Raw genomic sequence first — 103,150 nt, 5'->3', positions numbered from 1 at the left:
AAATATGTTTTCAAATCAAATAAATGCCATTCTTGATGTTCTTAACTTAATAATTTTTATATTCCTAAAAGGTTATGTTGAAAAAATGTTCAATAAACTGAGCAAATTAATGTTATTGAAATGTTGTACTCTATAAATAACAAAGACAGTCATTTGAGATTGATTCAGAAATTGTTACTTTTAAACAACAATATCAACTTAAAAAGGAAAAGAAAAGTACATTTAATCACATTTTCTCAATCCATCAATTTAGTACATTTATTCCGTGACAAGTATGATTTTCAAAATCTAAATGAATATTCATCATAAGATGGCATGGCTCTATTTCAGTTAAAAACAATTTAAATAGTAGAGATACTTTTTAAACATACACTTACGCATGGAATATAGTTAATCAAATACTGTGTAGCTGTTGTTCATGTTCCGATGTTCTATATGACGTTCATGACAGCATGCAGTTTTCTTTTTTTTCCCCCCAAAATGCAAGTCAACGTACGGAAGCAACCATGAAACAAATTTAGATGGTCACACTTTCCCGTTCAGTTTTACAAAGAGTATTGAGAAGAAGAGCTCAACTGGGTTTTTTTTAAACATACGATTGTTTTATTTATTTATTTAATTTAACTTTATTTTTTGAGGGGCGGGGGGTACTCTGGCGGTGAATGAGTCAACTGTCGATGACGTAGCACGTAGAGAGCGTGTCCTAGGCATCAACCCGGAAGTGAAGTGCAGTCAGCAGACTTGGGGGGGAACACAAGCAAAACAACGTCGTTGGCGGCGGCCTTCTGCTCTTCCTGACGAGCACAACTTGAGAGACGAACCAAACCGCCAAGGAGGAGCATGTGGATCCACCCGGAGGAGGTTCTGCTGGCCGGCCCGCTCTGGGTGTCCGAGCGGGCCAACCCGTTCTTCATCCTACAGCGGCGGCGGGGACACGGCCGCGGAGGGGGGCTCTCCGGTCCGTCTTCATTATCATCATCCTCATTATTATTCGTCTCTGTGTCATTCTTATTATTCTCATTCTCGTTCTCTTTCTTCTTCGTTTCTATTTTTTCTTTTTTCCTATTCTTCTTCGTCTTCTACTCTTTGTTCTTGTTCTCCTTTTTCTTCCTTCGCCAAGTCATACAAGTCATGTGCATTTTCGTTCAAGTGGAGTGAAAATGGACTTTGGAAGAGGAACACAGCAGTGACTGTTTATTTATTTATTTATTTGTGCGCGTGCGCGTACCCGCGAAGAGTGAAAGCGAGTGTAGTCGTCGTGACGTCAGCAGTCAGTACCGGTCTGCTGATGGACACGAAGTTATGTTATATTGCTACCAAAATTATGAGTTGACCAACTTGATACCACCATGAAAAGTTTTAGATAGCAACTAGGAACAGGTTCGTCTGCTGGTACCAATAACTTGGTACCGCCACGAGCAGCTCTTGCATTTAGCAAGTACAACTTGTATATTAAGTTGGTTCTGAGAGGTTCTTGTCTTGGTATCAAGAACTTAAGAAGAACCTGTGTTGTTGTTGTGTGTGCAGGTCTGCTGGTGGGGACTTTGGATGTGGTTCTCGACTCCAGTGCCAGGGTGGCCCCCTACAGGATCCTCCTCCAGACAGCCGATTCGCAGATCTTCTGGAACGTCGCCTGCGGTGAGTCCTAACCCCCGACCCGACGTCCTCGCCCGACCCCAACTGGCGTTTGAGCCAGGGATGCCTCTTTCAGGTTCCTCTCGCAAGGAGATCACTGAACACTGGGATTGGCTGGAAGCCAACTTGCTGCAGACTGTCGCTGCCTTTGACAATGACTCCGACGTCACCACCTTCGTCAGGGGCAAGATTTCGGTACGTCGCCGCCGCTCCTTCTGTCCGTAAATGACCGCCATTGTTTGTCTAATGTGCGTTAACTTTGACTGGAGGCCAGAAAAAAATTGAATATAATAAAATAACAGCTATGAAAAACCCCACAATGAATAAAAATAAGTACCAGCTGTTTCTGCTGTGTGTGCGTTGGCCTCTTGGGGGCAGTGTGTTGCCGTGCATGCATTGATTGCACACTTGGAATGAAATAATACGAGAAGAAAATTGCGATTGAACTCTATTAATGTAACTATTTTTTCTCAGATTGGGAAGAGTTTGTGCCTTTGGGTAGTGTCATGATATTTGTGTGTATGTGTTTCCACAGCATTTGCGTGTGAATATTCATCATTTGAAGGAATATCACTGTGAATTCAATTTCTCGTTAGCATGTCAATGGGATTTTATATTGATTTTAGCATTAGCATAAAACGAAGCATGACTTGCGTTACAATATTCAACGCGTGTAATTGTTGTTGTGTGTTTAGTTTGACAGTAAACTCCGACTTTGGTGTCATGAAACAGTTTGACACATGCAACTATTGAGTATTTTCAGATGCTGGAAACACGCTCCAAATGTCAATGTCAGTGTCATTACAAAAAAAGCGAGCACAAATATTCAAGCGGGCATAAGAGCGAACTTCCCGTTTGTGCCCCGGCACAGGGCCTGATCGCTGAGGAGAAGCGTGCAACGGCGGGCGACGGGCAGGAGGAGGATTGTGGCAAATTCCAGGAAGCCCAGCTGAAGATGCGCAAACTGTTCAGGATGCCTGAAGAGGAGAAGCTAGTCAACTATTACTCGTGCAGCTACTGGAAAGGTCGCGTGCCGCGGCAGGGATGGCTCTACCTGTCTGTCAATCACCTCTGCTTCTACTCCTTCCTGCTGGGCAAGGAAGGTACGACGTGCATCGATTGTGTTCCTTTGCTTCCAACAATTTGTCATGTTGCGACCACCAGCTCCTTCCTTGTCTTATCTTGCCACATTGACAACATCTTATGATCCAACGAACGCACGTTAAGTTACGAACTTAATTGGTTCCGTGCACTCATTTGTAACTTGAAACGTTCATACACCAAGGTCGTAGAAATAAATGGAAATGACATTTATCCGTTCGAGCCCTAAACCAAAGCGAACAATATTTAGCTTTTTTTTTCTACCAGTGTTTGGTTAAAAATAAATAGAATTCAATTTAGAAATATGTGTTAACACAGATCCATACCAAAAATGTCTCTATATCAAAAACAATACAAAATTAAATGTCTTTTTTTTTTTTTTTTTTTTTACAGAAATGGTGGAAAAAAGGACGTTCGTAACTGTATGACCTAGCTAAAGTATTTTTAATTTTTTTTTTTCAATCCTGGCCATTTTACAACGCTCAGTCCTTTTTCGGAAACCGTCTGTATCAATCCGCAAATTTCTGTTCTTCGTTTTTGAAGGATCACGTGAGACGTCTACCTCTTAGGACTTGGGTGGTGGAAGTGATTCTTTTTAGTTGTGGTGCTCTGTGTTGAGATCGTGCGTTTGTTGGACTCCCTCGCAGTGACTCTGGTGGTCCAGTGGACGGAAGTAACCCAACTGGAGAAGAACGCCACCCTGTTGTTCCCCGAGAGCGTTCGTGTGAGAACGCGGATGGGGGAGCACTTTTTCTCCATGTTCCTCAACATCAACGACACCTTGAAGCTGATGGAGCAACTGGCCAACATCGCCATGCGGCAGCTGCTGGACAACGAGGCCTTCGCCGCCGACTGCTCGCTGCCCAAACCCTGCAAGACCCTCAAGAACGTCTCCGCCCTCAAGAGGTCTGGAAAGTCCCTCTTTCCTCATTTACTCTTTTATAACCACTCTAATTGTTAATGCAAATTCCTCCATGACAAATCCGTTCCTAATAATGTGTGAGGAGGCCCCACTCAGCATGTTTTGTTTTGCGGACAGGGATCTTGACGCACGAGCCAAGAACGAGCGTTACCGGAGCACCTTCCGCCTGACGCAGGACGAGCGTCTGGACGGACACACGGACTGCACGCTGTGGACGCCCTTCGCCAAGATGCACGTGGTTGGCCAGCTCTTCATCTCCAACAACTACATCTGCTTCCGCAGCCGAGAAGAAGACCTGTGCCAGCTTATCATTCCGCTCAGAGAGGTCTCACTCACGCTCAAGCCCAAGCGGACACACAAATACATAAATATCTTTTCCGAGTCGATTTGCATCGTTAAAAGTTTTCCCGCCTGTTGTACGGGAATATGTGTGATTGTCAGTGAAGATTTTTTCGCTTTGACAGAAACATTTGCGAGTCGGTCAATTGGCAAATGTGCATGCACCAAACGTGCCGACTGACTCGCTTGCTTGGCCTGTCAGGTGTCCATTGTGGAGAAGGCGGACAGCAGCAGCGTTTTGCCGTGCCCCGTGTCCATCAGCACCAAGAACAAAATGAACTTCCTGTTCGCCAACCTCAAAGATCGAGACTTCCTGGTCCAGCGTATCTCCGACTTCCTGCAGAAGACGCCGGACAGCTCGTGGGGTGACGTCAATCCGCTGGCGGCCGTGGTAAGATTTCCAATGACCGGAATCAATTTTGCATGAGTCCATCTTAAAGATGACTTGACATTCTTGCAAGAAGGAACAACACTCATCCAGCGAAACTATTCTCCACTCTCCATGGACTGATCCTTATTTGCATCCACCGCCACCCACTCTCTGCCACAACTCTAAATAATAGCATTTTCATTGCAAAACAAACCTGCACCATAGAGTTAATACTCACTGCACATAATGGGCAAGGAGAGCACCACTGCCAACTAGTGGAGTGGATGTGCAATGACACTTTATCATGGTACCGCGGAAAATAAAGCATGTTCCCTACGGTCCCACGCGCTTCCCTCAGCATCGCCCCGAGGGTGCCCGCCCCACTATTTGAGAAGCACTGGCTTATCTGGACGTGTCCTCTCGACTTGGCTCGTGCCACGTTCTCCTGGATGCTTTCAAATACTTTTGGTCCTGCCCACGACCCCAAAATGTCGTGGACAAGCATGGCTCAAATAGGAGACTGAAAGTGACATCCTAATTCATACATAGTCAGCAGCATTTCTGTGAAGCCTCTCACATTCTTGGAACCTTTTGGACGATCAGAAGGAAAGCGAATATTCTCTTAAAAGGGAAGCTCACTGGGAAGATTTTAGACAGTTAGACGACGGGGTGAAGTGCGTATTGACCTGAGACTGTACAGGAATCGATCCAAGGTTGTGTACATTCCATCATGATGTCAGCAGGAAGTCTTTGCTCACGTTGTCCTTTTTGTTTGCCGCCACCAGGCGTCTTCCGGCGCCCCCCGGGAGAGGCATTATCACCCTGACGTGCCCACGGCCACACAAGGGCTTCTGCAGCTTTACCACAAAGACGCTCCCGAGGACTTGGGACCCAAAGCTGTGAGTTCAACAACCATCGGAACCTCGCCACAAGCCTAGATGTGAACAAAAACTAGTGCGGATTTCTATATACACCGATAACGATGGCAGCCAAGAGAAAAGGGCTCGTTTAATTAAAGTAGAATTTTTAATTCTGGCTAACAAAGCGCCATAATGGGAGGAATCATTTTGTTTTGAGAATGACGAGAAAGGAGCCTGCTGGTCACCGATCATCGAATTGTTTTCTTCTTGCGAGGATAATATATGATTGAGAAGCACAGCCGTAAAGGATGGCTTGTTGACCATGAGAAATAAATCGAATATGCGTCTGGATGTGTACTTTGCCACGTTCACGGCCGTATACGTCGTGTCACGTGACCTGGTTGGCCGTCTGTGTGCTTGGCGTGCGTGCATCAGATGAAGGAGAAGATGAAGGAGGAGGCGTGGAACATCCACTTCTCCGAGTTTGGCCGTGGAGTCTGCATGTACAGGACGTCCAGAACCCGAGAACTGGTCCTCAGCGGCATTCCCGAGAAGCTTCGAGGAGAACTCTGGTTGCTCTTCTCCGGTGGGCACTCACACATATCGTCGTCTTTGATTCTTGCCCCGCCCCCCCCCTTTTTTTTTTTTTTTTTTCCTCTGTTCTTTCTTCTTCTCTTCCTCCACCTTCTCCTCCACTCCCTCACCTTCTAATGTCCTACTTTTTTCCCCGCCGCTTCCTCCTCAACGCTTGGCTTTCGTAGGAGCGCAGAACCAGATGTCGACGCACGCGGGCTACTACGGCGACCTGGTGGACCGCGCGGCGGGCCTGTGCTCGTTGGCCACGGAGGAGATCGAGCGGGACCTCCACCGCTCCATGCCCGAGCACCGAGCCTTCCAGAACGAGACGGGCATCGCCGCCCTGCGCCGCGTCCTCACCGCCTACGCCCACCGGAACCCGGGCATCGGCTACTGCCAGGTGGGTCGAGCCTCCGTGTGGCTGGGCGGCCGCGTGACTGACGGCGCGCCGCGCCACGCCTCCTCCCGTAGGCGATGAACATCGTGACGTCGGTGCTGCTGCTGTACTGCACCGAGGAGGAGGCCTTCTGGCTATTGGTGGCGCTCTGCGAACGCATGCTGCCGGACTACTACAACACCAGGGTCGTGGGTACGCCGCAAAACTCATCTCAGACGGCAGCCAGAAGCACTTGACCTGATATCGCAGTATTGATCCTTATAGCTACGTATTCTCGTAGCAAGCTTGTGGATATTCTCGTTCATTCCGGTCATTCATTTCTTCCAATGCAAGCAAACTGCTGTGTTTGTAGTTTTTTAGGATTTGTTTCGATATTCCAGTATCGCCACAAATTTCGCAGTTAATTGTTGACCAAAATCTAAAAGTATCTCCGAATGACTTTACTGAAATATCTTCTTAGCCAAATACTTGCGGCTGACCCGTGTTTATTTGCAGGCGCTCTGGTGGACCAGGGCGTGTTTGAAGACCTGACCCGGGCTTTCCTGCCCCTCTTGTACGACCACATGCAGGACCTGGGCGTGATCTCCACCATCAGCCTCTCGTGGTTCCTCACCCTCTTCTTGTCCGTCATGCCCTTCGACAGCGCCGTGCTCCTGGTCGACTGCTTCTTTTACGAGGGCATCAAGGTCATCTTCCAGGTACGTCCGCCGCTCGCTTGCCGTCACCCTCGGTTGTCCGGTTGGCGCTCACGCACCGGCGCGCCGCCTGCAGGTGGCGCTGGCGGTGCTCCACGACAACATGGATGCCTTGTTGGCCTGCAGTGACGAGGGCGAGGCCATGACCGTCCTGGGAAGGTAGCAGTTGCCATTGAGCGCTTAGTGTGTAGCTTCTTCCGTTTCTCGCCGGTCATGTTGTGCGTGTGAAGGTACCTGGACCACGTGGTGAACAAGCAGATCGCCACGCCGCCCGTCCCCCACCTGCACGCCCTCCTCACCGTTGGAGACGAGCCGGCGCCTGAGATCGACATCTTCGACCTTATCAAGTCTTCCTATGAGGTCAGATTGCGATGATGATGATGATGATGATGATGGCCTCCTGAAGTTTTAGACAGTCCCAGACCGGACCAAGCCTTACTTATTTGCTTCTGGAACTTTCTACTGCTACAAATTTGTAATGCGCCGTGAGCTTTTTCAAAGTAGATAAAACCAATTCCGACCTTGCAGTCACACAAACGAAAAGTCTCGAGACGTTCTTTAAGCTGTGTCACAAGACCACGATAGGCTAAACGCAAGATTTTGCAGAGTGTGTCTCCCAGGCCTGTCAGTCAACACTTTCAGCGTTAAATAGCAGTAACCAAGATATTACGGCGGTCTTCGGGTAGTTTATGGAAGAAAAAAAAAAAAGATCCAGAAGTAGTTGGGATGAAACTCAACAATGACTGAAGAGGAAGCTCAAAAAGTAAAACTTGTTTTTGTGAAAGTGCAAATTGTTTCTTCTCAATATTTCCTCCTTTTGGGGTTCAATGGCCCCCAACAAAACTTTAAAATGTTGCCCACTTTCTGAAAAGTGAGAACATGGTAATGTTTGTGTCAGATGAACTTCAGATGGGAACACGGCACGTATAGGCGGAGCTTTGTGCGAAGGCTGCGAAAGACAAAACACCAGCAATGAATCCAAACTAACACCACTTCCAAGATTCCGCTCAGCGCCATCTAACCAACCGTCGCTTGGCTGATTTTTGCGTGCAGAAGTTTGGCGGCCTTCGCTCTGATGTCATCGAACAGATGAGGTTCAAGCAGAGGTTAAAGGTCATCCAGTCGCTGGAGGACACGGCCAAGCGGAGCGTGGTGAGTCAGATTGCAAGCTAACGAGCTAATGCTAACAAGCTATTCGCTTGACAACGCACGCTTTGCGCGCAGGTGCGAGCCATGATGACCGAGTCGGCCTTCGGCATTGAGGAGCTGGAGGAGCTCTACTGCCTCTTTAAGGTGGGAGCCGCTCAGGGCGGGCGCTCAAGCGCCACGTGGCGGCGGCAAGTGCGTTGATGGCCTGCGCACATTTCAGGCCCAGCACATGAGCAGCCGCTACTGGGGCGCCGGCGGCTTGGCGGCGGAGCGCCACGACCCCAGCCTGCCCTACCTGGAGCAGTACCGCATCGACGCCGGACAGTTCTCGCAGCTTTTCTGCGCCCTGGCCGCCTGGCGCTGCGCCGGCCACACCCCCGTCCTGGCCGGCCGACTCTTCAGGACGCTGGACCGCGACCGCGACGGCCTGGTCAACTTCAAGGAGTTCGTCACGGCGCTCAGTGAGTTGGCCAACGTCGTGCGTGACTTTGTGTTCGCCTCGCTCTTTGTAACTTTGTTTGCAGGCGGGATGTACCATGGCGACATGACGGACAAGCTCAAGCTGCTCTACAAGCTCCACCTGCCGCCCGGTAATGTCGCTCGCCTGTCTGCGTGTGCGCGTGAGTGTGAGAAAGTGATTGTTCGTTTGCGAATGTGTGTGTTTACGTTTGTAAACAAGCGTGCGTTTGTCTATCTCGCAAGTTGTCCTGTGCTTGCCTGGCCCAAACCGCATGAATGTCACGGTTTGTTTGTGTGTCAGCTCTGTGTCCCGAGGAGGCGGACTCCGCTCAGGAGGCGGCAAACTTCTTCACCGAAGACACGGCAAAAGGTACGCGCACACTTTCGACACGCGAGCCGCGATGGATTTGATTTGCATGAAGAATTGTCAATAAAAAGGTTCAAGTGACTTCTGCTTTCGTTCTTCCTCTTCTTCCTCTTCCTCCCCTTCGACTTGATCTTCTTCTACCTCCAGAAGCTTCCTTCTTGTCTCCTAAAGACATTTTGGGACAGCAGCAAGTGGCAGCAGGTTTGGTTGGGTTGTTGATGTCGAAGATGATAACAATAACGATGACGACGAGAATGATGACATACCTGAACCTGCCGACTTCTTGTTTGGCTCTCAGGATTACTAAAAGATCAGCGCGTTGTGATTGAAGGTTTCAGGACTGAATATTTGGTACCACCAAATCAACGAGCTAGGAAGCTGCTAAGGCGTGTAATATTTTGTACGGAATTAGCAAAAGCTTGAAATCGCATTTTAAATCGACCTGGAGCCAATGCAAGCTGGCTCGTACCGGGGTAATATCGATGACAATAACTATGATGTCATAATGCCGAAGGTGACGGTGGTGCCTAATGATGACTGACCAGAACGATGTTGACTAACGATGACGATAACGCGGAGATGACTATGACGACAACAATGACGACGATGATGTCAATACTGGTGATGTCGATAGTAATGAAAACGATGACGATGGTGTGCAGGTGAGGAGGCCAACGCGGAGTCAGGTGGTGCCGGTGGCGGCGGGGAGGAGAAGAAAGGTAACAATTGAGCGTCCTCCATTTGACGGAGAAAATTTGTTTGTTGGAGGCCTTGACCTTTGACCCTTGACCCGTAGAGGACTACAGGTACTACCTGCGAATGTGGGCCAAGGAGAAGGAGCCCAAGCGGGAATCCATCAAAGATCTTCCTCGAATTAACCAGGTCAGCAGAACGCCGTGGTGGCGGACGCTCGCAATTTTTTATTTTATTTATTTATTTATTTTTTAACATTGTGAAATCCTGGCACACAGGAGCAGTTCATTGAGCTGTGTAAGACGCTGTACAACATGTTCAGCGAGGACGAGCGTGACGAGCAGCAGCTGTACCATGCCATCGCCACCGTCGCCAGCCTGCTGCTGCGCATCGGCGAAGTCGGCAAGAAGTTCAACAACGGCGACAAGACGGGCACAGGACGGCGAGCCGCCTCGCCCCACGCGGCGGAGGTGCCGACCGACGACCTCCTGGAGGAGGCCGCCGGCGAGGAGGAAGCCGGAGACGACGCGTCGGCGTCATCGTACTCCATGCTGAGCGACGACGCCTCCTCGGCCGACGGCGACGAGCAGCCGAGGAGGAGGCGTGCTAGCGCGGCTGACGCCGATTGGTCCGTTACATTCGAGCAGGTCCTGGCGTCCATGTTGACGGAGCCGGTGCTGGTGGACTATTTTGAGAGGAAAAGGGACATCCAGGCCCGGATGGCCGCGAGCCAGACACGACGGGCGACGGAGCGCCAGAGCAGCTCCACCTCCTCGGACTACGAACGAGGCAACCCTTGACCCCTGACTTCTGACTTCTTCACGCGTCCTAGTGTTTCACATCACTGGCAGCTGCGTGGCTGTAACCACGCTTCCTCTTTCACACTAAAAGACCTACAATAGGAAAGTTCTGGGGGGACCAACACTTTTTTGGGACATTAGTTTTCCTAAAAAAACAAAACAAACGTTTTTCTATGGAAGGCTGCCACACAAGTAAGGGAAAAAAAATAATGTGATAAATTTCACGTTTTATTGTGCTAAGTTCTATTTTGTGTTCTAACTTGATAAATGTCACATTTGAATATCAGTATCTTGATATAAGTCACCTTTCCACGTAATAAATTTGACATTTGAATATGATCTGTAGCACATTTTAATTGAATGTGAATGTCATGTTTTAATTTGATGAGTGACAAAGCAAAGGAATTCCTTCCGGTTCAGCTCAGTCGCAGACATCTTGCTTAAAAATAAGGCCAAGATTTCCTTTTTCAAAAGAAAATGTGAAACGTACATGTTACTGAACTTTTTTTTTCTGGTGTGGCAGCAGTATGCTTCTGTATTTTTTTTCTGTTTTTGTTACAAAGAAAAAACTTTGGCTTTTTTTTTCTTGCGAGGTTTTTATTTTTTTTATCTGAAAAACAATATATTTTTTAGGGTCGTGAAAGAAAAACGTTCCTCCAAAATGTTCAAGATTTTTCTTATTTCCACTTTGTGTTTCAGACAAAAAAAACAACAAACTCACGCAAAATTCTATTTTTCAAAATGGTTTGCAGAGAAGTATTAAGAAAGTCTTTTAATGTGAAAGAGATGTGATCTTGTTTACCCTTTGATAGAAATGCTCAATGAATGTTTTACTCTTTAAGTGACTGAAATTTGGCAAATAAATGCAGAGCGCTCTATTGTGCATGTGAATATGCTTATGAACATATGTTGACCTACCATCTTTTATTCTTTTGTAAATCTATTACTTTTTATTCATCCGTCCTGTCATTATGTCTAATGAATAATCAATAAATCAGTATTCAACAACTTTTTAAAGTCGTCAATAATTAATGCTATTCATTTATGTGAAGTCGTTTATGTTAATAGTTACTCGCAATGAGTAGGAAACTGATAAATATCAAATCCATGATCGATGATGAACTGCAATTACTTAATTGTATGATTAACTGTGAGTCCTGACGCGGCGTTTGAGAACCTCCGCGCCAACAGGCGGCGCTCTCCCACTTCCGTTTCGAGCTGATATCTGAATATATGACGTCAGTTTTCAACTGAGGCCCGGCAAATTGGAGCGGAAACGAAACGTTTTGGTTAATCTTGTTTTTTTTTTAAAGCTTTTTTTCTTGCTTTTGACATGTCCCAAACGTTTCACGTCGTCAAATGTTTCCGCTGCGACTGCTTCCAAGTGCAACAAGTAAGAACGCAAACGCGGCGAACACACGGGAAGCTTTTAGGAATCCAGAACAGACGACGTCCCAACTGTCATTAAAGGTTTACACAGGAAACATGATAATCTTTTTAGTTTTTTTGCCGTCTCACCTCTTTCCCCCCATGTGTGACAGGTGAAGAAGGTTAAAAAGTGGACGTGTAAACTCTGCGGGGAGAAGCAATCTTTGCTCAAGGTAAGCAGATGAACGCGAGTGGTTTGATGACGTCATCGATGTTCATGAATTTTCGTTTTTGGAATCCGATCACATGACGAAGGAGTTCGGCGGAGGCAGCGCAGCGGACTGCAGGCGTCACGTTCAGAAGCTGAACGCCACCAGGGGCGCCATGTTGGAAGAACGAGACGCCCAGTCGCTATGGTAACTGACAAACCTGTGCAGAGAGATTGGTCTCAACATTATGTTCAGGCAAAAACAAACAAACAAACAAAAAATGTTCAGGCAAATGTATATCTTACCCAAGAGAAAGAGGTGGACAACCCTTGCAGATTTCAGTGGAATATATAATGGCAAAGCCTCTCTGATCACTGTGGGTTATTTTTTTTTTAATTTTTAAAGAGTTGTATTATTTTTTTTTAGATATTTTTTTCAAGATTTTTTTTTTAAGAAATGGCCATGGGGAGTTAGGCGCTTTTTTAAATTTTGATTTTTAGAACCACTTTTTTTCAAAAGATTTTTTAAAGAAATGAACATGTATAGTGATGCCCTTTTTTGTTTTCTTTTACTTTTTAAAGATTTGTATTTTTTTCAAGATTTTTTTTATTGTATTTTTTAAAGATTTTTTTGTATAAATGAGAGCAAGAAGCTTTTTTTTTTTAAAGAAATGACCACGTGTCGTGAGGCGTTTTTTTGTTTTATTTTATTTTTTTTTAAGATTTGTATTTTTTTTAAATAAATTACCATGTATAGTGAGGGGCTTTTTTTTTTTTTTTTAAGAAATGACCATGTGTGGAGAGGCGCTTTTTTGTTTTATTTTTATTTGTTTTCTAAAGAGTTGTATTTATTTATTTTTTAAAAGAAATGACCATGGGACCACGGGAATTAGGGCTGGGCGATAGGACCTCAAACCAATATCGCGAGAAATTGAGCAATTTTACCTCGATAACGATAAATGCACGATAAATTCCCCCCGTGGACTAAAATCAAATTAAATGCAGGAAATGCATATTGACTGTTTTTTTTTATTGACCAACTGGTACACATTACTTTCAATGAAAAATAAAAGTCCAAAAATCATTTGAAAACATTCCAAATATCGGTAACGGTAAATTTTCGGTTTATCGCCCAGCCCCAACGGGAACCTCTTGAAAGTGTCTCAAAAAATAAACGAACACATCTGACAATTCACAAGCAGAAATGGAAATTTACAAATGGTACGACATGATAAGCAAACACATGAGAAAATACTTATTTGCAAAAAAAAAACATGTGCATCTGAAAAATACACTTGAAAATTGCAAGTATATTTGTGTGAATAATTTTGAGACAAATCTCTCCCCATAGCAAACCACGCACACGCACGCACACACACACTCAAAGTTTGCCTTTTGATGTCATCAACATGTGGTAGGCAGCAGAAGCAGGAAGAGGAACTGGGAAGCCAAGGCCAGCAAGATGAACAAGTGAGAAGACAACACGGACGCGCACACACACACGTATCAGACCCCTACTCAACCTGCGTGCGTGCGTGCGTGCATGAGCAGGTGGTCCAGCCACAGGTGAGCCGCTGGAGTAAATACATGGTCACACCTGTGGAGGAGGAGGTCGAGGATGAGGACCAAGATGTCGTTTTGAAAGAAATGCAGCGTTCCCAAGGCAACAGCATGACAGACAGGTGATGTGCTAGATAGGCCACGCCCACTCCCAAACAAATCAGCTCGTCAGATTGCTTTCTCATGCTTTTTGTGTGCGTGTGCACGGGAACATGCGTGTGTCAGGAAGAGGAAGCGCAAGGACGGAGCTCAGGTGAGGTCAGCTCTTAACTCCACACATGCGAAGGTAGGCGAACACGCACAATGTTAAGCAACTGTTTCGGTTTGGTTGTGGAAGGTTGACACCAGAGCGCCATCATTGGGACGCGACACCGTCAACCCCTCCCAGCCCTGTGTCACGTGGCCCCGCCCCCTGCTTCCCGCTTCCTCCATGTTTGACAGCGGCGAAGACTTTGACGTGAGCTTCTGATGAAGACATTGTCGACCTTCACTTATATAAATTCAACATTTCATGCAAATTGTCTCACCCTAATATTGAGTTGTTCAAAAAATCAAAAACATTAAAGCTGATCAAAGCATTTTTATTGCGTATCGTTCAAATGTTTTGATTACAGAGTTTACTGACTGGCGTATAACTGATGACTACTTTTCATATGATGGAGTAGAAGCTAAATTTTAAGCTTGTGCTGTGACGTCAATTGGTGACATCAGTGGGGGCGGGGCTTCTTGGCATACTGGATGGCATCCAGGGCGGCGCAAATGTCGAAATCTTTGGCCTGCAGGAGGCGGGTCAGCCAGCCACCCTCGTCGGTGAAGCCCATGGACAACATGTGACTCAGAGACTCTACCAGGCGGGGGTCCGCCTCTGGGGGACAGAGCGGGAACATGTTAGCTAAACATTCATTTGCGGGTGTGGCCACACGGGCGAGTAGTTACCTAGAGGAAGGTGAGGGTACAGTGCTGCCGCTTTCAAGCCTGAAGGAGCCTTCTGGACCTCAACAGGAGTGTCTCGGTTCTGGTCCCCCATCTGGTTTTGGTCTCCCTTCTGGTTTTGATCCTCCTTCGGGTTCTGGACCCCATCCTGTTTGTCGTCCTGCAGCAAGGACTGCAATTCTCCGCTGGAAGGGTCCACCTCCTTGCATGTGATGTGATCCCACTCTTCATCCGACTCTTTGCCGTCGGCAGCTGAAGCCTGAAGTCCGCAAAAGATCACAATGACAGCCATGTGACTTTAGAACTCAACAATTAAAAATAAAAACGATATACATGTTCCAACATAATGTGGAAGTTGGGAATGATGAACCATTTTTTGCCACCTGTCACAGGTTGTTAGAATGTGTTCATGATTATTTGCTCCTAAAAATCTATTATTTACTACCATTGACGGCTAAAGATGTTAAAAGACCCTTTTTTTTTTTTTTAACTCGGCTGGTAATGAGTTAAATATCTTGTTTTTGTAGTTGGACATAATTATAGGTTGAAGATGATTTGCAATTCATTGTATTGTGTTTAACCCAACAGCCCATTTTCATTGGAGTTGAATTGTCACAACACAAAGGTGACACATTCCAGAGGCTGACCTTTCTGGGCTGACCGTCGCCCTCAGCTCCGCCCACCTCTACATCCCCTTGATCCTGATTGGTCACCTTGGTCCTCTGGCCCTGGTGCTCGACGTCGATGTCTACATCGATGCCTGCGTGCGAACCAAAAAAAAAAATAAAAATACATTAAAAAAATAAAACGCAACGCTTCCCATCCCGACGACCGGACAGCACTCATGTCACTCACCCAGCGGGCTCAACATGGCCGCCACGCCCTCACCAACGTTCTTCAGGAAGCTGAGGCCTGCTTTGAGGTCAAAGGTTACAGATGAGCCGAGTGGCCCGGCACAAGGATCACAGTAACAATAAAAACACTGACCAGGGGGGGCGCCACCTCTGGCACACTTCTGGTTCTTGCTGCAGTGGCGCATCTTCTTCATCAGCTTTCCCCGTGGGAACAGCGCCTGAAAAACAAGCAGCGCGGAATCAGCACACATGCGCATACGACACGAGCTGTGTAGTGCACGGTGCTGACCTGCAGGGGGTGCCAGATGGGCAGCAGGGGGTGTTCCGTGTGCTTGCCTTGCACCTGACAAGCGGAGCAGAGGTCGTAATCGGGACACACGCTGCACTTGAAGCGGACGCCCACCACAGGACCGTCGCAGCCGTCGCACATCACGTTGGCGTGCACGCCGACCACATGGGGGGGCGGGGGTGCTGCCGGCGCCGCAAACGCATTCGGGGGGAAGGCGTGAACCGGGAAGTCACGTCGGTGCTCCTTCCTCTCTGAAAACAGAAAAACACGCAACATTTGCACATGCAGGCAAGGAAACATTTATATCTATTGTAAGTGTTTATTTGCATTTTCAACGTTTTATTCTTAAAAATCTAAACAAAAAATATGTAGCACTACTTGGTATTTTATTTAAAAATGCAAATAATTTTAAACATTATGAAACTATTTAAATATTATTTTTGAATTACTAAACAAAAAAATTGGGATAGAAATCTACATGCTTTCAAAACATACCCCAAAACATTGAGGTTTTTTTTTTTTTTTAAATATAGAAAAACAATTAATATACAGTATTTAGATCCAGGTGAGCTGGAGCCTATCCCCGCCGTCTTGGGGCAGTCAACGAGATACAACCTGTACCCTGGACAGGTTGCCAGCCAATTGCAGGACACGCACAGACGAACAGCTACTCGCACTCACACCGAGGGACAATTTTAGTGTTCAATCAACCTACCAAGCATGTGGGAGGAAATATATCTATATATATATATAATTCAACCTGGACAAGAAGCTGCTGCTGGCCTTCTACCACTCGTCCATCGAGAGCCTGCTGACTTATTGTGTCTCCACCTGGTACGGCGGCTGCACTGAGGCGACAGAGTGAGGCTCCAGAGGACAGTCAAAACAGCGCAGAGAATTATTGGCTGCCCTCTCCCCTCCCTGTCGGACATCTACACCACCCGGTGCCTCAGCAGAGCTTTCAATATCAAGACAATACTCAACCGAGCTCACACCTGTTCGAACTGTTGCCCTCTGGGAGGCGCTACAGGTGCATCAAAACAAAGTCTAATAGACTGAAAAACTGTTTCTCACCGAGAGCCATCTCCATGCTGAACTCACACACACTTAGCCCAACCTTGCACAACAGCAACATAATGTGTTTTTATTTATCCAATTTTGTATTTATTTTCTATTTAATCTTTAATTAATCTATTTTATATATTACATTAAATTATTGTTGTACTGCACTGGAGTGGGGAGCTCTCTAATCTCGTTGCACACCGAGTACATTGACAATAAAGGGCATTCTGATTCTGATGGTGTTAGCTGAATGCAGAGGGTGGTTTGGGACTTTGGGAATTTTTTTTTGTCGGTTTACCTTTGATGAAAACCCGGAAGACGTCATCCTTCATGCAGGCCACACCCATAGCGAGCTCGTCATCTGAAGAGAAGGCCACCAGGTCCCCTTCGCAGTCTGGAGAAGAGGGGGAAAGCAAAACAAAGGCCAACAATTAAACTTTTTGGAGGGAGGTCCAAAGAAACAAAATAAACCATCACCAAATCAGGCGTCTGTTGTCCGACCTTTGTAGTACATGTTGAAGGAGGCCTTCTTGAGTCCGGAGAAAATTTGACAAGTTTTGTCGCACAGATGTTCGAAGCTTCCGACCGCGTCCTGTTCCACCAGGAAACGGCGAATCTCCCGAACCGACTCCTCTTTGCCCAACAGGTAAGCCTTCACCGTCACCGACATCTTGGCTGCTGCTTCTTCTTTTTTGTTTGTGTTGCTACCGATCCGCTTGCGCTTCTTCAGTTCGTCGTCGTCGAGTCGACTTCGGTACTTTGTGACGCAGCTTTTAAACGCTGTTACTCGACTTGAAACTGGCTTCTTCCGGGATGAGCGTCACCAACGCAAAGTCAATGTTTACGTGGTGTCTGATAGGTTGAGCGCTCAAGCCCCGCCCATGTAAACCAATGAGAAGCCGGGAGATGACAAAGCCTTTTCCAATGGGAGGGGAATTCCCCGCGCGTCTCGTGACCTGACCGCCCAAAGGTGACTCGTGGCCCAAAAATTCGCCTCGTCATGTTGACGTCTTCAACAAGTGTTTATTTCTTTTTCATCCAGCTCAAACGAAAATTCGAGCAAGTCATATCACCATACCTTAAAGTGCCTTTTCTTTTTTGCTCATTTATCGTACTGAACGCATTCATTGTATAACAGGATTGATTTTTCCCCATCTTCGCTAATTTCAAATTTTGTTTTGTTTTCACGCCATTTGCGCTTTAGGGCTGAAATGAGTTTTTTTTTTTTGGGGGGGGGGGCAGTACATGATCTCACATCGCCAGGACAGAAAATGCACAAATTAATCTGATCATGATTTACTTGCTGGTATGGTCCAGAAAATTGGCAAAAATGTTGACGGCTGCTTTCCTTAGTAAAGACGATGTTTGCAAATTTTACTTGGATTCGAGACAAAGATGATCGGTATGCTTTCATGGGGGAGAACAACATTTGATACTAAAGGGATGAAAGTTTAACTAAATCATTTTTAATTAACAAGGTCCCAAAACAATGATCAAAAAGATGAAATATCAACACACTTTGACACATAAATTCAATGCACTTTTTTTTAATGTTTGCTTCACATTTCTCCTTGTTGCATAGTTATTAAATCTCTTTAGTCGAACATTTTATATCAACCATTTAAAGGAGGGGGATTTAGAAATGGAAAAATACAAAAAAGGTTTAATTAAATAGCAGAAGCCAAGTTTATTAAACGACACACTCCCATGAAAAATAGAACATTATTATATATTGAACAACTAAAGTTTCATAAGTTTGAGTGAGGATGACACAAATGTTGGTAATGACATTCTATAAAAACACAACCTTTTTTTTGCCCCCCCTAACATGTTTTACTCTGGAGTCCTATTCAAGACACTTTACTTTTTGTTTTATGATTGTCTTAAATATGACCTATATTAACCCTTGTTCAAACATCTCCACCTTTGTCGTGTGTGACTCAACGTCTTGGAGAAGGCTTCCGTTGCGTGGCAACGTTGGAAAACAAAAGGAAGTCTTGAACTCTCCGGAACATTCCACTGCCGCCTCCTAGCGTTTCCCGTCAGTCCGGTCGAGTGAGCGATCGCTACCGACATGTAAGAGTCGTGTGTATACGTGGCGCTTTATTGACGTGTGAAACACAAATATACAAGACCAGTTTATATATATACACATATAAAAAGAAAGAAAGAAACCCAACAAGGGAAGCCAAGTGGATGGGGTCGCCGCTCAGATGTAGAGGGGGTGGTACTGGCGAGGCGTGAGGCGTTTGCGGCACGTGGGGCAGGTGAGCGAGCGGCGTAGGGCGTCTCGCAGGCACTGGCTGCAGAAGACGTGACCGCACTTGGTGGACACCACCAGTCGCCCGCTGTCCACCATCTAAAGCCACGACGACAACGACAACATGAGCGTTTGCGGCTTATGTGCACACGCGCCGCCTCACGTGTGGCCAGTCTCACCTCCGAGTACGTGTCCATACACACCGGACAGCTCACGGTTCCCGGGGTAAAGCTGAACACACACACACACAAAATGTGTCTGCTTGCAGTATATTTTTCGAGCTTTCGCAAAAGTCGCCATCCTTTCTGAAGAGCCACGCGTCAACGAGATTGACTGACAATGATTAGAGGGAACCTGCCGTGTTTGATGGACAACTTGCCCAGCTGTGCATTTGGGATAAAGATGAGGACTTTGATGGATTTGTGGATGAGGACTGATCAAAGAGAAAATAACTGGACTACATTGTTAAATACTTCAATAACCGAAATCATTTTTTTAAAAAAACATACGTTTATATGCATGCCCGCTTATGATTGAGCGTGGATGCACGCTAGCATACATTTTAAGATGAAGGATTTGTTTTATCATGCTTGCGCTCAATAATACGGTGCGACGTTATCTATGTGTTAAATACAGAAATAGCACCTGCAATTGAGACTCGGCACCTTTTAATTCGGAACACCTTATGGTCGTGAAAACACAGTAGTTTGCGATGTGGGGCATGCCTGTGAAACGAGTTTGACACAATCCTCATCTGGGATGTGGCTATAAACTGGAGAGGAATAACATTAGCTATGTAGGACAAGTCTGTTAATAAAACGTAACGGGTATTTGTTCTGTGTTACACATTTATGACATGGATTGAACGTCTGTTCTCTGCGTGACATGACTACAAACGGGATTTGATTTGTTTTCATTAAGTTTATGTGCTGGATTTGACTTGTATTTTACTGTGTATGGGACATGCCAATCAGCTGATTTAAGAGCTGAAAAGTGTCTCAACTGAATTAGATTTTTGTTGTTTGTTTTTTTTTGCTATAGTGGATATGAATACGACCTGGCTTTGATCTGCCTATGAGCTAATTCTGGCCTGTGTGGACAACCATTGTGGTGTCTCACCTGATGGAGCGCTGCGTCTTGAGCGAGGACAAGACATCGGCGCCGGGCGCAGGAGGAGAGGCGTCGTCGTCATCGCTGCTGACGACATAACTTTCTCCTGAGGTGTTCCTCCTGCCTTGTGAACCTGATTGGAGGACACAGGCGGCATCACGGCAAGTCGATGCATGCGGCAAGTGCGACGGAGGGACGTGTTGTACCTTCATCCACCAGCTGGGGCAGCGCAGCGCGACAACAAGACAGCAGCAACAAGAAGAGGAGGAAGAGGAATTACTTTTAACGCATCACAAGGCCACATTTAGTCTGCTGGGATATCAAAGAAATTGAGTAGCGTCGGCTGATATGGCCTTCACGTGACATTTTTAAGGCAAGGTGACATTTCTAAAACCAATTTCTTCCCACCCCTCCCTCATTCGTGAACAAGACCCCAAGATACTTCAATGTCTGCAAATGGGACAGGATCTGATCTCTGACCCAGAGAGGGCAGCGACCCTTTTATGACTGAGGAACATTGTCTCAGATTTGGAGGTATTGATTTTAGTCTCAAGCGCTCCAGTGAGAGTTGGAGATCACGGGTAGAGAATGCCAACAGTACCAAATCATCTCCCAAAAAAAAAAATCAAACCAGACCCCCTCAACGCCAGCTCCCATGAACACTTTCCTTCCAGCACATGTGCACTCAGTGTGTGTTGTTCACCAGCACAGAGTCGTTGTTGGTGAGGTCAACGACATGCGACGCTTCTGCTGCCTCAGCCGTCAGATCCACCACCTCCGCAACGCCTGAACAGCAACAAGAGCATATTATTGATCACAACTAACTAAGCCTCTGATTCTCTTTCTTGATTGGTGGCAACAGGGGTGACATCAGATTGGTCATGTGACTCACTATCCTCCATGTTGTCCATCACGTCGATGGTCTCGGCAGCGGCAACGGCGGGCGCTAGGGCCCCACGGGGGCTGGTTCTTCTGTTGGCTGCTCTGCTAGCGTTAGCCCTTCTGTTAGCATGGGCCGCTCTGCTCGTGTTAGTGTGGCGGCGGGGTTTAGGGCTGCTGGAAACGAGCTGCCTCCCCACACTCCTTCTCTTCCTCTGCGCCTACAAACATAAATGTAGCAGCTTTTCCATATGCACTCATCAAAATAAAAGCATGTCAATTCCAATGAGTCATATGATGCCTTCTTACAGTACAATGTCGTAGCGTTTGCTATCAATTTTCAGAACCACAAATCCTCACTATTAGCCATTTGATCGGCTTCGCTTGCCCCACTTTTGTTTATATGTTGCCGCTGCCACCTGCCAGACCTGACAACAATGCAGAGGCGACCCGCTTGTCGGCAATCTTGTCAGGGATATTGGAAGTCGCTAGAACTCATCAATTTGTACTGTAATCCAATGTTGATTCCAAAAGTATCAATAAACTTTGACTGGTTGTATTTGTTCAACCTAGAATTTATTTCAGTCACCACATCAAGAAATTTGGGCACAGCCTAGAGCCCTGGTTTAAATAAACCACGCTGGGAAAACTAAAGCCATGCTGACAGATTGATCACTGTTTACTTCGGGAGTCATGCGCAGCAACGCCATATTATCTCCTCCTTTAGGTGACAGTAACCAGACCAAGCTAAGTCTATTTGAGACAACTTTCATCCAAAATGGACGGACACATGGAATTGTGGGATACAATACTAGTTTCAGGATATGTCTCGTAACACACTATACACGAACGTCATGGCGCGTGGTCCGGATGGTACCACCTCGCCTCAATTTGAGCCAGAAGAACCCCTGCAAGTGACATCATGTTTTTAAAATCAAAATCATTGATTTTGCCGCTTTGGACTACTTGGAAAAAGATTTTCCGTCACATGGCCCCTGAGCTAAAATGAGTCGGACTCCTGGTTTAGAAAGATTGTGTGCCAACTTACAATGTTGCTCATAGCAGGAGGACGACAGCAGCAGGACATGCTAAAGAAACACAATACACATTCAATTATTATTTTGTGCAAAAAACAACAACTTTATTTATAGAGCAGTTTGAAAACAACCATTGCTGGATACCAAGTGCTGGAGAAAACAATTGTCACACAATAGTTAAAACAATAAATTATTAGCATTAAAGACAGAAAACTCCATAAAACACTCAAGCTGAGTAAAAAAAGCCATAGAATAAACGTGTACAACAAGTATATATATATAAACAAAATGGACAAAGAAAATGACTATTCGTGCCATGTAGCTGCGAGGTTGTTAATCCAGTAAACAGCCAGAGCCTCGGAAATTTGAAACGTTTAGCAAGTTCAACGACAAAAGACAAAAGTTGCAGTTTCGAGCTCCTTCTTGTTCCACTCTGAGCTCCGGTAAATTAAGTCGGCTAGCAACTAGCTTTGCTTACCGCCTGCGCTCCGTTGGCTTTCCTCGCTTCCGCTCGTCGTCGTCGTCGTGGTGGGGGGGCTGCTTGGCGGGCGAACAATTTCGGTGGGAACGTCGAAAGCGGACATCAGTCATTGACGTAATGACACGAACACGTTAAAGTGCAAGATTGGGACGTCAACGTAAGTTAGCAAGCGGTCCCGCTCGCTTTGGCTAAGGCTAGCCATATCCGGTGTCATCTTGTGGCCTGACGATCGTGACAGCGCCGCCCTGCCGGGCTGGAGGACGATGCCGAAAGGAAGCGGGCACGCACGAACGACCTGACTGAAAATTGGTCTTGTGTCGTGACCGGAAGACGCGTGTGCGGCAAAAACAAAAAAAACTTGAACGTTAAGTTTGCATTGTTTAATGAGAGATGACTAGACCCTATGATAAACTTTCTAATTATATGAGTCAATCACTGTCCAAAGAAGGCTGAAAGGTTTTGGAGCGCATGCGTGAAATGTCATTTTTATGTAGAAAATGTCAACAACCTTGCAATTTTGTTTGCATTTAAAAGTTTCCCTACTGCAATTACATGGAAAGGTAATGTAAATTTTGCAGTAAGTTTCCTAAAGTATATTACGGAAATATATCTAGCTAGTGGACTGCACGCTGAAGGTCTCGAGTCCCAGCCAGAGTCAAGTAGCAGCTCCAACCAGTACAATTAGCAACATTAAAATAAGGACGTCTCAACAAAGGAAAAAAACGACTTAAATAATTAAATTAAAATTACATAACAGATATCCAGGAGTAAATGCAAAATCCAAATATCACTGATGTTACAAGCCTATTTTAAAATCTGACAAATACAGGGGAGTGAAATGTAAAAAGTGTTTTTATATATATATATATATATACATGTATATATATATATATACATATATATATATATAGTCAGCCCAAAAAAACTATTCTGCAAAACATCTTCCTGACAATTCTGTCTGCTGTTTATCCTTCTCATCTCAAAATAAATATACATGTATTTACTTGCAAGTATTTCTATTAGTCTAATATTTCATTTTCGGGATGTTCATCTTATTCAAGATGACTCAGCCGAGCGCTGTGGCGGTCCCATAGCATCTATTGACCGGCCGAAAATAACGTGCAGGCATGGCATTTTGTAGATTGCACTTTCACAAGGATCCTTTTTAATAATACATTTTCATCCGTAAATCTCCATCCGTAAATTTGTACGGCTCTAAAATCTGACGGTAGCTCAGAGGCTACATCAAAATTTAACACCGTCAGCAATTGTTAATAGCAATATCAATTTTACAATTTCTCTTCTACAATTATCTGTTGTGGAGGATTTTCAAGTTTTTTTAAAATTAAAATTCCAAAAAGATTGCAGCCACTGAGTTACCACGCGGCTGCTTTCATATTGGAAAACAATGGTGGTCATTTTTATTTTCTCAAATATCACTGACAAAACCAGGAAATGAATCACAATTTGAAATCATGTCCTGTGTTGGACACAAGTAATGGAAATTATTTTTTTTTTTTTAAAAGTCTGTTTCAATCCAATTTTACCATGAATTGAAAAACTATTGTCAGAAGAATAGATTATGAAAATCAAGGTTAATCGTGGCCCTAGAATGGATCGCTCGTTTTTTCAAGGCTCTGGCCTGCCATTTGTGAACGACTTTGAAAGCCAGCCACTTTGTTTGCTTTCAATGTTGATCACCTTGAAATAATAATTATAAAAAAGACTGAATTGATTTGGTTTTTGAATGAATGATTATTCGCCTCACGAGTAAGATGTACTTGCCCTACTAGTATGCCAGTGTTTCCCTACAAGTGAGGACAAAGCATGTACTAGTTAGGCGGGATACCGCACATGTGAATAAAACACTCCAACACTCTGCCATAAACTCAAGCTAGCATGAGGCTAACGCGAGTGACATGATTTTTTTTTTTTTTCAAAGTCAATCCAGAAACATGTAGCGTGGATAGGTCACATGATCACAGGTCGGCAGCGGTGACTCTCAGTCGTCGGCAGGAAACTTCCGGCGAGGTCCTGCAGAGTTTGCTTTCAGGCCCCACCTTCATGGATGCCGGCGGTTGATGGTCGCGCTGAGCCAGGACGCCCCTAAACGATCACACGCACACTCGCTCACATATTGGTGTTGCGGCGGTGAGGCGGAAGCAGCATCGGGGTGGCAGCTGACCTTCTAAAGCGAGGAAAAGGCGCCTGCGGTGTCCACCTGGTTGATGTTGAGGTGGTTGTGGAGGATGTGGAAGATCTCCTGGATGTTGGGGACGTGACCCGACTCAAGCTTGGACCAGATGGGAACGTCTGAGGTGGTTGTCGACAAAAGCAGAAGGGTCAACAGGACATTCCGCAATGTGTGCAAACAACAACCACGAGGGGGAACTGATCCATAACGGTGAGAAACAAGTATAGGAGCACGTTCCGTTGACGATCATATCAAATGTTTTTTTTTTGCCCTCCTAGCTCCAGTTGCTTTCTCTGTGTTTGAAGTAGAACAACAATCGTCACTTGAAAATAACATCAGGGGTCTTCTGTCCTGTATGTTCAACATGTCGATTATTGAATCAAGTTCCCCGTTTGACCCCAACCATGGCCCATGGAAGTTGCTTTGCCTCCATCAAAGGAGGCTTTGTTTTAGTGGGACATGCTCGATGTGTGGACCAATCAGACCCACCGTTGAGTGTGACCTCAAAAGCTCCAGTGGACAGGAAGTGCGTCTCTATCATGTTGCACAGGAAGAAGGCCATCAGACACGAGAAGAACTGACAGGAGGAAGAGGCAGTTTAAAGATGGTGCCGGGACATTCCCACCTCGTCCAACGGGGCGGTCGTCGAGCGCTCACCTTGTTGTTCTGGGTCCACGTCCAAAGTCTGGGCGTGTCCACACCGAGCATCGCAAACACGTTCTGGCCGCTCACGATCAACAAGATGGATGCCAGCTTCAGGTACGACACCACGCTGCCAAACAACCTTGACAAGAGCCACAAACGCATGTCAGTGACTTCTGCATGCTTAAGATCGCACACACGCAAACAACAGTAGTGTATATACTTGTTGAAGGGAGTAGGGGGGTAGTTTTGCCCCTCAATACGCATGTCGGGATACAGCTGCCCGATGGCCCGGGAGTACTCCTGGAACACTTTGCTGTACCCTCAGGAAATGCTGCAAACAAACAAAGGCCATGTCATTTAGAAACAACAGCAGCAGCAGCAGCTCGCAAATGTTGCTAACCCAGACGCGCATTTTTGCATGTTCATACACAAACCGAGTCAAATTAAATACCACGATTACAGATTGCAGAATCTCACTTTATCTTGGTACTGATTTAATTTTCTGAAATAAGTCGTTCAATGTAAATCTGCGTGAGCCACGAACTTTCTGACGCATGTTTGTTAAAATATTCTGATTACTTTGCTAGTAAAATCTATGTAAGAGATTTCATTACGCGGTTCTCAGTTTACGATGGAACTCGCTCCTCTGAATATGTACGTAAATTGGGACATGTTTATATCTTATCACGAACACATGTCAATACAGTGGTAAAGTCACATTTAATAAACGGAAGTGAGGATGCTTAATAAAGGTTGACTGTCAAAAAAATGGATTCAAACTCGACCAAAGTGGATTCGTTGACAACAGGAGCAACTGAGCAATTTCACTTGTTCAAATGTTTTTTGAAGACGTTGATCGTGCGTGCTAACTGTTAGCCGCCGCTAACTGGCTCACCAGTACTGGAACTTGAGCACGGGGCCGCTGTACATGGCCGCCTTGGCCGCCCTCACAGTGTCCATCTCCGGCCCGGTGGCGACCTGCTGCGGGCTTGGGGTCAGGCTCGACCTTCCCACGTAGACGTCGCGGAGCGTTAGAATTGTGAAGAGGAACAGAGCCGCTAGCAGCCCGGCCTGGCTGTACTCCACCATCTTGGCTGCTGATTTCGTACAACTTCCACTTCCGGTCTTCTTCGCAATAAATCGCAGCGCAGCTAGCAAGCTTTCCGGCCAACTATCTCCGGAAGAAATTATGATGGGATGACAATTACACGGCTCACCAAAAGACAAAGAAAGGCGTCTCAAAACCTTTACAACGATATAAATCCTTGTAGGACGAAGATTCATTCCAGACGTTTTTGTCATTCTGACAAAGACATCAAAACGTTTTTCGGGGGGATTTGACAAATGTTTTTTGGAAAGCATTTAAACAACAGATATCCATCCATAAAACAAATCACCTAAACTGGACGTAAAGGTGTTTTCGCTTCAATCTAATAGTGGATTGTGTGTGTTGGCTTTTTCCCCCCCCTGAGTGCTTTATTGTGAATGCTTATATTAAATTTCCGGTTTGTTTTTTGTCGGAAAAGCACTGAAAGTTGTAATGCTTTTGTTGGCTGATGACAACCATTTGTCTCTTTTTGTTTCTAATTTTTAAAGTTGTGTTTGCGCACAAAATGAAATTAAGTTTAGCAAAACATACACATAAACATAATTTTGATTAGAGGTTAGAAAGCTCATTTTAAAAACAATATGCCTTCATTTGAATTGCTTTTAAACGTTAGCACAGCTATGTTTCCAAACAATCATATATTTAAAGCAAAAATATGAAAAAATACAAATTTGAACATTTACAGACGAAAACGGATGCAAGTGCTTGTGGGTGACGCGAATTCCAATCGCCACAAGATGTGATGTGACGTCATCATTAAAGCGACGCTCCCTATCGGCTGGTGTCTGCTAAAGCTGCAAGCAAAAGGGGAAAACACAACTAAACGACCGCCAACAGGTTAGTAGAAAATTCTAGACTTTTATTTGGTCATGTTTAGCCCTTAGAAGGAAGTGTTTTGTATTTTCTTTGCTTTATTGTCCAGAGTCTTGCTCACTCGCCCATCTTAACAAAACATTTGTTTATTTACAGAAACATTTGAACTCATGTTGTGATGGGCAAAAATCAAGCTGATAACCTTTGACCTCGTAGTGGGACGCCGCCATGCTGGCACTGGGGGGTCTCCGCGTCCTGCGGCGCCCCATCAGAGCATCGTGTGGCTCGCCCTTCCTCAGGAAGTCTCTTCCTCCTGCAACCCACTCCTCAACTCTCCGCCGCTATCTGTCCTCGGGGGGCGCGGATCCGGGCTGGTACGAGCAGGCGGCACACTCGGCCCCCGTGCGCCTGGCTGAGGACTTTCTGGTCCAGGTCCAACAGACCAGCGGTCTTCCCTGGTGGCTCAGCATCGCCGTCAGCACCTTGAGCGTCAGGACGCTGGTCACGCTGCCACTCGCCGCTTACCAGATGCGCGTGCTCGCCAAGGTCGCACCGTCCATCCCTTGAAGGACAAGTCCTTAAAAGGATGTGTTCTCAGAAGGACACGCTTCCTAATCAAACAGCTCTAGAGGGCAGAGGGAGTCGTTTTGTCTTCGCTTTTCAAAATATGTCTGATGGTAGATGAAATGTCAACTACTCCTTACTTTCTCATTAAGTTTAATTTCTGTTCAGTGTTGGTGGCAGGCAGAATTTAATCCCTGTCCAATAGATGGAACTCAAACTCCCATCAATCCCATTCACACATGTACTGAGATGTCATGGGAACAGTGCCAACATTTTCACCAACACTGAAAATTTATATATATTTTTTAAATTAATCTTATTATTAATCAGACAAATCTTTCAATTGGCATTCATAAGTATATCGGTGAGACACCTCCTTCGAAGGATGTAATTCGCCGATGCTTCCTGTAATCTGTTGTAACCACCGCAACCCAACCTCACCCTGTTTTTGGTGTCCATAACCACGACAACGCGCAGGTGGAGGCGCTGCAGACAGAGATCGCGGCGCTGGCCAAGAGGCTGCGTTACGAAGTGTCGCTGAGGGCCAGGGATCGAGGTTGGACGGACAAGCAGAGTCGGTAAGGACAACCCGGTGAAGATCCTCGCAGGGCTGGAGCCACTCACTTCGTCGCCCAAACTCACAGTCCTTTTGCGGCCTTCAGCTTCCAGTTCCGGAAGAATCTGCGGCGTTTGGTGTCGCAGTTGTACATCAGGGACAACTGTCACCCTTTCAAGGCGTCACTGCTGCTTTGGGTTCAGCTGCCGCTTTGGATTAGCCTGTCGCTCGCGCTCAGAAACCTCAGCACGGCAGACTCGGGTGAGTCGACTGTTATCTGTACCAGTGAAAGATCATTTAGAATTTGAATGAGACGTAGTACGTTGTTGTGCAGTTTGTCTCGCATTCAAATATCCATATGGTTTGAAGAAATAGATTCACATTGTAAGGTGATATCAAGAAACGAATTACATCATCCCACCTCCAACTGAGCCGTCCCATATCGACTCGAATTGTCCCACTTGATCATCAAAAAGACATTTGACATGTAAACTTTTATAACCCAACAAAATGGCTACAGTCGCACCGCTAGTGATGCGGACGAATCACAAAGCGGAAGTGTGTTGGGGGGGCAGATTATGTGGAGGTGACAAATCAATGCTGACGCCCTTCATCGGGATAAAAAATACATTTCTGCAAGTTTGTCTTTTTTAAATTATTTTTTATGAGTTGAAACAACCCTAGACGCTGTGTATTACACTTAACATGTCATCAGAAGCGTCTGTCAACAATGGGTATGGCAAAAATTATTTTAAAATGATTCATTACAGTTTCGTGGCATCATTTTTGTGTTGACCCATTTTGCGGTCGACTTAACTGAGTTAGCATTTTGCCCCCCAGTCAGCTGTGGCAGTACACTGAAGGCACGCAAATGCAAATTGGGATTTGGCAGTGTTGTGAAATAGGCCAAAAAAAAAAAAACAACATGGCTTCAAAACACCCAATATACGCAGGGTCGACTCTGGCAGTGTGACAAAACGTAGCTTTTCCGCCAGCGTGTGGTCTTGAAGTGCGTTTCCCTTTCAGCGCTCAAGGCTTCATTGGCCACAGGGGGCGCTCTTTGGTTCCCCGACCTGACGTCGCCGGACTCCACGTGGCTCCTGCCGCTCGCTCTGGGGCTGACCAATCTGCTCATCGTGGAGGTACGTGATTGACGGCTGCTGGCGATGATGTCAAGGATTTGTCTTCATCATCATCATCATCTTCTGGTTCAGGTGTTTTCCCTCCAGAGGTCCAACGTGTCATCCATCCAAAAAACGGTGACCAATGCCATGCGAGGTCTGTCCCTGCTCATGATTCCCATCGCGGCCGGCGTCCCGTCTGTGAGTTCCGTCCCGCCTGCGCACAAATGGACCACGGCAAAGTAAACCAACAGCATCGTTCTTCTTTCCTCCAGGCGATGGCGCTCTACTGGTGGTGCTCCAGCTTGGTGGGCTTGAGTCATAATCTTCTGCTTCGTGCGCCTGCAGTCTGCAAGATCCTCAAACTTCCCACACGGCCTTCCAACACACCCTACAAAGACTTGATGGATGCCGCAGTCAGGAAGTACTCCAAGTAAACGGCAAGTCATTGGCGGCGCAGTGGCTGTGCAGGAAGTGGCGCCCAGGACCACCAACAAGTCTGGGTTCCGTCTCTCTGCCCCAAAAACTTCTGGATGCTTCTTCACAAAGTAGTGCATGTGAACAGGAAGTTGTCTGCAGCTGGACAGGAAGTGGCACTGAATAACAAAACAAGCCTTTGTGTTGTTGTTGGACTTGTTTTGGACTCGCTGACCCGAGCCAGGACTCGTGTTCATTTCCTGTGGGCCAGTTTCTATATTGAGTAAACATCATCTGGGATCGGCAAGAATTTCCTTTCTCATTTCATTGGAAGCTGCTCAAAACAATATTTGAAGACTTTTGAAGGTGACTTGGGCATTTGGTTTAAAGAAATGTTTTGAACTTTTTATGCTACTTTATGTTTCGTGAACTAAGTTCACAAAAAACCCTTTGTTGTGATTCAGGAATGAACGCAATAATTCACTCCTTCCCGATTAATCGACTACGCAAACACCAAATAAGACATGTATTGCAAACAGTCATTGACTGGGTCAAAAACGATTAATGGAAAACTCCATTCTTGTGTAAATGATTCCTGACAAGGACAGGCCCAGTCATTTCGTCGTCTAGCTGCTTTGAGTCAAACGCCTCTTCTGCACTCAAGTCCTCCTTACTGCCCTCGACTCGACTCCAGTAGTTAGCAGGACTTGTCAAGTCCTCCCTCTCCAAATATTTCTTTTATCTGCTTATTTGGATTGTGTCCAATTGTTCCCCATTAAGTGTGGATTTGTTAAAACATGAATCGTTTCAATTCACTGAGTAGGGTGTGTGCATGCTTGAGGGGAACATTCTTTAAGAGAAAAAAAGTGATGTTAGTGTGTTGGCCTGGGATCACATGGATCTTGCGCACGCGCACACACATCCTGTCGGAAGGCGGAGCCTGCCTGAGTTGCTGTCTGGGAGTTGTGTTTGGTTCTCATCAAAGCTTTGAGGTCGTCATGAAGTCCATGAATTTGTGGCGTTGGGCTCCGCTCGCAGCTGCGCTGCTGCTGTGCATCCAGGCCGCTCAGGATTGCGGCCCCTGCGAGCCGGCCAGTTGCGCACCTCTGCCGGCCGATGGCTGTGCTGCCGGTTCGGTTGAGGATGCGTGCGGCTGCTGCACGCTGTGCCTAGCGGCGGAGGGCGAGCGCTGCGTTGGTAGCAGAGGCAGCAAAGGCAGAGGCGCTCAACGCTGCGGTGCCGGCCTGGAGTGCGTGCGTGCCGACAAGAGCAAAGTGGGCGTGTGCGCGTGCAAGAACCAAGATGAAGTGTGCGGCAGTGACGGCGTCACGTACGTGCACAGTTGTGCGCTCAAGAGGGCCGACGAGCGCGCGCGGAGAGAAGGACGGCCGCAAGTTGGAGTGCAAAACAAAGGGCGATGCGCGGCAGGTGAGGACACTTCCAACATCTTGCTCAACAAAACATGTTTGTGCCACCCAGAACAATTCGGCTACTTCAAGGTAATTAATGAAGTAAATCGATAGAAGTGTTCTAACCACATTTGTTAGTGACAGCCCTACAAGGGACACTAACAAAATTAGTTGTCATCCAGCATGTGCGCACACATTTTGGGGCAGATGATCAAGCCCCCAAAGAACAGCACCCATCTAAAAAATTATCCACGCAATGAAGAAAAATAGCCGCACAATATATAGCCAGACTTGTTTGAAATTGAATTGCTCATTTTTGTTTTCTAAACACTGACAAATAAAGGCAAAGGGCCCCTTTTCTCATCCAGGGCAAACGTGCTGGTGGTGAATCACCACAAGGGGGCGTCGATCTGCAAATGTTTTTCATGTCAAGATGATAGCCTCAGCACCAAACATGTTTGTGTTGGTCACGCTATTCTACACTCCCGCAGTGTTGAAGACCAAACATGGAAAATGTTTCATCTGACACTTTCAAGCTGGAAAATGTAGCTCACATTCAGGCTACGCTAGCAAAACGTGTTTGAGCACGTTCACATGGCAGCTTTATCGTCCTAATCCTCTCTATGCTTGCCCAAACACGGAATTCCTGAGCTTGTCAGCCAGCCAGCAAACCCAAACAGAATTCCTTTTCGTGTCTCGGCAGCTCCCGTCATTGTTTCGCCTCCCGCGCGCGTCTTCAATGTCAGCGGTGCCCAAGTTTTCCTCAGCTGCGAGGCCGTCGGCGTGCCCACGCCCGTGCTCACTTGGAGGAAGGTATGACAAAAAAAAAAAATTAAAAAATAACACAAGCACTGACCATGATGACGATGATGAAGAAGATGGCGTCCTTCCGCAGGTGGTTGGTGGCAGGAAGAAGTTTTCCCTCCTTCCCGGGGACAGGGACAACTTGGCCGTCCAGACCAGAGGAGGCCCTGAGAAGCATCAAGTGACAGGCTGGGTCCTGGTCAGTGGCAACAAGTGGATGCAGACTGCGGCCCTGAAAAGAAAAAAAACAAAAACAAACACAAACAAAAGCTCACATATGTTATCCCCTTTTTCCAGATCTCTCCACTGACACAAGAAGAGGCGGGCACTTACGAGTGTCACGCTGCCAACGCCAAAGGCGACGCCTCGGCCGTTGGCGAAATTCGCCTGGTGACCAACATCGATGATGTCAAGGTGGAGGTCATCAGGGATGTCGAGGTCAAGAAAGGTAAATGCCAACTTGCTTCATGTGCGCTGCCACTCAACATAAATCCTGCTCTCCAAAATAAAAGCCTCATGTTGCCATGGAGACAGCACCCTGCCTCGAATGTGACTAACGATGTCATTTCCTGTCAGAGACGGAGGATGATGAACTGTGAGTCGGTCATCGGCCGCCGCGGGAAGACCCGTCTCGGACTTTTGCAACTGCTGAACTTTTACTTTGAAATAACTAAAGCATGTTCTCATCTGTCATTTCTTTTTTTGACAAGTAGAAAATAGTTGCTTGCTCTCAATAAGCGTTTGAGCATCAAATGGGAATAAAGCTCACCTGCAGCGTGACATTGTGTGCTCACGTCACTTTTATTTTTGTGTAAAAAAAACAACAAAACAAAAGACAAATCAAAACATGTTGGGTAGGGTGATGCTCTGCCTACGCCGTCATCATCCGGGGAGCAATGCTCATGGACATCAACTCCTGGAAGAGAAGCTTGCACGCGTACGGCATACGCACCAACGAGATCTGAAAGCAACACAAACAACGCTGATCACACATTTAGGAAAACGATTGTCAATCAGCGCACGATTCATTTGGACTTTGAGGCCTGTTCCGAAATTTGGCAGGAATTTTGAGAAGAGATTAATTAAACAATAATTAAGTGAAAAACCATCCACTTTTGACAGCCTGTTGAGATTTGGCCTTCTACATGAATGGACTGTCGCTTACTTGCCGGCGGCCATCTTACGCTGCCAATCGCAAACCAAGGCCTGGTTACATTGATTCCTCCGGTGCATTTTCACATTATTTTCTGTTTTAAAAATGCCATCGTGTGTGTATGGCAAGGTTTTGAGAGAACGACTACATTACGAGAATGCAATTTTACAAATTTACTCTCCGAGTGCTATTCAACAGTCTGAAAGATTACGTCCGACTGCGATTAGCGTAACTGTGCACTTGAACAAAGAGCGCACAATCTTTTTAAGTCTAGACAACAGTGTGACGGGATTAAAGCTAGAAACCTACCTACCTCGGAGTAGCCGTTCTGTGACGACGACAGCATCTTAGGCAAAAGTGTTTTTGTCTACTAGATTAGGTGACCCGATGCAGCTCATTCACAAAGCGTAGCGTCGATCAGCGCACGTTACCTGCGTCTTGTTGCGGCAGCCGCGACACTCGTACGTGTGAGTGCGCGTGTTGGCGATGGCCATGAGTCCGCACAAGTTGCACACGTGCACCTGGTAGGGATCGGACGCTTCGAAGAGACGCTCGCGCAGGAACTGAGCGGCGCCGTGAGCAATCTGACAGTCGCGCTCCATCTCGCCAAAACGAAGACCGCCGTCGCTGAAATATAAGTACACACATCGCACATGAGTGAGATGGACGGATGGGCAGGCGGGTGACAAGGCAAATAGCAGCAGCCCAAGTGGCAACGCTGTCTTGTCAGTGCTGGAACTCACCGTGATCGTCCCTCCATGGGCTGCCTGTTGAGGATCTGCACGGGTCCGCGGGCCCTGGAGTGGATCTTGTCGTCCACCATGTGCTTGAGGCGCTGGTAGTACGTGGGCCCGATAAAGATCTGCGACGTCAGCTTACGGCCCGTGAAGCCGTTATACAGAACCTGAACACGGCCACTCGTCAATGGAGTCAACGGAGGGGCAGCATCCGGCGCCCACAAGAAGTAGCGCTCACCTCGTTCCCCCTCAGGTGGTAGCCGTACTCCGAGAGGAGGTTGGACACCTTCTGCACGTTGACGGCGTCATTGAAGGGCGTGGCGTCGCCGATTTCGCCTTTGTTGGCCGAAACCTGCGGGGGAGGAAAGGGCAAACGTGGGCGCAAACCACACTCGAGGCAGTCGACCGCGTTGTCGGAATGCGCAGCCACGATACGATCACGAAGACGGCGGGGCTTACCTTGCCCTGCAGGCACTCGATAAGATGGCCGACAGTCATTCTGGACGGGATGGCATGCGGGTTGATGATGATGTCGGGCGTGATGCCCTCACATGTGAACGGCATGTCCTGCCAAACAAAAACAGAGTGACGCCATCGCCCCCTTGCCGTGTACCGCCGCCCCCCTGCCGGCACGGCGCATTTACCTCCTGCCTGTACTGGATGCCGCAAGTTCCTTTCTGTCCGTGCCTGCTGGCAAACTTATCTCCGATTTGAGGAATCCGGACCGAACGGACCTGCCGTCACAAGCGAGCAAACCGTCACGTGACGCAGTCGAGCTATCGCGCGGCAACAGTTCGGCGGGAGTTACCCGAATTTTGCAGAACTTGTATCCCTCCTGGTTGAGCGTGACCATGACCTGGTCCACGATGCCGGTCTCGCTAGTGCGGAGGAAGGTGCTGCAGTCGCGCTTGGTGTAGCGTCGGTTGCTGCTATCCAGCTCGTCGTCATTATCGGGCAGCGTCACCGTCTTGCCGATGATCACGTCCTCCCCTGACACGCGCACGCCCGGGGCAATCAGGCCGTCGTCGTCTAGTTTGTCGTAGATGGCGTGGCGCATCCCTATGAGCCGGTGGACGCCGTTAGCGATGCGGTCACAGACCACACGATGGCATGATGAGACCATGTCATGTTGCAAATGAGACGCGTTTGGATGGTTTCTTGGCGATAAGCCGTTGTGGCGCCAAGGCCGCGCTCACCCTGGCAGGTCTCCTTGGTGGGCTTCTCGAAGATCTCCTCTTGGTCGAAGCCCTTCTTGGACTCCTGCTCCTTGTAAGAGCGATAGAAGACGGACCTGAAGAAGCCTCGGTCCACGGCCGAGCGGTTCATGATGACAGAGTCCTCCTGGTTGTAGCCCGTGTACGAGGCGATGGCCACGATGGAGTTGATGCCTACCAACGGGGAGCAGCTGTTAGCGAGCAGCCACGGCCGGCCCGTTCATGCATGCGCACCTGCCGGCAGCTCTCTGAAGCGCAGGTACTCCATGGAGCGCGTGGTGACCAGCGGCTTCTGAGGGTAATACAGGACGTGCGCCAGCGTGTCCATGCGAACGTGGAAGTTGGTGATGTAGACGCCCATGGCCTGCTTGCCCATAGCTGACTGGTACGTGTTCCTGGGAGACTGAACACACACACCCAAAAAAAATAAAAATAAATGTCTTGTATGCTGGGAAATGTTCTTGTCATAACCAGATGTCTCATTTGAGTTGGCGGGCAGGCCACATTGGCCCCATTTTAGTCGGCCAATGAGCTTCCAAATTTCTTATTGTTTTGGTGCAAATAATATCAAGTTCATTCATCACAATTTTTCTTATAACGCATTACCGTGCTGATCACTGTGGCTCCATATTGTTCATAAAATAACTTGTTAAGCTCTAGAAATGATTTTCAACTGACAATCTTGACAACCCCACATGACCATACAAATTCTAGTCGGAACTTGACATAAAACAAACAGCTGAAGCTTTTCTCCGACATTTTGCAATGTTCAAAGTATTGAAATAATTTACGGGCTTATTTTTTTTTTGAAGAGCATTGAAGTGCAGAGGTTGCACCGAAAATTCTATGAAGTTCGTTGGCAAATTGAGGGCTTAGCAAGCGTGTACATGATTCTGCTAACGTGGCACATCCTTTAAGAGTTTTGATACCACCCCTAGTTGGAATTTGCTGTCAAACAACACACAAATGCTTTGGAAACGTCGAGACAAGGTAAGATAAAACTACACAAAGGCACAAATTCTTCTGTAAAAAAATGAGCTCTACTGGTAAAGTTCAAGCACAACCTCTGTTCTCATTGTACGCCATCCATGCAAAGGCATCACACTGCCACTGAGAGGGCAAAATGCGCAGCAAGAGCCAGTATTTTTTCAACCCCTGATTGCTACAATTTTAGTACCATTTCTTTGAGTTATATTTATATCTAAGTTGACTTCTCAAAGATTCAAGGAATTTTTCTCTTCTCAAAATTCAAGATTACAAAGATCCAGCGACCTTGACCTCCTGAGGGTCAAGATCAGCGGACGTCGTTCGTATTTCTCAAGTGTAGGCATGTGGAGCCCTTTGAGACTTTTCTGTGAGGAAGGGCGCGGGAAATACATTTTAACATGCCGAACCGGAGCGACCAACGCACCTGGTTGTGATCGGGGAAGGGGATGATGGAGGCGCACACCCCCAGGATCATGGACGGGTGGATCTCACAGTGTGTGTAGGTGGAGCAGTACGCCACGCCTTTCTCCTGAAGGTCATCGGGGGTCATGGCCAGCATCACCGTCTCCTCCTCTAGCGTGTCGATGTATTCCACCACGCCGCTCGCCACCAGGTCCTGCCAGCTGAATACCAGCCAGAGCAACATGATGGCTCAAGTATTTGCAGATCATTTGATTCCGTTTGAAATGACTTTGTTACCATGCACCAGAGGGATCTGGGACTGAAGTGGCAGCCATTTAGCATTCACACAATAGCAGGCAGCAAAAGCGAGAAATGTATGAATTTGTCAGCTTGTCGCAAGACATGTCAGTTTTGCAATTTGCAACGTTGCTATGTAGCAGTTTTTTTTATTTAGTGTTACGCAACAGGTGTATTTCAGTGGGCCACCATCATTTGCAAAAGTCAACCAAGCTAAGCGGTTGCTTAAAAACAAGATTTGAAAAAATATTTCCCAAACAAGTTTTACAAAATCTTGTTGTTGAGCTCTCTCTGAATTGTCTTGACTATTATGGCCTCCAATACAAACTCATCGTGAACTTTTTGAACATGGGACTTCAAGCACGGTAGTTTCCGTATGGGAGTTGGATTTATTCATTCGTGTCACCATTATGAACGGAATGATATGGAACTGAGCCGGCCGGATGTTCGATGTCAAATTGCATAGCCTCCCGTCACCTGTAGTTGTTGTACTCTCTCTCCTTCAGCTGGTCGATGTGTCGTCTCTTGAGCAAGAGTTTCTGTTTCTCCACAATCAGCAGCGGTCTGCAGATGCGTCCGGCGTCCGTGTAGATGCGGATCTCGCGCTCTCGGATGTCTCGGATCATGGACACCTGCGATTGGAAAGGTGGGCGAGGCGCGTGAGCGGCGAGGACGAAGACAGCAAGGGCGGAAACGGCCTGATGCCGAGCGACCCACCTCAGACACGATGATGTCCATCTGACGTCGAAGCTTCCGCAGAGTGTTCATCAGCTGCTCGGGATCCTTGTGGATTCCGACCCAGCAGCCGTTCACAAAGATCTTTGTGGCGCTGCCGTGTCACGCCATACAAACAATCAACTCACACAATGCGCTGTCATAATAATCTCGTCGACATCATGACTCAAGTAAAGATCGTACTCTCATGGCAGCGTAGTCACCAGAATGTGTGTGTGTGTGTGTGTGCGTGAGACTGACTCAGCAATGGCGGCAGGTGAGATCTCTTCCAGGTTCTCCATGCTCCACTCTTCTAAGAACTCCAGGATGGGAGATGGTTGAGATCCGACGGAGATATAAGCCATCAGGGCCAGGTTCTTGACCAGGCCCACAGCATGACCCTGAGGAGCACACCCCCCCCACACACACACAAAGTCAAGCGTTTGGCACCAAGCGTTCGACGTGTTGCCGCTGTTGTTACGAAGAGCGCCCACCTCGGGGGTCTCAGCGGGGCACACCATCCCCCACAGCGTGTTGTGGAGCTGTCTGGGTTTGGCCAGTTTGCCATCGCGTCCGATTGGAGAGTTGACACGGCGCAAGTGAGACAGTGTCGACGCGAAGGTGAGACGGTTCAACACCTACGCCAGGCAAACACGGTCAGTCAGACGGAAAGGAAACAACATCGTATACACGTGACGGGCCGACCTGGGACACGCCCGCCCGGGCCTGGTGGGCCTTCTTGACGTCGCCCCAGTTGCCGGTGGCCAGTGAATACTTGAGTCCGTCCGATATGATCCTGGTCTTGATGGCCAGCTCCAGGTTGAAGTCTTTGCCTCTGTCGATGAACTTCTGTGCATAGATGCGGATCTCCTTCAGCAGGTTCTTGAACATCCTGACGTGAGACACGGGAAGCTCAAGTGCAAGCCAACACAGGACAATGTGGACGAGGTGGCGAGACCGACCCTCTAAAGAGGAAGGCCAGGAGTGGTCCGGCCAGGTCCAGCCTCTTGTTGCCGTAGTGATCTCTGTCATCCAGCTCTCGTCTGCCCAGAGCGGCCAGCAGCAGCCTGTGGACCATGTACCTGAACAGGATACAAAAACACAAGATCCACGGATGGAACATTTCATCATAATCATGGTGGTGAGGGGCGGGGGACGTTTTTACGAGGGGCTGAAAGCATTCACATTTGGGGCTGACATCTTACTCTATTTGCGTGCAGCATAACAGCTAAATACTGCTTCACCATGTTTGCTTTGAAATGTGGTTTTCACGAAATTGACCCGAGTCTGCACACCCCCGAGCCCTGCTAAAATTCTATGAGCATATTGTACATGTGATCAGAGCCTAAACCACTTAGTAAGTTCTACGCAAGTAGAAGAATTTTAAAATCTATTCCAAAGCTGACTGATAAACCAGTGTGAAGCCTTTAGGATAGGTGTAATATGTTCTGATTTCCTTGTTGTGACCAGAAGCCAGGTCGCAACTTTCTGAAGCTCTTTTGAGGGAGCCCAATCAGGAGACCTTTATAAGAATCAAGCCTACTGCAGATTAATGCATGGATGCGCTGCTCCGGCCTGCTCGATCTGATCTAGATATCGCTCTGATAGCAGCATACATATAGACATAAATAAATAATTTCGGATTAAAAGATTTAAAAGAGTTCCGCCACAACGAAGGATGTCACGGACTGCATTTGCATGTGCGAACATTTCTTTTGCTGGTTACCATAGACGATTGCGGCGCTTTTGTTTTGCTCACCCGAGGAAGTAGGCCTTCTTGGTCTCGCAGAAGTCGCTGACACCGACGTGCGGCAACATTTCCTTCTGCAGGACTTCTTTGGCATACTTGATCCTGCGCTCTTTGGTGACTCCCGGTTTGGCTCCTCTGGACCCGATGAAGTTTAAGGCCACGTTCTGCTCCTGGATGACGAATGCTTCGTCCAGCGACGGTTTCACCTGAATCAGCACAACCACCGGGGTCACGAGGCGGCGCCATGCGGAACGGCCAGGACGACGGTACGCACCATCTCCATCATCTCGGGGTCGTCGAAGTCGTAGATGATGTGCTCCAGGATGTCTCGGTCGGAGACGAAGCCCAGCGCTCGGAACACGATGATAATGGGGACTTCCTGGCGGATGTACGGCAGCGTAGACACGATCCTCTGGCCGATGGCGCTCTTCTTCACACCCTGAGAGACAAACACGCTCCATCGGTGGCTTGCAGGGCAACGGTTTATATCATTAAATTTCATGACACCCGATGCGTAAAAACACCATGCCATTGGGATGCAACTAACCGTTATTTTAACAACACATTCATCTGCCCAATTATATTTTCCATGAACCGATGAATCAGATTACAAAAGGGAAATCAATCAATAAACAAATAAAAATAATTCCCATCTCTTCACTCAAATTGTAAGTACCAGGAATACAAATGAACAGAAATTGATGAAGATTCACTTTAAGTTGGTCCGTGTAAAACAGTGATCTAATTTTTTTTCGCCTCCAAAGTAAAATCCGCCATGTGTAAATGTATTTTTTTTTGGGGGGGGGGGGGCAAAATGTCCAAAGCTCTGTCAAACAGGAAAGTAGTTCACGGGTGTTGGGTGCACATTTTGTCAGCAAATTGTGCATTTGAAAATCATATGGCTCCCTCACAAAAGCCTTATCAATTCGCAATTACACTTAATCAAACTGAATTGCTCCACTTTTGAATCTTGTATCGATTGGAGAAAACTATCCAACTGTCTTTTATTGAAGAAATGCGCACCCTCTCTGATCCTGCTACATATGCAGTCAATTCCCAAATTCAAGAAAAAATAACTGACTCTACTTTCACACATGCAAGGCCAAGGGGGAACACTTGACTTCCTTTTGACCGACCTGTCCTCCTCGCGCCATCATGCTGACCCAGATGGTGCTGGTGGGACGCGACGAGTTCTCCAAGCAGGAGCGGCATTCGCCCGTGAAGGCGTACTTGGAGTCCTTCTTGGCAAATACGTACACCGTGTTGGTGGCCATCTTCTCCTGGGCGATCAGCACCTGAACATCATACACAAAACGTCAAGACATCTCACCTGGTCTGCATTTCTTAACCGCATTGAACATTTGGGGGCATCATTGGAGTGTTTTGACGCTGTTGCCACTTTCAAATCGCTTTGTCCTAATAATTGCACATCCCAAATCCAAGTGGGTCCGCACATAGAAACACTTTTAAGGTTACAAGGTTATGTTTAGGGGACACTCTTAGCACACATTGCGGGTCGGGACGGGTCGGGACTGGTAGGCTGTCACCTTCTCAGAGCCGTTGATGATGAAGTAGCCGCCGGGGTCCAGCGGGCACTCGTTGAGCTCGCACAGATCACGGTCGGTCAGGCCGCTGAGCAGGCAGTAGGTGGAGCGCAGCATGATGGGAATCTTGCCGATGAAGGTCTTCTGGTGCTGCGTCTGTAGCTGGTCCTCGCCCTCCTTGATGATGGTCTTGGTGATGTCCACGTACAGGGGGGCTGAGTATCTGGGGGGAGGGAGGTCGGCCAAGCAGGTGAGAGCGGCCGCCGCAGGAAAACATACGGAGGCGGCGACAGACCTACGTGAGGTTTCGCAGTCGGGCCTCGTTGGGCATCATGGGGGACGGGGCGCCGTCTCGCTCCCAGTGGGTGGGCTTTGACAAGTAGATCTGCTCGAACTTCAGAAGGTACCGCGGCTGCAACACACCACAAGTCACGGCAAAACGTGCTCATAGCGCCATTAAACGAGACACCTCATGGATTGGAATTCAAATGCCGTTCTGCCCTTTGCAGCCCACAAATGTGCTTTGAGCAAAGAAACCATGAAAATGTCATCCAAGCAGTAATGTCAGACGCGACCGACGTCTTTGTGGAATTTTCTAATGAACGCACATTGGCCACGTCAAGTCCGCTGAACATGGATTTTAGAACAGACAAGCAATACATGAATACAGACAATAATATTTTTGATAAATGATTTGCTCTTGTAGGATAGGCGTTTGCTAAAATAAAAGCAACTGAAGCATGAATTTATATGGAATACCGTTTTGGTTTATCTACTTCAATGGGAGTTGAGTTATTAAAGGCAGGCTTCAGCAGTCAGAAACGATGAATGATTGCCAAGACAGCAACATCCGTTCACGACCGCCACATAACTACAAACAGTTTTCAATTTAGGAACTATCGAGGTCCACTTAGTCACTTTGGCTGACTCGAAAGAGTCAAAATAGCCACCACGTAAATGTCTCCATAAGAGAGTGGTCAATGAGTTAATAGCTTGTTCCAGATTAATCGAATCGCCAAGCGAAGCATTTTGGTGGAGATGTTAGGGAAAATCCGAGCCGAGTCAGTGTTCGGCCAGAACAACTCACGGGCTCCTCCACCTCTCCCGAGGTGTGCTGGGCTTCAGCCTGCAGGTCGATGGGCGGCGCATCTTCCACGATCCTCTGGACTGACATCTGAATGAACTCGTCGAAGGAATCCAGCTGCTGCCGCACCAAACCCTTCTCATCAAAATAGGAGCTGGAAATCAGGCGACACACACGCACGGCTTTTGAAGAGAAAACAAGCTACAGGAGAAACTGCGGCCACATACGTCAACAGACAAAACGCCAACCAACAAACCCGACGCCTTGAAATGGTCGAGAACACACCTGATGACGATCCAGCAGGCTTCCTGCCACAGATCCGGTGTGATTTCGTCATCGTCCTCATCGTACTGGTTCTCTGCACACACACACACACACACACACACACACGCGCACGGGAATAGCAAGTGAGGGAAGAAAGAGATTGCCAGGCTGTTTGGGGTCCTCATCTTGTGTAACGGACATTTAGCCAAACTGAACCCGCAGACTGGAACGCAGGGGTGCCCAAGTCCGGCCCTTGTGAGCCCCTATCCAACCTGTTTTAGTTAGTTTAGTTCTCAAAATTCCAACACACCCGATCAGCTCATCGACTTGTTCGTAGCACAGGATATAGCAACTTTGCTTTCTTCTTTTACTTCACTTTATTGTCTGATCTTATGTTTCTATTAGACAAATGGTAGTGCCGTTATGGGATATTCGTAGAGGCGACATTATTAACTGCAGCCTTTCAAAAAGTTAGTCCGATGTGTGAAGATGTTCAACTAAACTAAGTATGTGACAATTGACATGTTCCTGCCATTTTCCACGTGATCCCGTCACGCAGATGTTATACACGCCTCTCGTTTTTTACATGAAGTGTACAGTCTCCTCTGTCACCTCATATTTAGATTTGATGACTTCCATATGTAGCATTTCGTTGTTTATCGCACGATCCGCAGGGTAATTCGTCTTTGACCTGTGTTGAAAGCTAGCTACATTTCTATAAACCTACACAACATCGTTTTGAGTTATTTTGGGCTCATGTGGACATAGTTTCATTCAATTTGTACATTGCAGATGAAAATTCTACACTACAGTAAATGTTATGTCGCCTCACTTTAAAATGCGGAAGAGTGGAAGTATGAGCGGCGTGCACCGGGATAGGATAGCCGTCCGTAGCCAGCATAGTGTTGAAATCTCCGGTAGCCAAACAAACAGGTAACCGGGGCTCGCGTAGCAGAAATGACTTTTGTGGCACACGTAGTCGTTCCCTACGTTTAGGTCGACTCAAAATGCTTATTTTTGGTTTTGGCGCACATAGGAACAACGAAGAAAGTCGATTCATTTTTGTTCAATGAATGAAGCATTTTAAACGTCTGAACTTCCTGCACTCTAAACTTAATTAACAAAATGTCAAGACCGTTTTCTGCCGATATTCTACCTCTTTTCGGTGACCTTGGTCTCGCTGGGAAGAAAATATTTTGATTTTGTTGTCACGTCGCTAGCTAAAATAAGCTAAGCTAGTGCGCTATTGTGTTGATTTGATTGTTTAGCAAGATGCCGAGGTTCGCTTTGTGGTTAGCACGCGTACGACAGATGGAATGGTAAAGTTGAAGGACTCACCTTCATCCTGGTCGTACATTTGAAAGGCCAAGTCCGAACAACGTGAAACAAGTGCAGGTAAGATGCAGTCGACAACGCGACTCTTCTTCCTTCTTTCTTCTTCTCCAGAGGAACGCTGCTCAAAACTGAAGAAATGACGCAATGATGCCTCTTGTGGCCAGAATCGGAACTAGCTCAGTGAAAAGCGGCACCTCGTGGACTTGTGACCGCGTTTCTTTTCTCGAGCACCTCTAACACAATGTGCTCCACGTAAACAAAGACACAACCAGTTGACCACGTTCACAAGCAAACAGAGAAATCAAAAGTAGCGTACCAAAATCACGAAAATAATTTAAATATATGCGTAAATTTCAAAACATTTGATAGTAAAGTCATGAAATTAAATTAGATTTCAAAAATTATAAACGGGGAAAAGATGTAAATATTTAGAAGACCTTCAAGAAATGTATGGTGGGTTAAAGAAAAGTTTTTAATGTGTGTTTGAAAGAATTTACGCTCGGGTTGACTTCACTTCTGTCAGTTTGTACTTTCCGTTTGTGTGCCATATAAAAGCTAAATACCTGTTTAATTCAAACCCTAACTTGGATTTTTTTATCTGTTCTTTCCTTTGGAAATGTGTCTTATTCACATTGCTTTCCTATTCCAAAGGCTGTTATTAATGTTTGGGTCATTATACATATTTAAATAGTTGCTTATTTATGCATTAGCATTTCTTGTTTAGTAGTTGAGGTCCACTATATTTTTCAAATGATCAATTTTTTTTCTTAGCGTTTCCACTGAGGGAGTGTCTCATTTAACACGTTTTGATTGTATACTTACTAGTTTGTGATGAGTCGAGCGAAATATTTTTTTGGAGATCCTCACAGATGTAACTTTCAGATGTAACAGAATCGTCCCTTCATTCTTATGATAAGGTTTAATGTGCTTGGAGCACTGTGGATTTGTTTGATTTGAATGTTTGAAGTAACAGCTGGGTGTCACATTTGAAGAGATTTTTTTTTCCCCCAAGAAAACAAAACAACAGGCATTTTCACACATTTTTGCTTCTTAAAAAAATCATCAAGACTTTGATTGGCAGTGGAACAAACATAAATAAAATAAACAAGACAATGATTTGAAATGATTCGGAATCTTCGACACGCACGACTCGACACCCCTCCGAAAAGAAAATGGCGGCCGCACATCAGCACCGCTTCAAGTCTTTTTCTTCCGCCGTGGGGCGAGGCCACGCCCAACCGCCGCCGGCAGAAATCATTTGCATTGTATGGCGACGGGTGTCCGCTCCGCCAGTCACGCGGACCGTTATCAAATCACATCTCACGTGATCCCTCACATGACGCGGTCACATGATGCTCTCTTTGGTGGGGTCCGCCTGAGGAAGGTGCACTCGGACTGCGCTTCCGCCTCGGGGCCGCTTTGTTGAGGAAGAGGACGAATGATTGTCTTTCGAGTGATAGTCGTCGCTTTGGTCCTTGGCAAAGTTCACGAACACCTAACACGCAAAACACAAGCATGTCACACCCGTCTGTGGGGGTGTACGCGACTGTGCGTGTGTGTGGGGGTGTGTGTGTGTGCGTGTACCTGGTCCAGCGTGGTCTGCGTGACGGAGTAGTCTTCAATCTTGAGTGCTTGTTTGTTGTTGGCCAGCGTGAAAAAAATGTGCGTGAGCGAGCACCGCGACGACGGCAGCTGGTACTGCAGCATGTTGCGGTGTTTCTCCTTCAGCGTGCACCCGCTCAGCTCCCTCTCGATGAACTTCATGACGGGAAGGAGATCGGGGTCGGGCCCCGCCACGCGTAGGATAATCGTGTAGCCGTCGCCGAACCTGCAGCCAACACGTGGAACGACCCGCGTTGAGAACCCGCTTCCCACCTCTCTAAAACCCGCATGTCTGTGTGTGCGCGCTGTTGTACCTGTTCTTCAAATGTTGGACGCTGCCGAGACATTTGAATCTGCCGTTCACCATGATGGCCATGCGGGTGCACAATGCCTCACACTCCTCCATGCTGACACACACACACACACACACACACAGGTGATTACAAATAGGGCATAGGTGAGTAAAGCCAATACTGGCCTTATTTCAACGTAATGGCTACTTATGAAGGCTGCCGAAAACAGGGAGTCGAGGTGACAAGGAGACGTGACGGACATAGTAAGGAGACAGGAGGTCGAGGACACACACGAAGGACAAGCGAGAGCCCAGACCAAGGCGAACGGCTGGCACCTGTGTGAGGTGAGCACGACGGAGCGTCCCTCCTTGATGACGCCCAGGATGCAGTTCCAGAGCGCTCTGCGGGCTTTGGGGTCCATGCCCGTGGTCGGCTCGTCCTGTTACCATGGCGACAGCCAGGGTTAGCTCCGCCCACAAGTACAACAGAAAGCAGACAGAGAACGCCACAAGGACCAGGACAAGCGGCATCCTCTCCGCGGCGACACAACGGCGTGCGGCCCTTTTTAAGCTCCACCAGGTTACCTAACTAAGCTATGTTCTGATTGGTCCATGGCCCGCTAAGTCTCTTGTGTAACCTAGACAAAACACCTGATTAGCAGCTCCTTGTGATTTCGCTGATCACACGAGTCAAAGTTCAGCAACCGGGCCAAATGCATAAATGCAAGTCAAGAAGTTTGACAACCCTGAAAAACTTGTATAAATCACAGATACAAAAAAATGTGACTACATTTGAGCGTTTTCAGAAGAATAAAACTAACACTAAAACTAAAATGGTTGACAAAAACAGCACTCTGCTCTGGACTGTTGACCCCAATCATGTAACCTCTACGCACATAAATACGGTCTTACATGGGCTAATCTTCATTCGTCCCCTTTCCAGCGTATGCCTCCACCTTTCTAAATGTTCCTCCACCGGCAAATCACAATTTTATGCACGAAGCTCATCTGTCAGCCCATCCATCATTGCAAAGAGGATGGGCCTCAGAGCGGATCCCAGATGCACTCCCACCTCCACCTTCAATTCCTCTGTCAGACCTAAATCATACCTCACAGCTCCTCTTCAGCCCTCATCCATGTCCCGTATTATCCCAACATAGTTTGAAGATGCACCAATTGGGCTAAAGGTATGCAAACGTTGTAGCTAAGGTTGCCTTGACGCATCCCCCCCACGTCGCCTCACTCACCAGGAAGACAACAGGCGGTGCGCCGATGAGCGCCATGGCGGTGGACAGTTTGCGCAAATTGCCGCCGCTGTAGCTTCCGGCAGCTTTGTCGGCATACTTGAGCAGACCCAACCTCCTGATGCCCCACTCGGCCACCTGTTGAGAACACCGTCATGGTCATGGTCTTCCTCCTCTTGGTACTCAAATGCCGCACGTCGATTTCAGGCTGGCTCGCCACTCACGTCGCAGACTTCCTTGCCGGGAACCCCTCTGAGGATGGCGTAGAGCTCCAGATGTTCTCTTCCTGTCAGCAGCTCGTTGACCGCATCGAACTGGGGGCAGTAGCCCATGTTCTGGTGGACCTGGTCCAGCTCCCGTAGGATGCTGATGGGCGTTAGCATGTTAGCACGATAGCACGTGACCTTAATAAGTCAACTTGACCTGACCTCTTTCCAGCCAGGAAGGCCTCCCCACTGGTCACCATGGTGTCGCCTGTCAGCATTTTGAAGGTTGTCGTCTTTCCCGCTCCGTTCACGCCAAGCAGGCCGAAACACTGATCAAACACACGCACATACACATTTAATGAACACACACACACAAAACTATCCCGCAGGGGTGCGTGTGGGGGTGTGCGTGTTTGTGTCTGTGTGTTTATGCGCACAACAAACCTCGCCCGGAGGAATTCCGACACAAAGTCGATCAACCGCCGGCTTCTGTTTCCTTTTGAACACCTGCAGGGTGGAAAAGAAGAAGTGATGACAATCACAACTTTATTGAAACAAATTTGACACGCGCATGCACACATACACACACACACAGGGTCCCCACAATATTTTTGGTCCCCACAATATGATTGTGCTGTCAGATACTGGTCCTCACAATAGCGCAAAAACAAACACACGGAGTGAGGATTACCTTAGTGAGTTGCCTGAGTTCCAGGATGTGTCCATGTCCGAGTCCGTGTACGATGCGTTGTCTCTCTCGAGCGACGTCTTCATCCTCCTCTCCCAGGACTCCCAGTTTGGTCAAGTGACTCACTGGTCTGCATGTGCGCACATTGAGATAAAATAAATGAGTATTGCATTGCCGCACGCTGGAGAGTGTGGATCTTAACTGTGTGCGTTTGTGTGTGTGCGTTTGTGTGTTAGCGTGTCACCTGGGTTTCACGCAGAATCTGTACTGTATGAGGACGGTGATGATGAAGAAGACAACGCCCTCCACCGCCATGGCGAACAAATTCTTTCCCACCATGTCCCATTCCAGAGGAGAACGCAGCCTGTTCTCTCCTGACACACGTACACACAACAACATGTAACACTTTGCACTGACGTGACGCTGTTCTGCGTGCGTTACCGAATCTTTGCAGCGCGTCGGCCATGGCCTGGTTCTTGACCATGTCGATGAGGCCTCGCCCCAAACAGAAGTGAGGGAAGATGAGCAGGACGTTCTTCAGAATGTCATTGATGCCTCCGATCTCCTGCGGTCGCATTAGCACGTTAGCAACGCGGCGCCGGCTTGCGAAAGGACGCGCTCGCTCGCTCGCTCACATGATCCCCGAAGAGCTCCATGACGAAGGTGGATATGCTGCCGTTGATGCCAATGAGGATGTTGACGCTGGTGAGGACCACGTAGGCCGTGCTGGGGATGCTGAAGAGGAACGACGCCGGGTACATCAGCGGCGTGATCGACCACCTGCACGCACGCAACATGACCAGACATGCGTCACAACATGCGTACAAATACACCTAGTAGAGCGCTAGTGGGTGGGGTGTATGTGTGGAGACACGCGAGACTGCCGCTTACCCTTTGTACATTTTGTCATTATTGACTTCGCTTTTATGTTCTGCTAAAATAAAGGTTTTGATTGATTTGTTGATTGCAGTACGAGTGTGTGTCACGCATAGTGGTCATAGTGGTTTCACAAATCGTAGCGTGTGTGTGCGTGTACCCATAGAGAAGAAGAAGTAGCGCAAGCACGGGCAGGTTTGTGGAGGAGACGTAAGCTTTTTGTTGGAAACACACGAAGATGAGGATGACCAGCGTTGCCGGGACGACGTAGTTACACTGCGGAGAAGCAACACGGCCCGTTAGCCAGCGCACGTGAACGCACACACGCACACACACACACACACACACAAACGCGCGCGCACGCACGCACGCAGACGCACCATGTCCCAGATGAAGTTGGCGGTCCAGTAGAGGAGGGGGTGCACGCCGCTGATGAAGTGCATGTGTTTGGCCTTACTCACACGCTCCTGAATGAGGAAGACCACAAAGCTGGCCGGGACGAAGGACATGGCGAAAATCACGCAGATGGACACCAGCACGTCCACCGAGGTCGTGACCCTGGAGAGCAGCCAGACGGTGACGCGCGGGATGATAGATACATACGTGTGTGTGTGTGTGGGCGGACGCGGGCGTGCACTCACAGCGCCACCTGGGACAGCTGCTCTTTGGTCAGGTTGAGCGGATGATTGAAGGCTCGGATTCCGAAGTGGCTGGCGTCTTTGCCGGGAGGGAGGTTGGCCCTCAGGATGGCGTTGCTCATCACGTTGATGAAGGAGCCCATGCTGTGCCAGCCTTTGTTGTTGAACCAGATCTGACCGGCACATAATCCAGCAATCAATCAATCCCTTTATCAATCAATCAATCAAACAAATCAATCAAGAGTGTGTGTGTGTGTGTTGCTCACCTTGACGTTGTTTTTGGTGTCCAAACCGTTAATGAAAGCTGACAAATTGTCAAGAAATCGATCAGCCGCAGCTCCCTGTTCAATGAACAACATTCAAACGTTGGATCATCATCAAGAAATGATCAATATTTTCATTTTTGCTGACGAATGACGGGGAAACTTTGAAAAACTGAAGTACTAAGCAATCAGCCACTCTTCTGAGGGAAACGAACCTTGGTCAGCTCAAAGATTTTACGGATGCGCTCTATGGCGTCATCAATCTCGTCGGCCGGCGGAAGCACCTGAGTGCTCCTGGCGCCCAATGAGAAGCCTCCGTACCTACCGGTCAAGTGATCAATTTTAATATTATAATAATAGGGATCGAAAACATCATCCGCAATCACACAAACTTACCTGAACTCATTGACCCAAACTTTGTTCTTCAAACTGAGGAGGACACAAATGCAAAGTTGACTGAGAATGGCTTGCCATCTTTGCTCGCTTGGCGTATATTGCGCGCGTCATACCTCTTGCCGATGATCTGCGCGTACGTTTTGACGAGGTAGTCGGAGATGTTCCGTCCCGTCAGGTTCTGCAGCATGTCGGTCGAGCTCAACTTCATCTGAACACAAAGCAAACGTCACAGACTCAGCCCCTCTGTGATGAATATCGGTAGTGACATCACAGCCAACCTGGGGCGGGGGCATCCCTCCGGCGCCGGCGGGGCAATCGGGCAGCATCTTCTTCTTGCCGTCGCAGCTGCAGGAGCAGGCAGGGGAGGGGTCCTCCATGGTCCAGTTCCCGGACACAAACAGCTGCCGGACACTCTCCGTGACCTCCGGAACGCTCCAGTCGTCGTCGCCCATCGTGCACGGAGCCTCTCTGATCCAGAGGTTGAGAGACGGCGGGAAAACACAGAGGAGCGAGGCGGAAGACGAGATGTAAGAAGCACGAAGCAAGAGACGAAAGGCGAGAGGAGAGCCATGAGCTTACGGAACAGGATGTCCCAGCATGCAACGGGTCCCCAGTCCCGGCGGGTCCAAAAGAGAATCCAGTAACTTCTGCATGGTGGCGTCTCCCGGTGCGTCGTCACTACAACACAACCAACAAACGTCTTGGGCAATTTTCACTCTCAGGAGCTAAGAAACTAAACATTTAGGGGGCGGTTCTTTCTTGTCACGGAGCAGGCAAGGTGAAAAGCATTTTAATCTGGCTTTTCAAAGAAGCAGCAAACTTGGCTGGCGATTCAGCGTGAGTACCTGATGAAGGTGACCTGGTCTTCGTACATCCAAGGCTGCAACTCCAAACTGGGATATTTCCCAAAAGGAGGAACGATGAGACTGAAGACGAGGGCGATGCAGACGAAAACGGCGGGAAGGACGATCTGCGAAACACCAACACATCGTCGTCAATGTGAAGCGCTTGAGAAAAACGACATGCCGACAAAAGCCCACCTGGGCGAAGAATCCTTTGCGGGAGCGTCGGGCGTAAAGAAATCTCTTCCACATGAGCGCCACAAATTGTTGTTTCCTCAGATTCCAGCCACTCACTTTAGCCGATCCTTTCCCGCCGATGTAATTCAACCTGTCTGTTTCCCGACTCTCTGGAAAGCCAGACGTCCGTCATGTTACATGTTCTGGAAAGCGCTTATTGGGCGCGCGTGTTAACGTGAGCGGCCGCGTAATCACGTGCGTTTACCGAGATCGCCGGCGGACGCGTCATCGTCGTGCTCCTCCGTCAGAGGTCGCAGACAGCTCTGAGGGTCGCCTCCTCCGAAGGCGTGAGTCCGCCGTCGTCGCTGGACGGGAAGCGTGCCATCTACACAAAGCAACGTGCGCAAAAGAGTCCGTGGTTGAAGATGTCAGAGATGTCAGAGATGTCAAGCGTCTCGACGACGGGTTGTCACCTGAGGGTACGTCCGTGTCCACGCCGTTATCTTCAGCCACTTTTAGGAAAATCTGTCGAAACAAAAAGTATTGAAAATGGTCTCGAAGAGTTCAGACAAGAGAAGTTCAGCGTTTGCCAATTTATTCATTTCACGACACCTTTAACGTAACGAAAATCTTCCGACACAGCCCAACAAACGTAAACTGGAATAATGATCTCATCGCAATCGATTAAGTGCTTTAGTCACTGGCTTCTATAAATGAAACATCTTTTGCAGAAAATTAATGTTCATGTTCAAAACTGGAAGACTGCCTGCAATGAGCACGATAACCTCATCAAGCACATGAATGCGCTTGATGAGGATTGGTTAAGATTTTGAGAGCGTCCCACCTCCTCCAAGGTGGTGTCGGAAACGCCGTAACTGGAGATGTTCAAGTCGCTCAGTTTGTCGTCCATTTCTCTGAAAAGCTCCACAAAACCTCCGTCCTTGGCGGCCGAGTAAGGCAGGACAAAGGTCAGCTCGTGCCCGAGGTCCTCCACCATGCGGGCGGCAGGGATGTGGCGCAAGATCAGGCTCGACACCAGGGACGTGTCCACTGGGGGGAGTGGCGCATCACACACAGACGCCGCCTGCCCGTTTTCTAAAGAACAAAATATTCGATGAACGCGGTTTCCGGAGCATAGCCAAAAAGGTGAGGGGCCGCTTACCAATGGTGGCGACGTCACTTTCCTGCTCGCTGCCCAGTCCGGCGTCACTGCTGCTGACGGAACCGCTCTCGTCCTGGGACAGAAGCAGGCAGGATGAGTTATCGCTTGGTGACATTTTGTCAAACAAAGCGCATGGTGCTACGGAACCTTTTTCGTGAAGGACACAGTGCTGGACGAATTCCTGTAGGAGCTGAGCGAGGGTTCTGGGTCCTTCTTCACCAGGGTCAGGTAGTAGCCCGTCCCGAGCTGGTTTTTGAGGTAGAGCGAAGAGCCGACACAGCACAACTTCCCGTGCGAGATGATGGCGATGCGGTCGCCCAGGATGTCCGCCTCGTCCATGTGGTGCGTGGACAGGATGATGGTGCGACCTGAGGGCAAGCGACACGCAGTGCTCTGAAATGACACGTCATCATTCTGAAGGGGCCCAAACAATGAGAAACTCACCCTGTCGGTATTTCAGCAGCAGATCCCAGATTCCTCTCCGAGCGTAAGGATCGACTCCGGCCGTGGGCTCGTCCAAGATGACCACCTTTGAACCCCCAACAAAGGCCAAAGCCACGGACAGCTTCCTTTGCATGCCACCGGACAGCGTGCTGGTCTTGGATTTGCGTTTGTGCGGCAGACCCGTGTCGTGGAGGATCTGCTCGATCTCGCCTTTCACCTGCTCCTCCGTCAGGCCTTTGAGTCGAGCGTAGAACCAGATGTGCTCCTCCACCGTCAACCTGCGGGGGGCGCCCAAAATGCACTTAACCGTCTGTAGCAAGCATCAAAAGTGAGATCGGAAAAAAGCTCACATGCTGAAGAGGACGTTGTGTTGAGGGCAGACGCCCAGACTCTGACGGATGGCGCTCAGCTCTGTGCGGATGTCTCGACCCAGAATGTAAGCGGTACCGGAGGTGGGTGGGAACAGACCGGTGAGGATGGACCTGCACCGATGGACAACTGAGCCACTGCTGGTTTCAACACTCGAAATAGTTTCTGCAAGCGATCTGGGTCGCGGTCGCTCTCACTTACATGGTGGTCGTCTTCCCGGCGCCGTTGTGTCCCAGGAAGGACGTGATCTGGCCCTCGTAAAAGCCCAGCGTCAGCCCGTCCACCGCCAGCTTCTTTCCGTGGCGGTACACCTTCACCAGATTCTCGATGTAGACGCCGGGCTCAAGGTGAGCCGGTTCCTCCTCTATGCACACCGCTGCACGGAAGCAACACACGCACAATTTCATCCTCTGCCCCTTCTAACGATGCAACTTTTTTGATTTGCTGAGTGTCTCTCGGCATTCTCACCACCCTTTCCTCTGTGGTTCAGAGGGACTTTATTGGACTTGTTATCCTCTTCTCCAAGCCAGTAGGACTTGGTGAAGGGGAAGTACCACGGACGAGGAATCCCGTATTGGCCTGCCAAACACAAACAAGTCATGACTTGGCATGCTGCACGAAGAGTGTCGTTCACTTCTGGTGAATCAAAATGATGTCATGAGACGTGTAGCGGTCTGTTCGCTGTGTTTTTTTCTTTTCACAGTTGCCTGGGTAGTGTGGATGGGTGCAGACCTGATCTGCATGACAATCTGGCACATTCTTAGGAGGAGATGGATGGCTGACTATTGTCACCATTTGGCATTGTCAGTGCTTGTTCTTTGCCTTGTTGCGTCAACGCTGCAGCTTTTTACATTCTTTGTCTTCACTTGTCAAACGTAAGTAGCAGTCAATGTTTCTGCTTTCCTGGTGTACAATACTTCTTAATTTTTTTTTTGCTGGTTAACTTGCGCAATTAAAGATTCAGATCCTTTGTTGGACTTGCAACGGTTAGTTCTATTTTTGTGTAGTAACAGATTTGGTTTTTATTTTCTCGTGTTGTGGGTCCAGTCATCTACTTTAATTTTGTTTATTATCTATTATATTTAATATTTTGAAGTTCTGACTCACATTCTTGTGCTATTTCAATGAGATTCTGTTTAATTGCTCTTATTTTTCTGCTCTGCTTTGGGGTTCAAGATTCGCATCGGGACAAAATGTCTCGACCTTAGAACAAACAAGTGTAAAATATAAATAAATGTTTTCAGAATGACACATGCCCCTCATTGCCCTAAGCTGAATTGTAGCAAAAGACGTGCAATAAAACAGACAGGAATGTGTAGAAAAACAGACTAGCGAGTTCACTTTGAACCACATGCAACTCAATCTGATGTTGCTTCGGAGTACCCCACCTGGAAAGACGGCTTCGATGTACCAGGTGAGGAGCCCATACAGGAAAGAGTCAAAGTACATGATGATGATGGCAGTGCGCAGGCTAAAGTCGTCTTCTTCCAGGGGACTCGCCACCAGGTTCTTCCATTGGATGCCAACGCCCTGCTCTTCAAACAGAGCAAAGTACTCGCAGCCAAACCCAAAAGCCACGGGGGACAGGAGGCTCTGCAAGAGTGAGCGGGTCAAACTCATGACTCCATTTGTGAAAGAGTGACATCCATACCCCCAAATTGGCACCGTCAGGCATTCTTACCGCAAAGACTTTTGCGCCAAACCCGATGTGGTCCTGCCAGGCCACGCAGAGTACGTAAGGCAAGTACAGCGTGAAGTAGATGATTCCTCCGCAGGCAGCAGCCAAATTGGCTCGAGCAAATGCCGTACTGATGAGAAAGCACTGCATGATGGTCACCACGGCAAAGGAAGCCAGGAAGAGGAAGACCACGCCGGTGTCGCTGTACGGCAACAAGTTTCCTTTCTGAGGGTCAGAGAATCCCATGAGTGACTACGACATTGACTGCAATCACCCAAGCAGCGAGACCACAAACAATCAGACAACCAGGAACAATGAAACAGAACACAAGGCCAGAATCAAACAGTCAGCTGGTACATTATCACAATCAACCAGACCACATGACCACAGAACCCGTCAACCACAACTGTACCACAAACCACCACACCACCATCAACCCGACTGTAAATGTATGTTAGTAGTTTTTGGATGACCGACAGCCACACTGGACTGAAGCAAACCAACTTGCAGCCCTTCGAAACTTTTATTCACTTACTTTCTTGACGATTTAGTTTGACACGGGGCAGCGGTTTGTGCAATTATTGTATGTGCCTCAAGTGTATGTTTGCAATCAACGTAGCCACTGTCTGTTTGTGCTTAAGTTTTCTTCCATTTCTAGTTTTCACTGAGCTTTGATGGTTGAAGCTACTGATGCGGATGGGAAAAGTCAAGATTCACTCATTAAAAAAAATAAAGCACCCGTCGAGGCTCTCCATCTTCAATTCCTCATTCCGTGGGACTGCTACACCGACCAAACGCACATTCAGACAACCAGACAATCACAACTTGACAAAAAACAACCAGACAACCAGGCAAAATCAACCACACAACTGTAACCAGACGAGAACCAATCAGCAGCGACAAACAGACAACAAGCAACCGGACCGCAACAAGCCGACCACATTCAAATCAGACGAGCAGGCCACAATCAACCACAAAAGACCAAACTAAACCGGAGTAGCAGACCACAATCAACAGATAACTCCAACCAATCAAAGTCTCAACCACAAAAGCAAAAATCTGTCCAAATCGCCAGACCTTGAGCATCAGCACCAGCAGTCCGGCGCTGATGAGCAGAGGAATCAGGCTGCTGATGAACCAGCTGAACCACAGGATTCCGTTGTCCAGTCCCATGATCCTCATGGTCTCCTTCAGACGTGCCTCCTTCTCGTACACCACGCTCTTCAGGATGATGGACACGGAGAACATCCAGGCCAGTGTCATGAAGAGCGGCATGGAGCGGCTCATTACCCGCAGGAAGCTGAGGGCGCGGAGAACGAGAGTAAGTGATGGCACGCTCGAGCGGCCCGCGCTGCGAGCATCGACCGTCTCGGACTGCGTTGTACATGTCGTCCACGTAGCACGGGTAGGGCATCTGTTGGATGTAGACGCCCATCTTCTCTTTGGTGCCCGTCATGGCTCGGACCAGGGCTTGCTCGATGACATCTTGCAGGTAGGAGAATCCTCCCCAAAGGTAGCGCATGTCCTCGAAGGGGTCGGCGCGAGGACCCGGGTCCCAGTATCTGACAAGAACCAGACAAATCACAGTGCATGTGCGGCATATTGCAAAAAAACAGAAAGCCGATGTGCATCACCCCCCCCACTTTTTAGTTCAATGTATTGCAGCACATATTTCCTTACGCGTCTTTGATCTTATTGGTCCGCTCCACGTTGTCGATGTCCATGCGGATTTTGTAGCTGATGTTGGGGGGAAGCTCAGTAGCATTGGCAGCAACATCTGGGAAGACGATCCCGGCCCAGAACTTCCTATCTTCCAGTAGAACCATTGACTCATTGATCATGTGCTCTTCAGTGGGGACGGGCTCCAGTTTGTCCAGATTCACGCACTGAAAGTGTCGTGGTCATGCGATACTCAGTCGGCAAACTCAGGAAAAAGCTCGTAGCGTTAATATGATCCTTCGCGAGGCATGGTCGTCTTTTTCTGTGCGTTGTGCTTAGAAGCTCACCTCCATGAAGCGGGAGATGCCGGTGATGGCCTGGTCGGTCTCGTTGAAGACGTCCCTCCAGGTGAGGGCGGCGCTGGTCAGGCGCCGCTCGTCGGCATGTCTGGATAGGAAGTTGGAAACGTCATCCACCGTCCAGTCGGTGTCGGCCAATTGAGCGTGGAAGTAGGTGGCGGTCACGTTGTTCTTCAGCAGAGACTGCAATGCACGCAACAAACATTTTCACATATTTTGCTTCTCTGGATAATCAAGTGAGCCATAAAATTGGGCGGCTTTTTTTTTCTACCCGGATTAAGTTCATCTGGTCACTGTTCTCCAGGAAGTTCCAAACTTTGGGTCTCATCTCCTGCCACATTCCTTCCAAGTCCCTGAACACGCCCAGCTCCTGAAATGTCCGGTTCACCTGAAAGCACCGCGAGCAAACGTGTGTCATTTGAGGCAGCAAAGCAGAGGTGCGGAAATTAAACGTGACGTCGTCACCTCGTGGATGACCCTCCGAGTAGCGGGAGTGTCAGGAGTGTAGAGAATTTTCCCCATCAGCAGCGGCTTCAGGGCTTCCCAGATCATCCTGGACATGGGGTTGGAATCCATGTCCCTCACTAGATTGTTGCAAAAAGGAGCTGCACACACACAGACAATTGCACGCACATGCACAAACACACAAATGAAAAAAAAATGGCATCTGCATCATCAGGAATGCATGTTTTTACTTTTACAACACGCCAAGATGGTCACCACAGGAAGTGAGTCAACTTCTGACGAGCCTCAGGCATCTTCACACAAAAATGATACAAAGTGTTCGGAAGTGGTGTGATACAGACAGGACAAGAAGCTTGACGGGAGGTGGCGCGTCACAAAAAGAGAAGAAAGTGGTGTCACGCGGACAGGACAGGAAGTGGCATGCATTTGAGGGAAAGTGGCGTGATGTGGACAGGAGCGGATGTGCGCCGGATGCAGACCGGAAGTTAGGTAACAGGCAACTGTGTCAAAGTGTCCAGGCGCTAACAGGAAGTGGAATTATGCATGCATGAAGCCGTGCCATGCAGACAGGAAGTTGCGTCACATGGACTGGGCAGGAAGCGGCGCGACGCGGACAGAAGCTTTGCCAACTGACTGGAGGAGTTGTCGTAGCGCTGCGTGGCGTCGTCCTCGCTGCTGTTGTGGTTCCCAAAGAGCGCCTTGTAGTTGCTGTCCTCGTACCAGTTGAGAGACTTGATCTGCAGGCCGCCGCCCTCGGGATGGCCGCAGACGATGCGCGACACGGCCTGGTACATGGCACTGGGCGAGGACGTGGCGTTGCGCATAAGGAAGATGATCTCCTTCCTCAGGTCCATCCAGCTCTTCATGCCGGCCAGCTGCACCACACGCACGCCACACACATTCAAAGTCGGTTCTACAACCGCTACGACAGTCACGTCGACCGCATCGAACTCGACCACTTGGCTGAGCGAGTGGAAGCGTTTGTTAAGGTGCTCGACTTCCTGTCGTGATCTGTGTTTTGGACTTTTTGGCTTGTGTGGATCAGTCAGTCATCAGTCAGGTTCTTAACTCATTGACTGCCATTGACGGCTAAAGACGTCAAAAATATATATTTTTTTTCAATTGGCTGGAAGTGAATTAGTTAAATGGCAGAACCGTGTCGACATTTGCCATATAAACTCTGCTCAAAGGTTCTTCCCAACAAGGTCTTTTTCCTTTCGTCGACGGCCTGACGCTTGCTCATGTGGCCTTTTAATAAGTCAAGTGCTTATAGATTCCCGTTGTCATGGCGCCGAAAAAATTTAACTGAACCGAAATGTGTTTGGTTCCTGTACGCTTGACTTCCTTTGTTGGCATTCTCACTTGCATTTCCGCTAGCGTCTTTTTCTATGACGCCGTTAAGTGGCGGTGTTTCGCTCCCACCGCAATTATTTTTCCATGACATTTTATTGTCGTACTTTTTAGTTTGTGTTAAGAACAGATTGCGACCGTTTTGGAAGTGAAACAGAAGCTCCGAGCCAATCCATTTCCTATTTTTTTTTTTTAATTTCCCATCATTCCTATCCATTAATGGTTAATTTATTTTCTTTATTTAATGGGCCGATTAAGATGACAGTATTTTGAAAAGTGCTGATGAATGGCCCTTGTTATAATTCCTACCGATAATGTCCTATTGTCCCTATTTTCAACGAGGCCTCATTTGTTAACACTTATTTACTCGCCTCAGCTTTGCGGTCCAATATTCCACTTGCAGATGTTTCCACGGACTGTACGAGTCAATGAGGACAAGACAGCTGGTGGCGCGCACACAGTGTGTTTGTTGGTTCTGGTTCTTTGTTCAGCTGAGACGTCGGGTGTCCTGACCGTGAAGCGGCTAACATGACATGTCACATTTTTCTTCATGGGAGAACTCGCTCTCCCTCACGCACCCACAGACGCGGACGCTCTTTAGCGGACGCGCACTTCCAACACACACTCTAAATAAATCTCCGAATCCAACTTCCTGCAGCGTGTTCTTTTGATATCAACCAACAATCAGGACTACGGACATTGGACTGAGCGTCACATGACACTGAGTCTTGTCAGGACAGCGTGTGTGATGACATCAGGCCCTGTGACATCACAGTGAGTGTCTTACCTCCACAGCCAGAGACCCGAGGCTGTCCAGCATCTTGTTAGCTGCCACGGAAACACTCTGGGTGGCTTCAGGGTCTGATCTGACGTCCCTCTAAGAGACACGCACACACAGGTGATTGTCAAAACAAGCTGTGAAGGAGTTTTATGTGGTGGATCTTTATGGTCGCATCAAAATGTTGGCATTGTTCTCAAACAAGCACCAGCGGTTGTTGTTTGGTGCTCACTTTTTACTACGCCACCGCCGCATGGATGAAACTGAAGCCTTACAACACACCTGGCCAATGCTTTTCGTTTTTGGGGGGTTGTAATACTACAGTACAGTTGTCCATATAGCCAATCAAAAGATAAAATAACAATAAAATGGGCCGTCATCTACAATCTCATTGCCAACTTTTCAAGCTGCATTCAGGGAACTATACAGAGAAGAACCGAGAGAGGGGACGGCCTTGTCTGACCTAACCAACATTTACATCGTCAACAGTCCTTATTATTATTTTGTTCTATTTAGCTTGTTTTTTTTCCCTGAGCAACAAGTTAATTCAAATAATCTTTTTAAAAATATATATTGTATATGATGTATAAGTATATACAAGCCACTAGTATCCAGTGGATACTAGTGTGACCATCCGTCACGTGCGTTCTCATGTGACTTGGACACAAAAAGTGCTGACTGCTCATAAAACTGTAAAATCCTTTTTATTTAGTTCCCTTCAGTGTTTGGCTTTTTGTAGCACATTGCTATGGAAATGAGCATGTGAAAAGGCGGCGCGTGTGCACGCACAAGGCCGGGTTCACACACTTTCACCCGCTTTCTTCCTGTTTCTTGGGCCAGGGGGAAAAAAAGGAAGCCTCAGGCGAAACAAAGCGAGACTCTTGACAAAATGAAAAGAGATGTGCTGCGACACGCCTGCCAACTCCCACACAAACGCACGCACTGGCACCCCCAGTTGAGTGAGGTGTGTGTGCGTCTCACCAGGATAGGTTTGAGGAAGTCCACATTGTCCAGAAACTGTTGCTCGGCGTGGTCGAGCCACATGGGAGGGGCGCTACACACCACTTCTTGTACCATCACGGCGGACAGGGGGTCTGTGATGTTGATAAATTCCCGCAGGCTGCGGCCGCCCGGCCTGCGAGGACACGCATCGCGCAGGTGGACCCCGAACCCTCTCAGGAGGACCTGAACACACGCACGCTTGTCATGTGATCGATTGATGACGATGATGATGATGTGATGCTGACCTTTTCCAGGTCGACGTCGGCCTCCAAGATCTGAGCCACCACAGTTGGAGGAAAGGACACGTTCCTCAACAGGAAGCTGGACAAAGTCTCCTCATCTTGCAAGAAGTGCTTCAACTTGAATCCTGAAACACACACGCACGTACACACGCATGCATACACACAATGAGGTTTTGTGTGGCTTGTTTGATGATGTCACACCTTCGTGTTGTTACATGTCCGGAGCTCTTGCACAAGTGGTCCAGCGACCATTTACTTTTTTTTTGGATAAATTCAACTAGGGATAGGCAAGTACAGATACCAGGTGTCGGCATCGGGTACACGCAAAGCCAGCCACACAGCCTTTATTTAAAAAAAAAAAAAAAAAAAAAAAGAAGAAAAATAAATAAATTAATTAATTAATTAATTAAATATTTAAATAAATAAATAAATAAATCTAACATCCTTCCTTCTCACCAGTAGTTAGCAGTTTGACACAACGGCAGATCATCGTAAATAAAGAAATTCAAATAAAAAAAATGTTTTGACTTCGAAAAGCGATCACCATTCTCGTCGATTTTATGACAGGCAGACATTACGGACCAAGCCAGGAGCTGAATTATCACCGTTGATAATTTTGCATTTATTTTTGTGCTGTCAATTTGCAATATTGTCCCATTAATCAATAAAGAGATTGATTATTAATATTGTTTATTTAATATAAATCTGATTAATCAAAGAAAATAATGGACGGATTTGTTGATTAGCAGAAGCATGGCTAGTTGCTCTCAGCCAATTGGCACTGGCGTCAGAGCGTCGGCCGTGTTACAAAAAGAGGCTGGTTAGCATCCAGATGCTAATGGTAGCGGCTCGCCAAAGGTGCATTTTCCAGTTTCCATGCTAACGAGCTGCCATTAAGGCAACACCTTGCCACCGTAGCGACCTCCCGCTGCCAGAGCAATCCCGGCAACCATGTCAATATCCTGTTGCCATGGCAACAACAATGTACGCTGCAAACGTACAAGAGTGAACAAGCAAGCAAAAACGTGATTAGTTAGAACAAGTTTGTCATCAGAATGCTGACGCCTGATTGGCTCGCCCACTACAAATGTTCACTTGGAGTTGAAGAGTTCTCAGCCTCCATTCTGTTAATTCAAATAGGTCATCTGAGCACACACACACACACACACACACGCGCACGCACAGGTAGCTTGTTCCTGCCACAATAAAAGCAGGTCAGAGCAGGTTGGAAACTCAACACGGTACCATTAGAGGACAAAGCGAATTCCATTTGTTCAAGAGAACCAAGAAAAGTGCAGCTTGCTAGATAAAAAAGTCTTTTCACGGATTGTTGGTGACGTGCAAAGATTCAAACAAAGCGACTCCAATCTTATATGTTGCCTTTTATTGGCTGGACTTGGCTGATTCTGCTATACGGCTGACGCGGTTCTAATGACGACGGTGCCGCTATTCCTGATGATGATAATTACGAAGATGATGAGGGTGTGTCGTCTGTACCTGTTCTGCTGCTCTGGAGCTTTCGGAGGGCCTGTGCGAGCTCCTTGAAGCCCTCCAAGTTTTTGTCGTTCTGACTGTACAGAAGAATCTTCTTGGCGTCGGAGAACAGACGAGAGATTCTGCATACACAAAACCTGATCAGGACGTTCTCTGCCGCACACAACAAAACTGCTGCCACGTTTGTTGTTCCATGAAAGCACAAGACTGGCTTCAAAGACTTCTTTCATACTCCAGCCCGGGAGAGAAACCCAAATTGGAATAGCTAAACATGGTTTGAAACGATACCCACAATCCCTAACCCAAATTTAAAAACATAATCATGGCTTTAATCCCAAATTGGAAACCTTCATTTGAATCTTTAAGCAACGGTGTAAACCCCTCAATCTGGATTGAAACCCAAATTGGGAAACCAAAGATGTCCAAAAGCCTCATTTGGACGGGCGGCTCACATGGAGTCGTTGAAGTTGCCCACGACGCCCGGCGACTCGCCCGGTGTGGGGCCGCGGAAGCACGGGTTGTTGGCGTTGCAGAGGATGCCCTGGATCCACGGCAAGGTGCCCGCCGACGGCATGGCCTTGTTGGGGAAGTGACCTGCGGACGGCAAACAGCATGTCAAGCACGGTGGCCTTGACCCAACCCGGCGGAAGCCGTTTATGGCCGCTGATTAGATTAAAAGAGCAACAACAAGCCAATCGCGCTGACTCAAGTTCGACTGACATCGGCCATCTTCATTCATTCACCCCAAATCGGCAAGTCTCCCACTCGCTCGCGAAACTCGCTCGCCAAACAAAGACAAATCATCTTTTTTTTTTTTTTTTTCCCCCAACAGGGTATTCGCGCACCTCGATACACTATTAGGATATTTTGTTGAATAAAATGACGCACGAAAAAAAAAACAACTAATCTAACTAAAATTGCATCTTATAATTATAAAAGTAACTAAAATGAACGCTCCTTATAGCGGAATTATTTCTTTTGAAACGATGTCCGATCGGAGCGAACTGAACAGCACGCAGCCAAAGCCCATCCTTGCGGCAGGCGTCGATCTTTGGAGTGCGGCTGCCTTGGCAGCAACAAGTCACGACAGGTTACAAAGTCACAAGTCGCTGAATCATTGCACCGCACATTCCTTAAACTACTACAAGGGGCGCACGCAGGCACGCACGCACACATCGGAATCTTTCACTGATTCATTCGATTGGGCCTTTTTTTATTTCGCTGACTTAGACAGTTGCGTCCTAGCCAACTTAAAATAACTAGAAAAAAACGGGGCAGTGGGGAAGGTTTTCTGACCGCTTTCTCACCAGACAAAGAATTTATCCAGTGGACTAGACAACAACTGACTGCTCAGTGAAATGAAAACGAGTTTTGGAAGATCATCTTTTGCCACTCCATCTTTCTTTTCTATATCGTCTCAAACATCTTCCGGGTCTTCATGTTCTCCACAATCTGTCAATCAAGTCTTCTTATTTTTGTGTTTGTTCTTTCCTAGTTGATAATTGAAGTGTGTGTGTGCGTGCGTGTGTGTGTGGGGGTGTGTGGTGGGATGATTTCAGACAAGAGCGTGGTTGCAAAGGTTCGGAATGAGGGAGGAATCCATCACCACTCATACGTCCCATCAAAAAGGTTGAACCACATATTCATTTTCTCCCAAAAACAACTTTCTTTCTCGTCTTGGTGCGCAATCTAATCCGAGTTGATGTACGTGAAAGACGAAGTGCGAAGCAGCTAACAGCCAAAGCGGGAGCTGGCCCTCAAACACACACAAGGAGTAAAACAAACCAACAAAAAAAACAACAACCGTCAATCACAACTGATCTGGAGCGTGGCTGTCCACTCCGACAGCCAAGACCGAGACGACCTTCGGCAGCTGACATCATCCAATTATGGCGTCCATAAAGAAAGATAAAAGGTGAAAAAAAAAAAAAAAGATAAAAAGACCCACGAGGAGGCCCAACGAGTGAGCAAACGTTGACGAGCAGGCTCAGCTTATCGATTAGCGGCTGAACGATGTTTACATGAAATGAAGGTTTGGTGCGTGCGCAAAAGTCAACGTGACGCCGCGACGTGACGAATTGACGTGCGGCGGCGCTGCACGGGACAACGTCGCCAGGAAACATGCGAGATGAACGCGAGGAAGACGCCGAGGGAGAGGACTCACATTGGTGCTGCTCGTAGGGCGGATAGCTGAGGCGCACGCCGATCAGGATGAAGAAGATGAACAGCGGCCACACGATCTCCACCAGGAGCTGAAGCTGAAAACAAAACACACAAAACACTTCAACACCTCAACTTGATTTGACCTCGTGTCACCTTTAAGGAACGAGCCGTTTGATCCTTGAACATTTCCATGTGTTCTCCTTTCTGTGACGCTTCCAGTCTTGGTGTCGCGGGCTGCTGATGACGCTCCGTGAAGCAATTCCCTCAAAAACTTGCAATGCGCCAGAAGAAATACAAAAAAAGACCAATCGACCCTTGGCGCCAATTGATTCGACTTTTTCCAAGCAACTGACGCCATTTGGAATGATGCGCTCAATTTGACACGTCCACTTGAAGAACTCGTTACAAATTTGGACGAGGCATGTTAAGAAACAATCGATTTGATGCAAATTGGAAAGGATGGAGTCGCTGTAATATCGAAAGAATCGAGTTGACTCCAAGTCAACGACGTGTTCAGGCTTGCGGGAATATCCCCAAAAAACCTCTTATGAAAACGTAATCAGTCTCAAACGGAAGCAATCGAGCAATTTTCCAAGGAGTCGGCGAATCCAGTTAGGAGCAAATGTTCTCACTTTGTTAATTATAATGCTGATGAACAATTGCAAAGACAAAGGGCTGAACGATTTGAGGAAAAAATTGTATTGCGGTTTTCAGATATCGTGATTTCAATTTAAGTTGCGATTTTCTTCACAATGTACAGTGACGTTTACAAACATGACAGAAAATGCTATTAGACCATTAAGAACAATAAAAAAATATTAATGTAATAATGGAACGACACTAAAGCGGTTTTGTGAGGGGGGCAGTTCTTTCTCAAGTTTTTAAAAACTACTTGCCGTCAAGTCTAATTTTGTATTCATGTCTAATTGTGTATATGAAAATGCATTTTTTAAACCCAAAAATGTTCTTATGTTCATTGTATATAAATGTCAAATCATATGTCAATAAAATCCTAGGCTCTTAGCAGAGCTAAATTGATTAAAATATATCATTTTGAGAACTATCATTTTGCAAATCTCAAAACTCAGTGCTCTGTGGTGCAAAAATTATTGATGAGAATATAAACATTTGATATATGTTTAACATTGAACCTCTTCGTCATGATGGCATCAGCAGTTTACGTGTTCCGGTCTGAGATTGTCTGCTAAATTGCTAATGCAGCCGTCGTCTTATTTGATGTTGAGATACATCTTGATTGGAATGCAACATTTCTGTTCCTCGCTGCTAGCTCTGCGCTATAAAGCGGACTTCTGTTCGAAGTCGACTGTACACCTAAGCACTTATTTTGGGACTTTCCCGATGATCCGGATCGCGCAGCTTGTTGCTGCTGCTGTGCACAGACTTGCATATAGTACAAATAAAGTCGTGTTGCTGCGGCACAACAAAAGCTTGGCGCCCCCACATTCAAGCAGTGGTGATTAGAAATCACTTCCGGGACTATGGGCAACAACGTGAGACTTTTTTTTTTGTAATCAGTACGGTGCTGGTGAGTATAACCTGCTTCGTGAGCGTGGGGCATTAAAAAAAAAACGCAGCTTTGACAATCTCTAAATCGTATTGACTGAAATCGCGATTTCGGTCCCCAAAGGATAAAATTTGTAAACTGGGTGAGATCATTAGTATATATTCAAAATAATTCAATTCACCGCTGATATATTCTTACTTTCCCATAAAACACAAAATGTTGTTCCGTACAAGAGGCGTGCAGAATTTCGTCTTTGTGCCATCTGTCCTCAAGAGGGAGATTTGACGCCCTTCAAGTCAACACGTTACATCCACCCTGAGAAAGTGGCATTAGCGTGTTCCGTCGGAACTGCACAAGCTCCGGAGCGTCATCTCGCATTGTCAGCAAAATCTTTCGCAAGAGCTGGAGATGGACAACAACAGAGAAGACATCTTCCATCCACCGCATATAATCGAGTTTTGAGTGAGTTTCACTGTTTGCCTGACTGAGTGGACAAACATTTATTGACTGGGAGAAAAAGATGGGCTCCCGTTATCATAAAGATCTTGTGTGACCTTTTGTCTACTTTCAATGCACTTCTCAGTCTCTCCCGGAATAGTAACAACATTTCAAAAGCAACGCCGTCAAAGAGAAGCGTTCGCTGCCAAATGCGGGATATCGGTCTACCAGAATCACCATCGCCTAAGTGAGACGACGACTAAGACAAAGATAAGGGCGCGTCTCACCTTCTGCCTGCGTCGGTACGTCAAGTTCTTCCAGAGCAGCAGGCCCAGCTGCGTCCACTGGGACATGGCGGCGACGGCGTTGGCGGCAGCCTCCCGGCGGGAAGGACGCTCAGGAAGGTCGGCGAGCCTCGATGACTCTCCGGGACGCTCCAGCGCCAACGCACGTCTCAAAGGGCAAAGGTCAACACGCTGTCAGTCAGTCAGATAGCCACGGTGCTGATCACGCACACGCTATCATCTCCACAGCCGCTCACTTTATTAGGAACACCTGATTATCTCCCACTGATCGCGAATCAATAACCAGTGTTGACCTGAAAGCTTTTCCTAATTTTCTGTCCTTCAGGCCGGGAGATTTTCAAGTTATGAGGAATAAACATCAATACACAGGACCATGTTCTCTGCTCTTCACGTTGGCAAGGTCCAACTTTTGTCCAGCTCACAAAAAAACAACACGGTGACACACAATCACGCGCGCGCGCGCCCACACACAAACCAAACAACAAGCATTAGCACTGCTAACACTGATTAGCATATTCATTGCTTATATTTATTAGCTTGTGGCTGACATCAAACTTTGGCAACATGTTGCTTAGCATGTTCACGAGCATGATATAAAGTGCACTGAGTAGGTGTGATCGTGAGCATTGCTAAAATGAAACACTGATTGTCCATTTATCTTGCTCATCTCAGAAACACAATTAGGCAGATACAGTATTTGAATAATGAAATTAAATCAGCACACCAGAATCATCTTCCTAAATAAAAAGTAATCAAATCAGTCAATCAAGAGGTTGTCAATCATTGTCAGAATTGATCAGAGCACTTTGTTGAGTGTTTTCACGAGTCTTCGAGGAATTAGAGATCAATTTAAAAAATAAAATCATCAATATGATGAGCAGTAGCTGATTAACCTATTGTCTGATTTTGTCGATCAACTGCATCCAATTTGTTTTTCCTCACCTTTTGCTGCCAATTGTGCTTTTTGTCAACTTTTCTCAACTTTTGTAATCCAAGCAAGTGAGGTTGGTGGCGAAACGGATTTGTCGAAGCCCCCCTAAGGGCTGCCTAAAACGCGTCACGAAAAGTTAACTTACCGTCAAGTTGTTCCTCGTCTTGAAGTCGTTGGTTTTGTTGTTGTTGTTTTTGTTGTTGTTGTTATTGTCGTTGTCGTCGCCGTCGTGCGTTCGTGCGACAGTGCGCATTCGTAGTTGCGGCGAGCGAGTGGAGTGAAGCTCTGCTCGAAATCGGAAAAGTCTCCGAATTCCGGAGCAATCCGGTGCCAAGCGACAACAGTAAGTACAAACGGCGTTTCCGCCCAGATCTTCAAAATAAAATTCATGAAACCACCTCCTCCAACGTTTGTTTCACATGAAAAGTAAAGAAATATCCAACTGTCAATAAATTGACGTACAAAACAGAATGCCAAGGTGGTTTACTTCGTTTACTCCTTGATAAGCGAAATACTATCAAAGAATGTTAACAATTATTTTGTAAAATGTGTCTTGCTTGCCGTACTTCCGCGTATAAACAGCTGATTTTTTTTAACAGCAAGAGCATTTCCGCCTTGGACTCAAACATTAAAACCACACTGAACACAACAGCTAAACTAACAAATTCAAGTATTAACTACTAGTAGCAAAGGCACTATCACGAGTTGTACTAACTATTGATACTTCAACTGCTCAAAAGTACTATTACACAGACTATGTGTAACATTAGTGTCAAGATAAGATAGATAAGACAAGATAAGTAACAGTACTAATGTGACAGTCCGACACCAAAGTTACAACGGCACTGATATCCTCAGCACGTGACTACTTCACAAATACATGTACATTTGGCGCAAGCAAGAATGTACCCATCTGGATCCTCCCTCAACTCTATGCAAAAAAAAAGCAAAAATAATGTCACCCAAGTGTGCCAAGTCACACAATACAATACACAAGAGTCACCCTATATATAACATGACAAAAAAACTAAAATAACAAAGTGGAATCAAATCAAAGTTGGAAACTCATCGTAACAGTCCTTGAATAGTTCAGGTCCTATTTGGAAGAAAGTGACATACTGGAAAGCAGAGGCAGCCTCTTCAGCCTGGCCTGAAATACTGAAATTGAAACTCACCGAAGTACTGACGATGCCCACCTCAGTTGGAAATATGGAATCTGATTGAATGACTATGACATACGGGGTCCCTCAAAGGTCCGCTCTTGGGCACTTTTTATTCAGCTTATATATGTCACCTATGGGTGAAATCCTGGACGACTTTATTGTTGACTATCATAGCCATGTAGCTGGCACACGGTTACACAAATCTAGCAAGGTCCTCAGATTGCAAAAAATATTTTAATAACGTGATCAACCCAAATGTCCTTCAATTAAACCAAGACCAAATCTGAAATCCTGGGGTGCTGAAGGACTCGGATGAGGCTTTAAATCAGCAAACTGAAGAGCGTCTCATGAGTGAAGGGTCGCATGGAGAACCTCCTCACTGCTTTTATCTCCAGTAGACTTGACTTCTGCAGACAGCATTAGGACTGCGTCAGGAGTACTTGCTCTCCACGTACTCAAGTAAAGTGGCCGTCTGGGCGTGCGTGCTGACTGCTGTGATGACGGTGTCAAAGTTCATAAAAGCAGCCAGTAGAGGACGTGCTTGGCAGAAGTTTCGGGCATTCATGATTTTGTAGCTGAAAACAATCCTCTATCAATTCAATGTACTTGTTGTGATTAACGTCATTCATCTAAGTAGAAAATTACTTCAGTTGCTGCTCATTTATATTTGAAAGGGAAAGGGTGATCCTCAAATAAATCAATCAACTGTTTGTCTCGTGCACACACATTCCCTCACACACACACACAGCCTGGTACAACAGTAAACAAAAGGACAAAAGATGTCTGTGTGCACATCAGCGCTGAGCTCCCTCTTTAGCGACCGACCACGATGACACGCTGACAGCCTCCAGACCGCCAGGAGCCTTCCAGATCTTCCAACTCGTTCCAGGACCTTCCAAGATTTTCTACAATCTTCCAAGAGCTTACAAGTGATTCCAGGGCCTTCCAGCAGCCCTTCCGAAACTTCCAAAGTCCTTCAAAGTTTCTCGGGGAGCTTCGGATTTTGTCCAGGCACGTCCGTCAAGATGGAGACCAGCCATCCGGAGCGGCAACTTCACTTCAGGTTAAAGGTAGAAAAGATGTTTATTGCTTGTGTCACTATGACGACCATTTAGCTTGACCTCTGCCTTTGCTACCCATTCGTGACTTTTGAAACTTTCTGCTTCTTCTATGACATCACTCTCGACACGCCGCCATCTTGTTACCGCTCAGCTCACCACACATGACGTCAAATCAGATACACTCACGTGATGCCGTATCATATTACGCAAACATGATGACGTCAGATTGGATACAATCACGTGATCACGCATGTGATGATTTCCTATTGGACAGACGCCACAAACTCGTAGATGTTTTATTTCATTTGTGGCCTACCCAGGCAAACAAATTAAATTGATTTGTTCGTTTCATTTTGGATAAATATTGGTCCAACTATTGAGCATTTTCTTTTCACAAATATTTTTTTTCAACTTAAGGGGAAGTACAAATGTATGTTTGCTTGCCTTCTGCTTTCAAGGCAATAGTACAATAAAAACGATTAGACACTTTCCATATGAGGGAAAAAAGCTGACCCTTAGCGTGATGACGTCATCGATTATGTATTAATTCACCCGGGGTCACCAACAGTCGCCCCCCCCCCCACTCCACAAACTCATGGCAAGCCTGTTCTAAAAATAGCTCATCAGTCTTTGGGAGCTTGTAATTAATTTCAGAGGAATGATGCAGAAGTGAGCACTTGATTGTGTTTATTTGGTTTGTAGAATTCAATTGTTTTATAATAATAATGATCGGTTCACTGCATTGTTATGGATTGCTGATGTTTAAAACGGAATCAGATCAATGAATAGTAACCATTGATCGCCCGTAGCTGACCCCCGACGATGACATCATACTCTACAATGTGGTCTCAGTCGACATGATGACATCACAGGTCCCTTCTCACATTTTTAGTACACTGTCAGTCAGGGCGAAGGAGAGGGAAGGAGAGGCCCGGCAGCGCTGGTGGCAAGTGGACGCGGCCGCCTTGGTGTGAGCGAAGAGCCTCCCGGCGGCGACGTCGAGTACTGCGTCAGCAGGCGCCCGAGCGGGCTTTGTTGTTGTGTGAGCGCGCATGCGCAATGACATGAATGGCCGCTGCGCTGACAGCCCACGAGGAAGTGAGGCGGCGACCAATCTTCCGACGTTTGGACGAGCAGGCAGGCAGCGACGGACGGCGGCCATCGGCCCGGACTGCACTGGCTTCCGCTTCCGGCTTCGGCCTTTTATGCGGGCCAAATAACGCGCCGCCGCCGCCGCTTGGCCCCCCTTACCCCCACCCCCGGCCGTCGGTGCCGCTCGGTTCGAGCCCCGTCACATCGCGCGCACGTCCCCCACCCCCCCACCGAGGGATGAGATGGGATGCTGCGGGAGCGCGGAGGTGAGCTCGGTCCGGTTCGGTGCGCTTCGCTTCTGCTCGCTTCACGTCTGCAACGTCGAGCGAATCCATCGCATAAACAATTGTGTTCATGCCTGCTCTTCATCCGATTAGCCGCACCGGTCACTCGGCCTGCTAGCGGCGCGCGTGCGCGCATATTGACGAGCCTTGTCTGTGTGTGCGCGTGCGTGTGTTGCAGAGGACAAAGAGAGAATGGAGACCACTGGAGGAGCGAAGCTGCACTGACCTGCCCTGGTTCCTGCTCTTCATCATCTTTTGTGTCGGCATGGTAACGCTCCTTATCTTCTTCTTCATCATCATCATCATACATCATGCTAACCTGAAACAGGGGTGTCAAACATGCAGCTTGCGGGCCACAGCTGGTCCGTCAGGTGGTCTGATCTGGCCTACACAGACTGAATACGTTCAATAAATCATGCTTTTTTCCAAAGTACAGCAAGAGCTGTTGCTAATTTTGTCCACTGGAGGGCGACCAACAACCACTTCATTTCCATTTCAGTTGGGATGGGCCATGAGTTGCTTAAGCTTTATTTCCAGAATGAGAAAGGATTTCTCTATCAAAAGAAAAAAAGAGGATATCAAGTGCCTCTGACCTCCAATGACTTTGACACCCCTGAGCCAGAGGAGCTGCCCAGTGCAAGCACCAATTGTTGTGATGGGCGTCCCTCAGGGCAGCGTGTGCGCCTTCACGGTGGTATCGGGGGGCGCAGCCCGCCTGGTCCTGGGCTATGACAGCTACGGCAACACCTGTGGACGCCGGAACCCGCCCCTGGAAGGCATCCGTCTCAGCGGCTTGGACCACACAGACAGGAAGTCAGTGCTAGCTCGCGGCGCGTTGGGTGCCAACGTGATGACTAACGTTTTGTGGCGTCCTCTCAGGTTCGTCTTCTTCTTGGATCCTTGCAACATCGACATCGTTCAGAGGAAGATGAAGTCGGTGGCGCTCTGCGTGGCGCTTTGCCCCCCACGCGTCCTCCACACGTACCACGACCTCTCCACCTTCGCCATTCTCAACGGTGACAGCAGCCCACACACACACACACGCACAGAAGACTGCCAGTGGTGGTCAGCATTATTACTGGGCCTTTTGACCGATCTGTTGTTCTTTAGAAATCTAAAGTTTCACCAAAATCTTAATATTCTGACTAAAAAGCAGAGAAAACAAGCCTTTTGTCAAGCAGAAGAGTGACTTTTACGCTAAGATTTGTTGCTTTTGTGTAGCAGAAGCAAGAATTAATCATCAACTATTCAATTATAGAATTGATTGACAACTACTTTGATAAGGGATTCATCTTTTAGAAACTTTGAAATTGCCCCCAAAAAATGATGACGATGTTAATGATGACTGGGTGTGCATTTCAGGTTCTGAGTTGTGTTCGTACGAGTTAGCGGGCCACAAGTACGCCAGTTTGCCCGAGAGGTTCACCAAGTGTCCCAAACTACCTGTCCCGCCCAGGTAACCGCATCCTTCCGTGTCCTTAGACTCGCTTTGACCTCTGACCTCTGACTGGTCTGCGCATCCCTAGTAAGCCTTTGCCGCTGTTCAATCGCTGCACGCCAGTGGACATCTCGTGTTACTCCAAGTTCGCCGAGGCCGTGGTGACCTTCGTCAGCGACGACTCCTTCCTGCATCGAGTCATCGCCGGCGTGACGGCCGGCAAAGAAGTCATCATAGGACTTTGCCTCCTCGCGCTCGGTCAGTCCGCAAATGCTCTTCGTCTTTGTCACATCTCGCATCTCTGCTGTGATTCCACAATTGTCTACGACGCAAAAAGTTTGAACTCCAACTCAACTTTTGCTTTAACTCGTCGGTTCATCAGTTGTCAATCACAGACTCGATAGTCATCTGTCTTCGACTCTTCTATAATGTGCCCAGCTGAGTGACTTGCCTTTGACCTGGTTATCTGCGACTCATCTAAATCTGACAGTTTTTTTCTGTACCTTTTCAGTGACTCTTAATAATAATAATAATAATAATAATTTGCCCTTTATTAGTCCCACAATGGGGAAATTCGAGATTCGAACCCAGGCCTCCTGGGGAGACTGGGTCCTGAACGCGGCGCCTTAGACCACTCGGCCAACCTGGCAGCCAAGATTCGAACCCAGGCCTCCTAGGGAGACTGGGTCCTGAACACGGCGCCTTAGACCACTCGGCCATCCTGGCACTCTTGCATGTGTGCATGCAGTGGCGGGCCGTGCATTTAAATTCCCCTCATATTGCCATCATTTATCACACCACGGCTGGACAAATAATTTACAGAAACACACTTACATAGTACTGAGTGAGTGTTGGACGACCGAGCTTCTCTTGAAAGGTCCGTCTTGAAAATGGCCTCGCAAATGCATCTGCAATTAAATCCACACTTTTCCCTCCTTCTGCCATTGTGGTTAAAAAAAAAAGCAAGAATATATTTTAGATTTTGGAACGGTCGCCAGTTACGAATTTCGGGTGTGTTGATTACGCATAGAACTGTGAGTATCCAATCACAAAACGCGTTCATCACCATCTGTGTAAGGCCAGGGAAAAAGCTCGCTGTAGCCAACTCGTGATCCGATTGGCTATTGCAAGTGTCTATCAACTGTAAACACCCCTCACACACACAGAATAGACACCAGCACGATCGCCTCAGAAAGAATAGTGCATGCTACTGGTATTGTGAAATCTGCCTAGCAACACAAACAAGTGTAATTCTGATTGGCTAAAAAACACAAAAATACAACACTAGGCTATAATATGACATCAATGTGAAGAATCATTTTTCTTGATTATTTAGGCCAGCAGAAAAGGCCTTTGAAGGCCTTGACCGCCCACCAATGTGTGTATGTAACTCAACAATTACAGACTTGATTGCCCGTGATTCTTCTAAAAAGGACTTTGGTTAGATCTATGACTCGTGTGGCTTGCGATTCCTAACGTGACTTGTCTTTGTCTTGTTCAGTGCGCCTGAAAGCGTCAGCGACGTGAGAACAAAATCTGGGAAATCCCTGAGAGCTGGTCAAGACATAACTGTGTGTGTGTGTGTGTGTGTGTCAGTGCTGTCGATGACGCTGACGGTGATCATTCGCTACATCTCGGCAGTCCTGGTGTGGATCCTCACTTCGGTGGCGGTGCTCGGGTCTCTAGGTGAGTTCATTTCCTGTCGGCTTTGTTTTTCAAAGTAAGAACATTGGCTTGACGGGTATCTCGTCTCAGCGGGTACCAGCATCTTGTGGTGGTTCTACGTGGACCACCGTCTCCACGGAAACGACACGGACACAGAGGAGGCCAAAGAGGACGAGCCGGGTCGGGATGACGACCAGACGCTGCTGGTCTACGCCATCGCCGCCTCCGTCTTCACGGTACGGATGCGTTGGAGAACAGCTGATCCAGGCTCCAAATATTGAACTTCCTGTTTTGTTTCCAATGTTCCGTCCGCAGCACTCGTCCGGGCACGCAGGCTCTGCTGGCCGTTGATTTTGTGATGAGATTTTGGTGTGCTCAGGTGATCCTACTGCTGCTGATGCTGTTCATGAGGAAGCGCGTGGCGCTGGCAATCGCTCTGTTCCACGTAGCCGGAAAAGTTTTCATCCATCTGCCGCTGCTCGCGCTGCAGCCCTTCGTCACTTTCCTGGTGCTGCTCGTCTTTTGGATCTATTGGATCCTTGTTCTGCTCTTCCTGGGAACCAGCGGTATGCGCAACAATCTTCCAGAGCTATTAAATTCCAAATGTTATTTCGAAAATAAATAAATAAATAATTCCGCTAGGAATTTCAAAATGGACCCATTAGTGATTAGGAAGGCGTGGAATGATGGATGATTGCTAACACAATCATTCCGCGCGACAAATGGATTTTTTTTTTTTTTTTGGGGACTATCCTGGTCCACATGTTGAATTTGTTCTTCCAAGCACACTTTTTGACAGAGTATCATTTTTGCCAAACTTGTCACATTCCTACTGTTGCCTGTTCAAGTCTGTACCATTATTGACCGAACTCAAATGGAAAGCTAGCATGCTAACAAGCTATCGTTGTGGAATATCTCCACAATAAGGGACGATAGTTCTAAAGCAAAGTGAGAATTGAAACAATTCTAATATGCTTAGCATGTGACAAGTTCGACAAGCTGAGAATAGACAACAGTAAGGCAGATTTAACTTTGTACTATTTTCAAAAAGAAGAGAGAAGCTAACATGCTAACCTTTAGCCGGATCTGAGATTGTGCCTTGTGGTCGGCTACTTTTACAAATGACTGTTGTTTGATCATACTAACAGTGCGACGTTAACGTTAAGCATAAATCATAAATTAAGAAAAGCGCTAAGGCAGCTTCTCCTGATACAATACTAAAATGCCGTAATATTAGGAGGCTAAAGTTGTATTGCTGAAATCTATGGTACCTGTTAAACTAAGACTCTCTTATATTGCTAAAAACGACGACTTTGTATCTTGGAAAAATACAATTTTATTCTCGTGAGAAAACTTTTTATTCTCCCAGAATAACTGAGGCAAACTCGTCAGCTATTTACGACTTTCTGAGCTAATGGCGCAAGTGTCGGGGGGCTGTGTCATGTGACCGGCCGTGAATTGGCCACCCCTCACCGCCGCGAACCTACGAGCTAACCCGTGCCTGCGTCTCCGCAGGGGAGGCGGTGCACAATGAGGAGGCAGGGCTGACCGAGTTCCGTCTGACGGGTCGCCTGGAGTACCTGACGTGGTTCCACGCCGTGGGCCTGCTGTGGATCACCGAGTTCATCCTGGCCTGCCAGCAGATGACAGTGGCGGGCGCTGTGGTCACGTACTACTTCACCAGGTCTGTCGATGTGCTGCACGTAGCGTTAGCGTGAAATAGTCCGACGTGCGTATACGACACAACGTGTTGAGATATCAACAAATCCCGTCTTTTACCATCGTTTTGTCAAATCTAAATGTCGGGGGGGGCGGGTCACAAAACGTGTCAACGCTACCCAATGCAACAGTTACCATAGCGACAACATTAATCATAGTGGAAGAGGGGCTAGGTTTGATTGTTTTGTGTCGAAAAAGGCAAAAAGAAGGAAAAAAAAAACCGTGAGGTGTCGTCACTGGTGCTGACGGTTTGGATTGCTCATTCTTCAAGGAGATATTGCGGACGCGTACTTTAAATACCACACAAGCAGGCAATATAATTTTATGTAGCTTTCGAGATCGCTTGCAAGATGCAATAGTAGGCTTCAAAGCACTATGCCGAGAGAACAGTCACAATACACGGAACATTACAAAATCTTTAAATATATCTGACGTCATTAAAAACATACCGTGAATAAATAGATTTCAAAAGAGTAAAACCATTTTTTGAACACACATTAGATTCTGCAATTCCTGGTGTTCACGCCTTGGCTACCACAGGACGCACAAACAAATATGCTCCGCTCATCTTTGAGACTTGTGAACTTGTTTGAGCTCATCAGTACGGCACTATTATTATTATTCACGAGTCCTCCTCCGCAGAGGAGAAAGAATACTGTGAGCATCGGGGAAAAACCTGGCAAGCAATCTCACTGCGGCAATTGTGATGCGATGACGCATTTGCAGGGACAAGAAGCGCCTCCCGGCGTGGCCGATTGTGCGCGCGGCGTTGCGGCTGCTGAGGTATCACGTGGGAACGGTGGCCAAAGGCTCTTTCATCATCACGCTGGTCAAGATCCCCAGACTCCTCCTCATCTACATGCACAAGCAGCTCAAAGGAAAGGTAACGGCGGCGAAGGCGGCGGGATCCTCGGGCCCAGCTAACATGCGCACGTTGTGTTTCAGGAGAACGCGTGCGCTCGCTGCGCACTCAAGTCGTGCATCTGCTGCTTGTGGTGTTTGGAGAAGTGCCTCAATTATCTCAACCAGGTGATTTGCTACAAGATGTCCTGGATTTTTTTTTTTAGCTTTGAGGTTACTCTCTGGACCATCCTCGAGTCAAAATGAACTCACTTTTTCCTTACTTTTCTTATCAGCAGTCTCGTTTCAAGGTAGTAGCTAGCGAGGTGTTAGCCGGCGAGCTAAACGTTCCTCATTGCCTACAAGCGCCGGTTAGCCTCAAGGCAAGGCGGCTTTAATTTATGTCGCGCATTTCATACTCGAGGTCACTCAGTGTGCGTTACGCGTCTGACAGTCCATTTACTGGAAGCAAATTCAAGTACTTACCAGACATGGTCGGAAGGACTGCGAGCGAGCAGAGCAGCAGCTTGTGTTTATATAACGCCAAAGGGATCATAACAATGTTACGAGTTGTTGATTACTTTTTGGTTCGAGTCTGTCGTCTGAGGTCAACTTCAGCATAACGGCTCGCTGGACCGTCTCAAGTCGGTAAAATGTTTTCTCGTCTCCGCCGTGAGTGTGTGAGGCGAATCACTGTACATCCGAACATGGTTTTTATTTTGGGCGTGGTAAGCTCTGGCCGGTGGCGGGCCGTATATTTCACACGCAGGCCTTCAGCGAAGTCGACTGGAATAAATACCTCTCATATTGCCAACATTTATGACACAACGGCTGGAGAAATAATATACAGAAAGACACTTACGCACTTCTGAGTGAGCTAGCTTCTCTTGAAAGGTCCGTCTTGGAAATGGCCTCGCAAGTGTATCTGCAATTAAATTCCCTCCTTCGGCCATTGTGGTTTAAAAAAAAAACCAAGAATATATTTTAGATTTTCGAATGGTCATGGGTGTGTTGATTCCGCATAGCGCTGCCCCCTCACGAGTGAGTATCCAATCACAGGCCGCGTTCATCACCTTCATCGTAAAGCCAGCGAGAAGGCCTTACTGTCACCAACTCGAGATCTGATTGGCTATTGCAACTGCCCATCAACTGTAAAGCCCCCACATTCATACTGAACAGACGCCCGCACGATTGTATCTGAAGGCCTCGGACGAATAGTGCATGCTACTGGTATTATGAAATCTGCCTGGCAACACGAGCTAGCTGAATTCTGATTGGATAAAAAAATCTAACCTACAAATTCAATACTAGGATATAATATGACGTCAAAGGGAAGAATATGATCAGGATTTCTTGAGTTTGTTAGGCCAGCAGAGAAGGCTTTCAAGGCCTTGACCGTCCACCACTGCTAATGGCTAATGGCAAAGCTAAAAGTCAACCACTCAAACCTGACTTCTGCTGCCGAGCCTCTCGATTTGTCCGACGGAGAGCCAGGCACTTGACCTTTTTTGCCGGTCAGTCCGCGATCTGGGTAGCCTTCCGGCCTCGACCCTCCGGGTTCATAAAAACTGTCAACCGTTTTGCCCCCGGGAGGGACTGCGAAGCAAATATTACTTGTAGGAATATAAACAGCCATGGCAAGTCAATTGTCATGGTCAAATATCAAATTTCTTGCGCTTCTAACTTTGCGTGCGTGTGGCCCGGCAGAACGCGTACGCAGCCACGGCCATCAACAGTACCGGCTTCTGCACGTCGGCACGAGACGCCTTCGTCCTGCTGGTGGAGAACGCTCTGCGAGTGGCCACCGTCAACGCCATGGGAGACTTTGTGCTCTTCCTGGGGAAGGTGAGCGCCGGAGGACGCGCTGCCGTCCAGATGCCGTCTGGCTAACTTCCGCTTCCTCCGGCAGGTCCTGATCGTCACCACCACGGCGTTTGCCGGCGTTCTGCTGCTCAACGCGCGGCGAGATTACGCCGAGTGGCTCCTGCCCCTGGTCATCGTTTGTCTGTTCGCCTTCCTGGTGGCGCACTGCTTCCTGTCCGTCTTTGAGATGGTGGTGGACGTACTCTTCCTTTGCTTCGCCATCGACACCAAGTACAACGACGGCACGCCGGGGAAGGAGTTCTTCATGGATAAAGCTCTCATGGTGAGTGCTCCAGGAAGCGCACGGCGATTGAACAAAATATTGCATCCAGGCTGTCCGTCCATTTTTTTTTCTTTGTTCGTACACACTTTTGTCACAGTGACATCTTCACGTTACTGATTACACAATTTGAAAAGCAATTCTGTTGGATCACAAGTTACGTTTTCAGTCGCTTTCATCAGCCTGCTTCAACAATTTCGGTTGTCCACCGATTTGCGCAGGAGCTGGTGGAGCGCAGCCGGCGCACGGAGCGGGCGGCCGGTCGGGGGCGGAGCCGAGTCAAGGAGGCGCCATCGGAGGGCGCGGAGATGAAACCCATGGTGAGTGCGGGAGGCGGTCTAGGGGGCGGAGCCAGCATCAGCATGTGTGTGGAGTGGGAGGAGCTGGAGGAGTTCCAGGTCTACTACCTCCTGGTGGGCGTCTTCCTGGACTGCACGCTGACGCCGCACGCCGACATCCTGCTGTGCCTGAGCCATGACGTCTTCCTCTTCCTGTGCGTCTACCTACCCACCTCCACCCTCTTCCTCTTTGGACGCCTGCTAGGCGCACCCGCGAGCTCCGCCCCTCCCACACCACCTGGCTCCACCCACTAAATATCACATCAACTGCATCAACCGCAAGCCCTGATGTGCAAAGCGCACGTGCTAACAGCTACGTGCTAACTGCCTTATTGTCAGCATCATCATCATCATCATCATCATCGCCATCGTCATCATTGAGGGATGTTCGATACCATTTTTTGTCTGATTGATACCAGCACGAGTAATCACTCTTGAGTGCTCATCGATATAGACAGCGAGTACCGATACTACCATTTTTTTTTTTTAATACATTTTTTATAAACACAACGACTTACTCCATTTTGCCTTATGTTTGCCGTGGCTGGTATCAGAAAATGTCCCTGGTTCATCTGGTATCGCTGCTCGCCCGTTCCTATTCATCATCATAAATTTCTTTTGTCCTTTTTTTGTGGTTCTCCATCACTACCACTTCCTCATCCTCACCATGATCATCACCACATGACGGTATGCCACGTAGCCGCTAGCTAGTTCGCGATTGACTGAAATAAGGAAGTTTAACGCTGTCCTTTCCATTTTCAGGCTCCCGGGACGAGTTCGGCTTGATGTATCAAAAAGCAGCCAGTGGGACTTGTTGAAAGAAAAGATTTATTTTTTAGCAACGTGTAACTTGTTTACTGTCTTTTCACTCCAGGAAAACGATATTTTAATAACAATAAGATGACGTAACAAGCACTTTATATGGAAGCATCGCTCCTTTGTTCGTGGTTTGAGTTTTTTTTTTGTGAGACTGACTTATCTTCACTTCAAAGACACTTTTTTTTTTTTTTTTTTGGACAACAAGACGCTTTGAAACCACCCGTCTGATGATGATGATGTCATCGGGAGGCTCTGGTTCCGATTGGTGGATGCCAACTCCCGCTCTTGACGCAAAAATGACGAGCGCAATAAAAGAAGTCTTCCTACAGGGGGCGCCAATGTCTCAAACAGGAAGTTGAAATGTTCAACCAGGAAGTGCCGTTGTCGCTCAGCTGTGATGATGACGCTCGCTCGTGGTCGGAAGAAAACCGAAAGCAGCTCGTTCAACTTTGGGTCACGCGACCTGTCAATGCGGCACCAGAAGCATCCACTTCTGATTGAACGCCAGGATCGTTGAATACATTGACAACCAATCAGCAAGCAGAAGATCAAACTCCACCTCGTTCGACCCATGCTCGAAGGCCAAGTGCTGATTGGCAGAATTGTGACATCACAGCACACTTCCTGTCTGGTGGCACCGAAAGCTTCCGACAGGTCAGCAGGAAACAGGCATGATGCCATCTTCATCATCATCATCATCATCATCAATCCAATCGTGAAAGTCACGTGACTCAAGCGAGTATTTTGGCTCGCTCAAATTCTTCTGTTCCTGGAGGTTTTTTTGATATTTATGCTTTCTTATATACATTTTGGTTTGGTTTGGTTTTTTAAGAAAAATAGTCCAATAAAAAGCATCACCTATGACTTGTCTTTCTCTGACTTTAATTTATTGAAATAACACTACTACTAATAATCATGAAATTTGATTAACTGACGCTTACTGGGAGAATAAAATCCCCAAAAATATATATTTTCAAAACACAGATAAACATTATGCACCTTATATGAGAAATGAGGGGAGTAATGGGGGGAAAGGAGTTAGGTCAAACTGGTGTTGGGGGTTCAATTTTTTGAAAAATTCCACAGGATGCTACTGAGTGAGTTGGGGGGGCGCTCGGGGGTTCAGTGTCTTGCTCAAGGACACTGCAACAGGATCACAATGGCCAGGAATTAGAACCCACAACCTCTGGGTTGGGAAACGACCACAGAGAACGAGTGCATTTATATATTTTTTAATTATATTATTACAATGCGCAAACATTTTCGAGACTGCACAAAACCATTTTAATTGGTTTTGGGGGAATAATTGCTGTTTTAGGTGAAATTTAAAACATTCTATGGTCTTACCTTTACTTGTCTGTTACTTGACTGCAAACGTCCTTATTTTCTTCTTTGAGGTCCAAAAGCAAATCTGTCTTTGTCGAGAATATTGCCGTTATATCAGTCTTGCTTTTTTTTTTTTTTTTAAGGGACGATTTTTTCAGTCACCAAAAGCTCCGCATAGTGTTGTAACTTTTTGGTCATCTCCGATACAGTTAATATCAATACTTTTTTAGCAAAAAGACAAGAGACTATCCAGGAGCTTTCCATTCATTCTAAACCGGACTGGACTCTGCAGACGACGACAGCCTTCAGTCTGACTAATTCAAACCAAACAACCCGGTTGTCGAGCTAGCAGACGAGCTCGCCAGGTGTTTGCGTAGAAGAAGAACCGAGCTCTCCGATGACCCCTTCAGTGTGGCTCCCATACATTCCGGAAGGCAGAATCCTGTCAACTAGTCCTCGGACGTTTTCTGGAGATTTATGCACAGAGGAAAACAAAATTCGTTGTATAACACACAAACGTTAAAAACTATGAAAAAGCAGATTGCGAATTACGGACGCGTGAAACCATAAACTGAAGACGCGTCTCGCCTCTTGTTGCAGTACACTAATGCTACCAATAGATGGTGGTGTTGCACTGCGCTGGTTCTGCTTTTTGAGAGGTTTCGCGCCAAAATGTCACCTGTTACGTCATCGTTTGGAATTGGAAAGACCAGGAAATACGCCCATTCTGCCATTTCAACCATAAAAGCGTGGACAAAAAAAGTCAACGTAAAGCACAAGTGAAATTAAAGCCAATTTTATGTTATTTGTCATTTGTTTTTGACTTATCATGGGAACGCATTGAGTTTTTGTCTGGGTAGTAGGCTATGATTTGGTTGTCTTCCAACGTGAACAATCAACAATGTTTGGTTGGTGTTTGACGAGCTATCCGACAGCTAAAGTGTGGCATCAATACGGTTTGGCTGTCTTTGTGAATTTTCTAGCGTCGCGTTTCGTTTTGCGTCGTCAGGGTCTTATGTTTGAATTGCAGACCTTGCACGCTACCACACTTTCTACTGTCCAAAAACATAATCCGGTTCCAAGTGAAATCATCCTCGGATTCACATTCATGATGTTTTTGCAGCGCATAGTGTCTCGTTCAATCGCCATCTCGAGTACCTGAAGTGAGTTGACAGGTTCACGTGCCAGCACCAAAAAATACTTTTCTTTCAAAAACACAACAAAAGGCATAATGCCAAATTTCAGCAGGTCTGTCAAGTCAAGTCATGCAGCTGGAGAACACTCCGCTGACATCAAGTCAAATTGCCGTCAAGTGGCCTGATTGCAACGACGGAATTCAGCCCATCTCCTCGTCATCCTCGCTGGCCATGTTGTCCATCGGGTTGTCGTGCTGCTGCTGCTGCTGCTGCGACCAGTCGCCAGTGAGCGCCGCGAAGGCCTTCTGCTGCTCCTCCAGCTCTCGAAGCTCGCCTTGCAGGCGCTCCAGGTGAAGCGCGCGCCGGTTCTTAAGCAGGCGGCCGGGGAACGGGTTCATGTCGCCGAAGGCCATTCCCATCAACTTCCTGCACGCACGCAATCAGGCCGACAATGCTACAATGTTTAGATAAATACTTGGTAGATTTAAGAAAACAGCAATGAAAACGAATTATTTTGCTTTTAAAATAAAACAAAAATGTTTGAGATCTTGGCTTTAGTTGCCCTTCGATGCAGGTGGGCCTGGTACCTGGCATCCGTGATGGTCTTGGTAAAGAAGCGAAGGTATTGGTAGATGTCCATGCTGTCATGGATCTTCAGGATGTCATCTTCTTTGTATTTGAAGAGAGCCAAAGCGTACCTGAACATCACCTGACTCACAAAACGACGCGTCAGCGTGTGTATGTGTCTGTCATGTCTGCGTGTGACAAGTATTTGAATTATGTGTGCGAGTACCTTGCTGCCCTCGTACAAAAAGGCATCCCAGAGAGGAAGCAGGATGTCGCTGGGAAGACTCTCCACAAAAACCACCAGAAACCAGTTGAAGGTAACGAGCGACACGTCAATTCCGTGAAGGTCAAAGTGCGCCGCCATCCGAGGAAGCTTCTCCACCAGGAAATCCTTCAGAACGTGCTGGTCCGCCTGTCATCGGGAGACGTCGATCAATCAAGTTGCTCGATGCGCTCGGTCTACAAAGTGAGTTGAGGACCTGGGCGGCCAGCAGGTTCTTCGTGTAGTAGTCCTGAGGCATGATTGCGTCCACCACGGCCACCAAGCACCAAAATGCGTCCTCTTCATTCTGGAGGACTACAAGAGCAATGGCCGCCAACCTGGGACATGGGTCACACCGCACACCTCTGCTCAAATACAGTGGAGCGTTCGCCGACACGCTCCACGTGGATTCGGAAAGATTATGGGATAGACGAAGGTGCATTGTAATATTTCTGCGGTGCGCGTACCGGTTGAGACCTTGGCAGTAGCCGATGGAGGGATTCTGCCAGGAGAAGGCCAATAGGATGCGCTGCAGCTGCTGGTGGGCGGGGCTAGATGGTGAGGAGAAATTGCGGTTGCTGGTTAAGGTTCGGTGAAGGTCCAACTGGATCTGTCTGGAGGCGGGATGAGAACACGTGCGGCTCTTTTCGCACAGCTGCAGACAAAAGCAGGATGTCAGTCAGACCCAACGTGATGGACCAAGACAATGTTCTGACACGAACCCCTCCCGCCCCCCCACCCCACCCTCAGCAACGCACACGGGACCGACCTGCTGGTATCGCTGCGGGTGGTCTCCGGCGGCCATTGTCCTGGCTCGGACCAAGCAGCGCCAGACGCGCTGCCGGTACTCTTGAGGGACGCCGGCCCGCAGCAGGCCTTTAAGTTCTGGCGATGGGCAAAAGTCGTCATCTGACCTGCCGGCAAGGTACTGAGCCCAGCGACTCAACAGGGGGCGCTCTCGACCCTCCTGCAACAAAGACCGGATGAAGTTTGCTGACGTGTTGAGTCGACGGGAGGCGGGTGTCAGGTCAGACCTGTTGCAGCAGGTTGTGCGAGCGGATCTCCAGCGCTTGGATCTTGGCCAGAAGCTTCACATCTTCCACCTCGTAGTCGGGAATGATCTTGAAGCCATACTCGTCGTAAAGGCTGTTTGTGCCGGCTTTGATATTCTTCGCCTGCCCCTGCAGCGCATCCTCTACCATCTTTTGAATAGTCCGCCGCTGTTCCGGATCCAGACTTCTGCTCTCCTGGAGCTTCCGCAGGACTCCCAGGTAGCGACTCTCTGCCTGGCACTGCCACGCCTCCAGGTAGGCACACTGAGGGAAAAACTGACAGTCAGCGGAGACACAAGAGAAGGGGGACCCGACGGTCCTACTGGCCCACCTTGACCATCAGACTTCGCTCCTGCTCAGAGCTCTTCCTCCACAGTTTGGTTAGCTGAAAGATCTCAGAATTCAGAAACTTGTTCTGCGTCTTGTAGGCCTCGATGTCATCCTGAATGAGACGCAAACAAACGGGCCTTCATCAGGAATTAGCCCAACATGTCGCCGCCCTCTGGAGGACATTTTCCTGACCTTCAGGTCCTCAACACCCTGCTGCAGTTGTTTGAACGAGTCTGGAGTGCAGGTGGACGAGGTGGAACTCAGTGGGTTGAACACGCAGGCGGCCATGTGATCCGACAGCTTGATGATCACCTGAGCGGGAACGAGATGAGGACCGGTCACAACCTCATGATCAATCTTAAAAAGGAAGGAAACTGAACACAAGAAGTTGGAAACAGGAAGTTGGACACCGGCACTTGGACAGGAAATGAGGCAAAATACAGCACGGCCTTCAATAAAGTCGTGTGCACGAGATGCAAAGTTGTCACGCGAGCAGCGGATTGAAACTGACCTCCCGCTTGGCTTTGTTCTTTTCGACGAGATCCCTGACCTCGTCCCGCAGTTGTGCCACCAGCTGGTCTCTCTGGTCCAGATCGCTTCTGGCCGCCTCCGCCGCTGCCTCCGCTCGCTCGACGCGTCCAAGCAGGTCGGCCACCTGGCGCTCGCGGTGCCGCAGCAGTTCCAGCCGCTCCTGCTCGCCCTCCGCCGCCACAAAGTCCGCGCACGTTCGTTTTTCCCGCTGGGCCGCCTCCAAGGTTTTGTGGAGGAGCCACACGAGCTCCTGCAGGGGGCGCAACACACGCTTGGTCGCATGTTTTTGGTGGACCAATGCAAAACTGTTTGGGAATCCACAAATTGGCACAATCACAAATGCGAAACCGCGAATATGCGCAGCTTCACTGTAAACGGAATTTTCTATCGTGGACCTTGATAATTCCTCTACTAAAAATCCCTCCGTAGTTAACCGAGAGTTGAGAAGGGCTGGTGGAGGGCTCCAACCACAAGCTGAGTGTCCTGACCTTCTGAGCTTTGACTTCCTCCATCAGCATCTCCTTGTCCTGCTGCAGGCGGGACACGGTCTCCGAGGACACGGCCGCCGACCTGGTCGAGTAGCTCAAATTCTTCTTCCTCCGCGGAGTGTCCAGCGGAGCGCCGGTCACTCCTCCCGGTGACGCTTGTCCAACCGGCCCGGCAAGCGGCATCATCACAGAAGCTGGAAGAAACGCCAGCAAATCACTGAAGATGTTCAAGATTCAGACTAGAACTAATGGAAAGGACTCGACCACATCGCTCTCATTGTGAGCCAGCCCAGCCGCAAATAACAAAAATCTGTCAGTAATTGATGTCGAAACTGACCTAACCCAAAAAAAGTTTGTAATTGCCTAAAGATGCCACATGATGGCGCCGAAGCAATATTTTTATTTCAGACATGGTTTTAATACTACAACACCAGAGGTAAACATTGTAACTGCTGGACTGGTGCACACTGGTATTGTGTTCTAGGCCACACATTGGTGCTGCAGCGCGGGTGGACTGGTACGTACGAGTGCCGTTGGCGGTGGCGTCCACCTGGACTCCGGTTGGAGCTTGCACGTAGAAGACACTTTGCGCCCACTCCTGAGACGACCTCTTACGAAGACTATGGACTGTGTTCCTGTCATACGACACAAAGATTTGCGGGGAGAGGTGCTTTCTTTTTTTCATTTCTTCTCTATTTGGACTTTTGGATGGTAAAACGGACTCACTGGATCTGGATGAAAGGATGTTTGATGGACATGTTGGCGAGCGGCGTCCTTTGAGGTGCCTCGTTGGCCGCCTCCTCCCCCACCAGCCCGGCGGGACTCTTCAACAGCGGTAGGAAGTCATCTACGGCTACAGCGAGCAAAAGCACCGTGATTGGTCACTTGGACATTCATACAAGCCACCAGGGGGCGCTGCTAATGCCATTCACCTTCCTCCATTCATTCATTTTCTAAAGAACGGGACCTCATTTGAGTCGTGTGATGCAGACGCGTCGAATCTAGTATTTATTCAGTTTCCCCAAATCAAACTTTAAATAGAACTGAAACAACAACAACCACAAAATATTTTTTTTAAGTAAAATAATATTATATTCAGATCAAAATAATAAATATAAACAAACAACTGCTACTGTTCCTGCTCTGCACACTTTGGCCTCTGAGGGGCAGGGTGGTGCAGTTGAACCTCGGGAATAGTTTTCAAACGTTACAAAGACTATATGCCCAAGTAACGCCACATTACCTGTGTATGTGTTACGACAGAAAATATTTGTTATTTAAATTAATATAACTCCTCGTTTATTGTTTTTCTTCCATTCAAATGTTTTGACGATCAGAGAAGCCCAAAGACCTCATTTACACCTATGCACAAGTTCTTTGTCGTCAATGACGCTAACATGTTTCTGGAATATGTGAGGAAGCCAGAGAATCCGTATAAAAAAAAAAATCAGGGCAAGCAGGGAGAGAACATGAAGACAAAATCCAAACGTTCCGAAACGAGCTGTGACTCTACTTTCATAACTCAGACGTCTGTCAGACAGGATGAGCAAACTTTTCTATGCTTGGACAAGTTACAACAGGACCAGAATTCCTGATGAACAGGTCAACTGATACCCAAACCTTACACATGCGTGTGGACACCACACACACTGACAAAGTGATCAAAAACTGAATACATACAAATATATAACTACAACGACGAACAGGAAGAAGGGCCAGAAAGGGTTCCAGGTTAGGACGTGTTTGATTTTGCCGATGATGATGTCACCGCAGGCTCACGAGAGGACTCCTCATCAGAAATAGCTCAGCAACAACAGGAAGGTCCTAAAAAAGTCATTTCCTGCTTCCTGCCTCCCCCGCCCAGCTGTACAACATTCCTTCTCCACATGAGCTCACCTTCACTGCGGCTCACTACGCGACAAACATCGGAAAGTAAGGACGTCGGCGTTAACACGACTGAACCACAGCAACTTGATTTGGGAGCACATTAAAGTCTGCAGGCTGGGTTCATGGGTCACATGACCGGAACATAGCACTATGACATGACTGACAAGTCGAGCTCTGGGAAGCCACTTCCAAACAGACCATTTAAAAACACATTCAAACCAGTGGTAACTCAATCAGACAGGCAAGCTGAAACGTACCGTATTTTCTGGACTATAAGGCGCAAACCGTATATAAGCAGCACCAAATCTTTTTTTGTAAAAAAATAAAAAAATAAAAAATAAAATCAAACCATGATATACAAGCCGCAACAGACTATAAGCCTCAGTTTTCTAAGTTGAAAAAAACTGTAGTTTACTGCATGTACAGAATGATTTTATAGTGTGACTGTACACGGAAACAACTTTGCTCATTAAAACAGAACAGACCCAAGAGGAAAAAAAAAAATCAAGATTTGGCGTATTTTCGGAACTATAGGGCGCCCCGAGGGGTGAAAGAAAAATCCACAGAAAAGCCGCACTGTTGTATTAGCCGCAAAGTTCAAAATCTAGGAAAAAAGTAGCAGCTTATTGTCCGGAAAATACGGTTGTTGGTACTGCAATTTAGTCTATTGTACTGGATTGTATATCAGTCCACGTTCATGAGGAGAAGCGGGTTAGATAATGGATGGATGGATGTGTATCAGTCCAATTCCAACAATTAAAGCCATTCAAACCAGTATCAGACCAGAAAAACACAGATTCAAATCAGTACAATATGCTAGTACTCACATTTCAAACCAGTTAAAAACTGGATCAGACCACAACTAAACAGATTCAGACCGGACTAAATGAAAGAGGCCAGTGAAACTACACCAGACCAGCTCAAACAAATTGAATACAGGATGGTATGGGTGCACCTGTGATGTTGCTCTTGGTGTCGGGGCAGGCACTCGTCCGGTGGTTCTGTCGGTGGTGCCAGCGTTTCAGCTGTAGCTGCTGCAACCAATAAAGCATCAGATCCTGAGTCACCGCCTAGGACAGAGCAGAACACAGGTTTAGTAGCAGAGGCGGCATGTTTGCGTCAGGTCTGTGCTGTCAAAGTTGTACTTTTAAGGTGTAGGTACGCTCGGGCGTCTCAATGTTGAAGGTGCCCAACTCGGCCTTGAGCGGGTAGGTGAAGGTGGCAGAGCTGAGGACCACACGGCCCAGTGGAGTCACGTCCTGCGGGGTGCGGTAGTAGAACATTTGGTTCTGCTTCTCCTCATAGGTGAACCAGCGCCGCTTCCAAGCACGTAGAGGGCCGCCCTGCTTGTGCAGGAAGCCGCAAAGTTTGGGCTCGCCTGTACTACCCGGAAAGTTGGGGGCATCCGGGGGGTCCAAGTGAACAGGGGGTGTAGTCTGTTGGGGGTCCAGGTGAGCGGGTGGAGGATCCTGATTCGAGTCAAGATTTGCAGGTGGAGGAGTTTGACGGGGGTCTAGGTGAGCAGGGGGAGGAGACTGATAGGGGTCTGGGTGAGCAAGCGTAAGAGACTGATTGGGGTCCAGCTGAGCAGGTGGAAGAGTGGGATGGGTGTACAGGGGAGGAGTAAGAGGAGTCTGATGGGTGTCAAGGTGAGCAGGTGGCGGAGCCTGAAGGGGGTCCAGATGAGCAAGAGTCTGATTGGGGTCTGGTTGAACAGGGGTAGGATTGGGATAGGAGTTCACATGAGCAGTAAGAGGAATCTGATGGGTGTCAAGGTGAGCAAGAGTAAGAGACTGATCGGGGTCCAGCTGAGCAGGTGGAAGAGTGGGATGGGGGTCCAAGGGAGCGGTAAGAGGAACCTGAAGGGGGTCAAGGGGAGCAAGTACATGAGTTTGATGGGGGTCCAGGTGAGCAAGAGTAAGAGATTGATTGGGGTCCAGTTGAGCAGGTGGAAGAGTGAGATGGGGGTCCAGTTGTGCAAGAGTGAGAGACTGATTGGGGTCCGGGTGACTAGGTGGAGTCTCACAGGGGTCCAGGCGAGCAGGGGGAACTATTCGATGGGAGTCCGAGTGAGCAGGGCTACAAATCTGATGAGGATCTAGGTGAGCAGAGGTATAACTTTGATGGGGGTCTAGCTCAGTAGGAGTATGAGTCAGAGGTGGGTCCAGGTGAGCAGGAAGCAAAGTTGGATAGGGGTCAAGTTGAGCAGGAAGCTGAGGTTCAAGTTGAGCAGGGGCAGATGTCTGATGGGGTTCCAGATGAGCTGACGTATAAGTCGAATGGGGGTCCAAGTAAGTACGAATATGAGTTTGAAGGGGGTCCAAGTCAACGGGAACAGGAACTGGATGAGGGTCCGGGTAAGTAGAAAGCTGGGGCTCAAGGTGAGTAGAGGTAGTAGTAAAAAGAGGGTCCAGGTGACCAGGTGGAGTCGTCTCATTGGAGTGTAAAAGAGCAGAAAGATTGGGGTTTAGTTGAACACAGGTAGCAAGAAGAGAAGCCTGGTGGGAGTCCAGGTGAGCAGGGGTAGGAACCTGACTTGGGTCAGAATAAGCAGAGGAAGTTTGAAGGGGGCTCATGTGAGCAAGAAGAGGGGTCTGATGGGGATCCAGAGGAGCAGAGAGAGTCTGATGGCGGTCCAGTTGAGTGGGAAGATCAGTCTGATGGAGCCCAAAGTGAACAGGAAGACAAACGTGATGGGGGTCCATGTGAACAGGAAGTGTGGAGTCCAGGTGATCACCAGGAGGAGCCTTATGTGACTCCATGTGAGCAAGGGGAGGAGCCTGTTGGGAGTCCAAGTAAGCAGGGGGAGGAGTCAGAAGAGGGTCATGGGGAGCAGGAAGATAAGTCTGAGGTGGCTCCATGTGAGCTGGCGTACAGGTCTGCAGGGGGTCCAGGTGAGCAGGAAGATGAACCTGATGGGCTTCCAGGTGAGTCGTGGGAGGAGCCGGAGGTGTCTTTGTAACATTCTGGTGCCTCTGGTAGTCTACATCCTGGATTATGTCATTTTCCTCAAAAAGTGTGTCAGTTTCAAGTTCAGTTCCTCCTTGAAAAAACGATTGTGAATGGAGAGGTGAATCATTTTCATGTTCCATGGTCAAATCCAGGCCTGGTTCTGGTAGGGAACCTTTGCTTTTCTGTTTTTCTGTTTGTGAATCTAGATGACCTTGAACAAAACGGAGGGCTTGTTCTCCAGGATTTTGATGGATCTCCGAAGGGTCGCTTTAGAACTGCGCCGGTTCTTTGCGGAACTCTGGTTCGCTTACATGTGGTTCTCTGCAGACGTGTGCTGAGCATCTATGGGACTCTGGCGGATCTCTTGTGAGTCTGTTGCGTCTCTAGAAGACTCTGGAAGTTCTCTGGCGGACCTTGTAGTGGTGGTCTGATGATGACATCACAGCGTGTTGAAGCAATCCGAGTTCGGCAGGAAGTAGCACAGACGAGGCGGTGATTTTCCTGTTAAGCGCTTTGTGCCTATCCCAAAGAGAATAAAAACAATTAGTTGGAGCTCAGACGGCAACCTCAGAACATGCTGAGCAGCTTCTTGACAGGAAGTCACTCACGAGAACAATGAAAAATATTTATTGTGAACGCAACTGAAGAGAAACTCCGATAATGGGTGGATGGGTATTTAAAAGTTGATGCACGTCATGAACAAAATGCAGACAATAAACAAGCCAAATTGTTGCTATTGGCTCATTTACATCTTTTTGTCAAAAGGACAAAAAAACACATCATCACAAATAATCTCATCATAAAAAAAAAATTGAGCAAATACATAAGTTAACACATGAAGTGCAATATGCAAAATGTCCACAAATACATTTAGGAATGTCACTTTTGCAGTTCATGGACATACTCACGCCGAAACACACACTCATCCTAACCAAGTTATCTTATTAACCATTTCCCCTGGTTTAGCAATGATAATTTTCTAAATAATAATTCAACTAATAGTTGTTAAAAAATTTATACAAGACTGATTTGAGAACAGCCAGGTCATTGACTTATAAGATTTATATTTTTGTAATATTACAGTTACCGAGTCCGGTAAGGCGATACAAATTCAGGACCACAACACACATTTAATCATGTGATTCAAACAAAAGAGCAGGTTGTTACTTCATTTACAATTATAAGATATAAACTAATCCAATTACCACAAAAACAACTTCTTGACTCACTGGGAACCTAAGGTAAGAAAGTTGAATGGATTGACCATTTTGTCCCTTCTCCAAGTATTTAGTTACTTTTTAACCGATGATCTCTTTATGCCAGGTGTGAGCAAACTACAGCCCGGGGGCCACATGCGGCCCGTTAAACGTTTTAATCTGGCCCACCAAACAAGAAAAAAATTAATTGAATAAACCATGTTAATGATTTATTTTCTAAATACTGTGGTGTGTCAAATGCAGATATTTTGTTGTAATGCTTTTGTTCACTTTCATTTCAAATTAAATGTATTTTTTTTCTCCGATGAGGTGAGGTGACCAAAACACGCCGTGCATCTCCGGCCCCTCTGTCAAATTTTAGAACCCATTGTGGCCCACCAATCAAAAAGTTTGCTCACCCCTGCTTTAAGCCATCAGAAAAAAAAACAACTAAACAATTACGCATTTATGATGACCACAAACACACGCAAAAGTACCAAAAATTGATCCCAGTAAAAACCAGTACTGACTGAGTCCAGATATCGGAATCGGTAGGCACACCTGGCCCATCAAACGCCCACAGACTAATGCGCACGATACTGATCATTTTCATTGGTGAAAAAGGATCATATCGGCAGCATGTGAGGAACATTTCAGGATGCTGATGTGCGCTCCGCAAAAAACAGCGAAAGTCGTCGTAATGGCGTGTGTTCGTGGGACATTTTTGGGAATATTTATCTCTTTGTAATTCGTGTCTCATTGTCTCACGCATATCTGGTGGTTACGCCCAAATTTCCAGGTTACGAATGTTTCAGAAGTCGGGACAGAGGGAAAAACGACTTTTGCGACAATGGGACAATCGTACCCTTGTGGCGCATGGTCCTAATGCCCGCCCACCCCGCTGCAATTATTGAACTGTACTAGTACACTTTATTATTATACTCATACATTTATTATTATTTTTCAAGTATAGGTAATCATCACTCGAGTATACTTATTGAATACTCTAGTGCACTTAATTAGAATACATTGAGTACTCAGTGTCACTTAGTAACCCAAACTTCAGTACATGCGGTACCGAGTGATCCACACTTAGAAGAAATGTGAAGAGTTTCACTCTAAAGTTTCGGACAAAGCAGCTGTGACCTCATCATGGCGCGTGAGCTGAACACACCTGCTTGCCGGATCCCGCTTGATTGACAGCTGCAGCAAACTCTCAAGGAAGTTGGCGTGACTTCTTCGCGCTTACTTCCTGTAACGTCCTTGTACTCGTTTACATATATATTGAGATGTGTTTCTTCTTCTGTGTCTTTTTCTCCAGTGTCTCCCATTTCCCATTTCCCACATGTCAGATTGCTGCTTTGCCTAGTTTCTTTTCCTGCCCCGCCCACAGCGGTAAACCTGCAACTTCCGCGTTGGACTATGAGAACAGTTCACAAGAAAACAGTCTTAAACTTGACTTAAATGTTATAACGTCAAAGTCAATAGTTAACTTTAAGTTAATGGTTAACTTTAAGTTAATACTAAACCAACAACTTGCTTGTAGGGCAAACCAATACTGTAGCACCTTCATTTAACTTGATTTTTTTTTTTTAAACTTGTACTGAAGAATCTCCGCCGGCAGATGGCAGCACACACAAACGCACAAACGCGCGCACACGCACGAGCATGGGCGCACGCAGGAAGCCGAATGAAAATGTCCAAAAATAGTCTCACCATCATCTTCATCACTTTATTAAGTTTTATCATCATCTTCCTCACCAGGTTATTATCTTCGCCATATTTATCATATTAAAAATGTTCTTGGTGGTCTTCATCGTTTTTGACATCACTGTCGTCATCATCATCCAAACCATCTTCCTCACCATCTTCATCTTTTGTTGTCGTCATCAGCTTCACCTCCTGTTGGTCATCTTCATCAAACTCATAACCTTTTACAATCATCATCTTCCTAATTTTCATCTTGATGGTTTGTCGATGCCATGCTTACAAAGCTACTCCCAGTAAACTTAACTTTGATTGCACTATTATGTATCAATGTCATCAGTTTTATCGGGTGCGTGTGTCATCATCTCCGTCACTTTTGTCAAAGTTGAGACTGTGCAGCCATAAAAAAGAAAAAAAAAAAAAAAAAAAGAAGCCACCCCCACCACCACACACACCGTGCCCCCCCTTTCAGATGCAAAGTAAGCAGACATATGGAGAGGAGGTGTGGCGGTCTCCTAAAGATTCTGATTGTATGACAAATCACGTCCGAGGACGGCGACGCGGCTCCCTCCCCCCTGTTTCTCCGCCCCCCCATGGCCGCCCTCGGACAACAGCTTCATTAGGCTGAAAGAAAGTTTTCGCAGCTTTGTCAAGTCAAGACTCGCAGCTCCTCGGCTCCTTTTCACCGCTTCTTTTGTTGCCACCAATTCAAGTTATTGCTCTCCAAAACAGCCCCCCCAAGACCCTCCCAGCCATAACACACACGCACACACCGACGTTCCCCGGGCCTGAATGCTGCAGTGCATTGTGGGAGTTGAGAACGCTGCCAGTGATCAACGAGCGCGTTGAGGAGAGGTGTGCAATTGCAGTACTAGCGGCGTGTTCAAACTTTTTTTCCTGGTACAGAAAATGGTCTTCTGTCTCTTACGTCGGCCGTTGGAAAGTCGGTACGCGGCGTCTGTTTGGTGTAACGTCGGAAAGTCTAAACCGTCGTCGGAGCGTGCTCGGACGATTCAACATGTCAGGTTAAAACGATTACTCTGATTGGCTGTCAGCTAGCCAATCAGTACACTGGAAAAGAACGGGACGTGACAAAAGTGGACCAAAGGTGAAATTTGAAGCTATTCCTCAAAAACGGAATCAACTTTGCTAATTTTTCACATTTTATGGACATAACGGCGAGCTGGACAGAAGAGCACAAAGACGAATAAAATTCAAGATAGAACGCCGTTATTGGACATCGTCACCATCAAAGGCTACACGTTGACTGGCGCCCCCAATGGCAAGGAGGGGTACTACATCTCACGCGTACGCAAAAGGTCCCGAGTAGTTGGCATCTCCGTCGGCTTTTCCGACTTCTAGGGTTCAAATTTTAAGGTGATCTTTTAAGATGATTCTTAATCGGCTCCAAAACGGGTCAGGACTGACAATGTGAAACATTCAGTGTGGTCAATATTTACCAGCAAAAATCTTCACGTCCTGTCGAGAAACATGCAAGGAAGCAAAATAACCAAGAGTGAAAGTTTTTTTTTTTTTTTGATCATGTGAGATCTCGGCCTCGGAGGACTTGTAAAGCGATCGATTGAGATTTGTCCAAAAGTGTTTTGCTTCAAGATAAGCAATTATTTTGCAGAAACCAAGTGAGGTATTCCAGAACTTTTAACTTGACTTTTGGTACAGAGTAGTAAAATTGACAGCTCGAGTCTGACTGTGGTCAAGTCATGTGACATCTCGGCGTCCGAGCGCCCTCACAAAAAGTGCAGCGTGCATAAACCAAAAAAATAAATAAAAAAGTTACGCTCGTTCCTCATTTGAAGGTCTTTGGGAGAAACCTTGGCGGTGTTGTGGCGGCGTCCATCACGGCGTCTATCGCGGCCCCTCTCCATTGTCGCCTTGTTGCCCAGGAAGGTTTTAATGTAATGGTGGCCGTCGTCAATCACAGCGGTGAATGTGCGGGCGCGCACGGCCTCCGCCTCTTCATCAATCTGCTGTTGCATTATGGGAGCCGCTTCCTTTTCACTTGTCGCCCGCTGTTTGCTCGTCTGATAATTTAGCTCCAGCGAGCGCTTGCCCTCCGCCAAGCGGCGCCATGGAAACGCCACCAGTGGGCGCCGTCAGTGGACAGACGTCACGTGATGGCGGCGACATCCTCGGTCGAGGTGCGAGAGGTTAAAAGAAAGTTTCACAGCTCATCCTCGCGGATGTGCACGGCTTGCAGCTTTCGGTGACTGGTTCAAAACAAAAAAGGACAAGAAACTTGAATCCTTCAACTGCGTTTGTTGTCTTGTGCACACTGAACAAAAATAAACATTTGATGAACATAATTTTTTTTTTAAAGAATTCAGTGTTACCTGAGCCTTCTTGCAAGCCTCGCCTTGAAGGTGATGAACGCGTCATGTGATTGGATGCTCACTTGTGAGAGGGCGGAGCTATGCGGAATCAACAAATCCACACCTGACAGTCTTACCGGGCGACCGTTAAAAAATCTGAAAAATACATTCCTGCTTTTTTAACCCACAATGGCCGAAGGAGGGAAAAGTGTGGATTTAATTGCAGATGCACTTGTGAGGCCATTTTCAAGACGGAGCTTTCAAGAGAAGCGAAGTCGTCCAACACTCGCTCAGTAGTGCGTGAGTGGGTGTCTGTATATTATTTCTCCAGCTGTTGCTCCTTCGAGGTGGGGAAGACAGAAAGATGGCTGGCTGGCAAAAGTCGGACATGGTCGGGGAACTCCCGTGAGTTGCTGCTCGAGTCGAAGATGGCGCCTTAAGTCGCCCCAACTCCTGGTCACCTTCAGCTATGCGTATGTCCGTCCTGAGTAAGTCGGAATCGGTAGAGGGCGAAGACTGGAGATGAGCTGATCTATCATCACGCGGGAGAGTCCATCTAAAAAAAAAAAAAAAAAAAAAATCCAGGGGCCAAAGTTGCAGGATTCCATGATGACGACGACAAAAAGCAAAGCTGGAACCTGACCTGAGGAGAATCGATGAAGTAGGAATGAGAAAAGTCACACGGAGGGAAAATACTGGAAAAGGCTTCATTGTGGAGGAGAAACAGGTGACGGTGAAATAATCAGGGAGCAGGTGACACAGACGAGGAAGCGGTGAAGGGGAGGGTGGGGGGAGTAAGAGCGCAGACTGACGATCATGACATTGTCCACGTTTGTCACTTTTGCACTCTGAAACAGAAACTGGCAGGCACCACACAAAGAATATCTGAGGATGCAAAGACGATTTGTGGCAGGGTTTCAATCGTGCGTCCAGGCGTGAGTGTGCTCTGATGTTGGGGGGGGGCGAGCTGCATGTTTGAGGGGGTCGGGGAGGGGGGGGTCCTCCACATCTCGTGTCTTAATCCCGTCCAAGCTGCTCTCTGCACAGACCTCTCACTCCAGCGCTTTTCTCTTTCACTTGTTTTCTTTTTGCCTTTTCTTTCGCTCCTCTTCATGGGGGGGGGGGTGCTTTCAGGGAGGGGGGGGGTGAGGCTTTTGTGGAGGGGTGGTGGTATCATCAAGTGTACACAAAGCAAATGAACACGTCCACCAGGCAGGAACGAAGGAACGCTCAAATCACAAAATAACACATCACGACATGGCCGTCATATTTTTTTTCTTGTTTGAGCTTCAGCGCTTTGACGCACTCCGCCGTCTCGTGACGCTGACCGTGATGTCACGGGGCACACTTTATCGTTGACGTTGTGTGCGTGCGTGCGCGCCACCCACATGCAAGTGCGTAAAATGCACGTTTATAAAATGTACATTTAAATGCGCGCTGACAATCTGCTTCCACACTTTGAAGTCAACATGTTGTAAAAAATAGACAAGACCGCCGTAAACGCCGCCCACTTGTAAACTCCACCCACTTGTAAACACTCCCAAACACACACACACGCGCTCGCGCACACGCACGCGCACAAACCCCACTACAGAAAGAAATTGCGGGGGCATTAAAGTTTTTTTTCTTTTTTTAATCGCAGCTTTTATCCCATTGCAGACACAAGCAGGTAAAAGCACAGGTGTTACAGTACGTGCAGGTACAGTATGAGTGCAAATGTTGAGCTTCTAATACCACCCAAATAATTAAATATCTAAATAATAAACGGGCAACAACATCACTCATTCCCATGAAATTGCATTATCTTAGCTGTAAACAATAATAGCTATAAACTGCAAATAAATAGTATAACAGGTTAAATAAACAATGAACAACGGTAGTAGTCGATTACAACTGTGGACGTCCCAAAATGGTGGTGCACACTGCAAGTTAAAAAAAAAAAAAGAAAAAAAAAAAGCATCATTCTTGTGTCCTCATCTCTCTGGCTGCCCAATAATGCAGTAAAGATCATGTTAACATCCACGAGTCATGTTGAAGACACGCAATTAGACACGTGATCAACTTCAAAGAAATGCGCAAAGGAGCTGTCAATCAAATTGGCGACGAAATTAATTAAGTCACAGAAACGTAACGAATAAAATGTAAGCTATCATAAATCACGATTAGAACACTCACTGTGGTTTGGAGATGCACAAGATCACACGAGCCCTCAACACATCCGAAAATGGCGGCACGGGAGCTCCAGCGCAACAGGTCATGGGCAATTACCCAAAATGCACTGCGCTTCACGTGAGAGGCGAATATGATGACGTAACTCTTTAATAATAATAATAATAATGTAGAAACACTGATAATTGGAAACTTTCTAACTGATTGCTTTAATTCAATAGCAATAGATCAGGAAGAAAAGGGTTGGCCTCTCCAAACAGCTTCCAATCGAGGACACCCCCAATGCCCGCCCATGACGCCGGGACTGCACACAAACGCACGCACGCACGCACTCACTTACTCCCTCGCTCACTCCCTCTCTCACACACACAAACCAATCATATCACTCCTTTCAAGTGTGTATCATTAAATCAGAATGATTAGGGAAAAAAATTAAAATTACAAAATTAAAATATCTTAGATTAAACAAAACAAAACAAACAAAAAAGGACAATGTGCTCGTGCCATTGGTCAAATAGAAAAGACCACATAAAGGACAAAATAACAATTTTTAATCCAGACGAAATATGGGCATGTCTGTTCTTTTATTCAACCAATGTAGCAAAGAGGATCTTCATCGATTTCAATTTCCAAATCAGTATAGAAAAGATCCAGTGCTCAACTACAACGGGGCTGGTTCTGCACTTGTTGCTGAATAACAGAACTTGGCAATAGTGAAGGCTTAAGATGGAAAGAAGTTAAATTTGGGCGGCCTTCTTTTAGGGGTTACCACTACATCATTGTTCGTTTTATGAATAATATATGTTATATTGTGAGATTTCGTTTTTCCACTTTGGGTCTTTGTAATGCATGTTAGAAATAAAACTTTGAACAATAAGGCCACAGTCTCCTGTTGAATCAAAAGCTGAGGAACAAAACGACTTTAAGAATATTTTTAAATAAAAATAAATGTCACTTTTTGGACATTTTGTGCTCAGCAAACTATTAGGTCCACTTGTCAGAATGTCGTTCTGCATAAAGTGATGCTGGACAAGCAAAAATAATGAACACGATCCAAAGTGGGACATTTTCGACCAAATCAGAAGACGCAGAAGGCGCAAGAGGCCGTTTGGTGCCGCGCACGCGTGTGTTGCGCGTGCATTAGAATGAGAAAAGCCGCAGCAGCAGCCCAAGCAAAAGAAAGAAAAGCAATACAAAGCGTGAAAAGAAGTGTACGGCGCGCGCACACAATGGTGCTATTCACCTTTGATATATTGCACGCGCACGCGCACAGTCTCATGATTTCTTAATGACGACACAACGAGCGCACGCACGCGCGGATTGTGTCTGGTGTGACGGACTTTTTTGCGTCACGTGAGCAGGGGTGGGGAAGGAGGAGGGGGGTGGGGTTGTGTTGCGCGTGGCTGACCTGTGATTGGTTGGCCGTGATTGGTGGCACGCTCCTTGTACCCGCGGGCTGGTTATGCAAATGAGCAGCTCCCGCGGCACGGGGCAGGCTTCATTCATCTTCTTCATCCTCCCCCGTGGGGGGGCAAAGGGTTGGGGGTCCGAGGGGGTCCATTGTGTACGTGCGCTATAAAAGGCGGGCTGAGGTCGGTCGTGTGCCACACTCGCACGATCTCGCTCGTCCTGAGCCCTCGCGCACACGCACGCACGCACGCGTTCGCTCACCTGAGCTAAGCCGCCGCACACATGGACGCGCATGCGGTACTCGATTTTTTCCCGCTGACCGACGACGACGACGACTCCCGCGCCAGCACGCGCTCCGTGTCACCGCCGCCTCAGAAAAAAAAGCGGCGGCGGGGGCGCGCGCGCTGCGAGACCACCGTGCGCGTGGTCCGGAAGAGCCGCCGGCTGAAGGCCAACGACCGCGAGCGGAACCGGATGCACAACCTCAACGGCGCCCTAGACCAGTTGCGACGCGTGCTTCCGGCGCTGCCGGACGAGACCAAGCTGACCAAGATCGAGACGCTCCGCTTGGCGCACAACTACATTTGGGCCCTGGCTGAGACTCTCCGCATGGCCGACCGCGGCGCCCTCCCACGTGACGAGCCCGGTTCCGTCCCCGGTTCCGGCTCCTCCTGGTTCTCCTGCTGTACGAACTCGCCATCCTCCTCGCCGTCTCCATCATCTTCCTCCTCGTCGCCTGTCTACAGCCCGGGCAGCCCGCTCGAACACACGCACGAGCACGCGATCTTTGGCCGCCCGCGGGGGGTCTTCTGACCGATGGAGCGACCCACACCGCACCCACCACCCCGCATGGACCTCCCGGCGCGAGCGCAAGGTGCTGCTCTCTCTCTCTCTCGCTCTCAGAGAGGGAGAGAAAGAGAGGGAGTCGTGCACGCGCGCGCGAAGTTGAAAGGTCAACTCTCCAATTAGTTGTGTGAAATTTCACACTCAAGACTGATTCATTATTCATGAGGACTTGGCTTTATTTATTCTTGGAATGTTTTTTGTACATAAACAAAGATTTTATCTTATTTACTCACTGTCACTTTTCAGCGCATTAAAGTTTTTACTTTTATACAAAAATGAAATCCAACTCTCGTTTTTGTGTGTTATGCACACACTGGGCGTTTGTATATTACATGTTTGTGTTGAGAAACAAAGTCTGTCAGTGTGTGCGTGTGTGTGTTTCCTCATGTTGTGACGAGGTTCATGCTTTTCATCATTATTGGAGTTTTTTATTTTAAAGGGAAATATGTGACATTGAAATCCTTGATGTGCAGCTCATAGCACAACAAAGTTACACTTTTGTTCAAATAGAGGAAAACGATGACATCAAGCTGGGTTCAGATTTTTTTTTTTTTTTTCTGCAAGCCTCATCGGTGACACATTCTCTCTTTTGTTGCAAGTCAACGCTTTGCAAACTCTGAACCAGCACCCAACCATCAAAACGCCACTTATCAGCTACTACCAATCAGATCAAAGCTCATTTGCAAAAATATTATTACGCTTTGAAGCAGCCAGAATAACTTGAAAAACATGTCCTCGGCAACAATATAGACATTATACATTTATTCGGAACAGTTAAAAATCACCAAGCCAAGTTCTTGCGCTTCTCCCGAGAAGTCACCAGACCAACAACGCTGATGATCGATGACGTCTTTTCAGCCGCTCGTTAGACTGCAACGACCAATTAGCTGGCCGCTAAGCTTCCGGTTTTTTTTTGCAACAAGTCTTGAGGGGGAGGAGCCAACATCTGCTCACTTGTCACCTGAAACTTGATGCGACACGCTACGTACTCACAGCAAGCTAACCCTGTGCGTGTTGAACGGAATAAGTCAAGAATACTTTGAGAACACACAAGTAAGACACGTTTCCAAACTTGATGAACAGATACATAGATGACGATGGACCGTTTGTTGCGCTGCGATTGGTGGACGCGATGTAGGAAGCGCCGGCGGTCGGCAAGGAGAAAAAAAGAGCTGACAAGATTACGATGAAGAGGAAGAAGAGCAAAGGCAAGGAAAGCTGAACAAAGCCCTCAAAGCGTGAGGGGGCGGAGCCTGACTCAGAGGGTCTTCATTGACTCGGGTAACCTCCGGGGGTCAAAGGTCACCGGGTCGACAGGTAGAAGTGTGTGCTTGAGCCCTCTTAAGGACGCGTTTTTAGTGGTGTGTGTGTACTTGTGTTGTGGTGATATGCCCACACACACACACACACACACACACACACACACCCTCTCCAGCCGCAGAAAAACTCGTCAATGTGACCCAAACTAAAAGTGGCAAGTCAAAAGTTAGCTTACGCTGGCGTCTTTGTTGTGTTTCGTAGACAAAAAGTTAAAAGGCTGCTGACGCGCAAATTTAGAAAGACAACAACGCACAAATTCACACAACACACTCTTATCGCCTCCTCCGTCACACACACTCGCCTACACGCACACACACACACACGCGCTGCCTCAGGGCTGATGGGGGCCCGCCCACCAAGTGACAGGAAAGTGTCAATCAAGAGAGCAACCATGCAATATGAACACACACACATGCACACGCACACACTCACAAAATGCTTTTCCCAACGTTGAGCAGGAAGTGACGGTAGAAGTTCATATGGAGGCCTTTGGTGGGGCGTCGGGGTGGTTGGGGGGGGTGATGCAGGGGGGGGGTGTAAGTGGTCTGATAGGATCATGAAAAGTGAAACAGATGGAAGTTTTCTGCCCCCTGCTCCTCGAGATAACCTCTGACTCCTCCCCCGAGACCCCCACAGTCCACCTTGTGCCACTGATTGCACCTGTAAGCCCCCCCCCCCCCCCCACCCTCCCGACTCCCCCCGAACCGACGCACCAACCACCTCGGGGCAGGCCCTCGCAGTCCTGACTAATTTGTTGATGTGCCTTCGCGGGCTGCTCTCCGACAGGAAGCGAAGGAGTCACATGACACGGCCGCCTGAATGACGTTGCGATGTGTCGTCCGTCGTCCTTTTCAACTTGAATTTTCTGGCGTCGAAAGTTTCACTTTAACGCTTTCAATCAAGGAAAAGTAGCATGCCCGTTCAGAAGAACATCCAGAAACTCGTCTTGGATCGCTGCAGACTGGGCGACGCGGTCGAACCGGACTGTGGAAAAATAAATAAATTAATTAATTAATAAATAAACAAATAATGCACCGAGCGATCCTCAGCTGCTTTTTTTTTTTTTTTATTGAACTGCAAAAGCATGGCACGATTGTCAAGGATGAAGATGACCACAAAGATAGAATCCCCCCAAAAATATGGAGCAGGGGTCACCAACATGGTGCGCGTGGGCACCAAGGAGCCCCCAGGGACACTCGCGTGGGCTTGTTAAAAAAAAAAAAACAGCTCATCAGTCATGGGACATTGTGATTTCCTTGGAATCTAGTAGAAGTGATCATTTAAAAATGGGAAAAAATGCCAGAGGTTAACGTTGCCTGATATGCATGTTTCCTAATTATTGTGTGAAAATAATCAAAATAATTACAATAAGAATAAAATTATAACAAAAAATAAAAACAGCATTGTTACAGGTAATTAGAGCAATTTTTTGTGTGTATAAAACTGAAAAGCCTTTGGATTAATTAGTACTAAAGAAGCAGCTCTCAGCTTCAAAAAGATTGCTGACTCCTGGTCTAGAGGGTAATAATTACAACCCTCCCCAATTCCCCCCCCCCCCCTCAAGGCTCCCAATTATTTCATGTGCTGCCCTTAAGACTGAAGTCGGTACCGCAGGCTGTGTCATGAATCGCTAGTTGAGAAGTAGCTCCCACTTCCCAAAAAAGGTCGCCGACCCCGCCTGCACGATCGTTGACGACATCGAGTATCGTCCTCGTGCGGCTTTCGATTTCCAGCTCCAGTTTGTCGATGCGTTGCTACGGTAACCAGCATCCTCACAGTTGTCACGAACTCGTCATCTTTCGCCCTGTCGCCCGGCGGTCGCTCAACAATTAGCATGAAATTCTTAACGAGCGGCACAAAAGTCATCCAGAGGCCGAGGGGCTCCTGGCCGTGACGCCCCCCCCCCCTCTCCAGCAGGACCCCTCGCCCCCCACCGGCCCCCCGCCTATCGTATCCTCACCGAACTCTGACCTCC

The 103,150-nt window shown here is 47.5% G+C and overlaps 12 protein-coding genes and 1 long non-coding RNA gene across 23 annotated transcripts; 6 read left to right on the top strand and 7 right to left on the bottom strand.

The window, feature by feature from the left end:
* The first annotated feature begins 793 nt into the window (after positions 1-793).
* Positions 794-11,371, top strand: tbc1d9b (TBC1 domain family member 9b). Its single transcript, XM_088294018.1, has 23 exons — positions 794-958; positions 1,528-1,638; positions 1,712-1,830; positions 2,507-2,738; positions 3,384-3,642; positions 3,776-3,983; positions 4,200-4,388; positions 5,153-5,266; positions 5,663-5,813; positions 5,989-6,203; positions 6,275-6,392; positions 6,696-6,898; positions 6,972-7,054; positions 7,126-7,255; positions 7,949-8,047; positions 8,120-8,188; positions 8,265-8,505; positions 8,569-8,634; positions 8,805-8,873; positions 9,018-9,071; positions 9,533-9,589; positions 9,667-9,752; positions 9,842-11,371. The coding sequence occupies exons 1-23, from the start codon at positions 841-843 to the stop codon at positions 10,361-10,363; spliced, it is 3,513 nt and encodes a 1,170-aa protein (XP_088150144.1). The 5' UTR covers positions 794-840; the 3' UTR covers positions 10,364-11,371.
* A 179-nt stretch (positions 11,372-11,550) lies between these two features.
* mrnip (MRN complex interacting protein) lies at positions 11,551-14,078 on the top strand. 3 transcript variants are annotated; one of them, XM_088294798.1, is made up of 7 exons: positions 11,551-11,756; positions 11,905-11,964; positions 12,047-12,147; positions 13,358-13,409; positions 13,491-13,621; positions 13,725-13,752; positions 13,837-14,078. In XM_088294798.1, exons 1-7 carry the CDS (start codon positions 11,697-11,699, stop codon positions 13,966-13,968), a joined length of 564 nt encoding a protein of 187 aa, XP_088150924.1. In that variant the 5' UTR covers positions 11,551-11,696; the 3' UTR covers positions 13,969-14,078. The 3 variants fall into 3 exon arrangements, with proteins under 3 accessions (XP_088150924.1, XP_088150923.1, XP_088150922.1); XM_088294797.1 differs by having other exon boundaries at positions 11,570-11,833; positions 13,725-13,757; XM_088294796.1 differs by having other exon boundaries at positions 11,572-11,833.
* sqstm1 (sequestosome 1) lies at positions 14,065-17,469 on the bottom strand. 3 transcript variants are annotated; one of them, XM_088294793.1, is made up of 8 exons: positions 17,139-17,468; positions 16,936-17,031; positions 15,576-15,826; positions 15,420-15,504; positions 15,288-15,347; positions 15,080-15,192; positions 14,436-14,691; positions 14,065-14,364 (listed from the first exon to the last, which is right to left on the bottom strand). In XM_088294793.1, exons 1-8 carry the CDS (start codon positions 17,305-17,307, stop codon positions 14,207-14,209), a joined length of 1,188 nt encoding a protein of 395 aa, XP_088150919.1. In that variant the 5' UTR covers positions 17,308-17,468; the 3' UTR covers positions 14,065-14,206. The 3 variants fall into 3 exon arrangements, with proteins under 3 accessions (XP_088150919.1, XP_088150920.1, XP_088150918.1); XM_088294794.1 differs by having other exon boundaries at positions 15,288-15,344; XM_088294792.1 differs by having other exon boundaries at positions 15,288-15,504; positions 17,139-17,469.
* An 830-nt stretch (positions 17,470-18,299) lies between these two features.
* Positions 18,300-22,716, bottom strand: rnf4 (ring finger protein 4). The gene is made up of 8 exons (XM_088294927.1): positions 22,402-22,716; positions 21,935-21,974; positions 20,900-21,107; positions 20,711-20,793; positions 20,214-20,226; positions 20,017-20,140; positions 19,077-19,128; positions 18,300-18,996 (listed from the first exon to the last, which is right to left on the bottom strand). Exons 1-8 carry the CDS (start codon positions 22,512-22,514, stop codon positions 18,847-18,849), a joined length of 783 nt encoding a protein of 260 aa, XP_088151053.1. The 5' UTR covers positions 22,515-22,716; the 3' UTR covers positions 18,300-18,846.
* A 53-nt stretch (positions 22,717-22,769) lies between these two features.
* selenot2 (selenoprotein T, 2) lies at positions 22,770-26,395 on the bottom strand. Its single transcript, XM_088294926.1, has 6 exons — positions 26,139-26,395; positions 25,464-25,574; positions 25,256-25,382; positions 25,088-25,175; positions 24,590-24,717; positions 22,770-24,510 (listed from the first exon to the last, which is right to left on the bottom strand). The coding sequence occupies exons 1-5, from the start codon at positions 26,330-26,332 to the stop codon at positions 24,593-24,595; spliced, it is 645 nt and encodes a 214-aa protein (XP_088151052.1). The 5' UTR covers positions 26,333-26,395; the 3' UTR covers positions 22,770-24,510; positions 24,590-24,592.
* A 672-nt stretch (positions 26,396-27,067) lies between these two features.
* On the top strand, positions 27,068-30,313 carry cox18 (cytochrome c oxidase assembly factor COX18). 2 transcript variants are annotated; one of them, XM_088294924.1, is made up of 7 exons: positions 27,068-27,188; positions 27,321-27,710; positions 28,206-28,306; positions 28,391-28,545; positions 29,311-29,426; positions 29,499-29,606; positions 29,681-30,313. In XM_088294924.1, the coding sequence occupies exons 2-7, from the start codon at positions 27,393-27,395 to the stop codon at positions 29,840-29,842; spliced, it is 960 nt and encodes a 319-aa protein (XP_088151050.1). In that variant the 5' UTR covers positions 27,068-27,188; positions 27,321-27,392; the 3' UTR covers positions 29,843-30,313. The 2 variants fall into 2 exon arrangements, with proteins under 2 accessions (XP_088151050.1, XP_088151051.1); XM_088294925.1 differs by having other exon boundaries at positions 27,096-27,188; positions 27,381-27,710.
* A 454-nt stretch (positions 30,314-30,767) lies between these two features.
* On the top strand, positions 30,768-32,815 carry igfbp7 (insulin-like growth factor binding protein 7). The gene is made up of 5 exons (XM_088294923.1): positions 30,768-31,250; positions 31,935-32,044; positions 32,127-32,234; positions 32,333-32,483; positions 32,612-32,815. The coding sequence occupies exons 1-5, from the start codon at positions 30,821-30,823 to the stop codon at positions 32,632-32,634; spliced, it is 822 nt and encodes a 273-aa protein (XP_088151049.1). The 5' UTR covers positions 30,768-30,820; the 3' UTR covers positions 32,635-32,815.
* Positions 32,816-32,817: 2 nt separating this feature from the next.
* polr2b (RNA polymerase II subunit B) lies at positions 32,818-43,671 on the bottom strand. The gene is made up of 24 exons (XM_088294922.1): positions 43,520-43,671; positions 42,203-42,275; positions 41,921-42,071; positions 41,133-41,245; positions 40,837-41,056; positions 40,426-40,584; positions 39,564-39,728; positions 39,299-39,495; positions 38,502-38,621; positions 38,245-38,431; positions 38,034-38,177; positions 37,801-37,940; positions 37,543-37,654; positions 37,303-37,457; positions 36,551-36,749; positions 35,374-35,542; positions 35,122-35,313; positions 34,734-34,984; positions 34,570-34,659; positions 34,385-34,492; positions 34,164-34,277; positions 33,932-34,092; positions 33,620-33,815; positions 32,818-32,996 (listed from the first exon to the last, which is right to left on the bottom strand). The coding sequence occupies exons 1-24, from the start codon at positions 43,536-43,538 to the stop codon at positions 32,907-32,909; spliced, it is 3,525 nt and encodes a 1,174-aa protein (XP_088151048.1). The 5' UTR covers positions 43,539-43,671; the 3' UTR covers positions 32,818-32,906.
* An 873-nt stretch (positions 43,672-44,544) lies between these two features.
* abca1b (ATP binding cassette subfamily A member 1b) lies at positions 44,545-67,418 on the bottom strand. Its single transcript, XM_088292807.1, has 49 exons — positions 67,250-67,418; positions 66,156-66,321; positions 63,907-64,000; positions 62,195-62,336; positions 61,746-61,864; positions 60,252-60,373; positions 59,986-60,189; positions 59,014-59,103; positions 57,511-57,751; positions 56,877-57,016; positions 56,683-56,799; positions 56,400-56,594; positions 56,074-56,279; positions 55,779-55,955; positions 55,471-55,693; positions 54,397-54,618; positions 54,104-54,308; positions 53,184-53,294; positions 52,917-53,091; positions 52,697-52,828; positions 52,347-52,624; positions 52,050-52,270; positions 51,903-51,975; positions 51,585-51,835; positions 51,214-51,265; positions 51,006-51,125; positions 50,762-50,910; positions 50,567-50,691; positions 50,301-50,399; positions 50,000-50,189; positions 49,835-49,929; positions 49,722-49,754; positions 49,541-49,646; positions 49,329-49,403; positions 49,066-49,235; positions 48,805-48,982; positions 48,585-48,700; positions 48,184-48,328; positions 47,990-48,113; positions 47,793-47,922; positions 47,552-47,678; positions 47,305-47,367; positions 47,083-47,189; positions 46,879-47,020; positions 46,658-46,792; positions 45,747-45,850; positions 45,433-45,525; positions 45,101-45,344; positions 44,545-45,011 (listed from the first exon to the last, which is right to left on the bottom strand). The coding sequence occupies exons 2-49, from the start codon at positions 66,219-66,221 to the stop codon at positions 44,862-44,864; spliced, it is 6,876 nt and encodes a 2,291-aa protein (XP_088148933.1). The 5' UTR covers positions 66,222-66,321; positions 67,250-67,418; the 3' UTR covers positions 44,545-44,861.
* A 1,706-nt stretch (positions 67,419-69,124) lies between these two features.
* Positions 69,125-80,530, top strand: slc44a1b (solute carrier family 44 member 1b). 4 transcript variants are annotated; one of them, XR_015842845.1, is made up of 16 exons: positions 69,125-69,337; positions 70,883-70,972; positions 71,375-71,517; positions 71,584-71,720; positions 72,067-72,160; positions 72,231-72,400; positions 73,739-73,828; positions 73,898-74,043; positions 74,187-74,373; positions 75,323-75,491; positions 76,253-76,409; positions 76,472-76,555; positions 78,074-78,211; positions 78,276-78,512; positions 78,731-79,534; positions 79,610-80,530. XR_015842845.1 is itself a non-coding variant. In XM_088293436.1 (16 exons), exons 1-16 carry the CDS (start codon positions 69,293-69,295, stop codon positions 79,631-79,633), a joined length of 2,010 nt encoding a protein of 669 aa, XP_088149562.1. In that variant the 5' UTR covers positions 69,126-69,292; the 3' UTR covers positions 79,634-80,530. The 4 variants fall into 4 exon arrangements, 3 of the variants coding, with proteins under 3 accessions (XP_088149560.1, XP_088149562.1, XP_088149561.1); XM_088293436.1 differs by having other exon boundaries at positions 69,126-69,337; positions 78,731-78,829; XM_088293434.1 differs by having other exon boundaries at positions 78,731-80,530.
* On the bottom strand, positions 79,772-92,740 carry tbc1d2 (TBC1 domain family, member 2). 3 transcript variants are annotated; one of them, XR_015842844.1, is made up of 16 exons: positions 92,568-92,740; positions 88,391-90,716; positions 88,201-88,315; positions 86,085-86,211; positions 85,884-85,993; positions 85,359-85,552; positions 84,851-85,120; positions 84,532-84,651; positions 84,341-84,451; positions 83,992-84,273; positions 83,727-83,924; positions 83,425-83,612; positions 83,175-83,295; positions 82,716-83,107; positions 81,014-82,554; positions 79,772-80,809 (listed from the first exon to the last, which is right to left on the bottom strand). XR_015842844.1 is itself a non-coding variant. In XM_088293432.1 (16 exons), the coding sequence occupies exons 2-16, from the start codon at positions 90,335-90,337 to the stop codon at positions 82,329-82,331; spliced, it is 4,317 nt and encodes a 1,438-aa protein (XP_088149558.1). In that variant the 5' UTR covers positions 90,338-90,716; positions 92,568-92,740; the 3' UTR covers positions 80,947-82,328. The 3 variants fall into 3 exon arrangements, 2 of the variants coding, with proteins under 2 accessions (XP_088149558.1, XP_088149557.1); XM_088293432.1 differs by lacking the exon at positions 79,772-80,809 and having other exon boundaries at positions 80,947-82,554; positions 82,716-82,837; positions 82,922-83,107; XM_088293431.1 differs by lacking the exon at positions 79,772-80,809 and having other exon boundaries at positions 80,947-82,554.
* A 2,001-nt stretch (positions 92,741-94,741) lies between these two features.
* LOC148338973 (uncharacterized) lies at positions 94,742-96,175 on the bottom strand. Its single transcript, XR_015842983.1, has 3 exons — positions 96,074-96,175; positions 95,452-95,986; positions 94,742-95,328 (listed from the first exon to the last, which is right to left on the bottom strand). It is a non-coding gene; the product is annotated as an uncharacterized LOC148338973 (long non-coding RNA).
* A 2,981-nt stretch (positions 96,176-99,156) lies between these two features.
* neurog1 (neurogenin 1) lies at positions 99,157-100,121 on the top strand. Its single transcript, XM_088294550.1, has one exon. It carries the CDS (start codon positions 99,292-99,294, stop codon positions 99,820-99,822), a length of 531 nt encoding a protein of 176 aa, XP_088150676.1. The 5' UTR covers positions 99,157-99,291; the 3' UTR covers positions 99,823-100,121.
* The last annotated feature ends 3,029 nt before the right edge of the window (positions 100,122-103,150 follow it).

The sequence above is a fragment of the Idiotropiscis lumnitzeri genome, chromosome 4, assembly GCF_059441095.1.
Source record: "Idiotropiscis lumnitzeri isolate Australia: NSW breed Sydney's pygmy pipehorse chromosome 4, RoL_Ilum_1.0, whole genome shotgun sequence".
Classification (NCBI taxonomy): domain Eukaryota; kingdom Metazoa; phylum Chordata; class Actinopteri; order Syngnathiformes; family Syngnathidae; genus Idiotropiscis; species Idiotropiscis lumnitzeri.
This window is presented reverse-complemented; position numbering and strand designations above follow the sequence as displayed.

Coding starts and splice junctions, on each gene's coding strand:
- tbc1d2 (XM_088293431.1), bottom strand. CDS start 90,337: ATGGAACATGAAAATGATTCACCTCTCCATTCACAATCGTTTTTTCAA. Junction 83,925..83,991: donor CGCACAACCTGCTGCAACAG/GTCTGACCTGAC, acceptor TCTTTGTTGCAG/GAGGGTCGAGAGCGCCCCCT. Junction 83,613..83,726: donor ACCCGCAGCGATACCAGCAG/GTCGGTCCCGTG, acceptor TTTTGTCTGCAG/CTGTGCGAAAAGAGCCGCAC.
- abca1b (XM_088292807.1), bottom strand. CDS start 66,221: ATGTCCCAGTGGACGCAGCTGGGCCTGCTGCTCTGGAAGAACTTGACG. Junction 53,092..53,183: donor GAACCACAGAGGAAAGGGTG/GTGAGAATGCCG, acceptor GCTTCCGTGCAG/CGGTGTGCATAGAGGAGGAA. Junction 48,114..48,183: donor TGGAGCTCTTCGGGGATCAT/GTGAGCGAGCGA, acceptor ATGCGACCGCAG/GAGATCGGAGGCATCAATGA.
- neurog1 (XM_088294550.1), top strand. CDS start 99,292: ATGGACGCGCATGCGGTACTCGATTTTTTCCCGCTGACCGACGACGAC.
- slc44a1b (XM_088293434.1), top strand. CDS start 69,293: ATGGAGACCAGCCATCCGGAGCGGCAACTTCACTTCAGGTTAAAG. Junction 70,973..71,374: donor TCATCTTTTGTGTCGGCATG/GTAACGCTCCTT, acceptor GGCGTCCCTCAG/GGCAGCGTGTGCGCCTTCAC. Junction 72,401..73,738: donor ACTTTGCCTCCTCGCGCTCG/GTCAGTCCGCAA, acceptor TGTGTGTGTCAG/TGCTGTCGATGACGCTGACG.
- mrnip (XM_088294796.1), top strand. CDS start 11,723: ATGTTTCCGCTGCGACTGCTTCCAAGTGCAACAAGTAAGAACGCAAAC. Junction 12,148..13,357: donor CGAGACGCCCAGTCGCTATG/GTAACTGACAAA, acceptor AACATGTGGTAG/GCAGCAGAAGCAGGAAGAGG. Junction 13,622..13,724: donor GGCAACAGCATGACAGACAG/GTGATGTGCTAG, acceptor TGCGTGTGTCAG/GAAGAGGAAGCGCAAGGACG.
- polr2b (XM_088294922.1), bottom strand. Junction 41,057..41,132: donor GCCCGACTGCGAAACCTCAC/GTAGGTCTGTCG, acceptor CCCTCCCCCCAG/ATACTCAGCCCCCCTGTACG. Junction 40,585..40,836: donor TCATCAACGGCTCTGAGAAG/GTGACAGCCTAC, acceptor TATGATGTTCAG/GTGCTGATCGCCCAGGAGAA.
- rnf4 (XM_088294927.1), bottom strand. CDS start 22,514: ATGACTGATGTCCGCTTTCGACGTTCCCACCGAAATTGTTCGCCCGCC. Junction 21,975..22,401: donor AAGCCAACGGAGCGCAGGCG/GTAAGCAAAGCT, acceptor GTGTTTCTTTAG/CATGTCCTGCTGCTGTCGTC. Junction 19,129..20,016: donor AAGACGCAGCGCTCCATCAG/GTGAGACACCAC, acceptor GTGTGTGTTCAG/CTTTACCCCGGGAACCGTGA.
- cox18 (XM_088294924.1), top strand. CDS start 27,393: ATGCTGGCACTGGGGGGTCTCCGCGTCCTGCGGCGCCCCATCAGAGCA. Junction 27,711..28,205: donor AGATGCGCGTGCTCGCCAAG/GTCGCACCGTCC, acceptor GACAACGCGCAG/GTGGAGGCGCTGCAGACAGA. Junction 29,427..29,498: donor CCAATCTGCTCATCGTGGAG/GTACGTGATTGA, acceptor CTTCTGGTTCAG/GTGTTTTCCCTCCAGAGGTC.
- sqstm1 (XM_088294792.1), bottom strand. CDS start 17,307: ATGTCGGTGACGGTGAAGGCTTACCTGTTGGGCAAAGAGGAGTCGGTT. Junction 15,505..15,575: donor CCATCTGGCACCCCCTGCAG/GTCAGCACCGTG, acceptor CTTGTTTTTCAG/GCGCTGTTCCCACGGGGAAA. Junction 15,193..15,287: donor GGCCATGTTGAGCCCGCTGG/GTGAGTGACATG, acceptor GTTCGCACGCAG/GCATCGATGTAGACATCGAC.
- igfbp7 (XM_088294923.1), top strand. CDS start 30,821: ATGAAGTCCATGAATTTGTGGCGTTGGGCTCCGCTCGCAGCTGCGCTG. Junction 32,045..32,126: donor CCGTGCTCACTTGGAGGAAG/GTATGACAAAAA, acceptor GTCCTTCCGCAG/GTGGTTGGTGGCAGGAAGAA. Junction 32,484..32,611: donor GGATGTCGAGGTCAAGAAAG/GTAAATGCCAAC, acceptor ATTTCCTGTCAG/AGACGGAGGATGATGAACTG.
- tbc1d9b (XM_088294018.1), top strand. CDS start 841: ATGTGGATCCACCCGGAGGAGGTTCTGCTGGCCGGCCCGCTCTGGGTG. Junction 4,389..5,152: donor TCAATCCGCTGGCGGCCGTG/GTAAGATTTCCA, acceptor TGCCGCCACCAG/GCGTCTTCCGGCGCCCCCCG. Junction 9,753..9,841: donor ATCTTCCTCGAATTAACCAG/GTCAGCAGAACG, acceptor CCTGGCACACAG/GAGCAGTTCATTGAGCTGTG.